This window comes from Maniola hyperantus, chromosome 6 (assembly GCF_902806685.2).
Source record: "Maniola hyperantus chromosome 6, iAphHyp1.2, whole genome shotgun sequence".
NCBI lineage: Eukaryota > Metazoa > Arthropoda > Insecta > Lepidoptera > Nymphalidae > Maniola > Maniola hyperantus.
Window position 1 is genome coordinate 10,095,151 of NC_048541.1, and position 122,450 is coordinate 10,217,600.

The 122,450-nt window shown below is 36.5% G+C and overlaps 8 protein-coding genes and 1 non-coding gene across 14 annotated transcripts; 6 read left to right on the plus strand and 3 right to left on the minus strand.

Annotated features, from left to right (window-relative positions):
• The first annotated feature begins 5,071 nt into the window (after positions 1–5,071).
• ovo (transcriptional regulator ovo) lies at positions 5,072–27,602 on the plus strand. Of its 2 annotated transcripts, none has more exons than XM_034969706.2 (4): positions 5,072–5,479; positions 22,960–24,674; positions 25,016–25,441; positions 25,630–27,602. In XM_034969706.2, the coding sequence occupies exons 1-4, from the start codon at positions 5,320–5,322 to the stop codon at positions 25,813–25,815; spliced, it is 2,487 nt and encodes an 828-aa protein (XP_034825597.1). In that variant the 5' UTR covers positions 5,072–5,319; the 3' UTR covers positions 25,816–27,602. The 2 variants fall into 2 exon arrangements, with proteins under 2 accessions (XP_034825597.1, XP_034825598.1); XM_034969707.2 differs by having other exon boundaries at positions 5,073–5,479; positions 22,960–24,617.
• A 2,378-nt stretch (positions 27,603–29,980) lies between these two features.
• Nadsyn (NAD synthetase) lies at positions 29,981–56,428 on the minus strand. 2 transcript variants are annotated; one of them, XM_069499111.1, is made up of 13 exons: positions 56,254–56,428; positions 38,954–39,112; positions 38,602–38,857; positions 38,204–38,349; positions 37,863–38,112; positions 37,296–37,500; positions 36,840–36,986; positions 36,383–36,531; positions 34,994–35,149; positions 33,983–34,197; positions 32,997–33,219; positions 32,445–32,621; positions 29,981–31,589 (listed from the first exon to the last, which is right to left on the minus strand). In XM_069499111.1, exons 2-13 carry the CDS (start codon positions 39,097–39,099, stop codon positions 31,461–31,463), a joined length of 2,199 nt encoding a protein of 732 aa, XP_069355212.1. In that variant the 5' UTR covers positions 39,100–39,112; positions 56,254–56,428; the 3' UTR covers positions 29,981–31,460. The 2 variants fall into 2 exon arrangements, with proteins under 2 accessions (XP_069355212.1, XP_069355213.1); XM_069499112.1 differs by lacking the exon at positions 56,254–56,428 and adding an exon at positions 53,588–53,601 and having other exon boundaries at positions 38,954–39,110.
• Positions 43,288–53,410, plus strand: Nna1 (Nna1 carboxypeptidase). Its single transcript, XM_034969684.2, has 17 exons — positions 43,288–43,626; positions 43,717–43,892; positions 45,615–45,767; positions 45,924–46,156; positions 46,516–46,662; positions 47,836–48,094; positions 48,628–48,792; positions 48,893–49,008; positions 49,075–49,234; positions 49,313–49,632; positions 49,717–49,834; positions 49,928–50,005; positions 50,080–50,262; positions 51,031–51,179; positions 51,272–51,445; positions 51,523–51,690; positions 51,996–53,410. The coding sequence occupies exons 1-17, from the start codon at positions 43,422–43,424 to the stop codon at positions 52,288–52,290; spliced, it is 3,099 nt and encodes a 1,032-aa protein (XP_034825575.2). The 5' UTR covers positions 43,288–43,421; the 3' UTR covers positions 52,291–53,410.
• A 594-nt stretch (positions 56,429–57,022) lies between the features above and the next one.
• LOC117983228 (uncharacterized) lies at positions 57,023–59,000 on the minus strand. Its single transcript, XM_069499075.1, has 7 exons — positions 58,949–59,000; positions 58,755–58,844; positions 58,566–58,666; positions 58,460–58,487; positions 58,205–58,291; positions 57,703–57,801; positions 57,023–57,357 (listed from the first exon to the last, which is right to left on the minus strand). Exons 1-7 carry the CDS (start codon positions 58,988–58,990, stop codon positions 57,046–57,048), a joined length of 759 nt encoding a protein of 252 aa, XP_069355176.1. The 5' UTR covers positions 58,991–59,000; the 3' UTR covers positions 57,023–57,045.
• Positions 59,001–65,604: 6,604 nt separating this feature from the next.
• Positions 65,605–67,607, plus strand: LOC117983226 (piRNA biogenesis protein EXD1). Its single transcript, XM_034969715.2, has 4 exons — positions 65,605–65,760; positions 65,927–66,739; positions 67,015–67,131; positions 67,339–67,607. Exons 2-4 carry the CDS (start codon positions 66,152–66,154, stop codon positions 67,579–67,581), a joined length of 948 nt encoding a protein of 315 aa, XP_034825606.1. The 5' UTR covers positions 65,605–65,760; positions 65,927–66,151; the 3' UTR covers positions 67,582–67,607.
• A 1,891-nt stretch (positions 67,608–69,498) lies between these two features.
• Vps36 (vacuolar protein sorting 36) lies at positions 69,499–75,861 on the minus strand. 2 transcript variants are annotated; one of them, XM_069499119.1, is made up of 8 exons: positions 75,645–75,861; positions 75,398–75,522; positions 74,938–75,133; positions 73,429–73,787; positions 72,472–72,636; positions 71,481–71,581; positions 70,673–70,787; positions 69,499–69,733 (listed from the first exon to the last, which is right to left on the minus strand). In XM_069499119.1, exons 2-8 carry the CDS (start codon positions 75,491–75,493, stop codon positions 69,560–69,562), a joined length of 1,206 nt encoding a protein of 401 aa, XP_069355220.1. In that variant the 5' UTR covers positions 75,494–75,522; positions 75,645–75,861; the 3' UTR covers positions 69,499–69,559. The 2 variants fall into 2 exon arrangements, with proteins under 2 accessions (XP_069355220.1, XP_069355221.1); XM_069499120.1 differs by having other exon boundaries at positions 75,614–75,861.
• An 852-nt stretch (positions 75,862–76,713) lies between these two features.
• Positions 76,714–90,266, plus strand: HisRS (histidine--tRNA ligase). Of its 3 annotated transcripts, none has more exons than XM_034969710.2 (9): positions 76,714–77,028; positions 77,143–77,412; positions 78,686–78,898; positions 82,491–82,712; positions 83,565–83,771; positions 84,322–84,616; positions 85,245–85,345; positions 87,458–87,640; positions 88,246–90,266. In XM_034969710.2, exons 1-9 carry the CDS (start codon positions 76,936–76,938, stop codon positions 88,483–88,485), a joined length of 1,824 nt encoding a protein of 607 aa, XP_034825601.1. In that variant the 5' UTR covers positions 76,714–76,935; the 3' UTR covers positions 88,486–90,266. The 3 variants fall into 3 exon arrangements, with proteins under 3 accessions (XP_034825601.1, XP_034825602.1, XP_034825603.1); XM_034969711.2 differs by lacking the exon at positions 77,143–77,412 and adding an exon at positions 78,065–78,232; XM_034969712.2 differs by lacking the exon at positions 77,143–77,412.
• Positions 90,267–90,867: 601 nt separating this feature from the next.
• On the plus strand, positions 90,868–92,128 carry LOC117983224 (probable ATP-dependent RNA helicase ddx42). The gene has a single exon (XM_034969713.2). It carries the CDS (start codon positions 90,911–90,913, stop codon positions 92,126–92,128), a length of 1,218 nt encoding a protein of 405 aa, XP_034825604.1. The 5' UTR covers positions 90,868–90,910.
• A 20,763-nt stretch (positions 92,129–112,891) lies between these two features.
• Positions 112,892–112,981, plus strand: TRNAY-GUA (transfer RNA tyrosine (anticodon GUA)). The gene is given in 2 exon segments: positions 112,892–112,928; positions 112,946–112,981. It is a non-coding gene; the product is annotated as a tRNA-Tyr (tRNA).
• The last annotated feature ends 9,469 nt before the right edge of the window (positions 112,982–122,450 follow it).

Below are 122,450 nucleotides of genomic sequence, written 5' to 3' on the forward strand. Positions count from 1 at the left end.
ATATCTACTCCGTGGGGATTATAGATGGCCGACGCTATTTAAAACCCTTTGATACGCAAATATATAGTTACGTACCTACTATATAATATTGAAAAAATATAATATACTTACTACTATATACAAATACATTTTTTTTGTAATTTTCATGAAAACATGATAAATAGGTAGGTGCATGCGCTGTATTTTTATACATACCTAATTCTATGAGTATGTCTAACTAGCCTTGCTGCGCACGAGTGGGCCGAGGTAAAATTATCTTAATAAAGATAAAAAACGCATTGATGAAGTTTTGAGCTATAAGATATAGGTGGATACTTGATACAAAGACAAACGCACTATTTTGTTTCATACTCGTTTGTTATTATATTGTCAAATCTCAACTTTGGACAGTGTATCGAATCCAAAGCAAAAACTGCTGGCAAGAAATTTGGCATCCTCAACAAAGTCAAAGGGTACTTCACGCCGGAACAGCTTCTTACCATGTACCAAGTACAAGTTCGATCGTGCATGGCATGGACTATTGCAGGCATTTATGGGATGGCTCTGCCAAGTATCAGCTTGATGCATTGGATTCAGTGGCCCGTCGCGCTAGAAGACTCATTGGTGACGAAGCGCTGGTCAATTCCAAACCTCAGTTTGGAACATCGGCGCAAATTTGCAAAGTTTATCGGTATTCAGTATTCTACAGGACATATTTTGGAGTGTGCCCAAGAACTTTTCGACCTGGTTACTCCTCTAATATTGTACCGTAAGGCATCACCAAGGTCTGCACCCGTAAGTACGTAGTCGAAATTCTACGGATACGTACCTTCGTACGTATTTGCCTCCTCATTTCTAATTCGAACCGCTAGGATTTAGAATGCCCTTCTGGCATCAGTTATCCCTCCAATTATAATATGGGTACCTTCAAGTCAAGAGTGAAAAGGCATCTTCTAGACAAGCGCGCTCTATCTTAGGCTGCATCATCACTTGCCATGCCACCAACTCTGATTGCAACCAAGCGCTAGTCCGTAAATTAAAAAAAAACTATTTAAAGAAAAATAGAAAGGGTCTATTTATTTCGTCTCTGTTTCAAACTAAAGTTTTAAAACAACCTACAATAATTAACTGACTACTCTTATGCCTTATTATACTTACCTATTTTTAGAAAGTACTAAATAGATAATATACTAACTCCACACATTCAATCAAGTTATAAAGTATGTCATGTTATAACATTGATTACCAGCATTATAGTTAGCGACTAAACTTGAAAGAGGTTAACGTTGCCTAGAACTTGGCGGAGTTGCCGGCGCGGAACCGGCCGCGGCGTGCCGCGAGCGCTCAAGCCTTCACGTTGCGCAATCTACGCACTGTACCTACAGAATACTTAGACGATATATTGCTCAAGATTTAATTCAGGGGTGCTTGTGGTTTAAGTTCCATCTTTTAGGTTCTCATCAATATAATTTTTATCATTGTATACGCGTTGGCATAACTTTTATAAAATTCATACATGGCTCATTATTCTATAGCTATGCAAAGTTAGCTTGCCTCCTGGAGATGGACAAAGGATAGTTTTTATTCCGGAAAATTAAAGAGTTCGCACGGGATTTTTAAAAACCTAAATCCATGCGGACGAAGTCGCAGGCGTCGTCTAGTAATTTATAGTTTAAGTTAGATGAATATCAAGTCGGTTAAAAAAGCAAGACCATTTAAACTTACATCATATTTTATAGGTACTTTCATCTTAAACAAATAAACATGAACAGTTTGCAAAAACTTTTCTTTATAATATGTTTCATGTTTACGCATTGAGGGACAAACCTCTGTGATTTTTTGCAATGCGTGCTACCTAATATTTTTTTTGTATGTTCATAATAAATTTAAAAAAATGTACAGTCGTAATTCGTAATTTTACACTACCTTAACTTGAAAGAGGCATACCATAAAATAAATACATCTTTATCAAAATTCATCACTCATCACCAAATATTAAAACAAAGGCAAACACAAAAGCGTACCTAAGCACGCTCTTTTCTTTCTGACAGGCAAAAAACTTAAACGTGCAGAAATAAAAAGCAACAATTTTTTATTAGATCTTAAAAAGTAAACACCCGATTCGGTAGCAACACGCTTCTTTGCTTTATTTGAGTTACAAAACAGCAGGTTTATGGACTCGTTAGGTGCATATTTTAATAAAAAAATGATTTATGATGCCAAAATTCAAACACGAGAAGTGCAAGCGTCCCCATTGAAAAAGAATTTAAAACAATCGATTTGTTAATTCGATTCCTTATATATAGATATTTTTTTAAATTTCGAACGGCCCATATAGGTACCTAAATCTTTGGAAGCTTTTATTTGAAGGTATAATAGGTAGGTAACTTTTAACTTTGTAATGTTTCAATAAGTTTTTTTTGGTCTTTTATCTAAATTCCTCATGTAATTGAAAGTAGAAAGACGATTGGATACAAAAAAGCCCCAAAAATCTTCCATATGATGTAAGTAAAGTATTAAGATTTTTAAGTTTTAATCTGAAATGATAATTTATTTTTTATGTAGGTACCTATAGTAGTTTGTTGTTATTATGTGGATGGTAGGTAACAATTTTTAACTCTACATGACATTCATGTACTTAACTAATTGTTTTTGTTTATTAACATAAATATTAGTTTATTTTTAACACTATAATTTTTAGCGGCGGTTTTTTCGTGGCGGCCAACATTGCTTTATACCATCGTATACAGTGAGAAACAAGGTATACACATAAATATATTATACTTCACAGTGAGTAAATCTATCTTGCTCAGATTTTTGCTTGGTTTAGGACGACTGTCGGAAGTCGATCATTGTAACTAACGAAGAACTGCCTACCAAAAATATTTTTTAACTCTCTGGTCTCTTAATTTATGCCATAATTTTTTTTTTCCTTTAAAATTTGATTATGTCCCTAATGTATGGTATATCGTATTTCATAGGTACAACTGTAATTTAAAACTTATAATGACACAGCGTTAAAAATTTAGAAGAATGAAGCATGACTAGAATCCATAATAGAATATAAATGAAAAAACTCCCAAATCCTCCTTAAAAGATCATGCATAAATCTTAAAAGATAAATGTCCGACACGCACACATGCAAAGTAGGTATCCATGCGGTTTATCTCAACTCAACACACGTTTTCGTATCCTTACAATGGATGAGCCACAACAAATGAAACAGTTTTCGCGGGACTCTACGTTTAGGAACTGTTTGTATGGATCAGGACGGCATAATCTCTTTTTTTTAACTTTTACTGATAACTGCAAATTCTTGGTTAAATTTGTATGAAACTTGGTTTTAACAACTAAATAATTGAATTCACGAAGTAAGCTTTTGACGTGTTTCTTCCTAAAATAGTTTCAAAAAGCAGCGGAAGTTCAAATAGGTAATCATCTTCATTTTTATAATATTATGAACTAGGTATGAAGCCGGAAATATTAGGATTTAAGACGCTGCATGTGAGTTTGGATGTTTTGTTCGACATGTTTGATACAATAATTCAGAAAAAACATGAAAGGGTTCTTACGCTTACCGCAACAGTTGGCATCGGTGATATTATTAAATAGCTCAGTGCTTTTCTTACTTTACTTAAGGTACCTACTACTAATATTATGAAGACACAAAGTTTGATGGTTTGTGTGCATAGGGTAATCTCTGAAATTAATGATTCGATTATGAAAATTCTTTAATTGACATATAGCTCCATTAATCCCCAAGTGCTACAGACTATGACTGATAATACGCGGACGAAATTGCGGAAAAAAGTTAGTTAGTTAAAATAGAGCCGCTTCAGCTGTAATGCAAGAACAATATGATAAAAATTTCAATACGGAACTGTAGAAACAAAGCTACCCATAAAATTTATTGTTTACACTTTACAGCATCTTTTGTGCACCTCTGTTCTTTCAGTTATTGTAGGTACCTACCCAGCGCTGATTGCTCCCCGTCTGAGAGAATTCCTTTACTTGTAATAATCCTTTCACTTGAAAGGATGCCGACACCGAACATTGGCGTCTGTGTACCTGATCCTCTTTACAACGATAATATTGCTTATGAATATGCAACTATATTTTAATACTAGCGACCCGCCTCGTGGCTTCGCACGGGTAGTTTATTTAAATTTTCGCAGGGATCTCTTAATTTTTTGAAAATAAAATATAACCATGTCACTCAGGAATAATGTAACTTTCTACTGGTGTAAGAATTTTCAAAATTGGTTCAGTAGTTCCAGGGATTACTTCCTGCAAACAAACTTACAAACTTTACCTCTTTATAATACTTATTAGTAGGTATATTCCTAAGCAAAAAGGAATTTCTAACTTTGCCAAGACAACACTTATAATAATTAGTTAGATAAGCAGATTGATTGTATTAGGTAAGTATTTCCTTCTGTTTTAATTGATTCGCATAATTTTTGAAATTTTTTCATTAATACCTACCTACCTACTTACCTAATCATTTCGTGAGCCATAATTTAAACTTTTGCTTCATCACCGCTAACCTCCAAAATTTTAGTGATTCATATTTTGATGATTCGACTGACACAGATTTAATTCGCAGAATATGAAGATAACAACAATTTTTTTGTTTTAATTTAAGTTTTTTTTTGGAAGTTTCATAAGATTTTTTATAAATAGACCACCTATTTCTCAATTCTAATTACAAGTATTTACCTACCTATCCATTTCTTTCAGGATTCTGGGCTGATAACTTGTAAAAGCTTTCAGCACCTACTCAAACGTTGTGCTTAGACAGCTTAGAAAAGAAAATGATCGTAACAATTTTATTAAAAACAAACTGTCAAACGTCAACTAAAAGCGATAGTTTAAATATATCACGTTAGCTAACATTAGACAATGTTGTACAAGTGCATGAAAAAAATTACGGTATTATTAGTATTACGACAGTCGACAGGGACGTCTATGTGCAAGCACTTTTACTGGAATCTGTATTTGTGATGGTATGGCGATGGCGTAGACTGTAGAGGCTCGCTGCGCGGGCGCACGGGGCCGGGCGGGCGGCGCCGGCGCGGGCGCGGGCGGACCTGTTCCGGCAACGGTGTCGCGGGCACCGCACACCTACGAGCTCGAATCGCAGTCCTTTCCCAGCGGCCAACGGTACTGGATGTGCCGCTAGCTGCTCCGCACAAAATAAACAGAGACGCGAGGAAACTCACCGTGCAGTGTTATGATGCAAACTTGTGTTGATCCAATTTGGACGGGGTGAATTTTTAAACTGAACTTGTGATAAGGACGAACAGAAGGATAGAGTGCAGTGTTAACTAACTACTAAAGATGCCGAAGATTTTCCTAATAAAGAAACGGTTGCACGAGCAGCAACTCGGCTTACAGGAGGGTCAGGAGCTCCTCGGCAAGGGTGACCCGCTGTGCCCTGGCTCTCCTCTCGACGATGGCCCCGTACCGCTCCTCTCCAAAAAGGACAAGGAATGCGGCGGTAAGTTCCAGTTAATGACATCAATATAATTAATCCATTCATTGCTGCAGACATCTTTTTGTAGACGCTTCTCCTGTTATCCTTCGTATAAAGGCTTCTTTCATTCTTCAGACAACCACAGTAAAAATTGCTTTTATTACAACAATGTTATCTTTGGTACAAAGACGTTTCTATTTTAATTCAGTAGGTAATTTGGCATCTCGTAGTGAGCATTCTAAGCTTTCCTTAGTTTAAGATCAGTAAGAAGACCTACGATTAATTTATTACTTCCTCCATAACGGCCACTCGTCAAACCAAAAAAAAAGATACTCACACTTGGACAAAATCCTGTTCTCGACCACACTATGCCAACAGTTTGTCTACCTGAGATCATGTGTGACTTGCGTGATCCTTCGTTTTGTTCTGCTTTTGTCAATTGATTTTAGTTAAAATAGTAAGACATATTTTGAATTTTTTGGTAAATCAGCAACGTGATCACACAATCAATGGTACGGCAGTAATCTACGGCATCAACGGGATAGCCATTATTTCAATAATTCTTTTTACTTGGATACAATTGTAATTTTTAATATATTACTGAATCCATTTTATTGAATCTGTAAATGTGGATAATTTGATGATTCTCATATAAGTAAGAAATATTTGACGGGTGAAATAGGTACATATAAACAAACAGGCAAAACGTCACACAGTAGGTACCTGTCCTTATTAACGGTGCGCTGGGTAGAACGCGTGAATCACTGATATAACTGTCATGTTTTTGCATCTTTCCACAGACTGTTAATTCGCACACTGGCGCTAAAACTAGAATAGGTATGCTATTGTACTCAATGATCTTTTCAGTTATAAACTCAGAATAGTTTAAATAAAGATAAGCAAAAATTTGACAAACTTGTAGAAGAAGCATTATTTCATTTGTAATAAATTTCGATATTGTGATTATGTAAATTGCATATACTTAAAGTAATGTTAAAATATGATAATATCGATAATATCTTATTTGAAACTTAAGTTCAAGGGCATCAGATCGTTGACATTTTAGCATTGGTTGAAAATGTCTTCTGAATCAAACAACAATAAGTAGGTATAGCTAATTAAAATGTATCAAATGAGTAATTTCAAAAATTTGTTTATAGCACAAAAAGTTTTTGCATAATTAGGAATTAAGTAAGATAGAAGAATAAGTAATCAATAATAATAAAAATACAACAATTAGCCGTGACAATACAATTTTTTAATCGAACGTTATGATAAAAACATTGCAAATATCAGGCAATAAAAGTATGTATATATGTAGGGTAGGTACCTACTACAAAGATTTGGATATTTAAGAAAAAAATACAACTTATAAGACTATGTAAAGAAATATAAACATCAAATTAAAGAATAAATGGAAATGTACTGCAACATTAGTACACCACAAGCTTTACCGTGTTACCAAAATTGAACTGTCGTAGACCTCAGGGCGCAGATATTATTGATGATACTATCTTCAAATCAGACGTATATCAGTCTATACATGGTCAAGTCCAACCGTCATCAGGCAGGAACTGTGCTGTAGGCGAGGTGTCAATGATTGCAGCACAATGGGTTTCCGCCGGCCCCGCTCGCCGGCTACCGCTTTGTATTTAGGTCACTCACCGCGATCTCCACTGTCATTTCAATATAATTAACAATATATTACGGTTTTGCATAAAATGTACTGTTTTATCTGTTTGAATGGGACTGTTGACATTGAATTACAAAGAGTTACGAGTGTGGTTCACTAAATGAGGTTTATTGTTTCGGCGCGCTTGTTTCAAGTAAAAGCTACAACCATCAGTCCATGAATATTGTAATAATGAAAACTTAATATTTTATTCATTAACCACGAAAAGCATTCGGATAGACTTTAGTAAAAATCTAAACGGTCTGTATGATGAATAAATAAATTTTCTGAAGATAATTACAGATGAAATTTCTTATCAAAAATGTTTTTACAACAACATAATACCTACATACGTTATTGTAAAGTCTGTTAGATCTATTTAGGCACAACATACAAATCATGCTCGTGTGAAATGGTACCAAGAATACTAGATGCATTTCCACGCATAGCCACACTAATCCTTATGCAGAAATTGATCCAGCCCTTCTGTCACCAGATGAGGCAATTGACCATGGTGAAATGTCTCGTAATAATTTGCTAGCACAACTCCATGTTCCTAAGTTCTCCAAGTTAAGCAACCGGAACAAAAAATTTTACTCTCTTGTATCATTTCTCCTGCTATTCCCGGTATTAATGCAGTCTTCCTGATATGACACGAAACCAGTGTGTCAACGCTTATAATTGCGTACTGTACATTAGCTCATTGAGCGGAAGAATATTATCTACTAGCTGATTCCTGCGACTTCGTCCGCGTGGATTTACGTTTGGAACTCTTTGATTTTTCGGGATTGTTGTCGTTGCTTGGTACCTACAATATGAATTCACTATGAACACTTCCTGAATCTTGATAACCCAGGCGGGCAGTAACCCTACAGCATCAGGATTAAGAAGCTGAATCCAGAATTTTTTATGTGACCACGACGTAAACTTTTTTTGGTGATTTAAAAAAAAATTTGCAAATCGGTCCAGAAACCTCGAAAAAATCGATGTAGAAAACAGAACCACCTCCTTTTTGACAGTCGGTTAAAAACCGATGACCTTGAAATATTTACGGAACAATCTTTAAAATATCCCCTTTCTAACAAAAAAAGAATGAATGAAATCGGACTACGCGTTAATGAATTACAACTCAGTATACATTTTAACTTTCGTCCCCTCTCCTACGGGAACCATGCTGAATTTCGGGATAAAAAGTATCCTATATTCTTCCTCATAGTATGACCTCAAATCGTACCAAGTTTCATTGGAATCCATTCAGTAGTTTCAGCGTGATGCGCGGCCGTGATACAGACAGACAGACAGACAAAAATGAAAAAAATTACAGTTTTGGATTCAGTATCGATTATAGACTGCCCTCGAAAAAAAATTTTCAAAATATCTTCAATGTACAGAATTTGACCTGTTACAGTTTTATTATTATTGATTGATATTGATGATTGATGGTAGCAAGAGCCCTGCTGATCGTATCACTGAGAGAGCCATGCTGTAACAGATTGTCGGCGCACCTTTGCCCTGAGAGTTCGTAAATTCAAAATTTTAAAGTTTGCTGAGTTTTTTGTATGCCATGAAATGAAGCCAGTACCCAGATTCCTATTCAGATAGGGATCCAGCTGCTGTGTCATTTGACAGATTTTAAACCCAAATTCGAATGTGATCACTTGGGTTTTGCAAAATTGCAATGGCAAGTTATATCAAAAGTTAATCAGATAAATATTACGAGCTTCCAGTAAAATTAAATAGGTACACAAAAATAATAAATACTTAATGACTTTTATGCGTTGTAGGCAAGTAACTAAAACAAAAAGAGTCGAATCGATCGCACCGTTACGGAAACCCGCATGTATGCACGCTTATCGTATCCGACATAATATTAAATGGCAAAATAAAGTACCTAAACGTAATTCCAGGTGAATTGACACCTGTATAAAGGGCACACTTGTTCTTAAGGTCAGGGCAAGTGCTAATTGAAAAAAGGGCGAGGGGAGCTGTGCCCTCGCTAGCACTTGGAATTTACGGTATTTTAAGCGCTTGCCTGCGTACATAACATAATGCCTACGTTGTAATCGATTTTATTAATTAGGAAATCATTCTTAATATGTTTTACCAGCTCCTGCAAATAATAGAATGGAAAAAAAACTTTAAAAAATAAATTGCAATATTAATGCCAGCAGATCGATTCCAAAAACTTGTATCAATCATTAAATTACACTTGCAATAATTGTTGCGATTGGCTGAATTTATGGTATTCTTGTTGCAACAATGTATTGTAGCTAATAGTGAACGAGCGTCAACCAATCAGAGATGATTGCGATCGTGACATTGTAGCTGTCATTCTACCGCGATCGAGCTGCTGATCATTTTGGACTAAGAGCCAGCGCGTGCCAGGCCTTCGTTACTTAACTTTTTAACTTTCAGCTTTTGTCAAATGACGAAGGTCTGACACGTGCTGGCTCTCTCTCTATTTTGTAAAACATATCTAAAAAGATACTCGTAAACAAAACGGTAGCACCTTTATTTCGCTTTATACACAACGGCATAAGAAATTCTTTGAGGAAATAATATACCTACAGCTTACTATAATATAATGATGCAATGAAGAAATCATTACATTTAACTTCTTACATAAATAATAACTTATTTGTAAGGATATGAACGAAATATTGTTATAATTTAATATGCAATAATTACGAGCTTTCACATCTCTCCTACAAAAGATTTCAACGCGCCCGCGCTTATCAATGTTTATTTATATTATAGCCGGACTTTATTAATCCAATCTGCTACTACAGACTTGTACTTTTTAACGAGAATATATTCTTATCATAATCTTCACTACCCTAAAAAGTTTTTAGCGACTAGTATGATTATAGAACCCTACCTTATGCGTGTTCTACTTGTGATACATGCTTGACCAATTAATTATATTCAAAGTACCTACCTACTTAATAAAATATTTTTATAACATTGCGTTAACTTAATTATGTTAAATTTAATAATAATTAGTAGGTAGGTACTAGGTACAGTAGGTTTTTGCATATTTTGATGCTAATTTACTGTTTTAATTTAGTAGCAGCTTATTCTTAAAGAAATAATATACCTAATAATGTATTTAAAACTGTGTGTTCAATTATAATTTGATACTTAATAAGAAAACCCTATTGTAATATTATGTATAACGACTAACCGAAAAAGGGAAACAACACAATTTTCTGTTCGGTAAGTTATGATTTCAATAAGCATTATAGCACTAAAAGCAGACCTAACTCCTAACTGAACGTTAATATAATCTCGAATTAGCATAATGCATAAGGAGTGAAACAGTAATCTTGGACGAATATCCAAAAAAAAGCAAACTTTACCATGTGGCCGGCCCGCCATTGTATCCACCGTCCATTGTATTTACCTTTTTAACGTTTTGCCTTTTCAAAGATTTGCGATCATAAAAAATACGATTGCATTCATAATGGAGCAAAACCGTTCTTGGAACGGCTACCTCCAAACAATTGCTCTTAATCGTTATGTTTTTCCACTTACAGGCATCTCTTATCGTAGTATTGAGGCTACTAATCTTTTTTTTTGTTAATACCCATTGGTCATCCGAAGCATAATCTGCGAAACCTTTCATGGTTAGATAAAACACAATTGTAGGTAAGTAGTTTGCGACAGAGACAACGCTCTACGAAGCCGAAATTTGCCGACTGACTCTTTCTAAAGGTCGATGTTCATAACTTTTGGCCGCGTACTGTAGATACAAGATGATGACTTAAACACCAAAGTAGTAGGCACCTATTTCATCATCATCATCATCATCATCAACATACATAGGTCTCTTGTTGGGACTTCCACACGCCATTGTCTTGTTCCGCCTGAATCCAGTGGCACCCTGCGACTCGTCTGATGTCGTCCGTCCAAATAGTGGGGTCTTCCAACGCTGCGCCTTCCGGTGCGAGGTCGCCATTCCAGCACCTTGGACTCCCAACATCTATCGGTTTTTCGAACTATGTGCCCAGCCCATTGCCACTTAAGCTTCGCAACCCGTTAAGCTATGACGGTTACTCTAGTTCTCCTACGGATCTCCTCATTTCTGATTTGATCACGTAGAGCCATTTACCATCGAATAGGATAAGGACTATTATTGTAGTCAGAACCATAACTTTCCATATTACTCTCATTATTGTGTCGGGTTACAGACTTGGACGAGCGTTTTTGTGACGTGAGTACAGCCGGGAGGATAACAACCAATCAAATGATAATACAAAAGTAGGTATAAATACTTGCTAATTTGACCGGTATAATTATTTAATACTTTATTTAGTTCTTGTATCTCTCTGTGCGGAACCCGATTCCGTTTCTTGTTTCAAAGTTATATTTAGAACAGCACCAGCAAAGCCAACGTTCGATACTGCCACTTAAGCGCACCGTGTACAAGGGCTTGCCATTTATTTTTTGCGAGGCCGCGGCAAGATGCGCCGCACGTGATGAGCAACCTACTCTGTTCTAGGAACGGTCACACATGTCTTGTTAAAGTATTCAAATCGGCCGGTTTTGCAATAAACGTACCCAGTACTATCCACCTATGAGATGCGGGCGCGTCAGTCTTTAATTGCTACGAGCTATGGAAAAGACATCTGCGTATTTATTTATATATTTTTTTGTCATTGTCTTTATATGAGTGGACAGCTGTTCTAGCCACTTTAGTTTATGGTTTCTTCAGACGTAATTATACCTAATGATATATTATGCAAAATGTTATGGTATTCTCCCATGTTTGGCATACACAGCATACACACAGACGTAAATGATACACAGTTTAAATACTATAATTGCACATCTAATTTTACAATATTATAGGGCGATGTATCAGCAAATATAATAATTCATTATCGTATATCAATCAGCCTGCGGACGTCCACTGTTGAATATAGGCCTTCCTTAGCCCCTCCACATTATTTTTATCATCGTTAGTTCATCGTGCCAGAGGGCGCCCCGCACTACTATATAGGTACAGTACCCAGCAGGTAATATTGTACATCGACTTTTAGAAAGAGATAACGGTTTCGTAGAGTGTTGTCTCTGTCGTTGAGACCGACAAATCGTCACATAGGTCTGAGTGCCGAATCTCATTCGTCATGATCGATGTACAATATTTCTTGCCGGCTACTCTACATACGCTTACTAGTTGGTACGCGGTCTAGAAAATGTAGTCAATTCGGTGTATCTAATTAATTATGTCTAACCTCACTATGAACAGGCCCAACGAAAACCTCTGCAATCTAAAAATTCTCTAATGCAATATAGCTAGTAGGATTGAAGTCGAGTGTTGACTTATGAGCTACAAATTGCATTTTATTTTAGCTAAACACCAATTTTAATACAAGACGCGATTAGATAAATAAAGTTATCTCTATTCAAAAAAAATTAGCATTTCTAGTTACTACAGCCAGGGTAGACGTTTTTCCAAAACTCGAAGCATGCCAAAGAAACTAAGAGATACCGATTGCATTTTGTCTTTAAATAGCAAAATAATTTACGTTATAACGCCAACAGTATCCATTAAAAAATTACCGCGGAATTAGTAGCAAAAATGTATCAGAACCACAAAACAAATTATACACTAATAAGTTATCATTATCAGGTAATAGGTTAAGGATAATTAAAAAACTAGTTCTGTAATGGTACCTCGCTCGTTGCACTCGTCAAACCCCGATAAAATTAAAAAATAGGTTTGTAAAATTTGTTAGTTAAAGTTATTTGAGTTTCAATAAACTTATTAGATATGTGAACTAGAGGTGTCAAAAAATAATGTACCTAATAAATTTATTAAATATATAAATGTATTCAAGATATTCGTTTTTAGATTAAAACAAAATTGAATACAATATATAATAAGTAGTGAAAATTTGAGAAAATCCTTCCTAAAAAATAACTCAGGCGTTCGATCTTTGATACGCCGCGCGCGGCGCGACCGAGCGACGATATTAGATTAAAATATATTAGGTAGGTACAGCTGAATACAAATATCGTCGCGATTCGACGGTGAATAATTATTACATTGAATTTTCGTATTGGCCTGAATACGAAAACTGTTACATGTTGACTGTGATGATACGAGTATGCGGCTAGTATTTTTATCATTTTGTTTGTTTCGTAATAAATTTTGAATGCAGTTTTATTTATTTGTGAACTTGAGTGTCGATAAATATTTAATGCGAATAATTGTAATGTAGATTAGGCAAAATAATGTAGATTAGGTACATTTTTGTGTTGTGATAGATTTGTGTCGCGCGTTAATAATACCTATTATAGTAGATTTGTTCTTTTTGGAAATACTTGCGTCATTTTATAAATCGTATGAGAAAATGTTTTTCAAAGTGTAGGTATTATCATACATTTAAGTATTATAGGTAATAGGTTAGGTACGTGAAGTGGTATTGTTCTTTTTAGAAATCATCATCATCATTTTATAATTCGTATGATAATAAATATGTAGAAATGTATGATAATAAATATAATAGTTACCTACTAAAAAGATTTTTTTATAGGTAACTAGGTAAACTTACCTACCTATTGTATTGTAGGTATCTACTTGACATTGCTTTATCGTTCTACTTGTTTTTATTTTTACATACATAGGTAGGTACTAGGTACTGTAGTCCGCGACAGGTTGAGATGGCAATCGGGGTATGAGGCGGGGGTGACATCCCGCACACCCGCACGTCACCCTCGCTCGCCCGCACTGGGTTAGCACAGGGGCCGTGCGGGTGTGCGGGGCATTCCCTCCCCGATTGCCATTTCGACCTGTCGCGAAGGTATGGATTGGGTACCTATTAAGAGTAAAATTTAAAATTTAAATCAATCGAGTTAAATACAAGCTATACCCTAGTTCTCGAACTTATTGACGGTTATGAGAAAGTTGTTTTTTGTCATATTTTTGTTCAGTAGGTATCATTCATAGATTGTTAAAATGTTGTTCCCTATGTCAATAAGGTCGAAAATCGCTTGCACCCATTTTTCTGCTTGCGCCTCACGGTTCAAGCAATTTTTTTTTTTGTAACAAAATAATGTAACGTTAATAATTATTAAATACTAGCTTATGCTCGCGACTTCGTCCGCGTGGACTACACAAATTTCAAACCCCTATTTCACCCCCTTAGGGGTTGAATTTTCAAAAATCCTTTCTTAGCGGATGCCTACGTCATAATAGCTATCTGCATGCCAAATTTCAGCCCGATCCGTCCAGTAGTTTGAGCTGTACGTTGATAGATCAGTCAGTCAGTCAGTCATTCAGTCAGTCAGTCAGTCAGTCAGTCAGTCAGTCAGTCACCTTTTCCTTTTATATATTTAGATTTGTCTGTAACACGTGATAATATTGTGATACACACATGAACCTGTATTTGACACCTCTAATGTGAACATACTGGAAACTTCTTGCAATATACGGCTGACGAGCGATTAAGTTATACTAGCGCGCCATAACGTAACGATATTATTATACATAATTAGGGTTATTCGTTTAAAACGAAACGGTAGTTTTAATATCGTTTGCAAATCCCATACTAATCGTTGCAGTACCAAACCGTAACGGCATCTTTGAGGAAGTTAGTAAGCATAATAATTTAATGAACGGCATATTATGATTTTTTGGCGTATGCTCCAACTTTCCAATACAAAACAAATCTACATAAACTGTGACAAGCCGCTCGATAGATGCCCGATAAAAATACAAAGACAATAATACTTTTGTCCGTCTTAAGTGCTTTCTGGTAAAGATGCATATCCTTGGCATTAAGGCTCGTTGCTGTTATCAATACATTAAGACCACCCGGAAGGTAGGCTTAACACTTATCTGAGTTTTAAGAATTCATTCCGATTTTGTGAAAGGTACCTTTATTTTTGACCACTCTGGCGCACCGCGATCGCCCATCTCAATATTGGTATGTACTTAGGTAAATATATCTTTGCCCATCTTGTAACCAAAGTACGAGTAGGAACCTCTAAACCCCCCCGAGACCTTTTTTAATAAAGGGTGGGGCCTTTATTAAAAAAGGTCTCTGACATTATGTCAGGGGAGAAGCCGCCTAAATAGAATCTGAAAAGATCTATTTAATTTTAAAAAAAAAAAACCCCCACCCTGCCAATTATGGTACCTACTCTAGGTATATCTACATACATAGGTTAGATTCGGTTTAGATTGCATCGTCACTTACTGTAAAGATTACATACCACCTGCGCAAACTTTTCATCCTATAAGTATAGGCCAACAAAATCGTAAAAGACTATCTGTATTAAAACAGTGCTATGAATTAAGGGCTAAGGTTGTTCGCACGCGAGCCACAGACGCCACCACCTAGTAGCTAGAACCGGCTAAAAAGGTGGCTGACGCGCGCTACAGCCACTTGTGGTCGGTGGTAGTCTTGCGGTCGGTGGCCGGTACTTTTTTTAACACATGCTTCCAGTATCATAATAGACTGACGATGTAATTGCGCTGCTGGTGATAAAAAAGTCGTCGTAGAAGACGAAAATACCACCGAAAATAAGTGACGCGACAGGAGAGAGGGTTGGGTTATCGCGCAGCGTGGCGCGGGTCGGCGTTTTATGGCGGCGTATAGCGCTCGACGATTGTGGCGTGTAGCGATTACCAGCGAGCGTCAACCGTGTACGGCAAATCCGTATATAATATATATGAAAACTACAGGAAATAGGTCGGTGGCGGCGCTTTGATGTTGTCGCGCGTTTCTCGTGTGCGGGGAGGCTTATGTTTATGGTAATCTATATATTTATATGTTTTCGTTAACAATAAAACCTTTAAAAAACCGAGTGTTTCGCACGCACACATCCCAAGATTAAGGTCATCTCAGCTATTGTTGTGTCATGCTATAAAAGATAATAATCATTTCGTGTAGGTATTTTGGAGCAATTTGCCGAATGCCGCCCACGATCTCTTTAGATTTGAGGACTATGTACAGGCGTTCTACATAACAATTGAATAGCCTCAAAATTTAGAACCTGTTTAACTACTTGGAAGGCATGTTTAGTTCGCAGAACGTATCTAGTAATTTTTGCTGTTATCTAGATTTTACAAAACAAGCTGTCAAGTCCGAAATAACTTGTTTACCGATGAATGTGCTTCTGAGATTTATCATAATCATTGTAACTATAGAAGTATAGAGCAGCTCAAATCTCCGTGCCTAATACAAATGTCAAAATTTAGCCTCCAGGCATCTTGTAGGTTTTGTCTATAATATTATGCTTCTCAAATGACTGGTTTTGGTATTATTTTCGTATAAATACTAAGTTCTACTTAAGTACCTATTACACTGCATAGTGATCAACTTATACCTATATTTTTTTGTAAAAAATTAGTAGTAGCTATGCTGTTTAGGCTCTTTCTTCGGCTTAACCGCCTGTCGACAATTTTATTATTTCCAAAGGTTCAAACAAAACTCTCATTAGTATTTGATTCTGGCTACCTAAAAAGGTAGGTAGGTACCTATAGTACGAGCAATCGTGGTATGAGGCGGCGGGACGCCAAGCACACCCGCACGTCACCGGCGGCGCTCGCCCGCAACGGGTTAGCGCGGGGCTGTGCTAGTTTTATTAGACGTTGTAAATCAACCCATATCGCTTCCAAGCCCGCTTCCATCTTAGACTGCATCATCGCTTAACCACCAGGTGAGATCGCAGTCAAGGGCTGAATTGTATATACCTAACGGAATAAAAAAAACTTACGACTACTAGAACATAATAAATCGATCGCCGCCTTAGATACCGGATTTTTTTCTATTCAGCAAACCAAATTAGTTGGTGTTAGCCTTGAACACTTCGACAAACATATTTGGGTCATTAACCCTTGCCAAATCTGGTTGTGATTCACGCTGTGATCAAAGTAATAATAAAGCGTTGAACAGTTTTTGTAGCCGTTCTTTCAGAGACAAGAAGTAGTTAGGCACCTACCTACCTAGCTATTCAATCGTTTTTTGCTCGACGCGGTGTCGAAATTATCCGGAAGGCTCTTTGGCTTTACATAATAATTATTAAATATTAATACCGGTACTCGGTACCAAACCCTTCTGATGATACCTAGGAGCAATGTGGGATACTTGCATAAAATAGATAGGCACCCTACCCGGTTCATAGTTATCTCGATCTTTGTTAGCAACAAATCAGTCACATAGCTAGATGTTTTAAAAAACATAAGCCTACCAAACTCTAGGCAACAGTTATATATACTAGGTACCTACTTACGTTATCTACTATACATAGATTATTATGTTTGTCGGAGTGTGGCCGACTAGTTTCGAACCCGCCCGGCGCGGCGCGGTCCTTATTAAATGGGTCTGCTGACTGCTCGCAACGCTTACAGTCTCCTGGGCGTAGAGGTCACGAAACGTATAGTCGGGCATACTCCGACAAATAAGTGAGTTAAGCCGTCATACATACCTGCAATATATTTATAGTAATAGACTAGCTAGTAGGTAGAAGGTCTGTAAACGGCGTTTACATATGCGACCGAGCGATGCTACGATAAACAATACACGACAAAAAATGTCCTTCCAAACGACCTTTCAACCGATCCTTAGCGGGCAGTGCGCTCCCGATGTACCGTGTGCTATCGGTACTTATGTTTATGAAAAAAGCCTTCAACGGAATTTTATATGCCCTCCGTTCGGACATCGGAGCGGTTCTTCATAGCTGTCTTCAAGGCTTGCTCACACACAACGCGTGACGGCATCGAGGCAACGGACACGCGTTCGAGCGTTTTCACTGTGACATCCTACTTGCCATGCCGTACCGTCGCGTCGTTGCCATCGTGCTTCGCTGCCTTTACGCGTTGTGTATGTTTCAGGCTTTACGTTTTTTAAAGCGTTAAATGCTAACAGCGTCCGATAACCCCGAGCGCAAGGACATGCTAGTCCGCCCGCTGCTTCTCGTTAGTTTTTTTCTTGTAGTCTGTTTTATCGTCTCGTTATACCTACATACATTGTAGGCAGGCCTGGAATAATCGATATGCTGTTAAAAGCATGATATACTGGTTATAAAGGATGCTTAAATGAAGGTAAGTAATACCTACCTTATTTACGATACTGTAACCTGGCTGAATTAGTAGGATAAAGAATAGATATGGCAAAGCTCGTAATACTTGGTGGGTGGCCACCGAGGGGGTCTTAATTGGTAGAAATCCTACATAACCCGATGCCTTTCCCAGGACGTCGGGTATCTTTGGATTTCTCTACCGTAAACAAAAAAAAGGATGTAGGTAAAGTACGCGACAGGTCGAGATGGCATACGGGGAGGAGACGCCCCGTACACCCGCGCAGCCCCCGCGAATAACCCGGTGCGCGCGAGCGCGGGTGACGTGCGGATCTGCGGGGCGTCTCCCCACCTCATACCCCGATTGCCATCTCGACCTGTCGCTGAGTAGGTATACCTAACTCGTAACTCCCAAGAGTCAGACAGGTAGGGAAGACATTTTGGTCTTCCTACTCCACCGCCCGCGCCACTTCGAATACAGCATCGTTTTTGCGCAAGCTCTGAAGAGGCTGGGTCTAAATTACAAATGAGAGTGAATGCTTGAACATTGCAAGTCACATCAAGCATGCTTGTCAAGCAAGTAAATGCTTGGCAAGCCATTTTTACCATCTAAGATAGCCTTAAATACTGCAGGCGGTACTCTGGGTGCGGGCGAGGCGGTGTCGATGCGAAAGCTCGTGTCTTTTTGGTTCGGATAATAAGGTGGTTCAGTGGAACACGCGGATCGCCCTCAGTGGTCTCAGCCACCTGAAAATCGGCCAAGTGCGAATCGAAGTATGAACTCGCTCATGATTGGTATAGTGTATTCCTAAAGCCACCAAACAAGAGAAGAAGTGCATTCCTACAAAACATATGCTTACAAAATATGTGACGCCCTGGCCATGATTTTGAAGATTTTGAGAAGAGTAGAAAACGATCTCTCTGCGGTAGCTACGCTGACCGGGAGAGTTGCCAGTATTTGTAAGAAAAATTTTAGGTATGTAAGGGTACAAATCTTGGTCGCACGCTTCAATGAGATGAGTTACCGAATCTGATATGGCAGGATTGTTTTCACATTCTCTTTTCCATTTGGCCATACCCAGAGTCCGTGAAAGTGTGACGTCACAAGTCTATTAGGGTTGTGGGCATACCCAACGTGCCCACAACGATGGATCCGCGCTTGGTTTTGAATGAGTGAAATAAAGCCTACTGGTTTCCTCGATACTACCCGCGCCGCTTGCACTTCGCCTGAAGTCTGGATATTGCAGTAACATATTATACTAGATGATGCCGGCGACTTCGTCCGCGTGGATTTAGGTTATTGAAAATCCCGTGGGAACTCTTTGATTTTTCAAGATAAAGTCCGCCTATGTAGCCTATGTCCTTCCCCGGGATGTAAGCTATCTCTGTACCTACCTACTAAATTTCAGCAAAATCGGTTGAACGGGTGGGCCGTGAAAAGCTAGCAGACAGACAGACAGACAGACGGATGGACAGTATGGATTATTATGTTAAACAGTCTTTTTGGCATTTATAAAAAAAAATTCGCCAGCGATGAATGCGTCGATAATTACTTCGAACTTAGGTACATATTTAATGTAACCGCAGAATGCGTTTCTCGCATTAACTTACCGTATCGCTGTTACAACATCATAAGTAGGTAATTGTTAGAATGATTTTGCTACAGGTAGATATCTGCCTACGAATTTATAATGAGACAGCCAAATTGCAATGTCCATTATAAATAACGGTAAGCTAATGTCACGATGTGGGAGCCGGGAGGACGTGTGGTCTAGTTGTTACAACATATATCAATCGATTGCGATTGTTAAGCAACGTTGACCCAAGTCGGTAACTGGATGGGTGACCTACTTTGGAGGTCCAATTTTGACCATTTTGTTTCCTCCGTGCTTCAAAGAGCACATTAAGCAGTCGGTTCCGGTTATTATCACTAACAACTAATAATAACTGTAAAACCTAAGAATCGAAATATCGTTCTCTTAGTGAGTTGTATGCGGAAGGATCTGGGAACCCACCGCATTATTATCCCAAGAGAACCGCTGCCACTATGTGCTTAATGGACAGGAGTCACGAATCTCAGCGATGAGAATTACAACTCTAAGAAGAATGTGACGATAAGTGGGTAGATAGAATTAAAACATGGTATCATTCAAAGGGCGGATCAACAAATCCTTAAAAGTCGGCAACGAATTGGCGGTTCATGTGGAGCAAAAATGTCTATGGGCGGCGGTAATCACTTAACATCAGTTGACCCGTTTGCTCACTATTTAAGTCTATAAAATATATATTTTACATAATACATATCCTACCTACACCCCTGAAAATAATAACCAACAGTAATCTACTTAACTGTTCAATTATAAACCTACCTACATATTAACATAATGTTTCTAAGTAAAACTGCTGACAAACACCGAGGTGATTCCAAGAGTGTTCCGTTTTTATATTTGAGTAGACGGTAGGTACCTATCTACCTAGGTACCTACTAAAAAATGGACTTAGTTACTACAAACATGTTTCTAAATATGTAGTAGGTTCTATTTTGAACACTATTATAGACTTTATAGGTATACTAATTCTATTAGTATACCACCGTATGGCCGTGGAGTGTAGATACGTATAAGAATCACTAATTATTGCCAAAAACCGATGCGAAGAAGGCAGGCTCTGTAATGGCCAAATAATGAGCGCTCGCATTCAAGGTTAGCATACAGTTTCTCGGCAGGAAACGGCAAGTAACTGAATAGATATGGACATGGTAATTACTCGGCCTTGACTTACCGTTTTAGAATAAAAACCGCACTATTTAAATAGAGCTCGTTAACAATGACTTCAATGCTGTGTGCTGTGTATGGTTGCAATTTGCTATGATTATGTAATTTTTTAATAAAATAACTAGCTAAAATTAAAATAATATAGAAAATTATTTTAAGTAAAGAATAGGTACAATTTACTATGTACCTATGAAGGAACTTCTGTATCCGCTGCTAACACAATATTTATGGAACACCTACTTATGTAGGTACTTGGACGAATTAACCACTGTATTAAGACCACAAGACCTTGCTATTTATACTGGGGACTAGGTATTTTAAATCGCCCATAGGTAGGGCAGTAGGAACGTGTTGTAAATACACATTTTGATATTTTACATCAAGACATTTGTTTTAGTTATGGTGTCAAGCGAGAATGAGTGGCACAGATACGGTCAGATGCTGAGAGCCATAATGATGAGAAGGGAAGATAGAGAAAAACAAGAAAAAAAGGAGAGAGAGCAACCAGAGGGTCAGCACGAAGTAATGTTACACGGTTCCGTGCTGATCTCGCAGAGGGGGAGGTCTTTTTAGTCCGTGCGAGTCGAACACACCCTGTCGATAGACAGAAGTCCATTAGGGATTTTTCCTCCTCCTAGACAAAAAAAAAATGTTTTAGACTAGCTTATTCCCGCGACTTCGGCCGCGTGGACCATACAAATTTCTAACCCCCATTTTACCTCTTTAGGGGTTGAATTTTCAAAAATCCTTTCTTAGCAGATATCTACGTCATAATAATACCTATCTGCATGCTAAATTTCAGCCCGACCATCCAGTAGTTTGAGCTGTGCGTAGATAGATCAGTCAGTCAGCTTTTTCTTTTGTAAATAGACTAGCTTATGCTCGCGACTTCGTCCGCGTGGACTACACAAATTTCAAACCCCTATTTCACCCTCTTAGGGGTTGCATTTTTAAAAACCCTTTCTTAGCGGATGCCTACATCATAATAGCTATCTGCATGCTAAATTTCAGCCCAATACGTCCAGTAGTTTAAGCTGTGCGTTGATAGATCAGTCAGTCAGACACCTTTTCCTTTTATATATTTAGATAAGTAGAGTAGACCTACTAGTAGGATTAGGATATTAGGATGACAGGCGACATAGAGGGACTTCTTCAGTAAATTGCTAAAGCACGTGAATTTAATGTTTTCAAACATTTTAAATGCCGCTACAAAATCTCACTATGTTCAAATCCTCTAAGCTTTCAAAAACCTCATAAACGATAATACCGTGCTCTATGACGGTTTTCTATATCGTTGGTGTTGTCACGCCTGGCTGCACAGACGCATACAATTACGGGTTCTGAACAAAAAAGAAGACTCGACAATGCAGGCATCGTCCTTGGGTCCCTAACAAAAGCCGAGAAAGGGCAAAGGAACTCGTTTTGACCAACCTTGGGACTTTCACTGGCTACCTACGCATATTTCGCTGTTACTAGACGATTTAAAGTCAAATTAACTACTTCCTTCCTCATCTGTTAAATATAGAATAGTTGACATAGTATAAATTGAAAACTAATTTACGGTCAAAATAGGTACCTACACCATAAAAATACTAAAGAGCTGTGCAGTTAATAAAAAAAACAGGAAGTATTGTTCCATGGTGAATAATGATAAAATTTCCGCAGCATCAGATTTAGGTCGAGATTGAATTTGTCACTTTGTTGGCTGGCACGTTAATTATAATAATGCGACATAAACACACATTCAACAGTGTTGTAGGTGTATATGTGTATGTAGATGCAGAGGCAAGTAACTTATTAGTAATCTGTGGCGGAGGCGAGTGTTACCGTTATGGAGGCACATACCAGTGACGTCAACGAGGCCTTACGCCTGCGACGCTACTCGAATACTTTATAATCTACAAGAATAGTTACTTACTAGTTACTACTTATTCTAAAATAAACTTTTGATTTTTTCTGCTATGCTCTACACAGAACATTTTTTTCGCAAGAATGAAATACTAACTACGGCCGTTTCTCTGTTTCAGATCGCGACGTATTTGGCGAGAATAATGGAGCTAAAACTTCACAAGAACGACGAAACAAGGAACCCAGACGATTCATATCATCAATACTAGGTGGCGAAATACCTTATGGCAGCCACAGAGGACATGTTCTTACGCAAGCTGAAAGAAAACAGTATTTACCCGTTGTTGCTGAAGACAAAAAGACTGAAGATAAACCACTTATAAAAGAAGAAAAGGATTTAATAGAGAACGAGCCAGTAGTCCTACCTTCCAGAAGTTCCCCATCACCCGAAACCGCTCCATCTCCTGGGATTGATAACAATGTAACTTGTCAAAAAGTATCTGTGATACAAAGAACACCTTCACAGTCACAATTTCGAGACAGTAAAAAAGAACTGTCCGATGTAACTATCCCAGCCACACTACCTGCTTCGGAACCTGAACAAGATCAGCCTATTGACTACGCTATTGTGAAAAAGAGAGGCGAGTCTGAAGACGAGGAAACAGAAAAGAAGATAAGAGAACAGAGGCGAACTAGCAGCTCTAAAATTGCTAATGGAATTTTAGCACGACCTTTATTAGTTTTGAGAAATCGTCCTGGTAGTAAAATTCCCGGTATTTTAAGTGCCGCTGCCGGTCATGGACGTTCTACTGGAGGAAATGGTTCGAATTGCAATTCGCAAAGTAGTGGAGGCTCTGGAAATTTCAGCTCTGGTGCAGGAAGTGCTACTCCATCATCCGGTGGGGGTGGAGCCCTAGGAGGTGGCTCAGGTAGTGGTGGTAATGGCCGAGATGGACGATCAAACTATGGACCTAACAGTCCTCCAACTGGTAGTCTTCCACCATTTTACGAAACCTTAGGACCATCTACTAAAAATGGCCAAAACACATTCAATGCCAACGGTAACTTCACTAACGAATTTAACATTATTAATGGGTTCAACATGGATTGTGAAAACAATGAAAATCCAAACACCAATTTTCCTGAACAAAGCAAGCAATATTCGTTAATGCAAAATGCACATTATGGTTTAGCACTTAAAGATGAAGAAATTGATTATGAAAACAAATTAGAAAATTTAAGTGCCATTGGGTATGGCAGCAACTTTGATGACTCGATGGTTGTAGATATGGGAGAAGATGTGATAGATAATAACCAATTTTATACTACTTTAACTTTCCCACCAAATGAAGCAATTTTAGGAAATCTTTCGGACTCAACAGAAGATTTTGCAAGTTTCCTTAATAATCAGGTGGAATCAATAACCGATTCAGAACTAAGAGAATCTTCGTCAATCACACCTGACTCCGTGCATAATGCCGTTGATATAGAGTCGTTGGCAGAGCAAGTAAATTTAAGCCGACAGTATTATGAGAAAGCCAACTACATCGCTTTTGCAAGCCAAGAACAGGGTTCAACTTACAATTTTGCAAAGGAACGACCTGATTTATTAATGCAACTTAACCCAGCGCTTCTTCAAAACGAAGGTCAAATGCAGCAACTACAAATACATGTTCAACTACAACAGAGACAGCAAATCTTGTCGCCGGGATTTCCATTCAGTAATCCGTCTTTGGACCTTGACTCCCCCACTGGTGTTTCATTGCCGTCGCCGGGTGGAAACAATTCTCTGGACAGCAGTCACATCGAGAACTCTGCTCTCAGCCCTGCTGCCGCTGTAAGTCTCAAGAAAGGCTCTGTCGCCGATAGCAAAATACAAATCTTGCAACAAAGGGTAAGCATTACTTGATTTTAAGGCGAAGCTTAAACTTTCTTTTTCTTTCATCGTCATCAAAACCAAATTGAATACATCATTGATGACATTAAAGATAGAAATTACGAACCGTTATTAAATAACGCTGAGCCTGAATCAACTTATGCTTCAACCTACTGCATGTATTTTTTTTTATATTTATTTATAGTATTATATTATTAGATAATATAAAAGGACAGCTGTAATTGATTACGCTCAGCTTTAAACATTTAAAATTTAATCAAGATTTTCTTGACTAAAAATAAAATGTAGCTGTCCTTAATCAAAATAAATATTTAATAATCTCTATTTTTTTATTACAGTTGGGCCTACCAGCAGAGCTCCCTCTAGAGTTTATCAACGGGGGGCATGGCGTTAAAAACCCTTTAGCTACCGAAGCAAATGCAAGACAAAGAGAAGAAGAAAAAAATAAGCAAGTGCTAGTAAGCGAAGATGATCCGACAAAATTTGTATGTAGAATTTGTACGAAGAACTTCAGCTTACAAAGACTTTTGAATAGACATATGAAATGCCACTCTGATGTGAAACGATACCTTTGTACATTCTGTGGCAAGGGTTTTAATGACACATTCGACCTCAAGAGACATACTAGAACACACACCGGCGTGCGACCTTACAAGTGCAACTTGTGCGAAAAATCATTTACCCAAAGATGTTCCTTAGAATCCCACTGTTTGAAGGTTCACGGAGTCCAACACACCTACGCTTATAAGGAAAGAAGGACTAAGGTAATAATTCATTTGCTACGTCAAAATTCAAATCCCTAAATGTTACTAAATAAATAAACACTTATTTCTAAGTAAATAGTAAATCCTAATTAGAAGTTATTACTTACTAAGAAACTACTACTTAATAAGAAAATAGTTGTTTTAATGTAATTGATTGACCTAATACTTACGTGTTTAATTTTTTACAGATGTACGTTTGCGAAGAATGCGGTCACACTACATCTGAACCTGAAGAACATTACATGCATCTCAAAAAGCAACACCCTTACTCCCCTGCGCTGTTGAAATTCTATGATAAGAGACATTTTAAATTTACGAATGCAACTTTCGCCAATCAGCTTCTGGGCCAGCTGCCTATGCCAGTCCATAATTAAGGTTTATGATATTAAATTAAAGCCAATTTTGTACCATTATTGATACGTACTTACTAATTTATTACTACATTTAAAGTTTTGGTACAAAATTGGAATATATGAATTACGAATTTATTCCGTCCGTTTTTAAGGAATCGATTTAACTTAGAAAGAACTTTTAAGACCCCAGTGCATGCACAAGTTTGTCGAGTGCAATAACACTGAAAAAAAGCTCGGTTTGACACTGTCTTCCAAAATATGGGTATAATGAATTTTGTAACTATTTTGCTAATTAGTTTCAAATGAGGAACAATATCAACCTCTTGTTCCATTTCAACATACCTTAATTTTTTAACAGTCAGGGGAAATCCATTAGCCTTGGTGTAAGGCATGACTGCAATTTAAAAAATCAAAGTATCGGGTATTATGTGCAATCTTTGGTGATGGTACGGGATTATATTAAGTTTAGTTGTAGTGTAAATTTTAACAATTAGTTGTAGTACATTTCTAATGTTATTGAAATTATATAGCAAGTTTCATTTCAATTCAGCGTAAATTAGATCGGATGGTGCTAAACGCAAGTACAGTACTACCACTTCCATATGTTACGCCGATGTACCTGCGCAGAAACCTTATTTTTAAATACGCGAAATTATCTCAGCCAATCATAGCGCTCGTCCGTCTGCTATTGGTTGTTGCCTACGCACCATTTTTGTACGCTCAAATTATGAGCGAGATAGCACGAGTCTCTGTTGGTCTTGTGGTTAAAATCTTAATGTCAAACAATAAGGTCTGTATTTCATTGGTATACATTCGGTTTTAATTCGGTTGCGCTTTTCTGCGCAAACGAATTTTGCCAATGTGACTTACAAAAGTGGTAGTAACTACTGTACTACAATAATTGTCGCTGACTTGAAGCGAAGCTGTAATGATTCGGATGACATTCTTTGTCCAAATCATAAACCTGCGTCAATGTCAATCAGGCATTGATGGTAACTCCAGGATAAGGAATCTCTTTTCCTCGTTTAGTGATATTAGTTTCTAATCGTCTCACAAAATATTAACACGAAAATAATGTCACAAGTTTTGTGTTATATGTATGTACTTAATGTTATGTTTTGTTCTTTGTTGGTACTTATTATTGTAACAAAATTATAAAAATCTTGTACGTGAGAACACACATTAGTCTCACGATAAGTCGTACCAAGTTTAAATGCATTTCTAGATTTATTTATATTATTTAAATGAAAGGATCGATTCGATACAGTTCGTGCTGTGAGTGTGTATGAGAATTGTATTATCTTTGTGTAATTAAGTTATTAAATGTGTTGATTGTTACAGCATAATGAAACATCGAGATAAATATTGTGAATCATATGATTTGATAGTAAAAGTTTTATCTAATATTATTATGCTCAATTTTGGTACATTTGCGCTTTCACGTTGAAGCTTGTGGATATAAAAAATTGTAAATATTTCTAAATTTAGTAAGTAGTAGTAAAAATTGAAAATAATTATTTCTAAATATTTTAGTAATAACTAATAGTGTTTATGAGATTTTATAAAGATAAAATTGTTGAAATGTTTTGTACAATTTGGTAAGTTTTGATAGATCTGAACACAATAAATATATTGGCTTATCATACGGTTTTGTCCCAATATATTGTGATAGCGCAATGCCTTGGTAATACCTACTTCTTTTGCATTTATTAGCATTTTGATCCCATTGTCAAGTTGTTGTTTCATATTTTTTGGAAACGCTCTTGTTATTCTGTACTGATAAGCAATATATCAAGGTTTAAACATTAGCATTTGTTTCATTATGATCCCCTCCTCTAGCCTGTAGGTAGATACACTTTAAAATTCACATACCTACCAACATATAGACTTAACGATCCTACATGCCAAACAGTAAATAAACACTGCTAAAGCCGAGTCCGTAATAATTGCGACCGTACAATAACCAGTTCTGTCGAGTTAGTCAACGGCAATACGGTATTTTACACCAAGAGAGAAAAAATTTGAAAATGTATAAACAAGATTGTATTAGCAATAAGCAGTCGAAAAATGATAATTTCAGTTAATAAAATTATCTAATTCATTTTAAATATTTCGCCTTTTTGTCTGTTCTACAAATATCCAAAACGCATGATACCGTACCGCCATGTTAATTGAATCGCACATGGATTGAAATCGGGTATTTGACTACATCAAGAATAAATTATTTCTCAGTGATCATTAAATTGAGGGTCTTCCAAAATACGTAAAAATCCACGTCCTCTGTTAAGTGTAATAACATTTTATTTTAATACTAGCTGATACCCGCGACTTCGTACGCGTGGATTTAGGTTTTTGAAAATCCCGTGGGAACTCTTTGATTTTCCGGGATAAAAAGTAGCCTATGTCCTTCCCCAGGATGCAAACTACCTCTGTACCAAGTTTCGTCAAAATCGGTTGAGCGGTTGAGCCGTGAAAAGCTAGCAGACAGACAGAGACACTTTCGCATTTATAATATTAGTATTAGTATGGATTAAATAATATTGCATAAAATATTTAAATGCATTTTTATTGCACTTATCGATCGAATAAAATGTTTGTAAATTTTTTGGTAGTTTATTATCACTTTAGGATCAAATTAAGGCACTTCAAAAAAAGGGTAAAATACCCTATTATAAAACTAAAACTCGACAAGGCTCATACATTCGTAGTTTAATAAAATTGAAGCTTTGTACGCTTGTATGTGTCACCGCGTGCGAGCGGCACAGACTGCATTCACGTGGGTTTACGCATATTGGGTACAACGACATATCTATCTACGAGCATGTACCTAAGTAAGTATCTATACTTAGATTCTATAGTAATAATAATAATAATATTTTTGGTTGAAATCATCTGTTGCCTGCTGCGCAAATTTAGCAATTTCGCCTATGGTCGATTCACATTGATAGCGATTCGAAGCAAAAGTCTAAAATTGTACATAGCATAATTATTAATGGTGTATTTTCAATTTTCAAAGTAAGATAACTATATCAAGTGGGGTATCATATGAAAGGGCTTTACCTGTACATTCTGACACAGATTTTTATTTATTTTTATGGATAGTAATTTTTGATTTATCGTGCAAAATGTCGAAAAAAAATACCCGAATACGGAACTCTCAGTGTGCGAGTCTGACTCACACTTGGCCGGTTAATTTTTTATACTGGGAAGAGTTCCATTGGGATTATTAAAATCCAAATCCACGCAGACTGCAGACGAAGTCACGGGCAACAAGTGTTTAGTTAACATTATGGATTAAATTTTTGATTTTTTTTTCAGAATGCCTACATTTTCATACCGCGTAAGTATTTTATTAGATCAGTAACCTGAAAGTAACAAATTAAACTTTTAATTTGACTAAGAAACGTTACTTTTTTAAACTAAATACTAGTGTAAGGTTAAGAAGAATTTAACTTAGTGTAAGGTTAAGAATTATTAACCTTACACTAAATTAAGAATTAAGATACTTAATTATTAACCTTACACTAAATTAAGAATTAAGATACTTAGGTAGCAGGATAAACTGAGCAGATAATGGCACCGATTCTGTTGTATTTCTCAAAACTAAATTTAAAGTGTCTGCATCTTTTTCTTTCTATTATTGCTAAATCGGGACGGAACATGAATTTTACATTTAAAGACTCTAAATTTAATGCACGCTAAAAATTTAAGCGCTCGCGACTGGCAGCTAAAACCACGCGGTTTGACGGCTCTAAATTAAATTTAACCCTATCAAACTGTGTCTGTCCTTTTCATATTACATTAGTAAGAAGATGCGAATACTCTAAAATATAGTGGTGCTCAGAATCATTACCATTTAACTATTAAACAAAACTGTCAAGTTATTAACTACTAAACATAATCGTAATCCTATTTGGTCCTATTTTAGTATTAAGTCTGAAATGTAAGATTATATTATCTGTAATGCTGTTGATTACAAATAAATGAATAAAATTAAAATAATGATTTTATACTATGTTAGTAGGTGTTTAAACTTATTTATTTATTACAGGTGGCCATATGGATCTTACTGGTTATATAGAAACAGCAGTAAATTTCACGTCCCTTTTATTCAGACGATATTTATTGGGAAATACATAGAAAATTCATATACTACTTATAACAAGTAAAGAAAAACTTTTGTTAATTTGTTCTGTTTATTTATGCTTTATTTATTTTGACAAAAGAAAGAAAAATATTTTAATTCTTTTCAGAAGTATACCATAGGTACAATATTATAAACAATAATCAACAACAAACTGAAAACTATTAAGTATTTCATGTCTAAGTTTATATATGACATCGTAGTTTGTGTAAAAATGACATTTTATTATATAAATAGCGTTCGCGAGTGTGTCCCTTACAGTTTAAATTCTTAAACTAATATATATTTTATTGTGCCAACAATGTGTGTTATTCTTCACAAAGGAACTACCATTATGACAACTAAATAACTATTTATTTTTAAGTCAGACTCATACAGAATCACTGGAATGACCATTTATGTCAACAGTTAAATACAACTTTATTCTAAATAAAAGCCACATCTTTGTACCATCTTTGATCTCGTCTGACATCCATATTTTTAATCGAATTTGCCTACATACAACTTTACTCTATACTAGTGTAAGCTAAACTCTTTTTTTTCTGTGATCGAAGGCTAAATTCAAGCTACGTCTATGTTTTGTGGCCAATTTTTAAATAGCGTAATATTTGTCTGAGGAATAAAGAGGTTTTGACAGTTCAAAATGTGGGGTTTATTCGGTGATTGCAAAATCAGTCCTTGTTAATATAACTATGTATTTCAATGTATAACGCGCAAATTTAACTCCTCGCGCGCCAGTATGTCAAAAGTACGATTTTTGTCCTTATTTCAAAGGTGAACCGTACTTTTGACACGACAGTTGATCCATGGAGTAAAAATGGCGCGTGAGACGTCATATTGTACGGACTATATTTTAAAATACATACGTATTTTATTATAACCTCTAACTGCTTTACGCAGCCTCTAAACTGAAATGACATGTCTAAGGCTGAGATCTGGTAGAGCGTGCTTTGACTTTGCTCAGACTTAAGTTTTAGTTAAAACGAGACAGACGTATGCCAGCGATAAAACGCTGTCTCGTTTTTACCGTGTCTTAAGTCTGAGCAAAGTCAAAGTGGCTAAATGTGCTGCTATCTCTTTCATGATGCTCCTTGTGAAAAAGGGTAGCTCTAGATTTAGACCTGTCAATTTAGTTTAAAAGATTGTGTATGACAGAATTAGTCATTTTAGGAAATACGGCGAAACAAGCTCGAAATCTATCTTCTAATAAAGTGTAAAATAGGATAAATGATTCTTCAACCCTTGGATAACTGAGGAAAATTGACAATTCATTTAAATATTTAGATAGAAAATCGACCCTTAATAGACTTAACTGGTCGCACTAAAAAGCATATGGCATACGAAATGCATTTTTCAGTACTTCAAAATACGCAATTACGATTTATTCAATACGAAAAATGAGTTGCGTAAGTATACATAATATGCGATCATCTTTAAATGTTGCGTATCTTTGCTAGAAAAAGCGGATATTAATTTCATACAAATCTTTTTTACTCTATAAAACGATTTTACTGTTTAGAATTTAAATAAGTACTCCCTTTCTATCTCGCCGCAGGTTGAAGTTTATGTTCGGACTCGCACTCGATGGGGATTCTGGTTTTGAGCTCGTGTCACCCTGCTTGATACGTTTATCCTTTCCCATTTGCGCGACCTTTAATAAAATGCGTAAATTTGAAGAATTTGGATAAGAAAATATTTCACTTGGAATAAGGGTCAAAATTCTCTTGCCGATAATAAAAGGCGATATCTGTCCAGCGTAACTGTGCCCACAAAAAAGGCTTCAGGTCAAGTTATTTGGTTTTACCACAGAATAAGGATATGATATTACATAATATAGAGGTTCGACAAAGCCGTCTAGACAAAACAATCGTGCGGTATGTGTGGGACGAAGGAGCGACCTGAACTGGCCTACGTAGTTTCCTACGTAGTTAGGACCCTGTGTTGAACGGTGGTCGTGGTCACCATTTACCACAAGATCACAGGCATCGGTGGGCATTATTGTGGTTTTACTTACCAACAAAAATTCACAGTAGCAGCCAAAAGTTGGTCTTGCGTCTGATACTCTCTCTAGTCGTGTCAGATTGCTGTCTAATCGGACCGAATAAAGAATGCGCCTGTATTTACTGCGTAGTCTCCGTATAGCTGCCGTAACCGAAATTCAGTCCAGAGAAGATAAGAAAGACCTGACAGAAGTGGTGTATACAATAAGGCTAGTTACTTACGGCGCGGCGTCGGCGATGGTCGTGAACTGCCAGTACCAGTGCACGCGGTAGAGAAACGGGCGGTGGTCGAAGCGGTTCGGTCGTCAGGTATGTAGACGTTGCATGGTAGGTGGGAGGACGGTCATTGTATGCTTATAACAAGGTTTTACCTACTGCTTATATGAAGGTGAGCTCGGTTGGCTGGAACGATCCGACGGGGAGCTGCATCAGAGATCTCTCGTACAACGAACGACTACGTCTAAGTGCGGAAAAGAAACCCAGGAAGAGAAAAGGAAGGTAGTTACGGCGTCGTCGATGGTCTTGAACTGCCAGTTCCAGTGCACGCGGTAGAGGAACGGGCGGTGGTCGAAGCGGTTGTCGTCAGGGCTATAAGACTCCGCGTGGTAGGACGGCGTGAGGACGGTCATTTTGTGCCGGTTTATCGCGTAGCAGCGGAAGAAGTGCTTCACTTTTTCTGCCACCTAGAATTTAAATATGTAATATATAATCAATAGAGGATCGGATATGGGTACTGGCCAAAGCTGGGTGTGGGGTTATAGTTACCATTACTTCGAAAATTGAAAATACTAATTTGTAGTTCATGACCACAATTTAATTTTTTTTATGGGATGTAACCACAAATTCACGGTTTTCAGATTTTTCCCCTTATGTCTGCTATAAGACCTACGTACCTGATAAATTAAATGATTCTAGGTCAACGGGAAGTACCCTGTAGGTTTCTTGACAGACCGACACAGACAGATAGACAGACAGACAACAAAGTGATCCTATAAGGGATCCTTTTTCCTTTTGAGGTACAGAACCCTAAAAATACTAAAGGTAAGGTTAACATTTACCTCTTGCGGTGTGCACTTGTTATTCCACTGGTGAACTAGTTTCTGGAACATGCTGAACGGTCCGCAGTTGTAGGTCTTCCTCAGCCGTCCGAACTCCGACAGTTCTGCGTATGTCATTCCCATATCTTGTTCATCGGTCTGCGTTATTTGACCATCGGACAATGGTTCTAATTCCGCTGTCGGCGGCGCTTGGAGTATTTCAGAGAGAGATGGCAAGAAAAATCTGTACAACGAAAGAACTAATGATAATATCGTCTATCAGTACATTTATATTTTTTTGATGGTTCCGTACTAGTCGTATTTTTTCGACATTTTGCAGGATAATTCAAAAACTATGATACATAAAAATAAATAAAAATCTGTTTTAGAATACCCAGGTGAAGACCTTTCATATGATACCCCACTTGATATAGTTATCTTACTTAGAAAATTGAAAATACTAATTATTAGTTAATGACCACAATTTAATTTTTTTGTGTGATCTAACTCTAAGTTCACGAATTTCAACTTTTTCCCCAAATGTACTCTGTAGGTTTCTTGACAGACAGAGTACAGACAGACAGACAACTAAGTGATCCTATAAGGGTTCCGTTTTTCCTTTTGAGGTACGGAACCCTAAAAATGGTATAACATCGCGAATTATGATATATCGAGGGAGCCACAATTCGCAAAGTAGAGGAACTGACACAAGAAGAATACGTAAACCTAATTACTCTTTTCAGTTTTTAAAGACTTATAAAGAAGACTAGGTTAGTTTTTTTAAACAAAAAAGCTCCCCTACGAGTATGTAAACTTGTAACGCAAGCTCGATCTTGTAAAAAGTTTTTTATAGTTATTTTCGTATTCTTTATATTTTTGTTATTTACGATGCGTTGCGTGTATGCGAGTCACGAAGTTGGTAACTTGCCGATACTTTTCATGAATCGAAACACGCAGTAAAGAATATTTTTTACAAACTATAGAATATCAAGACGTTGCAGACTTACCGGCTTTTAGCGTACTGTAGGAAGGACTTTAGATCCGTCTTAGATACCCCTCCAATGGGGTTAACATCGGCGCTAGAGCAATCGTACTTGGTCATATACCCTCTAAGGGCTTCGTCTACGTTGGAAGAGCCCAATACTAGCAGACCACCCGGCCTTCCTCTGACCCATAGCATTAGTTGCGCGAATAGATACGATAGAACCATTCGAAGGCGCGCCTGTGAAAAGATACTTTTACGATGGTATTAGCAGGCGAATTGCGAGCGTGTTCAAGCCTAGCTCACTTGGTCACGTGACCCGAGAAATATCTCATCTCATCTTCTGGTGGTGTGGTGTGTTTACGTGTTAGATAGGGTTTATTAAATTATAGGCTGGACGAGCTGAATTGCACTTTATTGCGTCGTAATAAGGTTCACTAGTTATGTAACATTTTTGCGGAATGATTCTTCTGTACACAGGATGTATTTTCTGCATACATAGAATGTATAGCTTACTGCGAACACGACACGTCAAGTTACACGAGTGGATTTCACGTTCTCACAATATTATTCACCCTTTGGGGTGCATTAAAGCACGCTTCATTATAGTTGGAGACATGTTTTATTTTTCTATTCAGATACCAGTTAGCCCTTGACTGCAATCTCACCTGGTGGTAAGTCATGATGCAGTCTAAGATGGAAGCGGGCTGACCTGAAAGGGGTATGGCAGTTTTTATTAAACCCATACCCCTTTGATTTGTACACGGCATCGTACTGTACCTCTAAATCGTTTGCCGGCACGGCTTTGCCGGTAGGGCGGTAACTAGCTACGGCAGTAGCCTCCCACCAGACCAGTTCAGAAACCATTCAGAAAATATAAATTAGCAAACTGCCTCTGCCAGGAATCGAACCTGGGACCTCCCACTTATAAGACCACAGCGGTCACCACTGCGCCAGAGAGGTCTTCGAACTTAGGAACTTGCTAAACAAGAATAGCTAAAAAAGAAGGTAGGTATAGCTCTATAATACTACTTACCTGAATATTTTGTAAAGCGAGATTTTGCCGAGGACAGCCGCCCTTGCTCCTGAACTTCGGTACTAAACCAGTGGCAGTAGTGAATATACCTATCACGGCGCTCACGGCCGAATCTATCACTATTGGAAAGTGATAACTACCTATTTCACTCGCAAGCTGCAAACATATTGATACTTAGCCTACTAACAAACCCATAGGAGGCATAATGCATATACATATTTCGAGATCTCACTCGCCATTTTAGCTCTATGTGTTAACTGGCATATCAAAAGTACGATTTTAGTCCTTAACCGTACTGTTGACATGACAGTTGACACATAGAGCTAAAATGGCGAGTGAAATCTCAAAATGTACGCTCTATATATAGCATAAACGGTCTTACCACAAAAATCTAAACAAGCGTTAGATGTCTGTTTATTTTAAGCCTAACGGATTTCCCATGCAAAATCTTTCAAACGTTAACTTAATCATCAGTCAAAGTGTTAAATTTTTTGTGGTTAAACCGTAAGATTTTTAAAACAACGAAGCATTTTACAAAGAATTTATCTGATGCAAAAATGTTCAGGACAAACTACCAAGCAATAAACTGGTCTAAAGCGAGTCGTTCGTAGAGCAGATAGTTGAGGCGGGCATCTAGGGCGTTTAAGAGGCGCTCCTCTTCAACTATTCTTCTATAGATACTAAGAAAATTCGGAGCGTAACGAAGCGTCATCACGGAGGCGTCGAGAAAAGGGCACGAGTGGTTAAATGGAATTGGGGATCCACACTGCCAATTTATCCCGACAGGTGGCGCATAAGCAAACCGGCCATAGAGGTAGTATCATCTATGGAACTGGCTATACTGAGCTGCCATAATTAAAAAAAATTGTCATGTTAACATTTGAAACCAGACTAAGTAAGAAACTATGAAGATGACAGGTTGCATTCGCCGGACCTCTTGTGGCGGTCCTGAAATCAGTTTAGCCTGTGGGTCCCCATTCAAACAAGTGAGCCCTTGTCTTGCTATATTGAAGAGATATTGGGGCTAATTCCTTTGTACCCAAACTCTAAACTAAACTAAAATGGCACGTCTAAATCTATTGCTATCCCTTTCATAACGTTGCTTGCGGAAAAGGATAGCAACTAGATTTCGACCTCTTAATTTAGTTTAGTTTAGAGATTGTGTACAAGAGAATCGGCCTCATTATATACCTTTTGTGAAAATTTATAATTTTGCTTTTTAAAATTTATAATTTTAACAATTTTTGTATGTATGTTTATGTTAGTTTGTACTCGTAGTTTAATTAGTGTAATTGGCTTTATGGCCGTTCTAATTAAATAATAAATAAATAAATAATAATAATAATAATAATACCTACCTAATTCATATTTTTTTTAAACAAAGTTCACCTGAGAGGCTCGCTGCTTAGTCTCCTGGCTAGAGTTTTCTGTCGCCATGTAGCACGTGACCAGAAGCCTATTACAAAGCTCCATTGGGTCGGACGGGGTATAATCCGATTGACAGAGGATCTTGCGAACGTCATATAGAACTTGACTCTCTAAAAATAAAATATACCATGTGGTGTGATTCTGTATCATCATCTTCATCATGACCTACTCAGAATGGGAAGGCTTCGGTCATAGTCCACCATGCTGGTCAAGTGTGGATTGGCAGACTTCACACAAGTGAGAACATTATGGAGAACTCCCAGGCGTGCAGGTTTCCACACGTTTTCCTTCACCGTTCAAGCAAGTGATATTTAATTGCTTAAATCTATGTCTAGTTTTAGGATGTTCAAAGGCTCTTTAAGCCCCGAATCGTTTAGGTCCGGTTTGTTGGCAAAAATGTGTATAAATAAGATATTACCTCCTTTCTGTACAGCTTCACATATTTGCGTACACATTGAGAAAACAATACACGCTGTGCTAGTAGAATCTACACCTCCACTGAGGGGTAGGAAGAAACCACCCTGGCCTGATCTTCTGAGATAGTCCCACAACCAACATGCTGGGCCTAAAATTGAATTAAACCTGAATCTTTAATCATATAGTTTCATTTTACACAAGAAACAACAGGCCTAACTCGCTATAAGCCGCCAAAACAGACAAATTATAGATTTGTCTGTTATATTACAGAGTGGAACATACGATAGGTACCGCCCGTATTTCCTGGACATGACTGTGTATCCTGCTTTAATTCAACAGTGCCATCTGAGGTCAAAATTATTGTGACCATCGCACTAAACTGAATCAGAGTGAAGATGTTGAATGTTGAATACTTAGACAAACCACCGAATGAAAAAAAAACTTTTTAAATGCTTACCTAGTTCTATTTCTTCTTCTGGTGTCAAATATTTCCATTCTATCGGTGGGCTAAAACTAAGATTAACGTCTTCGTCATCGGAAAGCGCAAAATCCACGGAAATTCGGGGAAATGGTGGATTTGAGGCAGCCAAATGGCTTCTGGAGCGGATTTTTGTACGATAAGAGCGTATGTCTTCTAAATCTATTGTAGCAGTTATTACTTCCTGAAATTGGGATGGTCAATTAGTTGGATAAAACTTCGATCGCAGTTGAAGAGAAACTGAATATTTAGCTAAGCTTATGTTGGACAATGGTGATGATGCCTAGGTCAATCAAAAATAAATTATTTCTTAGTAATTATTAAATAGAGGTTCTTCCTAAATTCGTAAAATCCACATTCGCTGCTAGTTTTGAGTTTGCTAACTATTTTAAAACTAAAAAATTACGACAAATTACGTCAAATGGCAGACAATTCGAAGACAGAAGAGCATGAACACAGTCGTTCAGTAGCAATTTAAAGCAATTTAAATGACTTTCAGCATAGAATTCAACGTCGAATAAATTACTTGGGAAGTAAATAACTCACAACATCGTGCAGTGCAAACTGCAGCCCCCGACTCACAACCTCTCCATTTACTGCCACACAGGAGCAACCGTTAAAATATATCCTTTGTCCATCGCAGCCTCGCAGATTGCTGAACAAATACGCACCTCCGCTCTTAAATGTAGCGCTTTTTACTAAATTTACGGTAACGTACGCTTTGCGTAGTTCCATGTAACTGCCGGAGCCGTTTGATATTATTTCTACTCCATCGAGGCTCATAGGAATATGCCGACTGCAATGAAACAAAATTTGATTTAAGTGTAACATAGGTATGTGTCTATGAATAGAGACGAATTGGCCGATACCAGAGTGTACAGATTTACCTTTGTGGATTCCATAACTCTTCACAGATTTCGAAGCCAATACACGTGTCTCTGGTGGAAATAACTGCATCCCCTATTGGGACTGTCGTCTGATTAGTGATTGCCGTAATCATTCTTGGTAAATAATATTCTTCAACTTGACGTTCCTGTAACAAAACGACTGGAGTCAACCTTTCGGATTCGGCTTGACAGGTTATTCTGCACGGCCTTTTCACAACACTTGCGGTACGACGTCGCATCGCAAGAACAACGTTGAACGTGAACAAAATTGCATGGGAATTACATTGAGGCCAATGCAATTTTCATGCAAATTCCCGCGATGCATTGTACGATACCGTAGAATTTTACGATGCGACGTCGCATCGTAAGTATTGCGAAAGGGCCCTAAGTCTACTTACTTTGGTCCAACAAGAAAACCATCGCGTCTCTCTGTAGTTACCATTTTCACACAAAATCATCTTTGGTCTGATCAGGAGAATTTTCTTATTGAGGAAAGCTACTCGGCAATTGTAAGAAACATTTCTGTGTTGCACGGGCATCCCAACATCTATGAGAATATCTTTACATGTTGATGATTTTAGTAGTTCCGCCAACACTTGCCAGCTGTGAAGGTATGTGTCTGGTTCGTGGAAGTGATCTTCACAACTATATCCGCTACAAAATAATTTGACTTTCAGACTATACCTAAATAGCTTTATAACACGTATTTAGTTCAAAAGCTCTAGATTTCCTTATCCTACCTACACTTACCATATTTCCAATTCTGGTCCTGTTCTATAAAGAGCCCCCATTTCTTTAGCCTCTTGGATAGACTGCAAAATTCTACTTAAGTTTCCTTCGAAATCCAGAGCCCATTGGTTTAGTGTGCATACGGCTACTACTACTTTACGACCCATTTTGGTATTTTCTGTAAAAATAAGAATTTTCATAAAGTTTTGCCAGCATTAAAATATTATCATTCATTAATGAGAGAATTGGCCACCGATTTATTATGCGATTGAGGCAAAACATACCTAGAAGATGATCAAGAAGAAGATTACTATATTGGAATTAAACTGATAAGGGATTAAGGGATCAGCTTTGAGATGTATTTTATGACTGTCTGAAAAATCGCATCCACCTATCTTTGACAAAATTATTCAGATAGCAGTATAGGTACATAACAATATAGTACCTCACGATTCATTGATGAGTGACAGTGACACACGACAGGGCGGTCTGAAGAAATCGATCCGCGCCGCTCCGTGCCAGGCCGCGGCCAATCACCTCGGAATAGCCTACGACCCCTACAAAAGGTCTACGCACTGTTGAAACAAACGAGTAAGTTGAGTGCACGATGTGCACTGAAGAAGAACCCTACGAATTCTTAAACAGGTTAGGTAACATTGCCGAAATTCGGGAGATATTCTATACAAAAGTATTTTTAATAACCGTTAGAAACTAAACGTGCCTTGATCCTTCAAGAGGCAGTAGGTACACAAATTTCATTTTTTTTTCTAATTAAGTAAGTACATATCAAAATAATAAAACTGATCATGGTACCTATGCTAATAGAAAAAACAATCTAACAACCTGAAGTCCATAAGTAATTAAGGATTTCAAAATATTATAACATCAGTCTTTCAATTTCCCGTCGCGTCGCCATGTCGGATGAAAAAAGGGAGAAACACATTTTAAACAAAACATTGATAAATGTTTTGCTTTATTTTTTTTATTTTTGTGCGTCGAATATCGATGCTATAAGCCAATATACAAGAGTAAGATAATAAAAAAGCTACCACTAGGCAGATAGGTAATAAAATAAAATCTTATTCAGACTACTACTACAGATTTGGAACTATATAAACTTTTCGTAAAACAATAACAACTATTAAATACGATATGGATCAAATAAATTCTTACCAAGAGTATAATTTCTTTGTTGCCAGTAAAGTTTATCGACTTACTAACTCAGTTGCCTTGGCAACTAATAGATATTACTTAATAAACTTAGCCTCGATTGGCGACCTATTTCTACTAAATATTAGAATATAAGTAATAACTATAATATTGATAAACAAGCTTATATAATAAAGTAGAAGACTATAACCTTATAGGCAGCCAATAGATATGCCAGTATAGGTATGTCGTGACAGGTTGAAATGGCAATCGGGGGTAGAGGCTGGGGGACGCCACGCATACCCGGACGTCACCCGCGTTATCCCGCACCGGGTTAGCGCGGGGGCTGTGCGGGTGTGCGGGGTGTCCCCACCCTGATTGCTATCTCGACCTGTCGTATACTATAGGCGAGTAAGTACCTACTTAGTTATTTCAAGAGAAACGCATGTAAATATCACATTGCCGTCGTCTTTTACACTGCTACACTTTTTTTTAAAATTCAAAATCACAAAGAATACAATTTTTTACACGAAATTGTTACAATGAACCAAAAGCTTTATTTGCTATAATCATCGATGGCTATGATTCCGCTGAAACAGATCAAATCTGTATGATCATGCAGCATGCGATGTTTTGATGAATGAGGTGTCAATTATTTCGTTGCTATGATTCGAGTGGCATAGGCTACATAGGACCTTTCCTATATACTTTACAGGAACAAAATCTGACGGATGTTTCATCCAAAAAAGTGGAGGTCTCCAAATTTTTTTTTGCTATTGTATCGTGTCAATAAGTATATCTGTCGCTATCTATCGGCAATTCGCGGGTAGTAGTCAGGTTTTAGTGCTGTTTTAAAACTTTTTCTTGTCACTTTATCGATAAAAATCTTATAAAAAGAATGCGTGGAAGAAAGTGTTTGATCTGTAAAAAATCTTTCACATTTATGGGATAAAAAACAGACTAAGGCGATTCAGGTCTTCGCGTGATTTGTGATCTACTCACATATGTTGCTGGTTGAATCGTTAGTAGAGTACGATTAATTTCGACTCCAACAACAAATTTCGACAAATTGCGTGTGAATGAAATTGGACTGTCAGTAGGCACTTTTAATTACCCTGAAAGAGGGACCGCTTCGTAACTAACCGCAAACTAAGCTCCATTAGAGAAAACACCAAGACCTACGCCAAATTAGAAAAGATTTTATCAACCGAGAATCAAACCAAAAATCTCTTATGTTGCAAAATAAGCATTTCATTTTATAGATAGACCTAACAATATAATAATATGTTGGTGCACTGATACTTACAGTATTTTTCCAAGCATTTTTCAATAAGAATTTCTTATTTTTGTTAAAGCTGTAACGTAGGCGGTACGTACAGCGAAAATGCATATTTGGAACAGATTTAACAATATTTATAGAGTAGGTATACTTAAATGCTATATCTGTCTGTTACCTGGCTAAATATTTGCTGAAATGCTGAAAGGCAGATATGCCTAAATATAGAAGACGATAACGATATTAATTCATTAAAATTCATTACAGTGAATTGGCCAAACTGGTTGGTATTCTGGTAAGAAAGCTTAATATTCTGAACTAAAAATATTAAGTAGGCACTTGTCGGTTTTGTATTCAGATTTAAGTAAGACGTACTTAGATCAGCTGATGTATACTGTACCTACCAAAGAGATTTTATTGTCTTCATAGTGATCGCAAGGTCTTGCATAAACGAGGTTCTACCAAATCATACATAATAAATCAAAAGCTTCTACTACCGACTGAAGATAGAAATCAGGGAAGTTTATTATAATTTTGTACTGGGGACTTCTTCGTATTCGTGTGTCTGCGAAAAGTTTAGCGATTACAATCGAAGTTGGCAGCGAACTTTGAATTGAACCCTTCCACACAAGTTTACACATTACGCGGAAGTGCAGTCACCTTTCAGGTTTTCAGGGAAACGGAAAGCGCATTTTCCTCGTGGCAATAACAGAAGTTAGTAAACTTCAGCGGAAAATTGAAAACTACATCAAGATATTTTTTATAAGTTACAAAATATTTAATTCGATCGTTAATGACCTTTCGACCTATGGTCAAAATAAAACTTCGCCACACAAGTATAAATAAAATAATTCAAACCAGTTTAAAGACATGAATGTAAGTATTTTGCTTCTATAGTTAGCTATCGAAAGCATTTATGAAAGGATATCTGTGAAAATGGTTCACGTACTGAAGCCATAAATCCATTCAGTGCGGAGGTGGGAACGTAAAGAGCCAGTCAAGAAAGCATTCACTGTGATTTTTATAGCCATGCTAATGCTAAGTTTATTAAACATTATGAAGTTAAGAGCAGTTATTGAGAATATGACGTGAATTTTTAAGAAATAATGGCAATGGATAAATTGGAGAAAGAAATACCAAAAAGTGTCGAAAAAGGTAAGCTACGTAGATATTGCTATATTCTATATAGGTACAGGTTGTTTTTTTTTGGAAGCGGTCGGTGAGGCGACTACAAGTTGAAGAGACAACCCGTTCACGGTAGTCAATTAAAATTTAAATTTTGTCAAAAAGAAAAAATAAACGTATGTGTGTATTTCAGGATTTTCCGAAATTTTCAAATCTTCCAGAGTCAATTTTCCATCAAAAATAAAGAAAATTGATATTATATTGATATTCTCTCGATAATAGCTATAAACTCTGGGTTTTTTCAAGCGATTGAGAATACTCCACCATCAGTCAGACAGATACTCCAATAGGAGTATACTGCAGATAGAAATTTGTTTCAAAAATATTGGTTTTCGATGGCTAGCGTCCGCCATATTGTTTTTGAGTGTCGCTCTCACAACCAAGACGAATCTAACGACACCTCATTTATTAAATCAACCTACCCGTTGAGGCTTTAGGCGAAGCCAAACAATTTTTGATACACACATACATACACCCTAAAACATTACCCTCCTTCTGGTGCAGTCAGGTAATAAATTGACAATTAATCTTCATAGAATAGGTAATTTTTAAAAGCTGCCACGCTACAAATTCTAATTGATAGGTTTCCAACTCTTTACTGTCTGACTGACGTCACAAATCACTTGATAAAGCGCTATGCGATCGAAGCATGCCATCAGTAGGTACGGCTTTCGTCTCGGAATAACAATAAACTTTTGGAACACGAAATCCTCAGTTCGCTTCCGTGCGCCGATTCACCCGCCAGTTTATACGAAAAAACCTGCCGATTATCAGTTAAAATAGATTTGCAGCCATGGTGACAGATTATTTAATAATGCTTACAAACGCGATGAGTATACCGTAGCGAACAAAAAACCCTCCGGTGGTAAACTTAGTAAAATGTTATGGTGGAAACAACTTGAATGTGTTCAAGATAACGTAATTATGATAGAGCAAGAAGAACAGAGGCGGGACTACATCGACAATACCACGGTGACGCTGACGCTCCCTACTAGGGACCCGGTATTGCAAGATAATTTATTGATAGCAAATATAGACCAAGTGAAATCTTTGCAAGCTTCCCTCTTTCCTATATGCAATAAAGGTGACGAATTTACACGCTTTAAATACCTGCAACTTTTTTCAATGATAATAATACATATGTATGGGTGAAACGAAAATGATATTTTTTCAGGAACTTTCATATCAAATTTTCTTCACAACAACATCAAAACAAATCAACTAGAAATAAATACCGACATAAAAACTTTTAAGACAACAGCAAAATTAAGAGAGCCTCGAGATTTATTTGCCCTCCCCAAAGAGCTCGACTGCCCACAGCAAGCACCACGATGGCCGTCAGAATGTCAAGTAAGGATAGTTAACCGACTTCCAAAAAGGAGGTGGTTCTCAATTCAGCCCTTTTTTAACCGACTTCAAAAACAGGAGGGGGTTCTCAATTCGTCGGAATCTTTTTTTTTTTTTTATGTATGTTGCCCAATTACTCGAAGACGCCTGGACCGATTTTGAAAATTCTTTTTTTGTTTGAAAGGGTATAGTTCAAAGTTGGTCCCATTTAAATTTGGTGAAGATCTGATGAACATCTTCGAAGATAGACACTGGAACTCCTCAACGGATAAGAGTAAATTGCTCGCGATCAGTGTAATAGCTTAGTAAACAGTAGATTTTTAACCAGTCATAGCATAATTCCATGGGACCACTAAAAATTGTGAAATAAATTTTTTTTACAAAAAAAATAAAAACCGACTTCGATACACAAACACTAAAAATGGAAAAATAATTTAATTTATTACCGATGAGGTGCCATTGTGGAGTCTCATAAAAATATGAAGTCTAGACGATTCGCGCAGCTAAAGCTAATTGGCACCGGCACCAAAAAGTATTATTATGGAACTATATTAACTCTTGTATACATAATATATTCGGTAATAAATTAAATTATTTTTCCATTTTTAGTGTTTGTGTATCGAAGTCGGTTTTTATTTTTTTTGTAAAAAATTGTTTTTAATGTATGTACACCGATTTTTTCGAGGTTTCTGGACCGATTTGCAAATTTGTAGTAGTTTTATTAGTAGAAGTTTTCCTGGTGGTCCCATAAAAAATTCTAGATCCAACTCTTCAATCCTGATGCTGCAAGGTTACTGCCCGCCTAAGTTATCAAGATCCAGGAAGTGTTCATAGTGAGTTGATATTGTAGGTTACAAGCAACGACTTCATGCTTGGACTCCAAGTTCCAACTCCTCAACCCTGCTGAAGCAGGGTACAGCACTCCTAAACTATAGTGATTCAGAAACTGCGGATGTTGCAATATTATTTGAGGTACTAAGCATAGACTACATCATAGAACTTCGAATCCTAACCCCTCAATTCTGATGTTGCAAGGTACTGAGCTCCTAAGCCGTGGGGATTCGTGAATTTCTGATGGTGAATTGATATTTTAGGTATCAAGCAACAGCTTCATGGTTACACTTCAAGTCCAAACTCCTCAAACCATATGATGCAGGGTAGGTACAGCACTCCTAAACCATAGAGATTCAGGAACTGTTCCTGGTGAAATAATGTTGTAAACGATAAGCATAGATTTTGTTATTGAATTCCAAGTCCCAACTCTTCCATTCAAGGTACTGAACTCCTAATCCGTGTGGATTTGGAAAGTTTTGCTAGTGAATTGATATTTTAAGTACCAAGCAATGAATGACTACATACACTAAAAAGTTAAAAATAAAAAAAAAAATAAAAAACAAACTTCCACAGCAAAATGATTAATATTTTTTTATTTTCTTTTTATAATTTTACCTTTAATCATATTGTCTTTTTATGAAATAGGTACCTTACCATATCAACATGATATCAAGTATCAACTAAAGAAAAGATTTTTTGTTAGTGTGCATCTTCCAATATAATGGACCTAGATACCTAACCATCAGGCTCCGTGGTTTAATAGTATAGATATAACGTTGCGAAATTTTTCGAACAAGTCAGAGTGATTGATTTCTGACGCGTTTCCATCAACGACAATTTTTAATGTATTAAAAATATTGGTATTCTCATAAGTAAATCTTCGGTCGATAGGTTGTAGAAGAAAGAATACAGCACATAATGTGGAGTCCGGCATCACCTGAGCCTTACTACATATCTACGGGAAAGGAGCTAAGGCCTCAACCAGTTGGAGAGGAAGCGGGCACAGTAATTTTCCAGTACTATCCAATGAGTGCTGTCAACTATGTAAGATTATTTGTGTTTTACCATTTTCTATCACGATACCCCTTACTTCTGCTTACAACTAAAGTCGGTGTCACAAACTTCCTTCTGTGTTACCTACCTACAATGTTAGCAAGTATTTTTCTAACTGTTTCTTAGTAATTTCTTTATCTTTTACAGTTTAGCCGTTCCACAGTTGGTGGGTCCCGTTTATTTCTTTCGGCGTGTACGAGTGCAGGTGGTGATGATGAACTAAGATTCGAATCACGTTTTGAAAGCGGAAATTTGGCGAAAGCAATTAAAATAACGTCCGCTTACTATGAACTTCACCTCCGTACTGATCTTTATACAAACAGGCACATGCAATGGTTTTATTTTAAAGTTTCTAATACGAAAAAGCAAATGATGTACAGGTAGGTAATATAGAAAATATAATGCGTATAAAATAACTCCTCACGCGCCATTTTACTTTTTGTGTCAAATTTCATGTCAAAAGTACGATTTTAGTCCTTATTTTAAAGGTGAACCGTACTTTTGACATGACAGTTGACACAGATTTAAAACGGCGCGTGAGGAGTCATTTTTTATGGACTAAACTTAATTATCATACCTAAATATTTTTTCTTAGGTAATTAATTTTGAATACATATTTCCTATTTACACGTGTAGATAATTTTAAAGCATTGTATAGTAATTTTGTACAAATGAATAATGTCCCGTTTGTTATTGAAAGCGTATTGAAAACTCAATCCTATATTTTTCTTGTTTACAGGTTTTCTATAGTAAATTTATCAAAACCTGAAAGCCTGTACAATGAAGGCATGCGACCTTTATTATATTCAACGAAGGACGCTCAGCTACATTCGATCGGTTGGAGACGTTGCGGCGATAACATCGCATACTACAAGAATGACTCAACGTAAGCTACATTTTGTCAAATATAATATAAAAGGAGTCGATCCCGAGCGCGCCCCGTCCAGCCGAATTTTTATTCTTAATCAAACCAGAGATAATTTATTACAAGTATAGATTGCTAACGTCATACATACATTTGAAGCTCGCGTTAAACTTTTTAAAGTCTGGTACCTCGTATTTTGACATCTTATAATTAGATGGGGTTACTGTGCAAGCTGAAATGTGATTTATCGAATTTAGTTTGCCATCTATCACTCTATCTAACAGCTGATAAAACTCTAATTTCAATGTATGACACCTTCCCCCAGCGGTCAAGGTATCTGGTTCGTAAATCTCAATACCCGGGTTCGAGACTAGCTAATTACATTTTTACATAACAAAAATTGTAAGACCAAAGGATAACAAAAGAGTAATTTTATTTTCAAGTGTCAATATTGTCACGCCATCTACTGGAATCACGGAATGTTACACGGGCTCAAAGATTTGAACGACATACGAATGTACCTACTAGTTTCTAGAGCGTGTCTACGAATTTTTTTTTTTGGATTGGTTAGTATTCTAACCAATCCAATCCATTCATTCTAACATATCCAAATAATACGAATAAGACTTCGTTTGTATGGAGCGCGCTTGGGACGCTCTAGATAGACCCATTTCAAAAAGTCAAACAGCAGTTTCAGCAGGTTTCAGTCAGCAGAGTCAGGCTATTTTTTCGACATTTTGCACGACAATTCAAAAACTGTGATGCATAAAAATAAATAAAAATGTGTTTTAGAATGCACAGGCGAAGCCCTTTATTAAGATACCCCACTTGATGTAATTATCTTACTTCGGAAATTAAAAATACTACTTAATTTTTAGTTCATGATCACAATTTAATTTTTTTTGTGTGATGTAACCACAAATTCACGGTTTATAGATTTTTCCCCTAATGTCTGCTATAAGACCTACTACCTGCCAAATTTCAAGATTCTAGGTCAACGGGAAGTACCCTGTAGGTTTCTTGACAGACCGACAGACAGACAACGAAGTGATCCTATAAGGGTTCCGTTTTTCCTACGTATGAGGTACGGAACCCTAAAATGTCTTATTTGTCTTTGTAAAGTCTTTTACTTTCTTCACACGCAGATTCTGAGCAGCTCGTAAATATAACATAACATTAAAACAATATTTTCAGCTGCGAAGAAGAAGAACAATATCCAAGTTACACTTTAACTTTTAACATAGAGTTCCCGCATACAGATGATGATGTATACATTGCACATTGTTATCCATACACATATTCTGATTTACAAGAATATCTATCGAGGCTGCAAGCACATCCTGTAAAATCTATGTATTCGAAATTGCGACTCCTATGTCGCACTTTAGCTGGGAACAACGTATATTACTTGACAATCACTGCTCCACAAAATTGTAACGAAATGGAACCAAAGGTATGTAGAATACAATACAATACACCAATTAATAGAAATCCTCAATTAGTATACATTAAAAACCGGCCAAGTGCGAGTCAGACTCGCGCACCGAGGGTTCCGTATTACAGTCGTATTTTTTCGACATTTTGCACGATGCATCAAAAACTATTAGGTACCTATGCATAAAAATGTTTTAGAATGTACAAGTAAAGTTTTTTCATATGATACCAAGGTCACCCACTTGGTATAGTTATCCTACTTTGAAAATTGAAAATTCTAATATTTGTTCACGAACACATTTTAACTTTTTTTTCTGTAAAGTAACCACAAACTCACGGTTTTCGGATTTATTCCTTTACTTGTGCTATAAGACCTACATACCTATCAAATTTCATGATTCTAGGTCAACGGGAAGTACCCTATAAGTTTTATTGACAGACACGATGGACAGACGGACAGACGGACAGACATACAACAAAGTATTAGGGTTCCTTTTTTCCTTTTGAGGCACGGAACCCTAAAAATTCAAATTATATCCTTATTCCGAACAGAAGAAAAAGGCTGTGATAATAACAGCTCGAGTCCATCCAGGGGAAAGTCCTTCATCATGGATGATGAAAGGTTTTATGGACTACTTGACTGGAGACACGAATCAAGCCCGCGAACTTAGAGAAAAATTTATATTCAAACTAGTACCCATGCTAAATCCCGATGGAGTGAGTATACGACTATACTATTTAATTTTAGTACAGATTTCGATTTAAATAAATTCCATAAATGCGTTTAAACATTTATAAAGGTCCATCATTTTTATAGGTCATTGTCGGCAACAACCGTTGTTCACTAACCGGAAAAGATCTAAATAGACAATATCGAACTGTCATAAGAGAAACTTATCCGCCTGTGTGGCATACTAAAGTAATGATACGAAGGTAATTATGCAGTAGATTAGAATAAAAATAGACAATTTTTTTAATTCATAACCTAATTTAGTGTAGGTTACAGGAAGAATGTGGCGTGGCAATGTACGTGGATTTACATGCACATTCGAGAAAACATAATGTATTTATTTACGGATGCGAAAGCAGAAAAAACTCCGACAAGCGTTTGGAGGAACAAGTTTTCCCTTTGATGTTACATAAAAATGCAGCTGACAAGGTATATACCTACCATATTCTATTAGATGTTGTGCATAATTTAACTAGGTACTGCTTATTTAAACTTTATTCATTTCAGTTTTCATTTGAAAATTGTAAATTTAGAATTCAACGCAGCAAAGAAGGAACAGCAAGAGTTGTTATTTGGATGCTAGGGGTTGCCAACAGTTACACAATGGAAGCATCATTCGGAGGCTCTGAATTGGGTAGTAGAATGTCAACACATTTCTGTGCCCAAGATTACGAGAACCTCGGTCGAACATTTTGCGAAACTTTACTTGATTTCTACGATGAAGACCCTAGCAAAGAAAGACTGAGAACGAAAATAGTTACTCGTTTATTAAAAGAGGGCTCTAACGCTGATGAACCAACAAATATCGATCTGTCAGATTATTCAAGGTTTGTAAAACACTTATAAAATTTCAATCCACGTAGTTAAATAAAATCTTCACCAAAACTTAACAACTTAACTAAAAATTACAGTGACGAAGGGGATACATCTAGCAGTAGTTCAGAAGCTGGTCCCTCAAGAGAGCGTTCAAGCAAAACACAACTTGCACCACCGCCATCACCTATCCTACCCGATATTAGCACAGATATTGTAAGTTTAATAAATAATATTTTCATGATATATTGTAACAATATAGGAAAGTATAATTTAAATTTCATAACTAAACTTGATTTGTTTTAGCAGAAACCCAGAAAGCAAAGGCTAACACTAGAGAAAATAAATAGGATAGAGAAGAAGAAAACGAAAAGAGAAACTTTACAGGTCCTGATATGGTATATCATTGTATTAACTAATCGAAACTTTCGGATGCATTGTCAGTTGTTCTTATTTTATAGGTTTCAAGAGCAACAATAGACCTAACATCAGATGCCATGACAGATGCGTCATCGGATTGTGATTCCTTAGAAGAAAATATCAGCCCCATAAGAAGAGTGCGCAAACTGCTAACAATTTCTGGAAAGCAAAAACCAAGGAGAAAAAAGAGAATGCCACCAGAACTAAAGATTTTTCCAGCACCTGTAATTATTTCTTTATTCTATTATTAAATCGTCGTACCTGTTTTATATAAGTACCTACGCGTTTTATAAACGCAGGATGCCTCGAGGTAGACAAAATATGGATCCCAGAAATCTGCTATAATAGATTACGAACATACTTTTTATGGAAATATTTTTACCCCTTTACGCAAAAGAGTTGTAAGAGTTGTGTAATTGTGTTGTAAGTGTGACTGCTTTGTATGTCAGTCGCATACGCGTAGTGGTCAAACGGCTCGACCGAATTGAATGCGGTTTTTATATTCGGAAGCGTGTTTAATCGAGATGGAGTTTAGCTATTTTTGATGAACCGGTTTTGCCTTTTGAAGATTATTAGTTCTTTTGTACGCTGGTGTAGTGATCTCAATCATACAAATTTTTAGGTGGGATGTTATAGCACCTATCTAAATCAACTCAATATTTGGTATACTATGTACCTGACGTCATCATTTTTATGAATTCAACTGGTGGTCAATTGGTGTACCTACAATGCAATCATTATGATAACCTTAGCGTGATACTGCAACCAGGAAGCCTACCTAACAGAAGGACTTCCTAACTCTGCGACAACTTACAGCAGATGTGTCGTAACTCGTATTTAACTTTTCAGCTCTTGGTTTGGTTTTGATGTGTAGTTGGTTAACAGACAGTGACCAGAGTCTGGTTATGGAACAGAAAGCTGGGTCACAGGATCTATCATGTGGTCATATCGGGGGTGATTTAAATTTTTAATTTATACTAATTATTTTCCAGACTAGTGATTCACCATTCAACTCAGATCGTGAAAAAAAATGTACAAAAGGAAGCAGACCAAGAAGTGTATCACTGATAAGTGAACCACTTAACAGAACCAAGTTAAAACCTGCTTCATGGCATCAATTCCGCCGTTTACCACCTCCTAAGTATTATAATTTATAAAAAAATATTTTATGTAATTTAAGAACTCTATTCAGTGACGTTTTTGAGCAATCTAATTTGTATATTTTTACCATAGGTGCTTGTCAGAAATAAAAAGTAGAAATAACCCATCGGAGTTACAGGTGAAATTGAATTTATTAAAGAAAAATATTTGGACTGGAGTACAAAATGAGGAAAAAGGACCTTTGTCTTGGGGAATTTCAAGTTTTGCCATGAATTCATATTTTACAGACAGTGAAGCTTTGCTTAGGTATTTTTTCAAAATTACAACTTAAGTAAATTGTACATTAAACTTACTTGCTCCTTTTAACTTGTATTTTTCATAAGGTCATGCTCTAAAAAGTTGGAAGAATTAGAAGATGAACGAAAGAAAAGCAAAGATGAGAAAAAGAAAAAGAAACTAAAATCAAAGAAGATTTCTGTAAAAGTGCCAAATTCTGAGGACCTACTGGAACCCATTATTAAAACATCTAAAACAAATAAGAAAAAGGGAAAGTAAGAAATATTTATTAAATTATATTATAGGACATCATTCACAGTTCACATAATAGAACTTTTTTAGCCATTAAACTTTTTTATATTAACTAGTTAATTCAGTAATTTTATTTGTGGTTTATATTAAGAACTCAATACAACCTATAAATTAAAAAAAATACTTAACAAAATATAGAGTGGCACACTCTCATTAAAAAAAATCAAATATGGCTATGATGTAGAAATAAAAAAAACAATATAATTTGCTCTATAAATTGCAAAATTAAGTATATTTCAAGAGTACATACAAAAGTGTTTTTTTTTAGGTTAAAATATGCAAAATCAGAAAGCATATCACACATGAACAGCACTAGTTTCACAGACATACCTAGGAATACTCAACCACAAAATAAGCAATCCAAATCAGTCTTCAGAAAAAGTGCATTTGTGGCAACTGCGATTCAAACTAAGAAATCAAATCGGAAAACCAATAACACAATAGTATCGGAAAATTCTGATTCGGATGCATCTATTCAAATTTCAAAAAAAGTTAAGAAAAAGACAAAAGCAACCAGAAACAAACAACAAAAAGCAGCCACTGAAACTAGACACAAAATTTGAGGTTTGTGTGCAATAACACCGTTTAGTGAATGAACCTTTGCAGATAACATCATTTTCACATACAGTTGAAGCATAATACTACATATTATAAGATGCAAGGACTGAGCTGCAAATATGCAGTGGCAGCCTGTTTTCTTTTGACACATACGACTGAACTCAGAAACGTTGTGTGCATAATCTATTGCTCTATAAACTCTTTTGAGTAAAAGAATGTTAGTAGTTAAGTAAGTTTACAAAATATGTGTATAACAGATTTGAAACTCTGATAGATTGAAACTATATGATACAATGTTTGCACTTGTTTACTTAATTTATCTATAAGTCCTTGTCCATACAGCATTTTTTGCACTGCACGTTTTTTGCAGGATATATCTTTCCAAATACATTGTGGCGCATACTTTGCATTATTTGTGTAAACTATTCAGCAAAAACATACACAGTTTTAACTATAATATGATTGGTCTTAGTCTTTGCACCACTACATATTCAATAAACTGATCCTGCAACAAAATGTGCGGTGTTAAACGAGGTCTTAGAGCTGGCACACATCTGACGGAGTACAGCAGAGCATTTTTCACAGCTAAACCATTATCAACCTTATCAACATTGAAATAATATCCAAAATCAATTGACACAACTACTAGTTGCCAAGCCAAAGGTCAGTCTAGTAAGTGTGTCAATTGATTTGAAATATTATTTCAACATAAGCAAAGTTGATAATGATTTGGCAGAGACCAGGGTAATTGTAAACATAATGTTTAAAAATGTATCACAATTTGCAGGACTGCTAGAACTTTGGTAGAACAAATAATCAGCCATAGAGTGAAATACTTAACAGTTTTTAAAATCATGCCTTTAGAATTTTAAAACTTGTTTAAGGCAAGCATGCTCCATCTTAGGCTGCATCATCACCTGCCACCAATTCTGATGGCAACCAAGTGCTAGTCTATAAATTTAAAAACTACCCCAAAATTTCATTTGATTGTTTCAGGGTAAATGTGAACTGCTTATTATGCTACATAATATTATTTGGCGCATTTACCATTTAAAGGGGGAAATGTTAAATGTGCATTGTCATAAACAATAAGTCCAAGTACCTAAGGTTCTCTTTTACTATAAATCAACTAAACATATTACATATATTTTTATGATAAGTATTTCCAATTAAGTATCGCTGTTTACATTTACCCCGGATATAAACACATATTATGTAAGTTCTTTTACACATACAAACATTGCTATTTAACAACTGTAATTTATCAGTAGCAATTAACAAATTGCATTTATAAGTACTTACTAATAATACTTAAATTAAATTGTTTATTTTTGATGGATTGTTTAATTACCTACCTACTTAAAAATTGGACTTTTTAATAATTTAAGTACCTACTTAAACTGAAGTTTCCTGGGTTGCCAGTTTTTTGGTGTAAATAAGTAGTGTTGTGAGAAAAAGAGAAGGACATGGATCACTCTTACTCTGACTGTATTGTATAATCTCATACGATAAATTGATCTGGCTATTTGACCGGCCAGCCATTTAACCGCTCGTTCGCGCACCTAGCCTTTATGTGCCAGCAGAAAATCTTCAACTTGTAACATGCTTGTAACTTACTTATAATACTTAACCTTAATTTAATAAAAAGTTATAAGAAGAATATACTCAAGTACCTATTTAATAATGAAATTAATTTAAAGAACGTATAATCTTAGAAGTAATTACTATACTAGCGGCACGCTATGATGGCCGGTTTGACGTTTGTCCGCTCATGAAGTTCCGTATTAATTGATAACGACTTTGAAGGAAATAATTGTATTACTTTATTGACGATAGTGATGTGCAGAGATTCATAAATTTTATCGAATGTAGTTTTAGGTTTAGGACTCAAAATTTATTTATTAAATTGATTTCTTAAATGTATACAAGTGTAGAAAAATCAGTTTGCACCATTTAAGGGGTGAATGTACTTGTGAATATGAACAATTTTCACTATGTGGACAAACCTCTGAAATCGCAAAAAAATATCAATAAATTTTTAAAAATGGAATCTAATACGATCGTCACATAGGATCGCTGGCTAGCACAACTACTACCTCCGGCAAACTCGCGTCAATGCTCAATGCAAAACAAAGCAGTTTCGAATTGACGTTGCTTCGAAAAGTATAAACTGTCAGTGCAATGCGATTGTGATATAGTTTTGACCTGGCTTTGGATTTCAAATATTGATACTGCATTACTGTTGACCCTTGCTCGTTAATTTGGACTCTGTTCAAGCCCTTTGTTGTGGATTTCGTCGATATGACCGAACGTACGCAGAGAACTGTTCTAAATAGTCAGACACGTGAGTTCCTAATACGCCTTCGTAACTATTTCGATCGTGAAGCTCAAAATGGAGGGCCAATTTTACCTATAACGTCAGTGGTTGAACGCGTAGCTGATGCGCTTAATATTGGACAACGAACTGTTAGACGGATAACTAAAAAAAAATATGGCGAGACTGGCACAGAAGAAAATAAACTTCACACACCAAAAAAGAGAAAACGAGCAAAACCAGTCGTAGGCATCGATAGCTTTGATGCCGATGCTATCCGAAGACATGTTTACGGCTACTATTTACAGAAGGAGTATCCAACAAGAAAAAAGTTGGTGCATTCACTGAAGGAAGCTGGATTATTCTTCGGTGGGGAAAGTTCTTTAACGAAGATTTTGAAGACCATTGGATTTCGATACAAAAAATGTAACAAACGCAAAATATTGATGGAAAGATTTGATATAGCGATGGCAAGGTATACTTTTTTACGGCAAGTGAAAGAAATCAAAAATTGGCAAAATGTTGTGTTCTTGGATGAAACATGGCTTAATGCTAACCATACTGTAGGCCGTTCTTGGAACGATGACACAGCAGCATCTACTTCCAAAGTTCCTGTAGGAAAAGGATCGCGACTTATAATTTGTCACGCCGGAACCATCAACGGGTTTGTCGAAGGTTCTCTCATGGCTTTTGCGTCAAAAACCACTGGAGACTATCATGAAGACATGAATGGAGAAAAGTTTACTGAATGGTTTACCTCAATGTTATGTAGCCTCCCTGAACCATCTATTATAATTATGGACAACGCCCCATACCACTCGATGCAAATTGACAAGCCACCTGCCCAATCCCAAAAGAAAGCTGATATCGTCGCATGGCTTCGTAAAAATGGCGTAGATGCAAACATGAATATGTTAAAAGCGGAATTAGTACGTCTTTTAAAAGAAAACAAACCAACCAAGATCCGATACGTCATTGACGAAATAGCATTAGAACATGGGCACAGAGTTATACGGTTACCGCCTTACCATTGTGAGTATAATGCGATTGAGTTGGTGTGGGCTCAAATTAAGGGATATGCTGCAAGACACAATACAGAACCCCCATTTACCACAAAAAAAATGCTAAAATTATTAGAAGAAGCTTGTGAACATGTGACTAAAGGAGACTGGGAAAAGGTTGTGAATAGAACTGTTAAATTAATAAGGGAAGATTATGAAAGAGATGTGAAAATAGATAATATTATAGAAAACGAACATATAATTATTAATGTATGTGATGATAGCAGTGACGACAGTGAAAATAGTAGTATGGACGAATCTGATTAATTATGGCCTTTTGTGGCACCTTTTTCGGTATCTTTTGTATTCATATGTTTCTTGTGTGCATATAAAGTATGTATATTCATTTTCGTTCAAATATTCAGTTCGTTCAAATAAATTAAATAAACATATACATTTTTGTTTTATTAAACCTATTTAATCAGGTACAAAAACAAAACTTAATTGTTTTTTGTTCGAGAATAAATTGACATTCCACATCACTATTGTAATGTGTCAAACCGGCCATCATAGCGTGCCGCTAGTGTAATTTATTAATACATACAAAAAAATATTAACGGAAAAGGTTATTCAAAAGAAAAGAATTCACTTACGTTACCGGTTGTAAGCTTAGTAATAAAATGTAGAAGGGTTTTCACACATTTATTTATTAATTTACACACAACACAAGGAAATTTTAATCAAATTCAAATCAAAAACATAAAAACCGCAAAAACTACCAAAACAAATATAACATTTTCTTTTCGATATATTGACATTGACGTTATACTCGCTAGTCGCTTGACATTTGACACTGACATAGGGCGATTGTCTAAAACCTGCATCAATCATTATTACAATCTTAATTGTTCTGATTTGCTGAATTTGTGCGATTCTTGTTGCAACAATGCATGGTGGCCAATAGTGAGCGAGCATTAACCAATCCGAGATGATTGCGATCGTGACATTGTAGCTGTCAAACAACCGCGATAGGGCCAAGCTGCAAGCTGACCATAGACAGTAGAATAAGAAGCCACTGTTGGAGCCCTGTTGGTGCCACTGACCTCTAGTAATACAAGTACGCTAGACTTGTGATTGCGAATCTGTTCTTGAAGCAACTTGATTTTCGCCATTTTGGTGCGGATTTATTACTAGCCTCCTATACTTAATATTATAAATGCGAAAGTGTTTGTCTGAAAGTTTGTTTGTCCTTCCTTCACGCCCTAACTAAGCAACTTATCAACTTGATTTTTGGCATAGAGATAGTTGAAAGGACGGAGAGCAGGTACATAGGTTACATTTTAACCCGGGAAATCAGGAGTTCCCAAACGATTAAAAAGAATCTAAATCTACGAAGTCGTCTATCTAAACGTCGAAGTCGTGGGCGTCAGCTAGTAATCAACAATTTAACAAACATTGGTTAACCAACTTGTTTGCGTTAAATTAGTAGATGCTGTACAAAATGAAGTTGAAACGGGTGTAGTTGCAGAAAACGCTAAAACTCTAAGTTCACCAGCTTCAGAAAATTGTATAGCATTGCTTATTCTTAATCCAGTAGAAGTATAACCTGGGGTTTGTGGGTCTCCGGTAATGGGATTAAAAGTACCACACCTAGTTTTTGCCAAAATACACGATGATACATTAGTATAAAATCGTACATTATCACTATCTAGTGTAATGTTAACACCAGTTCGAGCTTCTCTCGTGCATTGTGTTATCTGAAAATGAAAATTATGTCTAATAATAATTACTTGCATTTATAGGACTAATATTAGTTATGGAGCAAAATGCACCTACCTACGTACCGAAACCGATAATTAATGAATATATTATGCATGAAATCATTATGAAATATGCTTACCGTTAAGTATTAATTACCTACTCTTTCAATATTATTTTTAACTTGATAAAGTTTCAAAATTTGGTTTTTACCTGTTATCTCGCTAATCAGTCCTCCCTGTGTTAGCGATAATAAACATAGATTTTTTTACTTTTATAAAATACCGAAGGTCTGGCACGCACTGGCTCACTCTCTATTAATAAGTACTGCGGCCCAAACTTACCAAATTAATAGAATTAGTTCTTCGTAAACAACGCACGAAATCACAGTAGCCCATATAGCAACCAGACGGTTGAACATTTAATGCCGATGTTGATAAAGCCTAAAAATACAATTTAATAACATTTATTTGAAACTTTGAGGATATCACTCAAGAATATACTACTAGCCAAACAACAAGACTTGACTGGAAGTAAAATTATGTAAAGAAATTACCTAAATAGTTTTTTTAAATTCATTATAGGTAGAGGCGCGCGCTTGACCACGATCACACCTGATGGGAAGTGATGATGTGGCCTAAGATGGGACGCGTTTGCCTAGAAGGTGCCGATTCACTTTTGTTTTAAAGATACCCTACTTACTTACAATACTTGTTTAAAATATTAATTCCTGTAATAAGGTCTTATAACATAAAAAGCAGATTTTAAAAATGTAACCATACTAGAATAAACCTCTACTTTCAAAAAAATCTTAGTTTTATAAGTTCTAGGATAAAGTTACCTTACCATTAAGTTTGTAGCACAACTTGCATACGATGTGTTCGTGAAATACTGTACCGCACAAACACTTAATGCATTTAGTTCTTGTGGTCCCTATAAAAAGAACGTAATTTTAAAAATATGCGTAATATACTGTATTTTGATTCAAAAATTTAAATTATTTAATTGATTCGCTACCTCTGACATTGATGTAACTCGAGAAAAACAAGCAATACAGGCATCACGTAGTGTTACATTAGTAGGCTGGGCTGTACTACAGGCTAGATTGAGTAAGTTTTGTAGTTTTACTCTAAAATATAAGAATTTTTAAAGTTATTAATTATTATTTACCAGTTAATAAAAATAAAAGCAAAATAATAAGACTTGCCCATTTGATGGACAAAGTGCAGCGATTTTTTGAGATTTCCATTGAAGTAATTTATTTTTCACATCACTTAGATCAAAAATTCCATTTGTAGATGCACCTGCCTAGAAAGCATAAAAAATACATTTTATTTCTTAAGAAACCACTTAATGCGGGTATCATTATGATTATGAAGTAATCAAAGTATCTGACCTCGCTAAAATTTAGCAAGTTTTGATTCTTCCATTGCAAAATATTTTTTTGCACCTCATTAAGATCTATAAATGAGCCATATATCCCAATCTGTTGAAAATAATAGAAACGTGAAGAATGTTATACATTATACCTATATTCTCTTCATAAAAATATTCTGAGGACTAGTAAAAAAGTGATTGATTTATACTTACGATAAGCGTGATCAAGATCCCGTAATTAATTTTTTCCAACATTTTTGCAGAACTATTCTATCTAGGCGTTACTTTAGAATGTTTGATCGTAATAGAAATAAAAGTTTATAGACAGTTGAACAACAAAATTTCACATTTCGCAATATAAAATGGATAGGAAAAGGTGATAGCGAAATAAACATAATTATACTATGTACATATTATTATACGTATATATTGTATACTCATACATTTTAAAAATAATATTCATACATTTTTATACTTGGTTCCGCAGTTTCAAGATTTTACCACCTGCTAATTTTATTATTTGCAATGGCAAATAATAAATCAAGTAAGTTGATCGCTAAATATTCGGGAGGTCAGAGGTTCAACTCCGGGCAACTTTAATTTTTCGGAGCAAAACAAGCAATTAAAATATATCACTTGCTTTAAAACGGTAAATAAAAACTTCGTGACTTGTCTAAGTGTTTTTACGGTTAAAGAGATCTTTATTATCACTTAGAATATAGAATTCACTTACATGAGAACTTATCTATGTATTAAACAACAGGTATGTTATTCACAAATTTGGTTCTTGTATGTTGTTGTTCATAATGTTCTCAAAGGTGTGTGAAGTCTACCAATAAACACTTGGCCAGCGTGGTGGACTCGTGCTTAGTAGTGAGCCAGCGATGGGTTAATGATGATGATGAATCACGTAAAAATTACTGTAACAACGTAAGTAGGTACTTATAGTTTTTTTATGATAAAACTACGGAATCCTAAATTGTTCGACACTAACCGCGGTACAAACGATTAACACTCTATTCATGTTCATTACACCGTAAATTTAAGAGCTAAATACAAAAGTGTAACCATGTTACACGTTATTACAGTACAAAATGTTTTATAGCTCAAAGCAAGCGCATTATTAGTATCGGAAACACCAGGATGTCCAATTCTGGCGATTTCTCTAATAAGTGGTGCATTTAGCATCGTTGATGAAACAAAGAACTCGGGGTCAATACGGGGTCACCATACGAGAAAAAAAACCGGCCAAGTGCGAGTCAGGCTCGCTCACCGAGGGTTCCGTAGTACAGTCGCATTTTTTCGACATTTTGCACGATAAATCAAAAACTATGATTCATAAAAATAAATAAAAATATGTTTTAGAATCCACAGGTGAAGCTTTTTCATGTGATACCCCACTTGATAATATAGTTATGTTAGTTCGAAAATTGAAAATGCTAATTATTAGATTATGACCACAATTTAATTTTTTTTGTGTGATGTGACCACAAATTCACAGTTTTCAGATTTTTCCCTAAAGCCAGCTATAAGATCTACCTACCTGCCAAATTTCATGATTCTAGCTCAACGGGAAGTACCCTGTAGGTTTCTTGACAGACAGACGGACAGACAGACAGACAGACAGGCAGACAACAAAGTGATTCTATAAGGGTTCCGTTTTTTCTTTTGAGGTACGGAACCCTAAAAATCTAATAAATATGTATAAAAAAGATAATATTTTTTAGGAATAGAAAAATGTTAATTTCAGTTTATTATCTACCTATATATATGTATAAAAAAGGAAAAGGTGAGATATGTTGTGGCCGTATGGTAATAATTAAATGCGGCAACGGTGAAAGATGTTTATTGAGAGCCGTCTTATGATCTACTCTCGCTTATGGACTAACAATACTAATAAAGAAATCTTACATACTATTGTCTTAATCGTATTGCTTAACTACCTAACCTACATAATTTTGCATCACCTCTCTTTCAATCCGATGTGCAGGCAACCTAATTCGATATATTGAGGAGTTGCATTTTTATGTTACTTAAACTGACAATTCGTACATATTACAACTCCCCTGAAAATGTATGCGGTTACCCCTCCCCTTAAAAGAAAAAAAATGTTAGACGCTACATCGAATTAGAAGAAAAGATGATGACAATCACAAAAATAAAATCTAATGCTAAATAAAATTAAAATTATGTAAGGAAACATTTTTTTTTATCGTTACTTCCTGTGCTCAAGTGCAATTTATCTTATCTCTTGCTTCGTATGGGCATACTTTCAACTTTACTTATAAATAGAAAAATCGTTATCTATTAAGTGCAAAGTCAAGGATTTAACTTTTACAAAAGTTTCGAAAAATCTCATCATAATAAAATAATCTCAAAATAGCATCATAGGTATTAGATAGGTATGTATTTATTTATTTATTTTTATTTTCCACACAAACAGAAAAAACACAATATTGGTTTCTTCGTGCTCGTAAGCGCTTGGCGGCTTGTCTGAGCACTGCTCATTCCTCTGTAGTCTTATACTTACATACATACTATACATACTATTAATGTAGGTAGTATAAGCTGAGGTATCGATTTCACAAATCGACTTCAAAAGATTCTTTGACCTATCAAATCGTCGTCATCATAAGTATACAGCTGTCGTATAGCATCGTCGTAAGACGGTAAATATAAGGTTTCTATTCTATAACCCATAATAATACCTATTATTAAGTAAACATCTCAGGTATTCATATTTCCTGGACAGTCAAAATAAATCTCTCCTAGTCTTCATCTTCCTTTCAAGTTACTTCTTCACATAATACAAATAAATAAACAAATCAACAAACGCGGCGCGTACTCTCCTAATAAATATTTAACATAACATGCTTGCAAGCATTTTTCATAAGACTTATAGTCTTCATCAAACTTATTTCTTTCAATAAGTATTTAAATAACATTCAACTTTTCATTAATAATTCTAGGTCTTTCACTAACACCAGCGCGGTAGATAATGATCAAGAGTCTAGACATATATATAGTTGAATGAGGAGGTACTAAATATGCGCAAAACATCGCGTCCAAACAAATAAATAACAATCATCTTCCTACGTCAGTATGTCTCAATCCCAAAATAAATATTGTATATTTTATACCTATAGCACTTCTACAGCCGAAGGGTGATCAAGCCTTTGGTTTGCAGAGTCCTAATTTGTCAAAGCCGGGTATAGTCTTATATCGTCAAAACTAGCGCGAAACTAGACGAAAAACGTCTGTAGGGGAAAAATTCTCCTTATTTCATATTCATTTCCTTGTATTTGCAAATTGCATCTCGAGCAAAACCATTGTCTCGTATAACAATACAAAATGTTCGGGTACGCGTGTGTCGTTGACCACGCGATGACACCGTTATAATTCTCTGAATTATTATAGTTCGATTTTAACACCGAATATTTACGAAAGAAGTAAGTACCTACTTATTCATTTATTAATTATTATCTATTATTAGTTTAAACTATCCTACACACTATATAAAATCTTACAAATAAAGTACGAATGGAACTTATTAGTAGATAGTGGAGCAAGTATTATTTATTATTAAAAAACCAATATTCACCTAACCTACGTACAAAATTAAATTATCTACCCAAGAGAAAAAAAAAATTATAATTGCTACATATTTTACCTATTTGCCCATTACGAGAGATAAATTGCACTTACTTTAACTGTTAGCGACGCATTTCAATAGTCAATTTCGTGACCGCCGTGTAGTCGCCGTCGTCATCAGGACTGGTTTTGGTCATCAGGTCTGGAGGTCTGGAGTCTGCGCCTCTTCTTTCTTCTTGGTGGGCCGGGAAAACCCTGGACTCCTCGAACTGGGCCGGGAATACCCTGGACACCTCCTAGTTGTGGCCGGGATAACCCTGGACGCACGATGATGCTGGGCCGATCAATGAAGCTTGAGATGTCTTCTGTTCATTATGGATTCAATTTTTTGGCTTATTTCTTGATATTAGTGTTTCTTGATTTTTAATACAGGACGTCGAATTAGTTTCTTCTTTTTGTTCTAGCTAAGTCTTGAATATTCTTTTGAAAATTGTGTAGTCTTCTTCTTGATCGGTGCCCAGCCGGTGCACGCACTTAGATTAGGCATGCACCGACTGGCAAGGGTCGCCATGAGATATGTTGTGGCCGTATGGTAATAATTAAATGCGGCAACGGTGAAAGATGTTTATTGAGAGCCGTCTTATGATCTACTCTCGCTTATGGACTAACAATACTAATAAAGAAATCTTACATACTATTGTCTTAATCGTATTGCTTAACTACCTAACCTACATAATTTTGCATCACCTCTCTTTCAATCCGATGTGCAGGCAACCTAATTCGATATATTGAGGAGTTGCATTTTTATGTTACTTAAACTGACAATTCGTACATATTACAAAGGTGACTGACAAGTGACTGACTGACTGATCTATCAACGCACAGCTCAAACCACTGAACGGATCGGACTGAAAATTTGCACGAAGATAGCTATTATGACGTAGGCATCCGCTAAGAAAGGATTTTTAAAAGAAAGTGAAATACATAGGTTAATTTTAACTATGTCCCAGAAAATCAAAAAGTTCCCACGGGATTTTAACTAAAATCCACGCGTATGAACTCGCAAGCATCAGCTCTTATATTATTATGTTTGTTAAGTGCTAGATGCTGTAAAGACGCTTTCGCCATTTCGGTACGCTCGGTGGGTCGCTTAAAGTATGCGCTGTGGACACACCTTATCCAGCAGCGTACTCTATTTACGTTAACATCTGTGATAAATGAAAGATTGAGCAAAACCAAAGCATAGACAATACCTAGACCCACTAAAGCCTAACCCATGTGACGCTATGTAGGAGCCATATAGGGATGTCGAAAGTGCCAAAAAGTATATATCGTATCGATATATTTTAAATGTATCAATATCGATTTCAATATATTGAACAAAAAATATATCAACATACCGATGTATCGGTAAGATTTTTAAGAATTATGGATTCTAAATTAATAATAGTGTATTTTGTCTAGGCTAGCCTATTAAATAAATATTCAAAGTCAAATGAGTCATGTATGCCATACTTTTTAGGGTTCCGTAACCGAAGGATACCAACGGACCCTATTACCAAGCCTTCACTGTCCGTTCATCTGTCTGTCAGCGTGCTGTATCTCATGAAATGTAATAGTTAAAAGTAAGTATTTCTATTGCCACTATTAATAAATAAATATTAAAAAAACCGGCCAAGTGCGAGTCAGACTCGCGCACCGAGGGTTCCATACTTTTTAGACATTTTGCACGATAAATCAAAAACTATTATGCATAAAAATAAAAATAAGTTTGTTTTAGAATGGTACTGATTCTGAGCACAACCTAATGTTAGAGTTTTCGCATCCTGTTCTTACTAATATGAAAAGGACAGACGCAGTTTGACAGTTTTAAATTAAATTTTTAGATGGTAAAACCCGTGATTTTAGTGCACAGTCGCGAGTCTACTGTTTAAATTTGTAGCGTGCACTAAAATTTAGAGTCTTTAAATGTAAAGTTCATGTTCTGTCCCTTTTTAGCATTGTTAAAAAGAAAATAATGCAGATACTCTAAATTTAGTTTAGAGAAAGACAACGGAATCGGTGCCAATGTACAGGCAAAACCCTTTTATATGATACCCCACTTGGTATAGTAATCTTACTTTTAAAGTTGAAAATACTAATTATTTCTTCATGAACACATTTTTACTTTTTTTGTGATGTAGTTAACGACAAATTCACGGTTTCCAGATTTTTTCCTTCATAGATGGTAATAGCACTAAGCACCCAACTTGTTTCTTGCTTTTTAGTTTGGTTTATTTTAAATAGGTACATCGTCAGATTACAATTCTTTTTTTTTTATTTTTCTGTAGTCGGGTTATAGTTTTTAACTTTTTTTTTTGATTATGTTTTCGATATTTGATATTTTATATCGATATTTTGACATATTATATCGAAATATTATAAAATATTGATGTAGGTATCGAAAACACAATATCAATACATAAGATAAAATCGTAGATAGAGTAATAAAGGTAGATACAGGAACGTTTGCTTTCTCATTCACTCTAAAAAGAGAGGACAGATAAATTTACTAATGTGATAAACAGAGACGCAGCTAACCTATTTTTTCTCCCTTATCGTGTCTTAAGATAAAAACCACTTTGATATACTTTTAACATACTTTTAATCACTGTTTCTTATATAATTAATTTACAAGTCGGTACAATGAACTATTCATATCCCAAGCGTCCCATAGAGTCTAGAGTCTAGTCAAAACCATAGACCCCACGCGAATGTCAGAGCGTGTTAGGCCGTGTCCAGACTTCCAACAGTCCATCTAACACACTATCAGCAATCGACCTAACACGTGTAACCGGTTTTTTTCAAGAATACATACAAGGAATGCGACTTTAGTTGCAAAACAAACCATGAGAATTCGTGGCGTAATTGTATTTCTCTTTAGTTATTTACTTGTTTTCACATAAAAAACGTTTAATACAAATATTGTTGATCGGTTAATACAAATATTGACTAACTACTAAACAATGGTAATAATTGTCTTGTTATTCATCGTTACGTCGTGCTATCGCTATCTCATACGCGGTTACACAGTACTTCAATCTACCTTTATTACTCTATCTACGGATAAAATATACCCCGTACAAGAAAGGACTCTCTGGGGTAACCGAGAATTGGCCAATTAAAGATGACCTCTGTTGATTTAAATTGCTTTTGTCATTTTGTATCGATATATCGATATTTTTAGACTATGTTTTTCGTCAAGCCTAACGTCAAGCCAAGTCGATGACCCAGCCCAGCGTCCAGCCCCTGCCCAAGCTAACCAAAGCCAATAAATGAATTTAGTTATTTAATTTTGATTTTGTGCGTGTTACATGGTGAGAAGTGAAATAGTTTCAGAATAATTTTATTTTTCTTTTATTTTTATCCTTATAATGATTGAAGGAAAGGCAAATGTAAGTATTTATAGGTGCTATGAATTGTTTATTTTAATACAAATACCTTTTTTATAGTAATGACTATGTGAAAATATTAAGGTAACCTTATTTTTTTAGGAACTACCGGACTTTCAAGTGTTTCAGACAGTAATAAAATACTGTTTATTCATTATAATTGTTCCAGTGTTATCGTTCTTCGTTGTGAAGATTTTGATATTCGACAGTATATTACGTTTAGAGGCTGTAACGAGCAGCGTGTATTCGGCAGTGGTAGCTGTGGTCGTATTGCATGTGTCGCTAGCTCTCTACATTTATAGAGCGTATAGCGAAACTGACAAAGCGCCAGTTAAACCTGTCAAGAAAGATTAAACTATTTATATACCTGTACTCAATTAGTTGCTAAGCCAAAATGGACAATCTACCCATGAAAGGTGAACTTCTTCAAGTTTACACCAAGAACTGTGATGTAGTCGAAGGCAGATTCCATAGTATGACTAATGATAAATCAAAAATATCTCTCTATAAAGTCAAAGAGTTGCCTCAGACAGAGCCAAATGAGAATATTTGCCACTACTATGAACCAGAAATAAGGAATATTGTGAAACTTAAAGAGCCAGGTGAACAAACATTTTTAAAGATTTCACAAAAAGAATATGAGGATATTATAAAGTTATCGAAGAAGTATGTTTACATCAACCAAGTAGATCATGTCTACCATGAAGCTATGGAGGAAATAAATCCGTATAACTACATAGCCGTAAGCACGGATGGTGCAAACATGGGGCGTAAATGTAAAATGCCTTTCCTTGTTATATCTACACCTCAACAGATATACATTTTCGACATTCATGTAATGCAATATCGTGGTTTTGACGCTGGTCTCAAAAAAATGCTGGAAAGTGAAAGCCCAAAAAAGATTATCCATGATAGTAGAAAGTTATCAGACTGCTTGTTTCACAAACATAACATCAAGTTGAATTCCGTGTTTGATACTCAGGTAAGTCTTCATTAAAAATATAATAAGTATATGCACTGTATTACTGCATTTCAATTTTGGCATTGTTCATTTTCGGCATTGTGCTTGTTTAGTATTTTCAATTTTGCATAAGTAATCTCTCACTATCGGATTACACTCACTATTGCAAATTGCCACAATTTTATTTTGGCTTTTAGCATTATGCATCTAAACAACCTAATCATGGCAGAAGGAATTCAAGACTTGTATTTGAAATCCTTCATTTCAGATTTTAATGAAGTATAATATCATTTCAGGTTGGAGATCTCATCATCACAAAGAACAAGACAGGACGCATTGTAACACATGTAAAAACATTGGCAGAATGTCTCAATACTTATCTTGGTTTAAAACATAACACTATTGAAGAGAAAGTAAGTTTCCAATAATCACAATGCAAGTGACTTGCCAGAGCTGAAGTCAGCTCTGGCAAGTCAATTGCAAATGGTGTGTCAATAAAGTTTACATAAGTATGTATGCTTTTTTGCCAGCGGACACTTGCACAACAATAATGTTTAATTTTGTTAAATAACTTTCCTAATGACTTAGTTTTATTATTAATTTTTAATTTGTATTTGCAGCTGGATTTAGTGCAATGCACTGAACGACCACTGGCAACAGCCATCAAGGAAACTCTTGCGAAGAACATTTGCTTCTTACATCGTCTCTCAGAAATGATCAACGATGAAATGATGCTGCCTTTTTTAAGGGGAGTGGAATGCTACGTAGAATCCCTCAGATCGGTCGATGATTTCAAAGCATGGGAGCTATGCGGCAAGCAGTATCAAATACCAAAGGATTTTAAGAGTGCAATTGAGTATTAACATTCCACAATAAATTTTAGAAGTAGGCTTTTTTTTTTGCCCCTCATTTAAAAACATACTTCAAGGTAAAATTAGCTTATTTTTTCAGTTCTAAATCAACAGGGTGGAAATCACAAATATCTGCAGATGCTTAATTTCTTCATGGACATTTAAACAATAATAATTTGTATTCAATTTACATAGCATAATAATTATTAATCATAATCTGCTCTAATTATTATCTAATCTAATATGGGTTTGTGAGCAAGTTCTTATAATCAAAATATGAAGCTATTGCATTATTTTGTTGTCATTTAATTCACCAGGCGGCTTAGCTTCAAAATACCAGAATAATTTTTTTAATTGTTACATACTATAATAGAAAAAACCGGTCAAGTCCGAGTCAGACTCGCGCACCGAGAGTTCCGTACTGAATAAGAAAAGCGGTAAGAATCACTTTCGGTAATGAACCGCAAAACTAACTTCGTTTGTAGAGGTTTATTGTTAATATCGCTAAAACTATGATAATAATTAGATCATTGATTTAATTTTTCCTGTAAAATATACATAAACTTCTATTGACCATAATTATTTCAGATTTTTCGATTGGTAAACTTTGAAGATAAAGAGGGAGCTATAGGTTGACAGACAGACAACAAAGTGATCCTATAAGGATTCGTTTATTCCTTTGAGGTACGGAACCCTAAAACAACCTATTATTTATTATCATTCCAAAAAAATCTTTATGTGATTAATGCTTTGAATGTGACATACTTTATCTAAATTAATGGGAGGGGGTTACAACTCTTTATAATAATATAAGGTCGTAACCGTAAGGTATAATTCAATTCTGTATATAAGGATGAGGAGGCAGGGACAAGATCCACCCATGGACGTGTTTCCACCCTGTATATCAGCACATTTTCGCTCATATCTTCCTAGAGTAAGTAAAATAAGATTGAGATATTTTGTGAGATGGTTTTGGAGAAATTAGTAGCTATTTATTGGAGTTATATTATGGGCTTTCAATATCTAATGCTGCTTACATAGAATAAGGTAATATGTTTTGTGAAATCAATATTGTGCTTATAATAAAAGATAATGCTTCAAATCGTTTTCAATAGTATAGACAGGGATGATTACCATTACTAATTTTAAGGTTTATTATTTTACCGGTGTTAATAATGGTATCTAGATAAAGTTAATGAATGTATGGGATCATGTTTTTAACCTTAACATAACGGTACTTTGATAACACTACATAAAAATACCAGTAATACCGTCCAATGCTAAGGTTGCTTACATAAAGAACTAGGTTTCTGGTACCGACAGATCGGTGCGAGTAAATTAGCCCCATATGATGAGCTCTCACAGAAACGGGTAATATGTATCAGTACCCTTATTATAAATGCGAAAGTGTGTTTGTTTGTTGGTTTGTCCTTCAATCACGTCGCAACGGTGCAAACACGGTGCACGGTGGTATACCACCCATGCAAAAAATCACGTAAAACTCTATGTCTATGTCTATCTATGTATGTCTTTATCTATAGATAAAGACATGGAGAGTGACATAGGCTACTTTTTATCCCGGAAAATCAAAGTTCCCACAGGATTTTAAAAAACCTAATTTCATGCGGACGAAGTCGCGGGCATCAGGCTAGTAAGAGAATATAAGTCTATTTTACCCGCACTGACCTGTCAGTCCTGGAAAGTGGAAACCTGCTTCTTTATGTAAGCACCCTTAAGCGTCATCTCCACGGACGAGAGAATCTCTCATATGTCAATCTCCAGGGTGCTATAATATCGCCCACGATAGTAAGTCGAACTCGTTGCAATTCCCTCGGCCGTGGAGACTGCGCCTAACAGTAGTAGTAGTAGGTAATGTTCATAGGTAGGCTCTTATATATCTAGGCGTAGGATCGGAAATAGTGCAACAACTGAAACCATGTTAAATATTTATTCCAATATACATATTATATACAAAAATAGCATTAACAAATTACGTTACGTGCTCAAGAAACCTGTTGGGATAAAAAGCGAGTCCTTCAATGGACTCGTCTCGGCAGGCAAGGCCGAGGCGCTCAGTGGTGAACAGGCGCTCGCGTGCGAGCAGGACGGAAACATTGTCTAGCTGAGACAGCTTTTCTGGAGTTAGGTTCCCAACTTCTTCAAGCTGAAACAAGATTTATACACTAAAATATTTAAATACAGAGTTGGGCTTCCAGTCTAGCTGGATCCTACTTAAATTATTAAGAACCATTTGCACAAGGACAGTTAAACCAAAGTTCACGACAGTTAGGGAACTTCTAACAAAACGTCGAGGTTTCGACGTCACTGTCAGGCGTCAAATGTTAAATTTCATGTCAAAAGTACGATTTTAGTCCTTATTTTAAAGTTGAACCAAGGTTGAACCGTACTTTTGACTTGCCAGATGACCCATAGAGTTGAAATGGCGCGTGAGAACTGGATTTTTTTTACGGATTATACCTATGTAATGCTGTCACTTTTTGGCAAAAGCATAACGCGGTTGCCAAAAGCGACAGAATTAAAAGAACCTGTCCTAGTGTAAGTGGGCCTAAGTAATCAAAAACTTAATCCCAGTAAGTACTAGGACTCTTAAAAATTACCACTCTTCAAACTTAATTTTTTTTTAAATATTGTTCTAAGATTGTTTCATATTACGTCATATCTGCCATATTGGATTTGCACACTAATATTATAGCGTCTTAGCCTGCCAAACTATGTTTAATTATATTTTTATGTGTTTATCCTAGGTTTATAGGACATAAACTATGTATATATTTTTGTTAATTATTAGTAAAGACATTTTTCAAACAAACAAACACTAATATTATAAAAGCGAAAGTTTGTATTTTTGTTTGTTACTCCACGCAAAAACTACTAGACGGATTTGGCTGAAATTTGGAATGCAGATAGATTATACCCTGGATCAACACATACCCTTGATTAACACGATAGCTCATTTATTTATCAAAATATAGAGTAATTTAAAGTTAAGGCAATATGGAGACACTGATGAACCGCCTAAACTGAATAAATATACATATTACTTAATATCACAGCCCTCCTTAATTGGGTAAAAAAAAATTACCAGTTCTCTAGTAGATTTAGCTACTTCTTCATCTTGGTGACTGTTCAGCTGAAGCACGCAGGCGCCGCTCGGGAACTTTCGCAAGGACATCGGGGCACCGATTGATTGTAACAACCTTTGTACAAACAGATGATACAGTTAGTAGATTGAAGTAAGTAAAGAGCTTGGTAGGTCGATTCCGTAAAACCTGTATCAATCATCATTACAATCGCAATTGTTGTGATTGGCTGAATTTGTGCTATTCTTGTTGCAACAATGCGTTATAGTGAGCGAGCGTCAACCAATCAGAGGTGACTGCGCAATAGACGACAGTGGAGAGGTGTCGCCGCAAAGGTTCTTTCATTATGCCACTACCCTATCCACGGATAGAAGTTTGTATAGCGCTCTCTCTGTTATGTTATCCCATACAAATGATAGAGGCAAAAATTCAGTGGGTATTTTGAGTCACTAACCAATCAAACCAAAACCAAGGTAACGTGTAGCACGTTGTATTAGTCGGAACCTTTCTTTTTACTTACATCAATGATTAATTTAATCAAGTATACTAAACTTATTGTTATTTATTATCAGTACCCTTATTATAAATGCGAAAGTGTGTTTATTTGTTGGTTTGTCCTTCAATCATGTCGCAACGGAGCGACGGATTGACCTGATTTTTTGCATAGATATAGTTAAAGATCTGGAGAGTGACATAGGCTACATTTTATCCCGGAAAACAAGAGTTCCCACGGGATTTTTAAAAAACCTAATTCCACGCGGACGAAATCGCGGGCATCAGCTAGTGTTCAATAATTTAAAGAAATCTTACTTGCAAGCATTGAGTAAATCTTCAGGAGATACAAGTTCTAAACCTCTTGCTCTATTTACTCGACACCATACATCAGCTAAAGACATAATGCCACCGCAATCCTGAAAGTAAACAATAAAAATACATATGTATTATCTAAAGTACAGTACTAAATATTATGCACAAGGTTTTATGGGGTTGGGGTTGTAGATGTAAATGATAAGAAATACTGATTACGACTCGTGGCGACCTCGCACCGGAAAGCGCAGCTTTGCCAGACCCCCACAGACATGACATCAAACGAATCGCAGGGAGCTGCTGGATTCAGGCGGCGCAAGAACATGGTGTATGAAAGTCCCTTCTCTACGTCCAGCAGTAGACTATCGTTTGACGAGGATGATGACAAGATAGTACAATTCAAACATTAATGGCCTGAGTTAGTCATATTTAAATTTTTGACAGTACCTAACCATCTAATTAATATACTTAGTACGTGATAGGTCGAGATTGCAATCGGGGTATGAGGCGGGGGGACGCCCCGCACACCCGCGCTATCCCGCACCGGGTTAGTGCGGGGCGTCCCCACCCTGATTGCGATCTCAACCTGTCGCATACTATACGCGAGATACCTACCTCGCTTCTCAATTGCCAAAGATTGCATCGATCTTTGCTTTTACTTAGGGTCACATCTAGCGGAAATTCGGCACGCGGATTGAAAAAGCTGATCGCGAGTGACTATTACACAGTATACTATAAAGTAGCGTAAATTCCGCATCAACCAGGCTGGGCGTCAAGGTTTTCCTTGCGGACGCAACACACGCGAACAGTGTTTTCATCGTCCAGATAATATGGCGCTCTCCAAATATTTTTTCGAACAGTGTTTTCTTCGTCCAGGTAATATGGCGCTCTCCAAATATTTTTTAACTCGATACATTTGAGCGGTATTTTCCGTCTGCGTAATTCAACTAGATTTGTCCCTAGCCTAATATTATTAAGGCGAAGGTTTATTTACCATTAAAACAGCCACCATCATATCCGAAATTTGTTGAGCCAGACCCATGTAGTAATCTGAATCTGACCTAAATGCATCTCTGGTAACAGGGTCATCTATACCCAAACTCATGAGGTAGGATTTGAATCGGACTGTGTCATCCTCTGATATATCTCCTTGCTTTTCCTGTAATTAAATGATTCATACTTAATCTTATAAATGCGAATCTGTATGTCTACTACCCTTTCACCAGCTCATCTGCTTAACCGATTATGACGAAATGTGGTACAGACTAGAGATAGCATCCCAGGGATCGTAGACGAAGTAGAGGCAATATTATCGTGGAAAATCTTCAGATTTAAAACTTAAATTCACGCGTCGAACTAATAACTAATAATCAAAATTTGTAGCATTTAAGCAGATCATCTGAGCAATAATTATTATCAGTGAGATGCAGGTTTACACTTCACAAACATTCATGTATCAACTGTGCATAAAAATAAATTCAGTTTTCAGAATTATACTTTAAACAAATTGCAGGGCTGTTTTAGTTGATTTTAGTCTTTAGGTACTAGTCATTTGTTAGTGATTTGTTCTTAGTATAGTACCCGGCAAACAACTTTGATCTGAAGCAGCGTAGTGGGAGTAAGTTGGCGAATCCGGGAAGCGAAAGTCGACGTATCAACCATTCGCGTGCACTCGTGGCGATTGATCAACCAATCGCGTGCACCCGCCATTCGCCAGGTAATCGCGTCGATGCCCAAGTTGTTTGCCGGGCACTGTAATCATCCCATTGCTCAAATACTGCAGTTGACAAACTTTTATCACATACAAGATTTCACCCTTGATAATATAATAATTAATAATCATTTATTATTACAAAATATAGATAAAATTATATGATGCAGCCCAGCTTTAAGTTTTAATCTGTATAAGTATTCTTGCATAAAATGTAATAAGTTTAAAGTTTACACATACCCTAATTCTATTAGAAATATTTTTTGATATAGACACCATTTCTTTCGCCTTCTCCATTAGTTTGGTTAAGTCCTGAAATGCTACGCTTATACTTTCATCTGTTGCTCTATGCTGCTCTTCTATAGACCTTTCTATGCCAACAATTCCTGAACGAATTTTAGAATTTACAGGTCTCGCAGAAGGTCTGGGAGAAGCATTTGGTGTATGTGTGGTTGGAGAGGTTGTCTGTACTGGTCTCTCCCATGCTTTACTACCAACAGCATCGCTTAATGCTTTGTAAAAGGATGCATCAATACCGTCTTTGAATGATAGTTTTATATAATGGTATAAGCTTACAACAGCAGGGCCTGGTCTTTTACCTAAAAAATAACATCACTTAAATTATTTTATAATTTTTCCAGTCAATGTAATTATTAATACATTGACAAAAATTGGATTATGAGAGCAACTCACTAATATTATAAAAGCGAAAGTGTGTCTGTCAGTCTGCTACATTTTTCTGGCCCATCTTTTTCAATGTTTAGCACATCTCGGGGATGGACAAGGCTACTTGTCCTGGGATTTTTAGAAATCTAAATAAAGTTGGGCCATTATCTATTTGGTACAGAGATAGCTTGCATCCTGGAGACAGACATAGGCTACTTTTATCCTGGAAAATCAAAGAGGTCTTACAGAATTTCTACAAAAATTAGATTCACACAAATGAAGTCACACATATCATCTAGTATCATATTTTTGTTTTAAGAATGCCTTATAAGTTGTAAACAAAAAAACATCAGTAGCACCAATGTGTTTGTAAGAGATCTGTCTTCCAATGTGCTAAGGGGGGATTTAGTAGATAAAAATCCTTCATAGCCCAATGTCTTTCCCAGGATATCGAGTAGAAAAGGATAGGTAGCAACATTTTTGGAACTGCTCAATTTCTAGTGCTGCTCACCAAATGTTCACATGGTACAGAGTATGATGTATTAGGTTCTCAATAGTCACTTACTATAGGCACCATTTACACCCTAAATAAATAGTAAAATCTTCTTTATTAACATATTTGTTATAGTGGGGTGCAAAACAAGTAGTCCAATCTGAACATGAGGCATACCACTGCACATTGTAAAAAAAAGATCTCAGCTGGGCTTGAAACCTCCATGTTGCGTGAAATTAAATTTTTTGTTATGCAATGCTATATTACTGATGGGCGATTGTGAATGACATTATTCGAATAACTCGATTTTAGAAGTCATTCAAATTATTCGGATAACCTACCAAACCATTCGAATTTGAAGAAAAGAAAAATATATAAGAATGTATTGCGCCGACTAGCAATTAAAAGTCGACTTTATTGTACAAGAAAACAGCCCAATTTAGTATGACGAAGTAAATGAATGAAATTAGTGGTTTTATTCGAATTTGTGAACTAGTGGTCGGTGTTTCTTTATTTGATTGTTATTATTAGTAGTATCAAACCATTCGATTGTTGGAACTAGTAACGAATGCTATATTTAGATACTTTACCTGGAAGAGCAGGACCTAAATGTAATATAATTCTCTTTGGACCACCCAAGCCAAAAACTCCACTATTCTCTTCTTCCATACAAAAAACATAATACAAATATAGAGAAAGGCATATGTTTCCTTTTGGGATATCCCCTGGTTTGCCCCAAAGAATTCTATGACTTGTGAGTACTACTTCTCCATCAACAAATTGAGTCTGAAAAAAAACACATTTTAAATAAAAACACCATAACATAAAACCACACGATGCCCGTCTTCTGTTTAATTAAATAATAATTCTGTTTAATTAAATTAAATATCACTTACAAATAACAAGTATTTTTTCTGGAGATCCTAGGAAATACCTTATTCCAACAGGAACATAGAGTAATATGAAATTTATGAATAATATATTAAGTAATACGATCTACCTAATGAATAGACTAGGCTATTTGTGCCAATTAAACATTTATTTACTTACCTTATCATCACCATCATATATTTTCACATTTTTGTCACGTTTAAGATATTCTTCGCCATCAAATAATCTAGCATCTATGTATTCAAATCTGTCCATTTTAGATGATTGTAAAAAATATTATATTTCTAGAACCAACACGGAAAAAAACATTGAATTTTGTGGGCAGAAGAAACAAACATTTTAAAATGAAATACACTTCGCAAAACAAAGATTCACATTTTATTTTGAGTACTTAATATAATTTCACCAGCAACGATTACTGAACCTAAATCAAACTTTTAGTTTAATTTACAGCACATTTACAGCAAAAACATAAAAATTAATAATCTTCATGAATTTTTTTATTTTTTTTATTTATTTATTTTACGGCCCTGGATACATTTTCATGAAGCATTTAAAACAACAGAGATTAAAATTAAAATTAAAAAATTCCAGCTGATTTTATTTTTAATTTTTCACCACCAACCAACCATAAATAATCAGTGTTGCCAAATAACACCAAATAATGTGCGGCCACGGCACATTCTACGAACGAGACCCTTGAAAGGTGCAAAATCCCTTAAAAATAATGTTGTAGTCTTTGAAGACAACGATGCTGCTGCGCCGCCCCCTTGCGCCTGACTTACGTAAAAAAAACCGGCCAAGTGCAAATCAGACTCGCGCACGGAGGGTTCCGTACTACAATCGTTTTTTGCACGATAAATCAAAAACTACTTACTAGATCTCGTTCAAGCCAATTTTTGGTGGAAGTTTGCATGGTAATGTACCTACATCATATATTTTTTTTAGTTTTATCATTCTCTTATTTTAGAAGTTACAGGGGGGGGGGGGGGACACATTTTACCACTTTGGAAGTGTCTCTCGCGCAAACTATTCAGTTTAGAAAAAAATCATAACTATTAGAAACCTCAATATCATTTAGTTTCATATCATATTTATCACTTACCCACACGTATGGGTTTAATGAAAAAAAATTTCCCTGAGTTTCCCTGGAATAACACATAGGCTACTTTTTATCCCGGAAAATCAAAGAGTTCCCGCGGGATTTTGAAAAATGTAAATCCACGCGGACGAAGTCGTAGGCATCAGCTAGTAAAAAATAATTTACAGGTCGTTTCGTATTCGTATGATACCCCACCCACTTGGTAGGTATACTAATTTTACTTTTAAAATTTAAAGTTCTCCTACGTCCTAATTTCATAAAAACTTCCGCTGCTATATCAATGTTACCCGTTTCTACTGCACTAGACCATAGACACTTCCATGTCAGTTCCTAAAAGTTTTCGACAGCTGACTATTTATTGACATTGACATTTTGACATTTGTCTAAAATGTGGTGCGGAGGTTGGAATTTTGCGCAAATCGCAAGTGAAATGAAAGTACTGAGACGAGAGGTTAAATTGATAGTGCAGTAAATTTCGCAGTTAGTAAAGAGTACTATAGTAGCTTAGATTACCTTGACATAGCCTTGAGTTCGGTGTGATCTTACGTTCAAAGTTTGTTGTATCACAATTCTCATTCATAAAATTCCTGTTGCTATGGCTGAGCCTCAAGATATTTTGCTGCAAAAAATTAAAGAGCAAGGCGATCTCGTAAGGAAGTTGAAAGCAGCGAAGGAATCAAGTGAAAAGGTAAGAGTACTCAATTTTATCCATCTATGATACACAATAAGTATTGTTGGTAAGATTGAACTATTCCATGTTATTGCATCATGCTGTCATTAAATGCAGGTAATTATTTTATAGGGTAAATCATGTCAAGATCTTGGAAAAATAAATAGACACCTCTCTGAATACAGTTATATATCTGGCTATGCCCCAAGTAAAATTGATGTTGAATTGCATTGTAACCTAGAAAATAATTTAGATTTTCAAAAATACCCTCACTTAAAGAGATGGTGGAACCATATGCGGAGCTTCAGTGACTCAGATATAGCTTTGTTTCCTATTATTCATCCATCTCTTGATATAATAAGTGCAATAAAGGGCAACAACAAGAAACATTTTGAACTACAGGTTTGTGATTTATTAATGGTTGTGTAGTTTGGATAAACATGAATGCATTTATGCTTTCACACTGCAGGGATTAGGGAGTATGTATTTGTTGGTTTCATATATTTTCTATGTTGAGATTTACTAAGAAAGGTAAAAATCTTAGCCAAGCATATTACTTGCTAGTTAAGCAATGAACAAAGTCTTGGCTCCCTACATCACCTCTCTCTTTCTGCATCACATTCCTCATTGGTGAGGGTTGTGATCCCTTTCCTATCACAAGAGTTTTCTGTCTCACAACACTACTCTTTTATTCTACGGTCCTGTAAGTTCTACTTTTGGAAACCTATTTTGGGCTTTCTTTTTTATTAATTTACATTCTAGGTCTAGTGTTTTTTTAATGTTATATTTAAGTAATATGTTTATTTAATTATGAAAGTTGTATTCATTCAAGGCCCTTGATAATACATTTTAAGTTTTTATAGTTAAGCTCGCATTGACTTGCACAAATGCTAACTGTGCTATGAACAATATTATATCTGTTAAGTGTAGATCTAAAAAGTACTTGTGACTGTTTGAACCTCCACATATGGTTTCTTCGTTACCACATACAAACCAAACAATAAAATTATAATTTACTTAAAAAGTTTTTTTTTATTTCCGGTACTAAAACAAGTGGTGACGAGGAATCATATTGGTTGTAAATAGAAGCTTGGAAAGTCACTGAAGCATGATTTACAAAGTGTTCAGATTCGTAGGAAATCTATCAACCATAGACAGGTTGCGCAACTTGGTACAAAGAAGTGATCATGCAAAAACTATTACAACAACATCTTGTTGCAAGGTATTGGGAAGCTATTGCTTTTAGATGTAGAAACTCACAATTAGTTAGATGTTTTTCAATGCACTTTTTTGAGGCTTGTACATATATATATTTTGAATATTCAGGTACACTGTATTTGAAAATTTACTTTTAAAGTTTATCCAAAGTTTCGGAAATAGGTGCTAACTATAACTATATATATTCAAACACATATTTTATCTTTAAACAATAATTTTATGTGTTAAAATAAATAATAATGATCAAGAACCTACTTAATATGAGTGAAATACATTAAGTAAAACAGAAATTTGTATGTCTTTGTAATGTTATAAATTGCATCAACAGCATATTGAATGTTTTATTGTTTGTTTTCTTTACATGACCACATAATCTAAACTTTATATAACTTAGTCTAATCATTGTTTGCAGTGACTTCTAGACACTAGTTATGTGTTTTTATGTACATGTTTTTAGATTCAAGAGGAAGTATCAAAATTGCTCGCTCTGAAGGCACAGCTGGGGTCTGAAGATGCTGCCCCATCAAAGTTTGTTCTCAAAACTGCAAAGGGCACAAGGGATTACAATCCACAGCAGATGACAATCAGGAATAATGTGTTACAGAAGATTATTACAGTGTTCAAAAAACATGGCGCTGAGTGTATTGATACACCTGTGTTTGAATTGAAGGTATTGTTATTTACCAATTTTTTACAGAAATAAATTACTAGCGATCTATATATGTATAGCAATATACTTCAATCTTAGCACACCCTGTGAAGATCTTGTGAAAGACTGTGGCGTGTGGAAGTCCCTGCAAGAGACATATGTCCAGCAGTGGACATCTATCAGTTGATGATCATGATGACTTAAATCTTTGCTATACTGTAGGAATTTCAAAAAATTCAGTTTATTTCCTGTTAACATTAGAAGGGAACACAGAGGTTCCTCTGTGAACCACTGTGTTTTGGACATCCTTCTGGGTCTAAGGAATTGGACTGAGCGTTGATGAGTCAGTCAGTGTATACAATATACATATTAATTATATTATACTAAAATGACCAATTTTACTCTTCTTCAATTTACCGCAAAACATAATACATAATACATACAGTATGTGGCAGAAGGCATCATGTACATCAGCCTTTAGAATGACATCTCGGCTTTGCAGAGCGTTGTCTCTGTCACTCATACCTATATGACGTTTTGTCGGTTTCAACGACAGAGACAATGCTCTACAAATCTGCTATATTTCCTAAAGGTCGATGAACATTACTTTCTGCCGCGTAGTGTACTAGTGGTCTCTTGTTGGTTCCAATTGATTGTCTTTAAGTAATCACATAAATAATTCACAAGGGTTAATTTAAGTAACTTAGTACTCATAAGTTGTAAGGGTAACTACTCATTTTATGTTTGTAAAGAACAACCTAATTTTAGATTCACAATTCCCTCGAGAAAGTTAGCGTGTAATTCGAATTAAGTTATCTATATGTATTACTAGCTGATGCCCGCGACTTCGTTCGCGTGGATTTAGGTTTTTGAAAATCCCATGGGAACTTTAATTTTTTGGGATAAAAAGTAAGTCACTCTCCTGGTCTTTGACTATACCCATGCAAAAAATCACGTCGATCCGTTGCTCCGTTGCGACGTGATTGAAGGACAAACCAACAAACAAACACACTTTCGCATTTATAATAAGGGTACTGATGTACAGTTTCTTTCTTTCAGTACTTGTTTAAAATATAGATTGATGTTTTCCTACATCAATCTAAATCTAACGGTGCTATATGGCTATTCTTGTTCCAATCGAAAAATTCGCGAGCACCTTCGCACAGTTGGCCTCGAATGTTTCGTGTCCTTTTCCGCAAGTCTAATTCCGCTCACTATTTACTATCGACAGTATGCGCTCTAGGCCTTTGCTAGCCGGTTTGCCAATGTTATATTTTTTACTAGATGATGTCCGCGACTTAGTTCGCGTGGATATAGGTTTTTTGACAAACCGGCGGGAACTCTGATTTTCCGCGATAAAAAATAGCCTGTGTTGATTCATGGTATAAGCTATCTCAATCAGCAAATCAATCATTGTGGCGTTCAACAACAAACATTCAAACAATCAAACTTTCACATTTATATCTATTACTAGCTGATGCCCGCGACTTTTTTGACTATTTTGTTCACCACCTTCAAACTAAAAAGAGGTTCTCAAGTTTAAATGTCTATTTTCATTATGCAAGCTCCTATAGTCCGCGAAAGGTCGAGATGGCAACCGGGGAGGGAACACCCCGCACACCTGCACAGCCCCCGCGCTAACCCAGTGCGCACGAGCGCGGGTGACGTGCGGGTGTGTGTTACCGCGCCTCATACCCCGACTACCATCTCCACCTGTCGCGTACTATAATGTATTATAGATCGGTTTATCGGTTCAGCTGTACGGACATATAGGTACCATTATACTTTCACTTGATGATGCCCGCGACTTCGTCAGCATGGATTTACGTTTTTAAAAATCTCGTAGGAACTCTTTAATTTTCCGGTATAAAAAGAAGCCTATGTCCTTCCCCGAGATTTAAGCTACTCTGTACCAAATTTCATCGAAATCGGTTAAACTGTTGGGTCGCGAAAAGCTAGCAGGCAGACAGAGACACTTTCGCATTTATAATATTAGTATGGATTATACAGTAGATTTCATAAGGACTCTCCGGTAATAGCGACGTAATACTTGAGCACCTTGAACTTAGAATACAATTTAATAAGAAATTCGCTCTGACATAATATTATGTATTAATAATTTTATTATAGTATAGCACCGTTATACCTACATAACACTAACGATACTTCTATTTTTTTTAATCCATACTAATATTATAAATGCGAAAGTGTGTCTGTCTGTCTGCTAGCTTTTCACGGCCCAACAGGTTAATCGATTTTGATGAAATTTGGTACAGAGTTAGCCTACATTCCGGGGAGGACATAGGATGCTTTTTATCCCGGAAAATTCCACTGGGTTTAAAAAAAACCTAAAGCCACGTGGACAAAGTCGCGGGCATCATCTAGTACATAATATTATGCAAAAAAATAATTATTGCGTTAAAATACTGATTTTGGCTATAGAGATTGCTTTTAGTGACCTACTAAAAATCAACCGGCCAGCATCGACGCAAAGATTCAGCTTGAGTATAACGGTAACATACCTATAGTACGCGACAGGTCGAGATGGCAATAGGGGTATGAGGCGGGGGACGCCTCGCACACCCGCACGTCACCTGCGCTATCCCGCACCGGGCTTGCGCGGGGGCTGTGCGGGAGTGCGGGTGCCCGATTGCCATCTCGATCTGTCACGTACTATACCTACTTAAATTATTTGCGATGCAAATTGCAAACTATCTCCGCGCGAGAGCAACTAGGTCGCGGACCCAGCGCATCGTCAGCAAGATCACCTCGTAACACATTCGTATTGACTCATATTGTTTCGAATAAATAGTCAAGAAAGTTTCAATTCCAGCATCTGACCTCTTCTACTCTATTATTAAGCTTATATGCACTAATCTAGCGGAACAGTATTTATTTTCTTACTAGCTGATGCCCGCGACTTCGTTCGCGTGGAATTAGGTTTTTGAAAATCCCGTGGGAACTCTTTGATTTTCCGGGATAAAAAGTAGCCTATGTCCAGGTCTTTATCTATACCCATGCAAAAAATCACGTCAATCCGTTGCACCGTTACGACGTGATTGAAGGACAAACCAACAACCCAACAAACCAATAAACCAACAAACCAACAAACCTACAAACAAACACACTTTCGCATTTATAAAAAGGGTACTGATTATGTGAAAGTTGATAGCATCGTCGGATTACTTTATTTATAGAAACAGTTGTGCAAAAGACAATGCCCATTCAAGTATGAACAAATGTACTGTCTTCAAGATTTTTGTATCACCATCAAATCTAATTCTGTCTGTTCAATGACATCATCAGAATATTTGTGGACAAAATTAACGAAAACGGTTTTCGCAATTCAGAAAATATATTGACCATAAAAAATGAGATTAGGTTCAGCTAGAAAGTAAAAAAAGGGTCTTTATAGGCTTAATAATAACAGTCAGTTTCAGATTTTTTAAATCCTAAAACAAATATTCATGAAACTTGTTGAGAAATTAAGTTTTTATTTTAGCTTTAATAAAAAAATAAAAAATTTAAGGTACAACAATGCTTCTTGTGAGAGTACTGTCCATGGGCATACTTCTTTCTAATTCATACTAAAAAATGTTTTTTTATGTTACAGGAAGTCTTAACAGGAAAGTATGGAGAAGATTCGAAATTGATATATGATTTAAAAGACCAGGGTGGTGAGATCCTCTCCCTACGATATGACTTAACAGTGCCACTAGCGAGATACCTGGCAATGAATAAGATTAATACACTAAAAAGATATCACATTGCCAAAGTTTATAGAAGAGACAACCCCGCTATGACCAGAGGGAGGTATAGAGAGTTCTATCAATGTGTAAGTTGTATTTTTTTACCCCACTACAGGAAAATTGTTTTGTAAAGGTGCAAACACATTACTGTGTTCTGTTTCTGATGCAAGACGCAACAAAAGGCAATCGTAATCATCAGAGATCGGATCGATTGTAGGTAGGGATATTGCCAAAATCTTTTTGCGCTGCGGCCCAAAATTTAATAAATGCCTTTTTCTATCATTAGGTACACATTACATTATTGTGTTCTGAGTTCTGACAACAAAAGGCGATCGGATTCATCAGATATCGGATCGAATTTAGGAAGGGATATAGCCAACTCTGTATTCAACGTACATATTCTGCGGCCCTTCTTCTATCACGTATACTCTATCTCTCTCATAAGAGATAGAGTTACGCGAAAGCTGTTGAAAGGGCGCGCGGCCATAGGTAATTTGCACGGGCTATAATGACTACCAAGTCTACCAATCCGCACATGGCCAGCGTGGTAGACTATGGCCAAAACCCTTTTCACTCTGAGAGGAGACCCATGCCCTGTAGTGAGCCAGTGATGGGTTGATCGTGATGATATGACCAAGTGAGTCCGGCCTGCTTTGCTAGTAGGTCTAACTACTTGCATGATTGTTTGCATGCCCTTAAATCACACTATATTATAAAGGCCGAAAATTTGTATTATGTGTGTGTGTGTGTGTGTATTCGTTACTCTTTCACACAAAAATTACTGGACGGATTTGGCTGAAATGTGTAATGGAGATAGATTAACACATAGGCTGCTTTTTATCACGTAAAAATCTATGGTTCCCGCCGCGGATTTTTTGTACATATATCCACGCAGACGAAGATGCAAGCATCATCTAGTAATTCATATATTTTTCCAGGATTTCGATATAGCCGGACAATACGACCCTATGGTCCCCGACGCGGAGTGCCTCTTGGTTGTTACGGAAATAATGGATGCCCTAGACATTGGCAAGTATGTCCTCAAAGTGAACCACAGAAGGTTACTCGACGGAATGTTCGAGGCTTGTGGCGTACCGGCTGACAAATTTCGCTCCACTTGTTCTACCGTTGATAAACTGGATAAGGTAGGAATCCACACTAATCTATGTGCATGTCTATTTGTTACTTTTTCAAGGCTTAACCGCTGAACTAATCTTGACGAATTTTGGCAAAGAGATATCTTGCACCCTGAAGACAGGATATTTTTAGGGTTCATCCGAATGAAAAAACGGAACCCTTATAAGATCATTCGTTCGTCTGTTTGGGTGTCTGTCCCTCTACCAAAGCCAAGTACTCGGCGCTCGATTCCCGGCATGGGCAATGTGGAAAGTTTATAATTTCTAAATTGTTTCTGGTCTGGTCTGGTCCGAAGCTTCAGTGGGGTTACTTATCATCCTACCGCCAAAGCTGTGCTGCCAAGAAATTTTGCGTTCCGGTACCAATAAGGGATATGGGCTTAATAAAACTGTCATACGCCCTCTAAGTTATCCAGCTTCAATTTTAGACTACACCTTCCACCACTAGGTGAGATTTCAGTCAAGATAGTACAAGATAACTTGTAATGGAATAAAAAAAATATATATAAGCATATTTGTTGTGATTCGTTTGTTTAGTGTTATCGTTATTTCTTTCTAGTCGCCATGGGAAGAAGTTCGTACAGAAATGATAAATGAAAAAGGAGTAACGCCCGATGCGGCAGACCGTATTGGCGAATATGTACGTCTCAACGGCGGGACAGAATTAGCTGATAAGCTATTACAGGACGAGAAGCTATCTAAAAGCAAAAGCGCGGTCGAGGGACTAGAGGGAATCAAGCTGTTGCTTCGTTATTGCGAGCTGTTTGGAATTAAGGACAAAATCCTGTTCGATTTGAGCCTTGCGAGAGGCTTGGATTACTACACAGGAGTTATTTATGAAGCTGTGTTAACACGTAAGTTACCATCAACGTTACAACCCATCGCTAGCACACTACAGAGCACTGATCTCCTCAGAATGAAAAGGACTAAGCCATAGTCCATCAAGCTGGCCAAGTGCATATTGGCAGAATTCACATACCTTTAAGAACGTACGGAGAACTCTCAGTCATGCAGGTTACTCCACGATGTTTTCCTTCGCTGTTAAAGCGAGTGGTACTTTCTTGCTTATCACACATAACTCTGAAAAGTTAGACGTGTGCCCAGGATCAAACCCCAAATAATATAATTTCGTTCTTAAATATTGTTTCGTTCATTCTGTCTGTCTGTGTGTCACAGATTTTAAAAATCAACTTGGTGTAAGGTTGATTTATTACAGTAATTGAAACCTATTTCCTCTACCCGCATGCATTTAAACTAAAAAAAATCTAGGTACCTTCTGAACATGAAAAACGTTAGTCAAAAAAACTTTACCTCTTCAAGTGATACCTTGTTCATACATACAATTTTAAAATCATGAGGTTTCTTCAAAAGTTTAAAAAACCACTGTTAAAAAAATGTTGATTGCTAAAGTTTTTAGCAAGGTTAGGGAACCCTACCTCATACGTGTTCTGGCACGCACTTGACCAGCTTTTTAAATTGCAGAGCCAATCAAAATCGGCAACGAGGACCAAACTATTGGATCGATAGCTGGCGGAGGTCGATACGATAACCTCGTTGGAATGTTCGACTCGAAAAACAAACAGGTAAAATACTAATACAACTTTATATGTATTATGCATTTATTATATATTTTTGGAGAATAGCCAAAGTATTAATATTATAAATGCAATAGTGTTTATCTTAGTCTCAACAACCGAAACTGCTAAATCAATATTCGACACCCAGAGATAGTTTGCGTCGAACCGGACGTAAGCTACTTTTTATTTTAGAAAAATATCTTAAGTCTCACGGGAAAATAATTCAAGTTCATTCAAGTAAACGCAAATAGTACAGTCATAGTAGTGGATAAAAGTTGAAGATTTTTTTAAAATAACATCACAAAGTAAATATTTGAACATTTGTCATAGACTCAATTTTAAATGTAAAAGTGTGTTTGTTTGTTGGTTTGTCCTTCAATAAGGTCGCAACGGAGCAAAGAATTTAGTAGTTACAGGCTTGGAGAGTGACATAGATTACATTCTATTCCGGAAATTCAAAGAATTCCTACGGGATTAATAAAAACTTAAATCTACACCAATATGTGGGCATCAACTAGTAAATAATATTGTATGTATTCAGAAATCATATTGCAATAAACATTATTAATAAGTTTAACAGCTATGCGTATTTATGTATTTGGAAACTGCCGGTTGCCTGCCGGCGACTGTCTGATTTCGGTTTCACTTATCGTAATTATTGTGTTACGTAAAATGAAAAGAGCAATCAAACTGTAGGCACCCCATAATCATCTAGCGTAATATCACATCCACTTTTACTACACCAATTGGAGGCTCCAATCCAAAAAGTGATAAGTCACAAATCCTTATTTAAAATACTTACAATTATTATAAATCATTTGAATATATTGTAATATGATTTTTTCGTCAGTACCCATATTATAAATGTGAAAGTGTGTTTGTTTGTTTGTCCTTCGATCACGTCTCAACAGAGCAACGGATCGACGTGATTTTTTGCATGGGTATAGTTAAAAACCTGGAGAGTGATATAGGCTACATACTTTTTATCCCGGGAAATCAAAGAGATCCCACGGTATTTTTAAAAACCTAAATCCACGCGTACGAAGTCGCGGTCATCATTATATCAGCGGTTATTAATAAAATATATTATTATTGTTAAGACAAAAGATCATTTTTCTTTTAGGCGTCTTTAGTCTTCTAGGCAAGCAGATAGAGCATCATTGATTTTTTAAGCATGATTGTCGTTGAGTGCAATCCTATCACGCAAAATCTATTGCCACTTCAAAAATGACAAAAATAAACTTAGACACATTTAGCATTGGAGCCTCCAATTACAACAAATTGTAGCTTCGAAATGAACAGTAATTTGTGTATAGGGAGTTTCTGAAAGTATTATAATCAAGATTGGCGTAAAAGTCAGTAGCGAAAAATGCAATCCTTTTCAGCAAAGAACATTGTGAAAAGGACTATGTTCTTTTTCTTCTTTGGGGCTGTGCTGGTCCTTAGATTCCCTGTATCACTTCGACCGTCTCCCATCCATTGTGATCGCCACCAATTTTATGGCAATACTTGTACTTGTTGTGGTTGGGTGTTGTTTTAGTTGTTGTACTTGTTGTAGGGTGATTGGCTAAGTGTCTAACATTGAATGATAACCACCAAGCTCATTTGACATTGGTGGGTCCTACATTGCTGCTTCACTAAGAGCTATAAAAATATTCGTAGAACTTCAATGGATTAAAAATAAATATCATATGAGCTCAGTGGCTATTCATATGGCTAGGCAGTGGCAGTTAGCGAATCAGTAGGCAGGTACAGAAAAGGACTATACGTAAATCTCTTAACATAGTTTGGTTTAGAGATTGTGTACAACTGAATACGGTATTTGGCTATGTCAAAAATAAATTATTTCTCAGTAATAAATAGAGGGTCATCCGAAATACGTAAAATCCACTTTTTAGTTTTAAGTGTTAACCATTTTAAATTATCCATTAAAATAAAAAAGCTCGTCAAATCATTGTGACGTCATATGCCAGTATTTCATAGAAGCTCGCATACTAAGCGCGTGTTATGACGTTTGATAAAAAGATTCTGATTTGACTTGTTGTCAAATACCGGATTGGTAACAGGAGTTTTTTGTACCTGCAAACAGTAAATTTGACTTTACTTACTATTTTTCAGGTCCCTTGTGTAGGCGTTAGTATGGGAGTGGAGCGCATATTCTCAGTGCTCGAAGCGAAGTTAGCTGCGGGTGACATCAGCGTACGGACGAGTGACATCGATGTGTACGTCGCGTCCGCACAGAAAAACTTCCTCGAAGAAAGGATGAAGATATGCGCAGAGCTGTGGAATGCTGGAATTAAGGTTGGTAGTGATCATGATCAACCCATTACCGGCCCATTACTGAGCACGGGTCTCCTCTCACAGTGAAAGAGCCATAGTCTGCCACGCTGGCCCAATGCGGATTGGCAGACTTCACACACCTTTGTTGAGAACATGAAGAACTCTTAGGTATGCAGGATTCATCACGACGTTTTCCTTCACCGTTAAAGCAAGTGATATTTAATTGGTTTAGGTGTCACTTAAATCTTAATAGTACCTTACTAGTACAGAAGTATCACTCAGCAAAGACGTTTAAATAATAAAGTGCAATTCAGTTTTCGGCTTGAAATTTAATGAGTTAACCCCAGCAACTTAATATTTGTTGTTGTAGAAGTAGTTCGTAGAACAACTTTAGATCAATGATCTTTAATGTATCTTGTAATTTTTTCTGTGGGTTGGCGTGCTTACTTGATAACTAATCAGTACTTACCCTTATTATAAATGCGAAAGTGTGTTTGTTTGTTGGTTTATTTGTTTGTTGGTTTGTGGGATTTTCAAAACCTAAATCCACGCGTACGAAGTCGCGGGCATCAGCTAGTTCATGATAGATTTCAGTTTAGGAATCTAAGAATCTTATTTTTTTACAGACTGAGCAGTCCTACAAAAAGAACCCAAAAATGCTGAATCAACTACAACACTGCGAAGAAAACGGAATCCCGCTCGCTGTTATTCTAGGCGAATCCGAACTCAAACGTGGATTGGTTAAAATACGTAACATTTCCACAAGAAAAGAGGATGAAATTCCTAGAGCGAATCTTGTAGACGAACTCAAGTCTAGAATTGAGGTGTTAGATATAAAAGAAATTAATGGACCGCTTCCTAAGTAAATTAGCCATTACAATATTTTGTGCAGTTTCATTATTGTACAAGATAAACTATTCATCTCGGCAATCGTCGTTTACTATCAGAATTAAAAAACCGGTCAAGTGCGAGTCAGACTCGCGCACAGAGGGTTCCGTACAGTCTCGTATTTTTTCGACATTTTGCACGGTAAATCAAAAACTATTATGCAAAAAAATAAATAAATTTTAGAATGTAGGTATAGGTCATATGTACATGTACATCGGCTATTAGAATGACATTACTTTCTGCCGCGTATTGTACGTCGTTTACATGGGCATTGCGTAAGTGTGCGTGCATGTACGACGAAGACGAACGACTTAAACACAAGCATGAGCCACTCGTCTTCGTGAAATGCAAAAACTATATTTACTCTGGTAAGGAAAGGATTGCCGAGTGGAATAATTAATTTCAAATTATAACCGTAAAACAATTTGTACAAATTTTACAATGTGAAAATTATTTTCACTTGATTTAAAAAGCAAAATTGATTTTTTTATATCAAGTTAAAAATTAGTTAGAATAGCGATTTGTGTATTGATAGCATTTAAAATTTTCTTCAAATTATTTGAGGACACCAAAAACTTTCTGTAATAAAAAATCGTTTTTCATTATTAAACATTCTCCATTCTTTAATTTAATCTTCTGTTAATCTGTTCATAACTCATACGTTTGCGCAAAATTCATCCGATTGAGTTGAAACTTTTTACAGTTGTTGTTGGGACTTGCGGAAAATTAGTGCTGTCAACGTAAATAGGTGGCATGCGCGTAGCATTGCTATGCGTGCCGGACATAGATGTATTCCAATATGCTACGATTTACGATGCCCGGCGGGCGTCGGCTAATAAAATTAAAAAATAAAAGACGTAAGTACTCGTAGGTGCAAAATAACTTAAAATTCTTTCCAATGGAAAGTAGAGTTTATTTGTTTTTATTTTATTCATAAAGTTTATTTTCGTCGACATTTCATCTTCGTTAGTGAAAATCTTGAAAATTTGATCTAGATCTCATAAGGACCCTGGAATTTACATAAATTGTATAATTTATTGCTATTTATCGTGGAGTATTGCGTACGTCCTATCGTATGTTTATGAAGGCGTATTAATTAGGCCCTTCTTACATTATGATACTTACAGACGACTAGTATCCTACGCGAATCTCGAAGATGAGTCGCTAAGGAGTATCTCACATACATTTGTATGGTGATTCGCATACTTCGTTACCGGTATCCTACTCGCCTGCTACTAGTCTCGCGATACCCGTCCGTCTCCTACGAATCTCGGCAAAATGCGGCGGATCATCAGTTTGACATTAAAGTTCAAGAAGAACTCTTTGTTTTTAGTAGCATAATGTACGAAACTCGAGTAGCGAACATGCATTCTACTGGCATGCGACTGCGGTATCGTCTCTTGCGAGTATGGCAATGTATGAAGGGTCTAAAACTAAGTTATGATATTTTATTTACTTGTAACAATTTTCGTTCCTTATTGAAAAATGCATTTCGTTTTTTTTACCTTTAAAATATCTTGTAAACGAAATAATTAAAGTGGGTATTTGTTTTTAAAAGTTATGACGTACATAATTATTATTGTTTAGAGCGTACTATATTTTTGCTTTCAAACTACATTTTATTAGTTTCTTGGGAATGTAGATTCTATTAGCACTGCAGCATTATTTTATTTAGTGTTACCGAAACTAAAACCATGTATGTTTGTGTTATGCTTTTACTTAATTATTCAAAAGTATTTAATAAATCGTTTTTACCGAAGTAAGTTTTTGATTGTCTTTTCTCCTTATAGTAAACTTTCATCTTTGAAATATAAATAAAGTACACCTTAGGCTCAATGCACACCGTTAGATTGGGGTGGAGCTAAAACGTAGCGCCTTTTGCTACCAACTCTAATTCGACTTTTGTTCATACATTTTAGTATAGCGGCGTGTCCTTTGCTTAAATTAAGGAACCTATAAGGAACATGACAAGGCATTCCGAATCACTGGGAGATGTATTTGACGATTCAAAAATACCTACTTGTAAAAGTTTATTTGAAAAAAAATCTTTCAAGATAAAGCGTAAATAAAGAGTTCTAAAAAATGACGCTGTGCCTCGGCTTCACTCCACACAATAGTTATGCGTTGCTCTTTCCACTACGACTTTCGTACTTTAGACGACACTACTAGATGTACTGACCTCGATGGAAGCTAGCACGTACTTAGTTCAAAACCATCGTGTCACGGACAGAGTCATGTTTGGTCATTGTTTCTATATTCTGTGTTTCCTGGCATTGTGGCCTCAATTACCGCGAAGTCCAGAACCTACGTACTATCTATATAAAACTGTTTACGTAAGACCCTTTTTTATTTAACGCCGATAGCTTATTGTAAACACATTTCAGCGTTGCTGAGTGGAATGAAATGACTTATTTAATCCGACGATATTTCAAATTTTCATTGTGTGTTTTCTTGTTAACTTCAAAAGTTCGTGCGTCAGGTGTTGAGGAAGCGTTGGAAGAACATCTCAAGGATATAGCTCAAAATGAAGAATCTGAAGCGATTAAGTTGGAAAAGGGCAAGGGGGAAAAGGATCATCACATCGATACGGAAACGAAAGACACCCATTCAAATAAATATTCTAAAGAAAACGACGAAGCTAAATTCCTAAAAAAAGACCAGGAAAGCAAAGTGTCATCAGAAAAGGATGCTTATGCAGGGTCCAATAGTAAGCAGGATAAGGCTGAAGATCACCACACGGATGGATTCAAGAGAGGACACAAAAAAGGTCATCACAAGCAAGGATATCAAAACTCTTACCATAAGGATGAGTCTTCGAACAAAAGCAGTTTCTTTGATGACTTAAACGATGAAGGTGATCAAGCCGGATACAATAGTAGAGTGAATACTCACGATAATCAAGGAGGTAGAAGTTATGAAGGTTCGCATAATAATGGGCAACAGTATTTACGAAACAACTATCGCGGCGGAGCCAACAACCGTTACGGAGACGTTGGGGACAAACATGTTTCTCATCGAGATTACGGAAGAAATTCTTATTTGGATAATTCTGAAAATTATAACAAATACCGTAACGGACACGGTGCCTATAACAGGGGTAAAATTCACGATCGACGCGATCATCGCTACCCGCGTGTTTATCACGACCCTGGATGGGATTGGAATAGTAGAAGAGATTGGGACCGATCTGAATGGGAAAGAACTCCGGATTGGGGTAGAGATTATCACAGTCCAGGTTACTATGATAATCATGGCATACGTCACGATGGAGGATATGACCATGGTCTAAAACATGGTCATGGATATCGTTATGGAGAGTCTCGATCTGACCCGGTTGCTGAAATACCCAAAGAAATACCTAGTGAAATACCCAGAGAAATACCTAGAGATGCGCCAATAGTTGCTCGTAGGAAACAGACCATAACGATTTATGAAGATCCGAGATATTCTGGCAAGGAAAACGGCCAGCTAAGAAGAGAAGAAGGAGACTACATAGAGCTTGATTATCAGCCAAGTAGTCGTAGATACTCCAGTTATGACAACACCTATTACAATGTACCAGCAAAAGGTGCAGAATCAAGCAAAATTAATAGGTTAGTTTATAATTATAGACGGCAGTAAGTTGATAATGCTACACTACACATTTTCTGTATCATGAAATCAAGCGAAATACATATAAACATAGAAATAAATAAAAGTGGAATCTGGTGCGTTTATTTAGAAATACATTTTTAAATAGATATACCTACGTAACAAACTTTTAATTATTCAATGTAACATTGCATGCAATTTGTGATATTAATACATATGCGATTTCAAATGGTAGGTAATATCGGAGAAATTCATATCACCAAATTTGCTAAAGTTCAGTGGGGCGTTTAGGTCACATACAGGCAGGTACCTACTTGAAAGAGAATATTCCTCGGGGCGACGTGTCGGACAGTCAGTAGGGTGCTTGTCATATTTCAATATGGTACAACTGGCACAGTTGAGCGGTTTGGGCTTTGGATCGTGACGGATGCGTGCAAAATCGGGGTCGGCAGGCCGGAATTTGGGCACAGATACCTACATGGGCAAGGGCGTTTGAGCATTTAAATTCGGTCGATATAACTATTTTAAAAGCGAAACCTAAAAATAACTTGAATTTTTCAGGAGAGTTTGGTTTTCTTCAACCCTAAGTAGAGATTAGAACCTATTGAAAGGTTTCTTATATTTCTTTGTAGGTATAATAGCTTTCTGTTCCATAAAATCGTCTGTCTTTAAAATAATGCCAGTCATGTTTCCGGATTATTTCGCTTTATTACCCCTTCCGCTTTAATTAAGCGAAGTCGTTATTGAGGCACTACCCACTCGTAGATATTTTTCAGTACTTTTATTTGTAATTTAAATTTTGCAACCCTTCGTTGTGGTTCTGAAGGGGAATAAACTAATTTAAACGGTAAGCTCTCGAAAAGTCCTTTTGTATTGTGTGTTGTTTGATGACAATTTAAAACGGGATGTGAGTGGAAGGAAGGTGACATGCCGTTTTAGACTTACTAAGCAGCGTATTTAGTCCATAGGTAGGTATACTTAGAGCGTAGGCTAGTAAATTAAGGTAGGTTCCTACGGGTTCCTCTTACGTACTATTTTTTATCTCTCTGCTGCCATCCGATAGCTTTTAAAAAAAATAATTGTGAGTTGAGACCGAGGAACCTATAGTCCGCGACACCCGGAGAGCCCCCGTGCTAACCCGGTGTGGGATAGCGCGGGTATGCGGGGCGTCCCCCCGCCTCACACCTCGATTGCCGTCTCAACCTGTCGTGTACTATACCTATGTACATCATAGGTACCTAAATGTAGATTGTACGGCATTTCAAGACGGCATTTAACTCCTGTGTAGCCAGCCTTGTCTACCAAACAATTAATTTAAAGGCTTTTAGAAGTTTCGAGTGGCATTTTATCCGTTACCTGCAACTTGTTTACTAGGTAGGCATATGTATTAACTACAGTTAGGTACAATGAAGCCTGGGTATTCTTTGAAAGTAACGCCGTTGTAATTCATGCAACTGGATTATGAATATTCACGGATAAATTTGTATGTCTAGATTCGGAATAAACGCTAGGTGAAGGACATGCATATTGCCTGCCAATCTGCAATTGCAAATTTCCAACCTCTTGCGGTACTTTGTCACGAGTATAGTCAGTCGCTCCTATCATTCTCAATTTTGCTTCCAAAAACCGAAAATCAAAGGCTGAATTTTAATTTATGTAAAGATTTGGCTACGTAAAACATATAACGGGAACCTATTTGTTTACCAAATTTTCACTTTTTTTTTTTTAATTTTTTTTAAATTTTCACTTGTATCTATCCAACTGGATATCTAACCAAATAAGTATAGGTAGGTTTACTACCTTTATTTAGTTTCAAAAGCCTAGTCGTCTCAATCGATGCTGCTGGACATGGTGGTGCCGTGTAGGGATTTCCACACCGGTTTGTGACGCTTGGGTCGAGCGGCTCTCCAGTCTCTAAGACTTGTTTGATGACGTCAGTTTACCTACTTAGTGATGAGTGACGGGACTACACGGAAGAGTCGCTACCATCAACACCGCTGTCCTTTGCAGGACCACTACTCGAGTAATTTAGGCCCTCAAAGTTTGCAGCCTGTAAATGATATGAGCTTTGCGCACTATCCTTTACCAGTTATATACTCTCCAGAGTTGTCAGTTACTCTACTTCTCCACGCACTTTCGGCAATAATCTGATCCTTTAAGGACAAGTCAGCATAGCAAATTAAAGCCTATGAGGTCAAAAATGCTAAATCTTTTTTTTTCAGAGAAGAAAGTTTTATTCAAACGTCGAAATAAAGGCACTCTTCCACTTTTATTGGACTTGCAAACGACTTATCTCGTGATACTAAAGCAATTTCAAACCGACATCCGAAATCCGAATAACATGCCAATAATCGTTAGCAGCGATTGGAAAACAAGTGTGATTAAAGGAGAATATTATGGGTAGTTGTGTCCCTTTTGTTCACGTGGACTTGGTATGATTCCGTTTCAGTTGGCTCCAAAAGGGGAGGACGATAGTGACATTACTTAAACGAACTTTCGATGGGCCATATCGAGTAGGGTTGTCTGCGAAACTAATTAAGTAGTATTCAAGCAAAGAAACTTTAATTTAGGAATTAGAGCCTACGTTTAGATAGCTCCTGCTGGTTCAGTTGTCGAACATTCTAAGATTCAGAAGCGCTTTGTAAAAGTGTATTTGTTGATAGACCTGAGTCCTGACAGTATCAAATCTTTAAAATTCTGGGATATGATCCGAGTTTAAGATTTTTTATCAAGTAGGTAATAGGTACCTATTGATAATACTAAACATCACCAATTTTCTCTTTAGTTAAGAATGACTTTGTAACTTTCTACTAAGTACAACAACCCTACTTGAGAACCATCCTAAAGGTTCAATCTGTCGAGTAACGAATTTCAGTCCGCCATATTAGAATTCGCATGACGTCATACGAATTGACAACTATACGTAGGAATCAAATAAGAAATGTGTGTAGGTACTTACAAGTTGGTGTTACAAAGTAGGTAATGGGTGAATGCACCAATATGTGTACTAATTACAAGGAAAACCTGCTAAAATCAAAACCTTTCACTGCCTAGTCGGCTAATCAAAGTAGGTAGGTACCTATAGTACGCGATAGGTCGAGATGGCAATCTGAGTATGAGGCGGGGGGACACCTCGCACACCCGCACGTCCCTCCGAGTGCTATCTCAACCTGTCGCGTACTACGACTTTCTACTTTATGCTCGTAGCCTACGAGCATTAAGTAGAAAGAGTAAAATTACACCGCTAAAAATCACATTACACAGCGGAAACTTGTTTCATAAGCAATCGCCTCATCTCCCTCTGTCTCGAATCCCGACAGAACAATGAAGTCGCAACTCGCTTATCTCGACTTTGTTTATTGTCTAGAGTTAGCTCGATGGTCGTTTTGTTACAGATTTCCCCGACAACTCGGTTTAGATGAGCAAGTTGGTGGTTTCTTACGCGGTGCCGCTTACACGACGCGATACGATTTTGACAACATTTCGACAAGTGTGTTCTGTAGAACTTTTCGACTTTGTTGCTCCTTAAAATTTATACCTTCAAATCGTGAGGCATTGAGATAGTGGTTTCGTAGAGCACTGTCTCTGTCGTTGAGACGGACAAAACGTCACATAGCCAGGTATGAGTGACAGAGAAAACGCTCTACAAAGTCGACATCTCGTTCTTAAAGTCGATGTAGGTACAATATTTCGCGCCGGCTACTGTATTTATTATTATTATCAAATAGCCAACAACCAACAAGCGTTCAATATATTTCCCTAATTAAAATCTTATTCTATAAAGTCGTTTCCGGAAGGGGTATCCGTTCATTCGTGACGAATCCGTCGCCTGTAGCTAACTAATTGCTATGAAATGAACCGCTCCCAAGGGATCTATCGCCCCGATTTTGTTTAATTCGAAATCGTTCCTAGAGACATCGGTGTAGAACAAATTCTCATAATCCGTACGAATTAATCTAGTTTTTGGCTTTATTATAATTTTCTTAAGATTGATTTACGCCGGAAAAGGTACAGTGATCGTAAACAATGTATATTGCAACAACTTGGTTTGCGGAAGTCAAAGATTAAAACTCAGGTACACAAGCCCAGCTGAGATCTGTTTTGTCATACTTATTCTTCGTGTTTAGATTGGATTGGACTACCTAAGTACTTATTTTGCGTGCACTATAACAACATGCGACAATGGAGCATGTGGCAGCAGTCTATTATACGCCAAGGCAACGTAGTGCTGTAAAATTGGTATAATACATATGTTACGTACGACAGTTATAACTCACTTGACACAAGGTTTGGCCATGCCGTACAATTTTTGCTACTATGTGCGTTATTATACCACGCGATCCTGGCAGGGGATTCAATGATCAACACTAAATGATAGCAATCAAGCTCATTTGACTCGTTCTATCTTGCTGCTTCACTGAGTGATATTAAAATAATGCTTCATAGAAAACCTTCAATGGATTAAAAATTAATCTCAAATGAGTTCGGTGGCTATCATTCAGTGTTGAACACTGAGTTAGCGAATCATCCGCACACTGTGGCATGCCGCAATGTTGCACTTTGTTGCTCCAGCGTAAATGAAGCTTTAAATTTTAGGTAGGTATACCAAAACCTTAACGTGGTAGGTACCTAGAACTACCTTCTACCCATGTTTTGCGATGTAGCGAAAACGCTAAGGCAAAACGGCGTATTTCTGGTACCGAATTTGTAGGTAGGTATCAATCTGGAGGTGAGTATGAAATTGTTTATGATTCGGGAACATGTGTTAGTTATCCGAAGCAGCTGGGCGATTTGTACCCGCTCCAAGCTATATGCGCTTTACGTAGTGTAAGAATAGGGATATGACTTGGCGTATGCTCTATTATTTTATTATCAAGCCTTTATTGTAATAGTACCTAAGTATAAGTAATTAACATGAGTTCTCCATAAATGAAATATATAACTAATCTCGAAAATGTTGGTTCGTAAAAACGTTTTTAATTGATAAAGTGTTATGGTGAATGGTTTTTTTCTGGAAATGTATTGCTGAAAATGCACGTGCTTATCTTTTTAAGAAAACTTAGGTAGGTAACTAGGTAGAGATGTTTGAGAGAAAGATGAAAAATAAACTGCAACATCACACTGCGCAATAGGTACGAAATACGAATAAGTAGCACGCGCGAATGATGTACGTACGAGGAGTTCAGGCCATAATAAAATATTCGACTGCATATTCCATTGAGTAAAGCACACTTCAGGTCAGCGCTCTTAGTGGCCTGAACTCCAAATGCTCGCAAACCGCCTCAAGGCACGAATACCAGTCAAGACAAACCGAAATCTTATCAAGCGTCCGCCATGTTGGTCTCGTTAATAAGCAAAACTACACACAAGGGCTGCAACTTACCTGAAGGCTGTTTGTTGAGCACGTTGCGCCGCGCCATACGCAAACACGAGCGCCAATAATTTAGCGGCTGCGACATTTATGCCGATCGATTGATTAAATTAATAAAGGACCTAGCCAGTTGTTATGTTTTGGTAGGTATACTTATACATTTTTTTTCTCTAATTTGTGGTAAGTTCATAGATAAATGGTGACGCAGCCTAAGATGTAGTGTAGCGCCCTTGCCTAGAAGATGGCGGCTGTTCGCACTTTACTTAGACAGGTAGGTATAGGTATCTATTTTTAACAATCGTTTCTTTAACACGTATAGAATCTTTTTTTTAAACAACAAGCCAAAACACTAATAAAGCGTTTCTAAAATCATTAAAACAATTTCAAAAATAATGAAACTTAAGGACCACAATATGATTTACCAATTTCAAATCCCTATTTTACCCTCATAGGGGTTGCATTTTCAAAAATCCTTTCTTAGCGGATGCCTATATCATAATAGCCATCTGCATGACAAATTTCAGCCCGATCCGTCCAGTAGTTTCAACTGTGCGTTGATAGAGATATGTGAATCTTAGTAAAATTAAGAATGCCCTAAAAACAAAAATGTTAACTTGCAGTACTAACTCATATTTTGCAAACGAAATTCGACTTGAGGCCTCGTCTGATTTGAGAATATTATTTTCGAAACGTATTATTTTCAAGATGAAGATTAGGTAAGCTTATTATCTCAATGAGTAGGTAGGTATTATCATCTCATTGTCACGCACAGCAATACAAACTGTAGCTCATATTTCACGAGAATCCGCCGGCGTTAACAAATTCCCAACTCTGCAAAGATAACACGCCGGGACTAAGCCTTTCGACTCCAACTTGGCTAAAGCCTGCATAATACGCCATGTACAACTTTGATATGAACTTACTTAGTCTAAATTTAATTTGTAACTTTATATACTTTAAGCTTTGTTCAAAACTCTACGATAGCGTGTAATAAGATCGTGGATTTATATAAAGTTCTAATTTATTAAAGAACATCTAATTAAGTTCAATTGTATACCTACCTAATGTGGTAAATCTATAGACTAGTGGTTAAAAGACGTCGGCCTCTAGGCCCCCGATTCGGGGTTAGATCACGAGGCCCTTCGGATCACCTCTAACTTTTCAGAGTTACCTATAGTCCGCGACAGGTAGAGATAGCAATCGGGGTATCAGGCGGAGGAACGCCACGCATACCCGCACGTCACACGCGCTCGCCCGCACTGGGTTAGCGCGGTGTGGCAAGTGATACTTAAACCATGTGCGTTTAAGTATCACTTGCTTTATCTAACGGTGAAGGAAAACATCGTCAGGAAACCTGCATGCTTGAGAGTTATGATGTTCCATAATATTTTAAAAGGTGTGTAAAGCCTGCCGATCTGCCTTTGGCCAGCGTGGTGGACTGTGGCAAACCCTTCTTTTTCTGAGAGGAGACCACACATCACATCACGTGGTATTGAAATCCTATTTTTTTAGATGTAGGTACGAGTAGGTACCTACCTATGCTAATTACATTGAGATATGTTGTGGCCGTATGGTAATAATTAAATGCGGCAACGGTGAAAGATGTTTATTGAGAGCCGGCTTATGATCTACTCTCGCTTATGGACTAACAATACTAATAAAGAAATCTTACATACTATTGTTTTAAACTTATTGCTTAACGACCTAACCTACATAATTTTGCATCACCTCTCTTTCAATCCGATGTGCAGGCAACCTACTTCGATATATTGAGGAGTTGCATTTTTATGTTACAGCTAATATGAACATGCTACGTTTAAACTGACAATTCGTACATATTACAACTCCCCTGAAAATGTATGCGGTTACCCCTCTCCTTAAAAGAAAAAAAATGTTAGACGCTACATCGAATCAGAAGAAAAGATGATGACAATCACAAAAATAAAATCTAATGCTAAATAAAATTAAATTATGTAAGGAAACATTTTTTTTAGTTACTTCCTGTGCTTAAAGTGCAATTTATCTTATCTCTTACTTCGTATGGGCATACTTTTAACCTTACTTATATAAATATAAAAATCGTAATCTATTAAGTGCACAGTCAAGGATTTAACTTTTACAAAAGTTTCGAAAAATCTCATCATAATAAAATAATCTCAAAATAGCATCATAGGTATTAGATATGTATAAGTTGAGGTATCGATTTCACAAATCGACTTCAAAAGATTCTTTGACCTATCAAATCGTCGTCATCATAAGTATACAGCTGTCGTATAGCATCGTCGTAAGACGGTAAATATAAGGTTTCTATTCTATAACCCATAATAATACCTATTATTAAGTAAACATCTCAGGTATTCATATTTCCTGGACAGTCAAAATAAATCTCTCCTAGTCTTCATCTTCCTTTCAAGTTACTTCTTCACATAATACAAATAAATAAACAAATCAACAAACGCGGCGCGTACTCTCCTAATCAATATTTAACATAACATGCTTGCGAGCATTTTTCATAACACTTATAATCTTCATCAAACTTATTTCTTTCAATAAGTATTTCACTAACATTCAACTTTTCATAAAAATTCTAGGTCTTTCACTAACACCAGCGCGGTAGATAATGATCAAGAGTCTAGACAAATATATAGTTGAATGAGGAGGTACTAAATATGCGCAAAACATCGCGTCCAAATAAATAAATAATAATCATCTTCCTACGTCAGTATGTCTCAATCCCAAAATAAATATTGTATATTTTATACCTATAGCACTTCTACAGCCGAAGGGTGATCAAGCCTTTGGTTTGTAGAGTCCTAATTTGTCAAAGCCGGGTATAGTCTTACATCGTCAAAACTTGCACGAAACTAGACGAAAAACGTCTGTAGGGGAAAAAATTCTCCTTATTTCATATTCATTTCCTTGTATTTGCAAATTACATCTCGAGCAAAACCATTGTCTCGTATAACAATACAAAATGTTCGGGTACGCGTGTGTCGTTGACCACGCGATGACACCGTTATAATTCTCTGAATTATTATAGTTCGATTTTAACACCGAATATTTACGAAAGAAGTAAGTATCTATTTATTCATTTATTAATTATCCATTATTATTTTAAACTATCCTACACACTATATAAAATCTTACAAATAAAGCACGAACGGAATTTATTAGTAGATAGTGGAGCAAGTATTATTTATTATTTAAAAAAATTACCAATATTCTCCTATCCTATACGTACAAAATTAAATTATCAACCCAAAAAAAATTACAATAGCTGCCCATTCTACCTATTTGCCCATTACGAGAGATAAATTGCACATACTTTAACTGTTAGCGACGCATTTCAATAGTCAATTTCGTGACCGCCGTGTAGTCGCCGTCGTCATCAGGACAGGTTTTGGTCATCAGGTCCGGAGGTCTGGAGTCTGCGCCTCTTCTTAACTGCATCTTAATGGGCCGGGAAAACCCTGGACTCCTCGAACTGGGCCGGGAATACCCTGGACACCTCCTAGTTGTGGCCGGGATAACCCTGGACGCACGATGATGCTGGGCCGATCAATGAAGCTTGAGATTGTCTTCTGTTCATAAGCGATTCATTTTTGAACTTATTTCTTGATGTTAGTGTTTCTTGATTTTTAATACAGGACGTGGAATTATTTTCTTCTTTTTGTTCTAATTGAGTCTTGAATCTTGAAATTCTTTAGAAAATTGTGTAGTCTTCTTCTTGATCGGTGCCCAGCCGGTGCACGCACTTAGATTAGGCAGGCACCGACTGGCAAGGGTCGCCATGAGATATGTTGTGGCCGTATGGTAATAATTAAATGCGGCAACGGTGAAAGATGTTTATTGAGAGCCGGCTTATGATCTACTCTCGCTTATGGACTAACAATACTAATAAAGAAATCTTACATACTATTGTTTTAAAATTATTGCTTAACGACCTAACCTACATAATTTTGCATCACCTCTCTTTCAATCCGATGTGCAGGCAACCTACTTCGATATATTGAGGAGTTGCATTTTTATGTTACAGCTAATATGAACATGCTACGTTTAAACTGACAATTCGTACATATTACAACATATCCTTATTTTCTTAATATGTACATGTATAATTAATGTAAAAGTTTGGATATTTGTTACTCCTTCAAGCCACAATGACTGAACCGATTTGACTGAAATTTGGAATGGAAATAGCGTAGTATCCTGAATTAACACCTTACTCCTACCTAAGCTACATTTTTGTCCCGCAGAATCAAAGAGCATCAATCAAGGGCATCTAGTGTGTAGGTTCCTATATGGTATAGGTACGAGAAGGTAGTTAGGAACTATATTATTTTAAATCATATCCTAACTGTACCTATTAGGCTGAACTGTAGAAGGTATTCATATTTAAGTGAAATTCTATATAACAACAGAAAAGGCAAAATTAAAGTATCACAATCTATAAGATTTGTCTATCAACCGCCACAATTATATTAATTACGTCGTAATACCACGATCTATAATTAAATTTAAACCCTTTGGCGCGCGAAGATATCAAGTTGAGCGCGGAATAAATGCCGCCATTTCTCATTTTAACCGAAGCAAAACTTAATAACCCTACTGGAAACGCAATAATTACGGGCGCACAGTGCGAGATTCGGGAGAGAATAAATGAGAGCCATTAAGAGAGTCGCGTTTAGATATTTCATTCCCCTTGAAGAAGACGTTAGCGGGAGCAACGGTACGGCACCGTTGCGGATTGTTCCCACGCATTTGCGCAAAGAAAAAGATTATCTCTCAAAATGTAGACCGTGTTTACCTGTTCAGTTGTCTCACAGAGGAGAGGGTTTACGATTCCGCCTTTTCTTTCTGAACATCGATAGGTATATCTGAAGAAAGCAAATAAAAAAATTGTCATGTCATAATATAAGTATACAAAAAAATAGAATAATGTACCTATATCATGAACACAATAATAATTGTCTTCATCTAGATGTCCTGAAATATGAGACAGTAAATTATTAATCTGAGGATGCCGTGTTGGAAGTGAACGCTAGGAGTCTCATGGACCAAATATCGTACAACATCTCTATACCTACTCCAAGAACGCGGCATTAAACAACGTCTTTCGGCCTTAGTACAAAGTCACGCCTCCGGGCGTGAGAATGACTCCAATTGAGCGCCTTGTCGTGCAGGGCAAGATAGAGGGCACCAAAGGGTGAGTAAAGTCGCCCATGCGATGGACTGACCAAATTAAATCTGTTGTGAGCAGTCCCTTGCACAAGTGTACCAGGCTGTCGGTTAGCGGGGAGAAGTGACAAATGCTCGGGAAGCGTAGATATAGCATCTGCCCTTGTAGACATCCCTCCGTGATGACCACGACCGCTCTGCAAACAGTTTTCCTCTGAAAAGAAGAAAAAATTCATTAAAAATGCGCGTATACAGGCATTGCAAACGGAATAAGTGAACATGTGTAAAACTATAGGTAGGTACATAATTGCTTACCTTAGTAATGGCTAAGCCGCTGACCCTAGTTTTGGCTAATACATAATTTAAAAAAGTTCGAACAAAAATATTGTATGTAAGAAAAACATCATAATCTTTGACCACAAAGCACCTGACAAATTACTAGGGCTGAGAGGCAATCCTCACGTTTGTTTTTGTTGAATTGCGGGTATTTTTGTTGGGAGAGACTAATGCGCAATGTAATTGCCCGTGAGCCACCGTCTCAGGTTAAACATGTCATAATGTATGCGTAACAATAATACATGGTAGGAGATTTATCCGTAGCTCCTTTGCCAAAAACAATAATGTATTGCCTGGTTTAGATTTCAATCTCTTTAAACATCTTGTATGAAATGATCATTTTCTGGATGTTTTTAACTCTACCTATTCAAGTCTTTCGAAGTTTCGGTACATACGAGTATCTTGGTCTTTGATAACAGTAATACTTGATGATTTAATACTTGATGGTCAGATATGACAGTTAACTAATATTTGTACCTACCCCTGAAGCGCCCAAAACGTAAATAAGTACTTTATCGCTAGATTCTATCGGTGATAGGCATGTCAACACGGTATTTATTGTTTAGACTTATTAACAGTTTGTTTGTTAACACTTAATCTATGTCTGAGACTGAGGAGGAGCGGCGACCCTGAAACACAGGTTTATTGAACTTACTTCAGGGTTCCCGACACAAAATTGTTAACCGACATAGTTTTTATAAATTCATTTCATTTCATTTCATTTATTAATCAAGATTCACTTTTAGTCAATTGTTCTGCCTTTTTTTTTGTTTGTTTTAGTTTAATTTGGTACAATACCGCTGGTTTAACGTACCTACCTATATAAAATGTAAAAGGACGTGAAATGCATGGAGCGTGTAACTTTTGTGCGATTGTGGCGACGCCTATCGAGCAGAAGCGACCTTGTTTGCCTCCCAAACACCGATTCCAGCTATTGACAAATACTATTCGCTTTTTGATAGAGATGTTTGTCGGCGTGAATTATCGATATTGATAAGTATTCTAAATGCCAAGTCATATTGTCTTTCAATTTTGATTATTGGATAGACAGCTGCTACTAGAAAAGTCCATAGTTCTATTTTATTTATTTATTTTATTCATGTATATATATTCATAATGATAACTCGAAACTAGCATCTTCTAGTCTAGGCAAGGGCTGCATCATCACAGGTCTGATTGCAGCCAAGCGCTAGTCTATAAAAAAACCATATCATATATCTAATCACTTATCTTTACTAGAGAGATTTCATCCAGCAGCCCTAAAATATGGGAAAGTTAAATTTGTATAAGAAGATACCGAAGTTTTACAATTACCTACGGCGGACATAGAAAACATCTCCTAGTATCAAAGAACAAAATAACCACTTACCACAATAATGTTAATCACAATACTGATCGTCGATTCAAAAGTATACTTGTAAAAGTTTCAGCATCATCAATCGATAGACTAGGAGCATCACTAAAATAGAAATCGCCAGGCACGCATCAAATCGGAACACGGTGCGTTGCGCGCATAGAACGTGAGACTTTTTCACAAAAGCTTGCTTATTCAACCGTGATGTGTGATATTCCATATTTACTCGACGAATAAGTAGTTATCTATTTAGCTTTTTAGAATATATTAAATTAGATGTAAGAGGAGATAGTAGAAATGAATTGACAGAATATCGACAAAAATACAAACGGTTCAAATCGCTAGGTCAACAAGATTTTGCATGCATATCTTTAAAAGTTACCTACATAGTTTCTATATTATGAGGATTTTCAGAAAAATCCTAGCAGAGTTGGGTCAGCACTCAGCTAGTATACCTACCTAGTATCGAATATATTTGTTTTAAAAATAAGTGCCTAAGTATATCTAAGCTTTAGTTAAATACTAGAAAAAATAAAAAATATTACCTAGGTAATGAAAACCTTTTTTTTCCGTGCTATCTATCATTAACTCGTCGCCGGCCCACTACTGAGCATAGCTATTGACCATTCTCTTCTCAGAATGTTAAGGTCATAGTTCGCCACCCTAGCTAAGTGCGGGCTTCACAAACCTTTCAGAACATTATGGAGAACTCTCAGGCATTCCGGTTTACTCAAGATAATTTATTTAATATTGCTTAAAATGCTTATATTATAGTATAATGTATAGTTTTATTTTAATTACATTATTTTATATATCTACCTACATTTATTTTTAGTACATAACAACGAATACCGCCACTAAACACACCCAGAGTATATGATAGTACACCAAACAAATATTGATTTTTTACCTTAGAATCTAAATTTTAATTTTATTTTACACTAGCTTATGCTCGCGACTTCGTCCGCGTGGACTACAAAATTTCAAACCCCTATTTCACCCCCTTAGGAGTTGAATTTTCAAAAATCCTTTCTTAGCGGATGCCTACGTCATAATAGCTATCTGCATGCCGAATTTCAGCCCGATCCGTCCAGTAGTTTGAGCTGTGCGTTGATAGATCAGTCAGTCAGTCAGTCACCTTTTCCTTTTATATATATATATATTATATAAGAGATATATATATATATATATATTTTAATATTACAATAAAACTTAAAGCTAGCCTTATCTAATTACTATATAAATCATGACCGCGTGGAATGGTGCCAAGAATACTGGCTGCATTTCCGCGCTGGACAGCCAGGCTGATCCGTTGCGCAAAAAATGAGCCAGCCCTTCTGTCACCAGATGAGGCTATTAATCGCGGTGAAATGTCTCGTAAAAATTTTTTAGCACTAAGACTCCATGGCCCCAGGGTCTCCACGGCAAACGGCACAAAAATGTAACTCTCTATAAGAGAGGCATACTTGCGCCGCTTGCCGTTTTCAGCTGTTTCTGCTGCGGCTCCCAGTCTTGATGCTGTCTTCCTGATATGACACGGGGCCAATGTGTCAACGCAAGTTGCGTCCCACATTAGCGCCCGTCCCCGTTCCCAGGGAACCAGCGTCAATCCATCAGGTCTCTTGCCATCATCCCGACTAATCCCTGCCGGCTCAATGAGCGCAGGAATATTTATGGTGGCAAGAGCTCTTTTAATTATATCGTTAAGAGAGCCATGCCTAAACAGCCTACCAGAGCTCCTTTGGCAAGAGAGTCCGTGGATTCCAAATTTATCAACCTCTTTTCCACACGGACATCTGTGCTGATGGCACAGTGGTGTTCCCAATCTGAGACCTAGAGCCACACGAAAACTTTCGTTATCTAAAAGTGTGCCGAGATTTTTTGATGGCAAGGCATGCAGCCAATACCCAGATTCCTTTTCGGATAATGCTAGAAGCCTGGCACGATCTCTGTCACTTGTAAGATTTTGAACCGAATTCGTATGTGTCAGTTGAACCAATGGCAAATCCCAAAGTTTTTGTGTAGTACGTTCCTTCGGGATGTCGACATTGGGACATCTGACCTTCCAACTGTCTAGGGCCTCTGTGGCATAGGTCAATGATGAATTGGATTTGAGAATTTGAGAACTAAGCTCTTTTATACTATGCACAGAGGACAGAAAAGCCGGAAGAGCTACACTGGAAATTTTCCTCACGCCGATGCCACCGTACTTGACCGGTAAAGTTGCTTGGTTCCAGGAGTGCTCATCAAAAGTTAAATTTAGAATTTGTTCTAGTTTACTTTTAAGGGTGGCATCCATGTTATCGAGTAGTCCATGAAATTTCCAAATTGGGCTCGCGCGGAGAATGTAAATTAATTTAGGTACAAAAAGGCAATATTTTAGGATCGAAAATGCAATGTGAGAATTTAGAGTGCCCAATTTGTCGGTATTAGCCGAAAATGTTCTGACTTTTTGATCCAAGAGTGGTTGTATGGATTCATTATAAAGAGGAGCACCGAGAAGGCAAAGTGAAAGTTTATCAAGTATTTTAATATTAGGGGAAATTTCATTGCATAATTCAGAGGCCAATAGTATTCTTTCTTGCGACAGTTTTTCTGTAAAAAACAATTCGCATTTCGAAAAATTAAGTTCTAAACCAATTTTGCCAAACTGTTGCTTAATATGATTAAGATCTTTTAGAACGTCATCGACGTTGCCCCCAATGGTTCCATCATCAAGATACCATATGTTAAATTTAGATGTTAAATTTGAGATATGGTTATGGATCCCTAAGCTGAACAGGGCCGGATCTAAAGGATCCCCCTGCTGAACGCCTACAGAAGACTTAATATCGCTATCTCCAAAGAATAATTTAGAAGCAGAGCTGTAACATTGCCAAACATATGGGTAAATTTCAGGAAGTTGCGTTGAGACTTCGGTCAGCAAAGTTGCCCTGTCCAAAGAATTAAAAGCATTCTTTACATCTACTTTCAGCAGTACCTCAACCTCACCATTCGTTAAGAAAGTACGAGCCGAATGAACTGCTGCTTCACAACCTCCTTTACTGCCGAATCCAACTTGAATAGGTTGGAATTTATCCTTTAGGGTAGAGACTATGTGACTACACGCTAATTTTGACGCCAAACGGCGAAAAGTACAGCCAACAGCGATGGGACGGATGCCACCATCTTTCTTATTGAAAGCACAAAGCCTCGCGCCATAAAGGAATGGTAGAAAGGATGAATTTACCTCGCCAGATAACATGAGATTACATAGTCTGGTAATGTCGCTCAGTAGCGCCTTGCCGGCGTCGCCAGCAGTAACTCCCACAAGATCCTTAAGATGTTGTGGCGTTATGCCGTCCATGCCACCAGCAGAGCCACTAGAAAACGACATTATCGCAGCGTAAGTTTCTTCATCCTTTATCTGTAAATAAGAAGTGTTAGAAGGTGGATCTGGCAGCACAGAATCGGTATTTGGTAAGGTATGCTTTTCACGTAAGGCTTCCAGCGTTATATCATTGAATCGAGCCAGTGTATCACTAGAAAACAAAATGCGGGCGGCGTTTTTAAGATCCCCATCCATAACCTTGTTTTCCACAATTTTCTTCAAATTGTAATTTTGTGTTCGAAATGAGCAGTCAGGGATTGGAAAAACGCGATCAGCCAAACTATTTTTTTTTAATTTTGTACATAGCGACCCGATTTCTGACTTATTAACATAGAAATGTCTATATGAAAAAAAAAAGAGGTTTTGCCAATCTAAAAGTGAATTTGATAGCACATTTTGGATTGTATGTGATAAGGATCTAGCTAACGATATCCTAGCTCCTCGCGGAATGCGTTTTATTAATGGAATATTTTGACTGTATTTGGATAATAAAATTTCAAATGGTACCTGGCTATCGCTTCCTGATTGGGTTTGATCGCACATCAAATTTGGGCAAGTAAGAGGCCGTGTAGGCGGTCCGTGACAACGTGCGATGTGAATATTAAGGCCTTTGCGACCCTTAAACCGCCTGCCATCGCTACAGTGGGGGCATTCTAGGTATTCACCTTGAGAAGCACTGGGGTTCATACTTCGAAACACGTAAAAATAAAAACACTAAAACACTACACAATAGCGTCTATAAGCGCGCGGAGCCCCGACAGCGGCAACCAGGAGGCCTGCAGAGCAGGCGCTGCCCGTTGAGGCCCCTGAAACAAAAAGTGCTGTTAGTATCGCATATCAGGCGTGAAAATAATATCACGGGGCATTTCGCGAATAAGCGCCAATATTATTCCAGAATAACCGAGCCAAATATTTAATAAATAAAAATTTTGAAACGAGCAAATTTTTCTCATTGACATCTCATATTATATATAAGATATAAGATAAGAAGAAGATTTAAGATTTGTCCTCTGTAATAATATGGGTACAATTTGACTGAAATAAATAACATTATTATTATTATTATAACAACGAACATCCTAACAAAAACTCGTATTTCACGTTCGCGTTCCGACCAAACCATTTCAACGCACCAACGTACCTACTATGTAAATGGATTTCTTATTCGTGGTTGTAGCAGTTTTTGCGGAAGTGCGTGAAAATTCTTCTAAACTAAATTATTCAAAGTGTGTACCTACTCCTACGTGTTTATGATACACGCTCACAACGTGAAATACCATGTTTTATTAGGTGTATCTATTTATTTTTTCCTTTATTTATTTTCTTTTGTAAGCTGTAGAATATTCTATGGCTGATTATAAAAATTATAAAGAGATAGATCCTGTGGATCGATTTACGTACCTACAACTGTGTGTACCTATAATTTTTGAAGATTACAAAATATGAAGAAATGTTTATGTTTTATCAACACCGACAAAACCACTATAGATGAAGAGCTAGCTTTTATATTTTATTCATTCATACTATTTATTCGTTTACTGGTGAAAAACAAAACATTAATTAACAATTTCAGTAGGCACTGAAAAATTCTTTACCTACCAGGCACTAAGTAAATATTGATATGATGAAGATATCAAATCCATCCAGTAGTTTTGCGTATAGCATGAAACAGTAACAAACATACACTCACATACAAATACACATACTTACTTCAATATACTTATAATAAAACTGTAACAGGTCAAATTCTGTACATTGAAGATATTTTGAAAATTTTTTTTCGAGGGCACTCTATAATCGATACTGAACCCAAAACTGTAATTTTTTTCATTTTTGTCTGTCTGTCTGTCTGTCTGTCTATCTGTCTGTCTGTCTGCCTATCTGTCTGTCTGTCTGTCTGTCTGTATCACGGCCGCGCATCACGCTGAAACTACTGAATGGATTCCAATGAAACTTGGTACGATTTGAGGTCATACTATGAGGAAGAATATAGGATACTTTTTATCCCGAAATTCAGCATGGTTCCCGTAGGAGAGGGGACGAAAGTTAAAATGTATACTGAGTTGTAATTCATTAACGCGTAGTCCGATTTTATTCATTCTTTTTTTGTTAGAAAGGGGATATTTTAAAGATTGTTCCGTAAATATTTCAAGGTCACATTTTTCTACATTGATTTTTTTAAGGTTTCTGGACCGATTTGCAAATTTTTTTTTAAATCAACAAAAAAAGTTTACGTCGTGGTCACATAAAAAATTCTGGATTCAACTCCTTAATCCTGATGCTGCAGGGTTACTGCCCGCCTGAGTTATCAAGATTCAGGAAGTGTTCATAGTGAATTCATATTGTAGGTACCAAGCAACGACAACAATCCCGAGAAATCAAAGAGTTCCCGCGGGATTTAAAAAAAAACGTAAATCCACGCGGACGAAGTCGCAGGAATCAGCTAGTTTATAATATAAGTATGATGTGATGATCAAGCTGCCGCCTGGAGCGAGTCTGAGTCTGTTATAATTATTTTGTATATTATAATGTAGGTACGTACTAATCAATAATTATAACTACCACCCAGCTCCCTGACTATAGCAAGTGGCACAAAACAAAAGGGCTGTAACATTTTATAGCGGCAATCGGTGGCAGTAAACCTCAAGATAGTCTCCCGCCAACAATTAAACCCGTGTTGATAAAGCCGCGGGCCTGTTAATGCTTACGATGTTCATGATCTTAGCGTGCGAATTTCCTTATCCGGTTTTCAGATATGATAATATTAAGTATTATGATTCCTGTAATAACTGTTTAATTAATAAAGAATTAGTACAATATTTTTGGTGGTATTCTTAAACAAGTAGGTAAGTACAACCTACCTACTTACAGTACTCGACAGAAAATAATGTACATCGACCTTTATAATGAGATTTCGGCTTTGTAGAGCGTTGTCTCTGTCACTCATACCTATGGGACGTTTTCAGAAACAAAGCTCTACAAAACTGCTATCTCTTTCTAAAGGTACAGATCTAGATGTACATTATTTTCTGCCGCATACTGTATGTAAAATGGTTTGATTACTTGCTTTTATAATTTCTCAAAGGTGTGTGTGAAGTCTGTCAATCCGCACTTGGCCAGCGTGGTAGACTATGACTTTTTTATTATTATTATTAAGCCTTTATCCTTATCAATTAATATTATTTATTTACAGAGTTTCTGAATCTATTCTAATACCTAATCTAATTCTATTTGTTAGTATGTTAATCAGTGATATTATGTTGATGTGTGTGTGTGTGTGTGGGTGCGTGAGCGTGTGTGTGAGCATGTGTGTGCGTGTATAAGCGTATTGTATAAATGTGTGCGTGTGTATTTATGATTGTAGTTGATTGTTACAGTTGTAGATTTGTGTTAGTAAATTAATAGTTATTTACATATTAATTAAATTGTTTGCACATTTGCTTCTTTATAAGTATATTTATATGTTTTTTGATAAGGATCCCTCATTGGGTATAGGCCTCCTCCAGTTGGTGCCATTTCTCTCTATCCTTGGCTTTTTTAACCCAATCATTTCCTGCTACCTGTGCTATATCGTCAGACCATCGCGATTTTGGTCTACCTACTTTCCTTTTGCCTTTTGGACCTGGCCATTTGGTTGTTTTTAAAGTCCATCGGTCATCTGTCAGTCTCGAGACATGCCCTGCCCACTTCCATTTCAACTTTAGAGCGTGTGTTAGAGCGTCTGTTAATTTTGTCTTTCTTCTTATTTCTTCACTTTTTACCTTGTGTATTTTACGTAGGTTTAGAATACTTCTTTCCATTGCCCTCTGGCATGTTACTACCTTGTTTTTGATATTCTTAGTGTACACCCATGTTTGACTGGCATAGGTGAGGCAGGGAAGTATACATGTGTCTATAACAGTTCTTTTTAGATTTAGTGGATATTGCCCTTTCATTATCTCCTTTTGTGCCCAGTATTTGTTCCAGCTTATATTGATTCGTCTTTCTACTTCTTCTTCTATGCTCATTGGGTTAAATGAAATTTGTTTACCGAGATATAAGTATGAGTCAACATATTCCAATTTAATGTTGTTCAAAAGTATTGTGTTTGGTGTACTGTTGGTCATTACTTTAGTTTTGCTTATGTTCATTTCAAGCCCAACCTTTTTGCTCTCGATATCCAACAAAGACTATGACTTATGAGTGGTATATTCTCATTAGAGAGGAGACCCGTGCTCTGCACTCTGCAGTGAGGCGGTCGTGGGTTGATCATAATGATGATGATACTTATTCTCAGATATGTGCTTCACGAAATTGGATAAGACGCATTTATTTGGTGTTGAATATTTGTTAATTTTATCCAGTTATTTACACAATAAACAATTATATAGTCTTGAATTCATAATGAGTAGGTACGTACCGATTTACGTAATTAGAAGAACATTAAAAAAAACGAACGTGAACACGTAAAAGTTTTCAGTAAAAAATATTTCTAGGAAAAAATTATTTCAGTTTTTTTTATTTGAGCAAAAAAAACCGCTTTTAATGTTGTCGCAACAATCCAGGCAGCTGTTGGCAATGCAATTACGTGGTCGTATAATTACAGCTTTCGCTTCATCGTGGCATTGTAAGGATTGACCGGAAATTATACTTTTTATGAATTTCCTGATAATTTCAATGTCTTGAATTTTTTTATTTGATTGCAATTTTTCAGGTGATGATCATTGCCGATGTATCTATTGTGCTGGATTGAATTGCCCTAGAATGGGAATGGCAGTATTATACCTGAGAACCATGAAGTCTACATGTTATGTAGTTATTATTATGTTAGTATATTTTAGCGTTTAAACTACCGTGAGTGATTTCCATTATACCTAAATAATATCTGTCCCGGCTGTACTCACGTGTATAATCGACGTTAGCCCGACTAGTTTCGAACCCATCCGGGGTCCTTTTTCAAGGGAGATAGTTCGCACACGCGCCGCGGCTGTGACTCCCTTGAAAAAGGACCCCGGATGGATATTATTTATGTTAGTATAGTAACTAGGCGCGAACGGTGCCTCCCACAGACAACAGGCGTCTGCGGATGTCAAAATATTGGCATCATGGCATCATTTCGTGGCAACCCTGGTATAAACGCAACTTTCTAAAATTAGTAATAGATAAGTATAATATCCATATTACATATATATTTTATATAAAAAGCCTTCGATAGCTCAGTTGGTAGAGCGGTGGACTGTAGAGGATAAAATAGCCGTCATCCATAGGTCGCTGGTTCAAATCCGGCTCGAAGGAATATTATTTTTGAACACTGAACAAAAATCAATAAATAACCATAAAAATTGGCACTTGACAGAAGTGAAAACTTAAAACGATGAAATGTGTTTTTAAACAGTGGTTTTTAGGGTTCCATACCTCAAAAGGAAAATCACTTCATCACTTCACTTCACTCACTTCACACATCACTTTGTTGTCTGTCTTTCTGTCAAGAAACCTACAGAGTACTTCCCGTTGACCTAGAATCATGAAATATGGCAGGTAGGTAGGTCTTATAGCGGAAATTAGGGGGAAAATCTGAAAACCGTGAATTTGTGGTTACACCACAAGAAAAAAAATGTGTTCATGAACAAATATTGCTAAGTTCGACTTTCATAGTAAGATTGCTGTACCAAGTGGGGTATCATATGAAAGGGCTTTACATGTAAATTTTAAAATTTGTATGTAATACGATTTTTATTTATTTTTAGGTATAATAGTTTTTGATTTATCGTGCAAAATGTCGATAAAATACGATTATAGTACGGAACCTTCAGTGCGCGAGTGTGAGAGTGACTCGCACTAGGCTGTTTTTTTTAAAATTAATTGTAATAGTTATTAAAAACTAAAATATCACAATTTATATATAAAGACAAAAGGCTATTAAAGAACCAATAGGTACCTACCTACTGTACTATAGATACGTGTGGTTAAGTAGATTCTTACAGAGTACTTAATTTAATTTTAAAATGACATCCCCAAAATAAAAGTGCGGCCCGTAATTGCGAACAAAGAGACGCATTAAATCAAATACCTCCAATAAATTCCTATAGAGGGCCATTTACATGAGCGCTCGCTAATAACACTAATTTTGGTGGGCATTGTCCGTGTAATAAAATTTTATCAAACGTTGTCTGGACACCGATTTCCCCTTTGATTGTGTGCATAAATGAATTGGGATTAGGGATCTATGACTTTACATTTATAGAAATTCAAAAATGTTCATGTCAATGATAGGTATACCATACATATTATATTATGTTCATATTACATGACATAATGTGTTCTCGCTGAAGAGTAAGACGGAAGATAAAAAATGCATGTGAGTTAAAAAGATAGCACTCTACAAAATGTGACCCAAATGTGGTAGTTTCAACATATTTTCAGTCTTCATTTTAGACGCGTTGGTATGTAATGTAACTAGTTTTAACATAAAGTACAATATCATCATGATTTTTATTATTTATAGTTATTACGGTTCATGAGGTACAGCCCGCTGACAGACAGACAGCCGGACGGGCGGACGGACAGCGGAGTCTTTCTTAGGTTGAGATCTATAGAGCGCACTTAAGATGAGATCTATAGAGCGCAATTTGTCTTTAAAACGAGACAGAGGTATATTTCTCACAAAAATTTGTCTCGTTTTAACTCAAAAAAGTCAAAGTGCGGTCTATAGATCTCAACCTTAGACTTTGCTCAGACTTAAGTTTCACTTGAAACGTAACAGTTTTATGTTAGCGATATAACGCTGTCTCCTTTTAACAGTGCCTTAAGTTTGAGCAAAGTTAAAGTGCGTTCTATACATTTCAACCTTAGTAATAGAGTCCCGTTAGCACCCTTCGTGTACGGAACCCTATAAAAATTAGCAGAATGTCAGCAATACTTTTATATTAAATCAGGAACACTTAACATGGTGCAGCATATATTTTATGACCCTGTTTTCCTACAAGTTTACCTACTTAATGGGTGAATTTCACGCTCAGTTTTCAAAAGCCGCACGCACCCTTGTAAAGTGACATGAATTTCCAATAGAATTACTTCATTTACAAGGGGCTCGTCAGGTTGTTCTACCCCAATCCACGCGAATAATTATAATAAAATAAATGAACAACATATTTAGCGTTGTTTAAAATAAATAGGGGAAATTTCGTAGCAGTGTGTCAAATGACTGTGTTGGTTTGGGATTTTTTGTATCTTGGCCCTAATTCCCCATCACTTTTTCATAAATTTTTACTAAAAATAACAATTTACAGATTATAATAGGGTGACACCAAAATATTAGAGAATTTCTTGTATAAAGAGCTGTCAAAATTTACGACATAAAATGGTTTTTGCGTAGATTTACTACTTACTTAGAAACATTAAAGTTTCAGTGTTATGCAGAATATGGGTGCAGCAGCGCACGCCTTATAGGTATTTAAATTGTCGCCTATAATAAAGGGGTTTTAGCAGTCCCAGAGGAATTGACAACTGAGTTTTGAGGAAATGTTGAACCTAGAGATAATGGATTTAGAAGTTTTATCGAGGCATGTTTAATTATGCAATATCTTATGCTAGACCTTTACCACATATTTTAGTACCTACTTACAGGTAAATAATATGATAAAATAGATACCAATTTTCATAAGATAGGGTAAATTAGAAAGAAAAAATTGACAAAGTTGGCGAGGTGAATTATATTGCTCATATGCAATTAGGAAAACGGAAGAGGACCAGGACGAAAATAGAGAATGCTTTTTAAAACGTTATCAGAAATTTATTAACATTCCCGACTAGTAGGCACGCCCAGTGACTTTGATATTTTCGGCGGCATTAATTAAAAAATTATAAAGCTTCCCCCCCACCCGCTATTGTCTGACCCCCACGAAGCATTTATATCGGGGAAAAAGATAAATATGCGAGACGCAGGTAATTGCGAGCGCTTTTATTGAGCTGTTGTTTGATTTCAAAGGCTTTTATTGTATCGCTATGCGTATACGGGAGTGTTTGCATATCTACACACTTAATAGGGCTCTCTGGTTGCAGGGGTTTAACTGATGAAATTAATATGGTGATCTTTTTGCAGACAAAGACTTAATAAATCCCTTTTTTAGTAAGACTAATAGGTAAACAAAATATGTGAATCTAGATTATGGTTGTTTTGGATGTTGTTTTGTAAGTAAGTAAGTAAGTACCTAACAATAAGCATTTTGAAGTTATTTTTCTAACTAATATTATTCCCCCTTAGAAACCCTATGCACCTAGCAATGTAAACTTTAAAATGTATTTTTTTAACGCACATAAAATAAAATTTCACCGGCGTAATTTCTTTGAATTGCGTCATAACTGAAGGTGGTAGAGCCATCTCAGGGAACAATGGATCCCAGGGTAGACCCCAGTAATTATGATTGAGCGGGAAATGGATAAAAATAAAGGCGGTATTGTTTCTGACATAATTAGGGTTTGTAGTCCCATCGGGGTGTGAATCGCAAGTCACGAGACTAACACGGATTTCATATTTCGCTGATTTGTAAATATTACTGTCTAGCTCTATGAGAATGTTTTATTATTAACTAGGTGATGCCCGCGACTTCGTCCGCGTTCATTTAGGTTTTTAAAAAATCCCGTGGGAACTCTTTAATTTTCCGGGATGAAAATAGCCTATGTCCTTCCCCGGGGTCGCACACACACTTTCGCATTTATAATATTAGTATATGGATTTATACTGGTCAAAATTGGTTTCAATAAACATAAAATCATGTATCTAAATATTTGCCTGTAGGTAAATTAGTATGCAAATACCTTTGGACTTTGCCTTAGTAGGTCTATTTAACAGTTGATAAGAACCACGATTACTTCCTTCCGATTACAACCTTATGCCAAATTGTTCGAAAGAAGTTCGAAAACTTAAGTGAAGATTAAACTAATTTAATCTAGAGCCTCATAGGATGTAAAGGACTTCAATTTAATGTGATAGAAATCACTTATCATCATAATTAATGATTATAAAACATTTATAAACCTACGAGGAGTCTCAGGATATGCTAAAATAAATTACCATCTCAAGTTTCGTCGCCATAATGACATGCAAGGAGCGATTATGAATATTAATATGGCGACACTGCAGGTTAGCGGTTCAACGCTAATTCTGATAGACAAGCCTTCTTGACGGTTTGCGTTACGGTAATTTATGCGGAGATAGTCTTATGTCACCTATGATATTCTTAAGGGATTTCATATGAACATAGATTTTAGTATCTTCTTTTTTCGTGCTTTTTCGGATATCGCAGTTAGCTGACGCAATTCTACATCGATGACTAACTTGGAGCGTTTTTGCGTAGTTATTTCTAAATGGACCTACTTATGCGACATGGAATCAACCCACACGATGATAGTTTTGAGAAAAAGCCGTTTAAGTGAAAATTTTGTGTACGTTTGATATGTTTGTTATTTTGAATAAAGTTTATTCACAATATTGTAGGAAATAGTTTATACTATCTATACAAATATAATATTGATGAAAAATATTAACAGTTTTAATAATAATATAAAAAAGAAGTCATGGTTCCTTGTAGAAAATTACCTGTGTGTGGGTTGGTTCCTTGTTACATTGCCATAATTTTATAGTAAAAATTAAAAAAAACGCATATTATCTATTAATTATTGTTGAAATGAAATAAAAATCATGAATGAGTTGTCATTTGTGCCCGTGACTACGTCCGCGTGGACTGCACTAATCTCAAACCCCTATTTTAAATTTCAAAAACCTTTCTTAGCGGATATCATAATAGCTGTCTACATGCCAAATTTCAGCTGATCCGTCCAGTGGTTTGAGTTGTGTGGTGATAGATCAGTCAGTCAGTCAGCTTTTCTTTTAATAATAATACAGACTTCTCACAAAGTTAGGCTAATACAGGTAGGATGGCTAAAATGGTTGGATTGCACGTATATTCTTCTGCTCCGTCGTAATATTCTTGGCAGAGTGGCTGTGGTCATCACGAAGTGAAGTTTTCACGAAGTGATGTTTTACGCCTCAAGAGCATTCGCCACTTGTCGCCTTCTGGCTGATAGTCTGGTACATTTGTGCACGAGACCACCCACAGCGGACTTAATCTGGTCGGGCCATCGCTTAAGTGACCTTCCTCGCCCTCTGATACCTTCCACCTTGCTATGCACTACAAAACGCTCAATGGAGTCACTCTAATGCCGGGAGACATGTCCGAAGAACATGCGACTTTGCACTAGCGCCAAAAGACGTTGTTTAATGCCCAGTTCTTAGAGTATAGAGACGTCGTTGGTGCGAAATTCGTTCAAAGAGACTCTTCGCCTCCAGCACCACATCTCCAGAGCGTCAATCTTCTTCTCAATCAGTCGCAGAGTTCACATCTTCGCAGCGTATAAAAATTAGAAAAACAAATGTCCAAACAAGCCGGATCTTCGTAGCTTTTGTGATGTTTCTTTCTGTTTTTCCATATTTTCCTCAGCCTTTCCATTGCAGTTCTTGCTATCGCCATAGTCGCTTCACTTCTTTTACACAACCATCATTGTTCGAGATTAAAGCACCAAGAAATGCAGGATAGGACAACCTCCCAGTTCAGAGTTTGAGTAACTTCGGGCGAGTTATTGTTGGTGCGGTCTACAACCATCGTCATAGATTTACTGCGGTTTATTTTTAATCTGAACTCTTAAGACTAACACACTTCATTTTGAGAAGTAGCTCTTCCATATGACGAGCACTGGCGCAAACAAGGTAGTATCATCGGTGTAGTGCGATATCTTATACTTGGTAAGTGCGTATCGCAAATTCCGTTTATAAATTCGCTACAACTACGTTAAACGCTTAAAGTCATCGTCTTTTTATAGTTGCATCTGCTGTTGGACACAGGCCTCTTCTATCTTAAACTTTTTGCATTCATTTGATGGTAGCCACTCTCTGAATGTCATCGCTCCACACACAGGGGGTGCTCCATACTCGTATAGGGCGTCCCGATATACGTTTTCCAAGTTACGGTCGCCACTGGGGAGCTTACGATTTCAGCAGCTATCAACAGTCTTTGGTTGAGCAGTTTTCTGACAAGCCCACTGCTACTTCATTGTGCTAGCCTCAAGAGCCATATTATCTATTATATGTGCTTTAGTTCTATGGCGAATTACTTCTTTTCGAACTTTTCTCTTCAAATGCTTCGAGCGATTTGGAATTTGTGGACTAGCCTGGCTGTCAGTGTCCATGTTTCGCCACCGTAAATCATAACCGATATGATGCACTGACTGACTTTTGGGGTATAGGTGACGAAAAGACCTAATAGACGTATATTTCTTTATGTTAGAATAACTCAAGGAATATCTGTGCTAAGTTTTACTCTAAGGTGGTAAGGGTCAAAGCTAAATAAAAAAAATTAAGTGGCGGCAGCTAGAAATCATAGTTTGTCTCCTGATATTTACTCTCTCTTCATTGTTGGAAATAGTAAATTAATTTACAAATCACACAACGAGCTGATCTAATCTGCTTTAAAGCACAGTGTTGCCTTTGTAATATTACCTACTTATCTACCATTAAATTAGATTAAGTTGCCATATTCATACCAAAACAAAATTACCACTCAAAATGTAGTTATTTTGGGAAAAATTGAATTGAATTTAGAAAAACTACCGAATCACAATAATGTAACTAGGTATCACTGACTTTAATAAATATTTTTTTTCAAGAAATTTATTAAACAACACAGATTCAAAGGACATGTTTTCTTAGATGTTATAAATATTGATTTATATCAACAAGGGACCAAGTAATGTGAGTCTTTGTAAAAATATAGAACTATGACATATTTTTGTTGCAAACAAGAACCAACCCGCATGGTTCTGCAAAATTGATTTATAAAAAGGGACCATGTGGTATGGGTCTTTATGAAAAAAATAAAAATTCAATGATTTCTTAGATTGTCAGGTTACCATGGGACATGGATCTTGTTAGTTTATTGAACAACTGTTAAAATGTGGACTGATAACTTTGTCATAGAAATGTTTTACTATGTTAGAATTGTCAGATCATTTTGATTTTTACAGGGTTGATAGAAGGTGCATTTTAAAAGCTTTCTGTATACTTATCTCAACTTTGGCATGTGTGTGGATTGGTTCCATGTTGCATAAGTAGGTCCAAATAGCAGTTAGCTGCAAAAATTGGTTTTTGAGTCTTAAAGCGAAAAAAGTGTGAATTTTCAAAAACTGATGTTTCTTAAAAATAGTGTTGTGTACCTACTTACTGTGTAGGACCAAGGTTTTAAGTTAGTTTTTAGTTTTGACCTATAATATACCTGTCATTCGTTTTTAGAAACATCCGTTTTTGAAAACGATATTATATATATAACGATGTCATATATTTTTCGGTGATAAATCCAAAACTACTTTTTACAGAACAGCAGTGATGGCAGTAGGTATTATATTCACGACAGGCTCAAAGATAAGTGCAAGTACAGATTGAACAAAACAGGGAACATGCTAAGAAAATAAATTAATAAGGTAGATAAGTACTTACTACTTGATTCAATTAATAATCTCGCTTTTTACTAAAACTAATACGAAAGGTAGCAGTAGCAGACACAAAACTTTTGTAAAGCTAGTTTAAATCCACTAATTAAATCCGAGCCGAACTTAGTTCGATCCTCATTGCTCGAGATAAGGCCATAATTAAGGGCTTTCTCGATCGATTAACCTAATCCGAGTTTAAATAGACGCTAACTCCGAGAGAAAGGTTTACTCCGCCGTGAAATGGCATTAGGTTTTCGCGCGTTTTATGCCTCAGACGAGTCGCTAAGAAAGGGGGCTTTGATGAGAGATTGACTTAATTGGGCCATCGTAAATTAGTAAAAGTTTACTTAAATGACACTCCCTTAAAGGATTGTATTTCAGATTGTCAATAAACTTAACATCGGAGTCAAAAACATAGTACTAACTTTAAATCGATTTTCACGAGCTCAGTAATTTTTACTAAGTAAGTAGACCGTCATATTGAGTACTAGTTTATGCCCGCGACTTCATCCGCGTGGACTACATAAATTTCAAACCCCTATTTTACCCTTTTAGGAATTGAATTTTCAAAAATCCTTTCTTGGCGGATGTCTACGTCATATTAGCTATCTGCATGCCAAATTTTAACCCGCTCCATCCAGTAGTTTGAGCTGTGCGTTGATAGATCAGTCAGTCAGTCAGCTTTTCCTTTGATATATTTGTATTAATGCGAAAGTGTGTCAGTCTATCTGTTACCTTTTCATGGCGAAATTTTAAACAGGCATAGGCTAATTTTCATCGCGGGAAATCAAAGAGTTCTCCCGGGATTTTTAAAATACCGAAATCTACGTGGACGAAGTCGTGGGCGTCATGATAAAGTTTTACTTAAGTATGCGAAAGTGTGTCTATCTGTCTGCTAATTTGTTTCCTTTTCAGAACTAACCACTGAAGCGTCCTTAATGTAATTTGTCACGAAGAATGATTGTATAGATAATTTTTTACTACTGTAAGTAGGTATTACTTACTGCTGAAGATAGAAATTTCACGATGATGAAGGTGCAATAGCTTACTTAGTATAAAGTATTTCCAAGAGAAAAACATAAGCCGTGTACAATATCCAGAGGTTGTCTCTGGATGTGACACGCGTAGGTATTTTTATATCACTCTACGTGCAATTTTGTTTCCAACGTAAAAATGGCAACTCGTTGTTTCATTGTTAACGTTTAGAAGAAACAAAACTAAAATGAACTTGCGTATTTTTTCTTCCCTTTTTGAACTGAAAATGCTTGTTTTACCTACTCAATGACGATCACGCGATCGAAGAAATTGCGAAGTAGTTACAACAAGTCGTATTAAATAAAAAACACGCCTGTCCTACCAAAAAACAAACTAATAAGTAAAAAAACCGGCCAAGTGCGAGTCAGGCCCGCGCACCTATTGTTCCGTACTACAATACAACTTTCGACATTTTGTACGACAAACAAAAAATATTTAGAGTAAAAATAAATAAAATTCTGTTTTAGGAAGTACAGGTAAAGCCCATTTGTTATAGTAATCTTACTTTGAAAGTTGAAAATACTAATTATTTGTTCATGAACACATTTAATTTTTTTTTTTACCTTTACCTACCTATCTTCCAAATTTCAAGATTGTAGGTCAACGGAAAGTACCCTCTAAGTTTCTTGACAGACAGACAGACAACAAAGTGATCATATAAGGGTTCCGTTTTTCCTTTTGAGGTACGGAACCCTAAAAACGCCATAAAATCACCATACTGATTTTTTTTCAAATAAATTATTGCCAGTGTCATTCGAGAACATGTAGGTACGGATTCTAACAAAACCCCATACGACCAAATCTGTTCAGGCATTAAGAAGCTATGAGTATGGTTGAATAAACTCACATAAAAACATTAAACTCCTTGTTGGGCTGAAAGTGTAAATGGTTACATTTTTTTCAGCCCAAAAAAAGTCTGCGCTAAGTCGGTAACGCGTCCTTGAAATCTATAGTCCGCGACAAGTCGAGATGGGGGGACGCCCCGTACACTAGCACATCCTCCACGGGATAGCGCAGGGGCTGTGCGGGTGTGCCGGACGTTCCCTCACCGATTAGCATCTCGACCTGTCGCGGACTATAGTCATATGTAGGTATTCGCGTCCGCTTTGACTTTCTAAGAAAATAATTGTAAATCTTTCTGCCGTGCTGCTGCCGTTGCACGTCGTCTCTGCCGTATCTATCGTTATAT

Coding starts and splice junctions, on each gene's coding strand:
- Nadsyn (XM_069499111.1), bottom strand. CDS start 39,099: ATGGGTCGTAAAGTAGTAGTAGCCGTATGCACACTAAACCAATGGGCT. Junction 38,350..38,601: donor GGTTTTCTTGTTGGACCAAA/GTAAGTAGACTT, acceptor GTTTTGTTACAG/GAACGTCAAGTTGAAGAATA. Junction 34,198..34,993: donor TCGCTTTACAAAATATTCAG/GTAAGTAGTATT, acceptor ATCTTTTCACAG/GCGCGCCTTCGAATGGTTCT.
- LOC117983224 (XM_034969713.2), top strand. CDS start 90,911: ATGACTTATTTAATCCGACGATATTTCAAATTTTCATTGTGTGTTTTC.
- LOC117983228 (XM_069499075.1), bottom strand. CDS start 58,990: ATGTTGGAAAAAATTAATTACGGGATCTTGATCACGCTTATC. Junction 58,667..58,754: donor ACTTGCTAAATTTTAGCGAG/GTCAGATACTTT, acceptor TATGCTTTCTAG/GCAGGTGCATCTACAAATGG. Junction 58,292..58,459: donor TACAAAACTTACTCAATCTA/GCCTGTAGTACA, acceptor TTCTTTTTATAG/GGACCACAAGAACTAAATGC.
- ovo (XM_034969706.2), top strand. CDS start 5,320: ATGCCGAAGATTTTCCTAATAAAGAAACGGTTGCACGAGCAGCAACTC. Junction 5,480..22,959: donor AAAGGACAAGGAATGCGGCG/GTAAGTTCCAGT, acceptor TCTCTGTTTCAG/ATCGCGACGTATTTGGCGAG. Junction 24,675..25,015: donor TACAAATCTTGCAACAAAGG/GTAAGCATTACT, acceptor TTTTTATTACAG/TTGGGCCTACCAGCAGAGCT.
- LOC117983226 (XM_034969715.2), top strand. CDS start 66,152: ATGGACAATCTACCCATGAAAGGTGAACTTCTTCAAGTTTACACCAAG. Junction 66,740..67,014: donor ATTCCGTGTTTGATACTCAG/GTAAGTCTTCAT, acceptor ATATCATTTCAG/GTTGGAGATCTCATCATCAC. Junction 67,132..67,338: donor ATAACACTATTGAAGAGAAA/GTAAGTTTCCAA, acceptor TTGTATTTGCAG/CTGGATTTAGTGCAATGCAC.
- Nna1 (XM_034969684.2), top strand. CDS start 43,422: ATGTTATGGTGGAAACAACTTGAATGTGTTCAAGATAACGTAATTATG. Junction 49,235..49,312: donor ATAAAAATGCAGCTGACAAG/GTATATACCTAC, acceptor TATTCATTTCAG/TTTTCATTTGAAAATTGTAA. Junction 51,446..51,522: donor GACAGTGAAGCTTTGCTTAG/GTATTTTTTCAA, acceptor ATTTTTCATAAG/GTCATGCTCTAAAAAGTTGG.
- HisRS (XM_034969710.2), top strand. CDS start 76,936: ATGGCTGAGCCTCAAGATATTTTGCTGCAAAAAATTAAAGAGCAAGGC. Junction 77,413..78,685: donor AGAAACATTTTGAACTACAG/GTTTGTGATTTA, acceptor ACATGTTTTTAG/ATTCAAGAGGAAGTATCAAA. Junction 87,641..88,245: donor TGTGGAATGCTGGAATTAAG/GTTGGTAGTGAT, acceptor ATTTTTTTACAG/ACTGAGCAGTCCTACAAAAA.
- Vps36 (XM_069499119.1), bottom strand. CDS start 75,493: ATGGACAGATTTGAATACATAGATGCTAGATTATTTGATGGCGAAGAA. Junction 75,134..75,397: donor TATATGATGGTGATGATAAG/GTAAGTAAATAA, acceptor GTTTTTTTTCAG/ACTCAATTTGTTGATGGAGA. Junction 73,788..74,937: donor TTTAGGTCCTGCTCTTCCAG/GTAAAGTATCTA, acceptor GTTATTTTTTAG/GTAAAAGACCAGGCCCTGCT.